The following is a 144,179-nucleotide window of genomic DNA, read 5'->3' on the forward strand; positions in this document are numbered from 1 at the left end:
TTTTATTCATTATTATTAATAAAAAAAAGGTTCTTAAAAAAATAAAACGAAACAAAGAAAATCACAAAAAAACGAAAGAATCACACCTCCAAAAAGGTTTCATACACTTTTGCTTCCAGTTGCTTTTTGACATTTATTTAAATAAAACTCCAAATAATCCTTTCCCCAAAAATACTTCTTCCAGTGAACTTGTTTCTGTTTGTATGAAAAATGGTATACACACATATTTATAAAATGTTTGAGGAATTTATTAAGTATGTTTAATTCCACAGTTTGAATGCAGTATTATGGTGAATGGCGCCAGCCAAGGATATTCTTCAAAGTTCTATATATCGTTTAGAAAGACTCTGACTTCATAACCCCTCTTACTTATTTAATACAATTACGGTAGATTCATGTTTTATTTAATGTGTAGGAAACAGATACGCGAGCAGACGTCTTTTTGGGAACACATTAGTTTTCTAACATTTTTCTTTCGGTTGGTTTTATTATTTATTGCAAAGTTCTTTAAAAAAATTGGTAAATGTTTACTTTAACTACAACAGAACACCGACCAATAACATTTGTTTTGATGGGTTTTCAGTGTCGCGGACAACGAACTGTATATTCAAACCTGTCGCAAATTTACCTTTTGCCTTGTATTAATCTCAGAACTCTCGCACTATTTTGTGCCATATCACTAGGTATGTCAGAAACTTCGTGAAAATATTGAATAATTTTAACTTCTGTCCTTCCAAACTTATAACTACTCGAAAAATGTAATTCAAACGCTTATTTATTTTTCAATTAAAGAAGCAAGGACACAGGTATCATTAAAAAAACAGAAAAAAACAACGTGATTTAAAAAAAGGTATTTAACTTCGGACTTTACAGGTGCATTTCTAAAAACACTTCTTTTTTGTTTTAAATTTGAATATATTATTTATTGATCTTTTATCTTCAATCTGTGATATATAAAATTTTCGTGAGAAAATTAAGTATTTACTTATTAATAGGCATTTCAAAATGGGAGGCGTGGATTATTTCGACGCCCTGTCTTTCCGAGCTCATAACTACTCGAAAAATGTAATTCAAGCCCTATTTTTTCAACTAAAGGAGCAGATTATAAAAACAAACACACAAACAAACAATGTTTTTTTTTTTTTAAATAAGGCTTTAAAACTTCGGACTTTACAGGTAAATTTCTAAAAACACTTCTGTTTATGTTTAAAATTTGAATATATTATTTGTTGATCGTTTATCTTCAATTTCTAATATATAAAACTTTGGTGAGTAAATTAATTATTTACTTTTTATAGACATTTAAAAATGAAGGGGGCGTGAATAAAAAAAGGTTTGTCTAAAATATTATACTCGTTTTTTTGGAAATCAATAGACAAATTATAATATATTTTTAAATTTTAAAAATTGGAATATACTGAGCTCGTAAAATTCAGTAAGTTTCATTACTTTTTTAAAAATAATATTTCTATTACTTTTTATACAACTTTAATAGTTTATTTTGAGAAGTATACATCATAAAAAACACTTTTAAAAGAAAAATTATGAGTGTTTTTTTTATATTTTATTCGGAGTTTAGTGTTAGGGGTGTCAAAAATTCCTACAAAAATTCTGATCAACCTACTGTATCACTACGTTCGTTTATGCTATTCTTACATGATGCGTCCGCGCGTGCAGGCGCGTAGGAAAGGAAGTTGTCATATCGCGGAAGATTTTTTAGTAGACATATGAAATAACAATAAAGTTTTTAAAAGCAAAAAATGTGGTAAATTTTTCTGTGTTAGATAATTTTTATGTTTTTTTAATTGATCTAAAAATAAGTTTTCACGAGCGATTTACAAAAATAATTTTCTTTTTCGTTTTGTTTTTGGAGGGGGTGATTCAATTATAGAGCTCGTACAGCATTTAACAGGTGCTTCTGCAGTTTAATTTTGCGTTTTTTCAGTAATATAGTCTCCACCCTCCCAATTTAACGTTTTTTCCGTAAGTAACGCGCCGACAGACACCGAGAAGATATGTTTAATTTTTCACAAAAAATCTGTTTACATAGCGGGGACAGTGGAAGGGCAAGAGCAGAGGGGCGCGCGACACCACACGTACATTTCAATAGGAGCGTTTACGAATACGGTGATATGGCGCCGAATAGTGCGCAGGTCAAGGGAGTAATACCATGCAAACGGTAAATTTACGGCATCTTTGAATATCAGATTCGTAGTCAGCGACCATGAAAACCTATAAAAAACAAATTTTATTGGTTGCTGTTCTGTAAACATTTGCCATTTTTTAAAACTTCGAGGACCCGCATCCCCTCAAAGTTTTTTTTTTAACTTTTCCAGTCGTTCTTGATATTTAATAAAACTTTTTTTTTTAAGGAAAAACAAGAAAACCTTTCGAAAACTAACCCTAAAGTTAAGGGGCTTCCTTTTTTTAAAAGGAGAAAAAAAACAACCAAATAAGTTTTCCTGACAAATTTAAATGAAAGTAATATAAGTAATTTTGCTACGGGGTTTTTATCGACACAGATAATGTTTAATAACCAAATTGTATTAATCGCAAGTTTGTGGTAATTAAAGTAAACATTTACCAATGCGTTTTTATAAATGTTATTTACGCAAGATTAGCATGACTTATTTTGTTTTTATATTATAAATTGCATATTGTGTACGTGTGGGGGCATGTGTTAATTTCAGTAAGAAGGGAGGGACGAACAAAATAAAAGTAAAATATAATAAATAAATATCAGTACGAAAAGAGACCCCTCCATCCGCATACAAATATAAGGCAGATTCAACTCCAACATTCTTTACACACAAGTTAGCAGTTTCCTCAGACACCTTTCTCTCTCTTTTCCTCTCTCTCTCTCTCTTTTCCTCTTCAATTCTAGCAAGCATTAGTCTGTCTCTGTTAGAAATAAAGAGTAATAGTAATAGTTTACCGCACAATTATTAAAATGTAATGTCATGGTAGTAATAATGGTCGCTCAGGCGAAAAACTCTAAAGGATTGATTTTGTAAAGAAAGAGGTTTTTAAATCGATATTATACCAAATTTTATAAAATAATGTCTGAAATAAAACAGAACATTACTATTATCATTATTCCAAAGGAATTCACTAAATATTTACGAGGAAATTAAAAAAAAATGTTTTTTCATTAAGTATCCACGTCTTCTTTACTCAATAGTAGTATGCATGTAACATTTTATTTTGTTGAACGGTTACTTGCTCGACTAATTTAATATAATTTTTACATTGCCGATGGGTAGTCTGTAAGTTTACAGCAGATCATTATATTAATTCAACATATACTTCAATACCGAACTTTATGATTACAGGGAGGCTTATATTAATATTCGAAAATATACCAATGCTATTATGTGGTATACATAACGCACATATCTTTGAATGCATACATATTGCAAAATCAGCTGTCAGTAGTGTAGGATAAATGCACCAGGGATTGACTCTATTACACAGTGTAATATATTGCTTCTTAATTAATTGAAAAGTGGTTGAATAAATTCTAATTTAGTATACATCTATATAAGTTTTAAATTTTCTCAGAAGCTTATTAATCAGCAGTGTCAATATCCGTTTTTGATAGGGAACAGACCTTACAGAAAAATAATAAAAAACAGTAAAATTGTAAAATTAGCACGACACTTTGTAATTGAAAACTTACCTAGATATTTTAAACTGTAAAGTATTTGTTTGCAGAAATATATTCTAGGTGATTCAGATATCGTACTTACTGTATGTTATAATAACAATTAGAAAAAATGTAGGGCATTCTAGACGTAATAATCAATAGGTAGTTTCATGCTATACTGCGACATAACATCGGCAAAATCAGTATAAATATTACAACTTAATTTTTTTTTAATTATTTAAAATAATCTTATAACAGTTTTAAATATTCACATAGTTTATAGCGATGTAAACTTTCGAAACTTCTTTTTCAGCTATGTATGCTCAAACTATAGATTTTAAATATCTGCATGGGAATTTGCAAGGAATTTCACCCGGAAAGCTTCACTTACACCACATGGGGAATTCATCCGGTTTTGGTCAACTATGACCGGATTACATTCCTACTAATTCTAAAATTCGTAACGTGTGTCTTCTAAATAATAGACTTTTAAAGGAACCCATACATATTTACTTTATACGCCACGTGTCATGCAGATAGATTTTTAGAAAAATTTCAAATCATCCTTGTTATTTTAGGATACAATGTTACAACGTTTCTGAATGTTTGAGATGTATAATGGTTATTGGAATTATTTGAATTTATTGCACTACAATACTTGTCTTGAGTATCATTAGCACAAAGTGTCGATTTTTTTGCCCTTTGATTTTCTAAAAATGAAACTTGTCGAAATGTGGAATACTTCTTCTTTACCTGGTAGGAAATTGGACGGAATTACGGAAAAAAAAGCTTTTTACTTACTTCATGATTTTGTTCGCTGAGCCGTGACATAGTAAAGTAATTCTCAATTGTAATTCTGGTCATCCACGCGAAAAATTGAGACTCCAACCCATAAAAATGTGTTCAAAGTATTTTTCAAGCATTTTATTCATTGGGCTACGTGTCCCTACGGGTATTTGTTCTACGGATTTTGGGAACTTTTAACTAATGTGATTTTAAGTTGCAATTATCACAAATAAATATTATGACGTTATATATATATATATATATATATATATATATATATATATACTTGTACTTTTTTGTAGAAAAAGAAATCCCATACAGTGCTCTATTATTAGGGGAAAAAACTTTCTTGAAATAAGAGCAATATATTTTTTGTATAATATATACAGGAATATACATTTATATCGGTAGTCGGTACCGACGGTTTCAAGCCCGGTAGTTGAGGACTGCTCTTAATGTCGGTCAGTACCACCAGGTACTTGCGGTGTATACCAATAACCCAGTGGTCGAGCACTATCGAAAAGGAATAACACAAAACAGGAATTAAAACCGCCGGAACTTCTTTGCAAAAACACCAGAGATGGAGAAATACACGTTAAACTACTCGATAAAAAACATACCAACACCAAGCAACCAGCTCTATACAAACATTCTGCAGGCAAAAATCGAAGACGTAATAAAGAGAATGAGATGGAAAATCATAAACGGAAATAACGCCAAAGAGAATGAAAAAAATAATTTCGGACTAAAATCGATTAAGTACCCTCCAAAAGTTGACGAAGTAGAGGAATTTGAAAAAGAACTTTTAGAAATAATCCCCAAACTTGAATTTAAACACACATCAAACAAATTCCAAAAAGAAATAACCGCTGACATAAAAAAAAATAAAGAAAAAAAATGAGACGATCATATTCTCAGACAAAACAAAAAACTTATACACAATTAATATTAAATTCCATCACCGATAAATACCAACTAGCGGAAAAGGGACCTTATGGATCAATAAATAAAGAAGCCACAGTTATAACCACGAAATTAGGCATAGAATATAGGGTCGATAGATTAGCAAAGAAAAACGGATTTGTTACTTTAAAAGACCACGAAGACAATTTCAAAAATAAACCAACCTGTAGGCTAATTAACCCCGCCAAAAGTGAAATAAGCCTGGCTAGCAAATTCATTATCAAGGAGATAGTTAAGGATGTAAAAAGAAATTTGAACCTTAAATTGGAGGCAAATACAAACTCAGTCCTAGACTGGTTTAAAAATATAGAAGAACCGCAAAATTGCAGGTTCACCCAGATGGATATAGTGGATTTTTATCCCTCCATAACTAAAGAAATCTTAGAAAAGACATTACAATTTGCATCAAAATATAGAAAGATAAGAACCCTCGATATAGAAACAATTATGCAAGCAAGACGGACTCTCTTATTTTTCGAAGGAAAAACGTGGGTTAAAAAAACAAACGATGAGGACCAATTTGACGTCTCAATGGGGGTCTATGACAGTGTAGACGTGTGCGATTTAGTCGGACTGTTTATACTGACCAACTTAGAAAAGAAATTCCCAGATAATTCATTCGGTCTATATAGGGATGATGGTTTATGTCTATCGCGAAATTAAAATGGAAATGCATTAGACAGGTTTAGAACATAAATAGAAAAGTATTTCAAGGAGTTAGGATTTAAAATAATAATATCCACAAATTAACGTAAAGTGGACTTCTTAGACGTATCTTAAGATCTCCAAAAAAGAATATATAAACCCTTTCATAAACCAAATGAAAAATTAGTATACATAAACAAAGGTTCATGCCACCCCCTGACAATATTTAAAAATATGGTAGCAAATGTGAGCGAAAGAATATCTACATTGTCTTCAAATGCAGAAGTATTTGAACAAGCAGCTCAATATTACAATGACGCGCTCCATAAAAGTGGATTTAAAGAACAAATAAGATTCGAACCACCCATAACCAACAAAAAAACAAAAAAAACAGAGGACGGAAAGTAATTTGGTTTCTACCTCCATTCTCATTAAATATAAAAACTAAAGTAGGACGGTTGTTCTTGAAACTACTAGATAACCATTTTTTCCAAAAAGCACAAACTACATACAATATTCAATAGAAATACAATTAAAATAAGCTACTCAATAACACCGTCAATAAAATCCATTATCTCTAGAGAACCAATAGAGAGGGAAAATGCAACATGCTCTTGCAGAGCCAAAAATGAGTGCTCGCTTGAAGGGAATTGTAAAGCAGATTCACTTGTATATGAAGCAACTGTAACGAATACATCCACAAACGTAACTAATAAATACATTCGAAGTGACAAAGGGGCCGTTTAAACAGAGATACTACATGTGCATGAGCTTTTTTAGAGCAAAAGAGAGAAGTAATACGGCTTTAGCAAACAAGATCTGGCAGTTAAAAGAAGAAGGTGCACCTTTTACGGTGAAATGGAAAAATATCGAGCAAAAACCTTACCACTCCTCAGAGCTAAAACAATGCTCGCTCTGCAATGCCCAAAAATATTATATTTTAAAAGCAACCCAAGAAGATGGATGCTTAAATGTAAGAAACGAATGCTTGAAGGACTGTATACATAGAAGAGGGTCGCTTCTTATAAATTGGGATAGAAAAAAGATAAAACGTGAAGATAAAAAAAGGGTTTAGTTATAGACACATATCAATATATTTTATTTTATATTATTGTAGATCTTATCACACAATTTAAACGAGATCTAGAGAGAATGTTTAAATTTAAAATTTTAAATGTTTTAAAACGTGTTTTTAAATAGAACGAGATCATGTTATACTTAATATACTTAAATATAAAAACGCCAATTTTTGACACCGTTTAGACATCTAAGATGTATTACCGGTTTTAAAACGAAATTACATATAATTTTAAAACACAGTTTTAAATAATTTTAAACGTGAAACGATACTTAAATATAAACAACTGCCATATTTTTACACATTTTAAGTCTATTTTAACTAAATATAATTACCGTAATTAAAACGAAACTAGAAATTATTTTTAGATAAAACTTAAACGTTTTTAAACGCAAACCGATACTTAAATATTAGTATATACCATCCCCTGGCCACTTCCTAGGTCTATTTTAATCTAAATTTTATTACCCTATTTTTAAACGGGATTAGACATAACTTCAAAATGACCTTTTAAAACGATTTTAAACGAGACTTAAACTGAATAATAGGGGGGATGCTTAAAGAAAAATAATAATATAGAAGGCATCATCCCATACTTTGTAATTTATTGCTTAAAATTTATTACCTTATTAAAGTAGCATACAAAAAAATAAAAATAAATTAAAAAAAATACAGGATAAAATAAATAAATAAATAAATAAAAATTATGGTGTGCATATATAGAGTTCCGGTTCCGGTTAAAGACAGATGAGAGTCGGCTGAAGAGAGCCGGAGGCGGGCATTAAGAGAAGTCCTCAACTACCGGGCTTGAAACCGTCGGTACCGACTACCGATATAAATGTAAATTCCTGTATATATTATACAAAATATATATATATATATATTTTGTATATATATATATATATATATATATATATAGTAAAACTGGAAAGTAGTAAAAATCTGAAGAGAGTGCTCAATACTATAGCAGAGCAAATACGTATTTTTTTTATTACATTTTATCTGTTTGGTTACATGTTTCGGATATTGGACCATGTTTACGATCCAGCGGCCTCGTCAGAACTAACAGAAATTGTTGTTCGTATTTGGAAGACGTGTTTTAGAAGAAATACGAGAACAGAACAGTGGGGTAGGAGATAATAAGAGGGAAGGGAAACGGGTATCGACAACATTTCAGTTTTGAAGGTTAAATACATTAGATTGTATTGTGTGTGGTGGTAGCAGATTCAGGTAGGCGTGGGTGGATATATATATGGATATATGGAGGGAGAGGTAGAAAGAGGATGGTAAAGAAAAATAGGGGGGTAAGGAAAGTAGGGGGTAAGGAGGAGGGGGAGTAGTTTCAAGTTTTAGGTTTTAAATATTGACTGTTTTTTGCTTGTTCAGCCATATATATGAAGTATGTGCGTACGTAAAAGAGAAAGGCAGAGAGAGAGAGAGAGAGAGAGAGAGAGAAAGAGAAAGGGTTTTGTAGGTGTCATGTGTTTGACAAGTACAAGATTTTATTCAAAATTTTCGTAGTCGCTATTTGTCGGGTTGTTCATTTCAGTTGGCAATGAGTTGTTCTAAGGTTGTAAAGAATAAATACATACGCTAACGCACTCCCAAATACGCATAATACACATACATATGCACATTTCTACGCATCCATATTCAGACACGTACGCACATACACACATATATAAACGATGTATATGCAGACATACCTGCGTTTATATGCCGACATACATGCACATACACACAATTCCTATACACATATACATACTCACATATATAAATATATTTATATACAAACACACCTACATATATACATATACGTGGAGATATAGATCTCAAGTAAGAAGTAGACGTGCATATACATACATACTTACATGCATACATACATACATACATACATACATACATACATACCTAAATGCACACATCCACACATGTACCCACATACAGGTATACACAATTACATACATATACATATGTATAAAGATATAAATCTACAGACATATATAGACATATATAAATATACAAATATACACAGACAAGTGTATATTTATACCAAGTAAATAAAGTAAATTAGGATAAATAAATAATAATAAATAAATAAGTAAATACATGGGTGTAGTTAATAATGCGATGTTAGGTAGAAACATCCTTAAGTTCATATATGTATATGGGGTGGGCTCCTTACATGGTGCTTTGGACATTGGTTAAGTTTAACTTTAATTTCAGTGTTAAATGCATTGTGAATACAGGCATATATTACATACAACTCATATATATATACATATATATGTATGTATATGTATGTATATATATGTATATATATATATATATATATATATATATATATATATATATATATATGTATACAAATATCTGTGTACCTTCAATAAGACAGGGCATTTACAGCACATATATGAAATATTTTTCCTTTTCCTACGACGCAGAATTATTTAAAAGATTTTTACCCGCGCTCAGCCGAATAATGTACACACAAAGATGAAGTCCTGGTAATCTACAAAGCAATTATAACAGCAGACATATTACGCTTCTTTCCACCCACAACGACCCCCACTGTGTCGTCATTTCTGGATCATAGCATTGGAAATACAGAAAAAATACGGATGACCCCCATCAGAAACTGACCAAGCAAACCTTCACACACCACCTACAAGATATATGAAATTAAGTAATTTTAGGATCGTAGACTACTCTAGGCATTTCCGGGTTGACTGTATATCATCATTCCACTTTTACAAACTTACATTAAATATTGTGATTTTGAGTTCGTAAACTGCTTCAACCATTTCCGAGACTGATTTCATTTTTTAGATTCCGATACAATTACCGATTCCGTTCTGAATTTTTTATTCCGATTCGATTCTCGATTCGATTCTTTGAGTATTCATAAATATATAATTATAGATGTGTTTTTGTCTGTTTTTTTTTGTAAATTTTCATAATATTACATAAGTCGACGTGTAATTTCCAGGTAGATTTTTTCTCAAATGTTTTCCTCGTAATATATTGCAAATTGAAAAACAACAATAGGTTTATTTTGATTTTAAACATAGCCAGAGTTTATCAGTTCGCCGTTAGTGTACAGCATGGTACTTGAAAGTTTTCATAAACAGTTGAAAATAGTCGACGATTTGTAGGTAAAATGAGAAAACGATGTAAGAACAAACTATTAACAACGCCCCCCATTTTTACGAACGAATTTGTAAATTAATTAGATTGTTACTATTTAGTAAACTATTTCACATGTAGAGAGGCCAATGAGCTTTGTTAATTATTGTGTCACACTCATTCTATTAATGTGTAAATATAATTGTAATTATATAAACTTGATGGGTTATTGAGTTGATGTTCTTTGCGGTAAAAAATAAAAATAAAAACGAAAACTAGATGCAAATACTAACAAATAGGTGGGCCTGTGGAAATTCCACTGAGGACTTATTCATATGTGATATAATGATGCTGGTATTCATGGTGTAGATATAGGTGTTCCGATATTAATGTAACTCTTGTTAAAACTAAATAGTATTTACCTAAGCTAACAAGGATGTCCGGAGTACCCAGATCCTTGATTACGCTTAAATAGTATAGTTTAATTCTTGCAGATTGTGTATATATTATTATAGAGTTAAGTTTCTATCGATTTTTTTATATTATAAAGTTGCGATTTCAACAATTGCATCAGCTTTAGTTCCGTCAGTTATAATCGAAACCGAAACCAAAATTTATGAATAGTTCTTAATGAAATTATTTGTACAAAGAAATAGATGACTTAAGTTGCATCAGTTTTAATTTACAACGAAACTAAAACTTATGAAGAATCCTTGGTAAAATAATTTATAAGGAGATAAATGACTTGAGTGCCATCGGCTATAATCGAAACCCAAACCAAAATTTATGATGAATTCTTAGTAAAATTATTTATGTTATAAATTAGGAATTGAACAAAGTCACTCGGATATAATTTGGACACATGAAATAAATAACACACACGCTATGGTATTGATATAAAGTATTGTAAACACTCATAAAATCAACACTCCTGCCCTACCACTAACCCTAAGTACGGGTGACAATATAAAAAAATATAGCAATTGCATGTGATTTTATGATTTCGTTGACCGGCCTTAGAATCAGTGGTAAAAATTACTTAACTGCTTAAAAAGTTATAATTTACAGACATGGGTTCAGTTTACATTATATTTATATGCACATGTGAACTCCTATTCTAAATTTTAAAATAGCGTGTCAGTCTGCTTACAGATACTTGCCTAAAAAGACACATCTAATATATTTTTGGTATTTTCAATGTAGTTGAAAGTTATTTTTTTTTTTTTTAGTTAACAAACTTCTCAATGTGTGCCCTTCCAAAGTTTTGACAAACTTCTGAGAGTTTCATCTATATTTTCACTTGTGAAAAAGCTAAACAAAATATAAGGAAACGTAGAATATTTAAAAGTATGTGGTGATCAGACAACAATGTGCCAAAAAAATCCAAGAATGTTATCTTTTTATATTAAAGTTAGAAGTCTCTAATAGACATTATATGGCAATTTATTAAATGGCCGCGAAAAGCTTTTTTTAAAATCTGTGATGTTGCATAGGCAACTGAATTCTGGAATGTTTACTTTGGTTACAATAAAAACAAATAAAAACAAATTAGGGTTGGAGAGTCCGGGGATTTCCTTACGTCTAAAGAGGTGCCATAAATCTTAAATTATTTCAGAAGAAGCCGATCACAAACATCCCAGTGTAAAGCTGGCGCCCATGAAATTTACTCCCCCCTACCCGCCCATACCATTTAAAACTTAATAATCATATGAACTTGGATGAGGGCATATATATATATATATATATATATATATATATATAATATTAGCGAATAGATGCGAAATGATAACAAAGGCGATAGGCAAGTTATACATGACCAATAGATTAAATAAATTAAACTCTGCTAATCAATGTTAAATCTGTAAATGAGATTTATAACTCATTCTGTGAACATTCTCAGTCTTATATTTTAAAGGAACAACATCTAATAAAAAATACAATTTGTGCTTATTTCATTTCTCATTTGAAAATTTTAAAGAATCGGAAATCAGACTATAATATTTTCCGATTCCGATACCGATTCCGATACTCCCAAACGTTCCGATTTTTCTGATTCTCGATTCCGATTTATTGCCCCAACACTAGTGGAGATATCGTGTAAAATTCTACACTAGGCCTACTTAGTAATTGATTATCTCGAGGCAAATGCGCCGCTTCTTTTAATGGTTTTACTCTCGACAATTCTTCTGTCTTTAATTTTTACTTTGTCCCATGCTGGTCGATTGTTCCACCAGATATTGTCAACCATAAGAGTTTATTTTTCGGGCTATCCTTGTATCAAGTATTTTCCATGTTCTTCGATATGTCTCACCTTTGTATAGTTTTTCACATATCCACCAAAGCTTACCTTCACGGAAACGAATACGAATAACACTCTTTCTAATTCTAACTAAAAGTAATTATTGATTATTATATACATGCATATATGCCAAGTGGATGAATTGTGGCGCTAACGAAGAAACACTACAGCTTTACATTAACAGTTCTATTGAAAAACAACTTTTAAGCCATATTATGTAACAGAACTGACATCTATTCAAGTTAGACGCTTTCAGACTCAATTACTACCTCGCTACGGGTCCGGAGCTTAGAGCAGCCTTTTCTACAAATGTCGGTTGGAGCGCGGTTGATGTCTACTGGTGGCGGTGATCAGGCTGCTTTTAATTTTGTGGTTGTTCATTTTGGTGATGTTCTCGACGCATCAAAAAACAAAATTCTTTCGCGGGTCCAACTCAGAGGAGGGGAGGGCTAGTGGGAGAAAGGTGCAAAGTCATAGCACTCCTTCGGAAATTAATCAGTCTCTTTGAACTTGTGGACCGATACCGAGTCCTGCTGTCTAACCCAGATCATACTAACGGCTATATGATTGACCAAGGGAATCACTACACCCTTCAGCACATCCTGGTACACTATGAAGTTTACTTTCAATCCAAATTTGAAGATAGGAAGTGGAATAATGTGTCCCTCACTTGAACCACGGCCACCGAGAGTAAGAAGAAGGCATGTTAACTGAAAAATGCATGCAGGCAATGTAGGTAAGATTTGTCAGACTCAGTACTATATGAGGGTCATTTGAAAAAAAAGCAATAAACCATTAAAAAAAAAAGGAACACAATTCGATAAATACTGAAACTGAACTTTATTCAATATAAGGTATGAATATTATCTATGTAAAATTAAGTAATTTTAAAGCAATATACAATCTAATACTGATAAAACTGAATTATGATGTAAGAAAACAAAGAATTAAAACACATATTATACACCAACGATGAATACCTTTAAAAGTGAAAACCATCGATAAATAATTTTTAGAATGAAAACAAACGATAAAATACAAAAAAATTGAAATCAAGCAAATAATTTAAATACAAACAAACAAAAGTTAGAAGTTCAGAAATATTTTTAATACTTTAATTTCGAGAAAAATCACATGGGTTAATTATTATTTTTTGGAACTTTAGAGAGTATTCGGACCAATGTTCTCATCTTGCGTGTTTATTTCACAACGTTTTATCATCGAATCTTGACTTCTTTATTACATCCTCAGGCCTAAAATGATGTTCACATACCTAAAATATGATTAAAGAAAACATTCATACTATAATGTAAACTATTGCTAAAATTTAAGAAAAGATAATAAACAACCATTTATAATAATACTCACAGTGTAGTATCTTTTATGATGCTTCACTTCATTTGCTCTGTCCTCGGTCAGTGGAGGAGAAGCCTTTCATGACCGAGACATTTTTTTATTGTATTTTTGTTCCTATCCAGAGTGCCCCTTTTTGGGGAGCTAATTTTCCCACATTAAAAACCGACCTTGTATCTAACTGTGTCCTCGTTGGGAGGCAAGTAAATAAATCAAAAAGAAATATTTTTGACAATTATTCTCATGTAAAAATTATTTGTTTATAATTCTAAAAAGAAACAATCAATTTTAATATATAACGCACAATCACGGCTAATTTCATTAATAACCGCAAGATGAATAATTTTCAAACTGACTTTAAAAAAAATATATAGAACATTCAAATATTTGGACACACTCAATGAAAGGTTTTATTTATTATTAATAAAACATTTTGAGAATTATTCTCATGTAAAAATTATTTGTTTATATTTTTAACACCTAAAAAAAATTAATTAAATTTTCAACCTTCCTGACAGACTTTTTAGCCTTATAAGAAAATAAACAGTTAAAGTTATCAATATAATATTTCCTGTATTAGCAATAAATAGTATTGTTTCTTTAATTTATATTAACAATGTTATCGAACGTTATGAAAGCACTTGGATATAGTTCTAATTCAACACACGTTTAATTATTAACAAATAATATCACTTACTTTACTATACTTGGTTGGAATAAAATTTTCCCTACTAATGGCACGTATCCAAATTGAGAAAGTTTAGGATGAGAAAATATATGAAATTTGGGACCTTTTGGATAATTTCCCCGGCAAGTTCTAACAACGCAAGAATAATCCATGTTAGACAGCAAACTGAAAACTTGATGAAACTGCTGCTGATAGCCTAGGGCATATCCCTACAAGTGAATCTGATAATGACGTCACGCTGTCATGTGCATCGGCCTTCTTTACTCTCGGTAGCCACGCTTGAACCCACACCAAAGACCATATACGAAGCTTGAAACTTCGTTCACCTGTATCCTCCAGCGTTGAACCGCCGGGGTTTGCATTTTGAGAGTGCTAGCAATTGGCCTGTTGTCATAGCTTAGATCGGCAGAATGTATGCGTTCTAAAGCGCCGCACATTGTATCACTGTCAGACATTATATATATATATATATATATATATATATATATATATATATATATATATATATACAGAGAGAGAGAGAGAGAGAGAAAGAAGGAGAGAGATAGCAACAAAAAATGTCCGCACTAGTAAGTTTTCAAACACTGCAAATTTAAGCTAAATTTAATGTGATAGTTTAAACAAACTATACCACATTTTATTTGCTTTTTATTCCTCTATAATTTTCCTTGATAATATTTGACTTTTAATTAAAATATTCTTGTGTTTTAATAACTACAAATTGAGGAGGCAAAAAGAAAGTCCGCAGCAAAAATTCGCTTGAAACCAGCTTAAGTTATCGCTACTAAATCCGTTAAAAATATCCACCAACACGCAATAAAGCATCTCTAACCGCACTTGTTGTTCTTCCAGGTTATGCAATGTAACATTTAGTCCATATGCCATGACTTTCTCTTAGTTATCGTCAGAAGCTCATTATTCTCAACCTTTCTGAATTACCCAATTAAGAAATCGGTCGCAGATTAAAATGTGATAAGAAAACGGTACGAACACCTGTGCAAAAAAAAAAAAAACAACGGCAATGGTCGTGATTTTCCCAAAATCTGGCCGTACTAGAGTTACTTCTCACATGAGAGACAATGCATTCAAGGTCCGCAAAGAAACAAATGTGAAACGGCTCCCCAAATCCAACAACAGTGCAATTTTGTTAGAAAGTGCCCTCTTTCTACTGTCAAGAACAGATGAAAGGAATTTAGGTTATCCTGACGCTCAGCACTTCTTTGCTTACCTTGGAAGTGACGTCACACAAATCTTATAATACGGCTGGCTACAATTTTAAAAATAATGTTTTATTTTTCTTTCATTTTGAGCTTCTTTTTTCTCCTGTTTAACTTTTTCTTTCTCTCATTCCTTATTTTGAGCTGAGAATGTATTTTATTTTCATTTTGAGCTCTTTTTCCGATCCGGCGTTACCTTTTATAAGTACTCCTGCAGTCCTGCACTTTACGACCCGAGCTATTTTTTAACGCTATTATTTAGAAACCTATTATTTAACATGGGGGAGGGAGGGTGTATTGTAACTATTCTGTACTTTCACCTAACAATTCAATAACGTTTAAAATTCCGGCAAACGAGTAGTTTCCAAGATATGAAGAAATGTTAGTTTTAAAAAGTGGGGGATTACTTTTCTATAATAATTTAACGTAAAATGAACGTAAACTTTTTAAAACTGACATTTCTTCATATCTTGGAAACTACTCGTTTGCCGGAATTTTAAACGTTATTTTCGTTTACAGCGACCCCGAAAACTTTTAAAAGTGGTAATTTTAAAGTAATTTTCGAGGGTGGAGTAATTCTTCATATTTAACTGTTTTTTATTGAATTGTTAGGTGAAAGTACAGAATAGTTACAATACACCCTCCCTTCCCCATGTTAAATAATAGGTTTCTAAATAATAGCGTTAAAAAAAAGCTCGGGTCGTAAAGTGTAGGACTGCAGGAGTACCTATAAAAGGTAACGCTGGAGCGGAAAAAAGAGCTCAAAATGAAAATAAAATACATTGTCAGCTCCAAATAAGAAATGGGAGAAAAAAAAGTTAAACAGGAGAAAAAAGGAGCTCAAAATGAAAGAAAAATAAAACAAATTATTTTTACAATTATAGCCATCCGTATTATAAGATTTGTGTGACGTCACTTCCAAGGTAAACAAAGAAGTGCGGAGCGTCAGGATAACTGGAAGTTAATTTTCTAGGATATGTTGCAAGATGAACGCTAATGTTTTTCGTAAAGAATAAAAAGATTCGTTTAGACTTCGTCAGATGCAATAAAATCCGGGCTCTTCATATTGGGCAAATATACTTTTAAGCGACGAAAGCAATTCCAATAGGCTAGGCAGTGACAGTAGGCCGTACGTCTGTCGAAGGAAAAACGAAGAATTTAATTCTAGGTGCACTGTTTACACACGGCAAGGTCATGAAGGTTCAGTTTTGGTGTGGGGTATTCTTAGTACCAATGGTCTAGGGCTTATAGTTCGCTTGGAATTCGACCAAGTACATTAATATGTTGACTGAGCATTTTTTCCCTATTCAGATTGGAGTTTGGGGAATAATCCCGTCTTCATGGAGGTTAATGCTTACATTTACACAGCTAGCAATGCCAAGAGGCCCCTGGAAGATCATTATATTCCGTGTTTGGATTGGCCTGCACAATCTCCCGATCTCAATTCTATCAAAAACGCATGGCATTACATCCAGAAACAGTTACACAATGATAAAATTTCAAATTTGGAAGAATTTTGAACAAAAATTAAAGAAAAGTGGGATGTCCTTTTCCCCGAGGAATTCCCACAAGATTGCAGGCTAAAAAATTGCAGAATGATTATGCTACTAAATATTAAGTAGCTCACTGTGTTGTTTGAATGTACCTAAGTTACATTTAAAAAAAAAAACAATTTCCAATTCTGCGGACTATCTTTCTGCCCCCGTAATTTGAAGTTATTTTCTTACATTGACGTGGACACTAGAATATTTTAATTAAAAGTAAAATATAAACAGTCGCACTTATAGAAGAATGAAAGCCCAACCAAATCAGGTATAGTTTGTTTAAACAGTTACATGAAATTTAGCTTAAATTCGAAGTTTTTGAAAAGATATTCAAGTGCGGATATCCTTTTTGCCGCCTCTGTGTGTATATATATATATATATATATATATATATATATATATATATATATATATATATATATATATATGTTTTTATCAACATACATTACTCCTGCGTTGTATCACAATTCATCAGTGTGGCTAGACATACACCTTTCCTCAGCTTTGGATCAACCCTACAATCGTCGCATTGACAGTCGACAGCTTTAACCATCGGGCCACGAATCAGTGCTGTAAATATTTCTCCTCGAGTGTCTGTAAAATCCACACCCGCACGTTGGAGATAGTACGCAATCATCAACTGTTTAGTTCGCTTCGTTTAATCGTTTAAATACGCGTCTGGTGAAAATATATTTACAAATTGCTCAACCCAAGGAAGGGGATTTTAATTTGTCATCCACATACCGTGTATCACGATATATATATATATATATATATATATATATATATATATATATATATATATATATATATATATATATATATATATATATATATATATATATATATATAAAGTATGGCATTATTATTTATAATACAATTTATTCATAATTAAATAATTGAAATAGAAAGGTATTACATCTGTAAAAAAGTTACATTTTAGTCTACCACGTTAATTCTTATGCACTATAATTATAATGACTGATTAAAGTTCAGGAAATGTACATCTAAAGTGCACAATATTGTTTCCACACTAAAAAAAAACATAAACAATCATTGCAAGGAAAATTACATTTAGTTGTAAATGACATTCCCAAGTAGATGCGGTACTATATCTACATTGCAAATAATACTTCAAAAGAAATTGCGAATTGCTCAAGACTGAGATTTGTTATGGCTACGGAGTAAGTACATGTCACAACTTAAGAATGTAAAACAAAACAATTTTTGTTTAACGATTACATAGAAGGTAACCTTATGAACATAACTTTCACGGTTGGATCAGGGCAACGAATACAAATCATCGATTCCTTTTTTATACATAAATATATACATGTATATCTTAAACACACAAACTTATATATGCATATATATATATATATATATATGTGTGTGTGTGTGTGCGTGTGTGTGTGTGTGTCTGGGTGTGTGGGTGGGTGTGTGTGTGAAATATTAAATAGAAATACTCGAAAACAAAAAATATATCGATAAAGTTTATCGCATTTTAACCGTAATAAAAATTGTAAATATCATTTCTGTGAAGAAATGATGAATCGATAAAAGACATACGCCAGTGTGCAAAATATAATTAATACTGCTGATCAATATCCCCAGTTAGCTTAGAAAGAAAAACTTGCAAACCTTATCGCTCAGTTTCTTTTCTCTTAATATATATTAATGTTATATATTTATGTTTGATCAAGAAATCAAAGAACTTAGATGACAAATAAAAGTTAGTAGCTTAATTCACTTATATGATAAAATGAGGTGGCTCTGACTCCGAGTTATGATAAACGATTGCTTATCATAGGAGCGTGTGTAAAAGAGATAATTATTTGCTTAAAGCGGTTTACCCGACTGATAATCTAATCTTATACACACATATATATGTACACTGACAAGTATATATTGTTTTATGTTTATTATGTTATATTGATATAAAGATCATTACACGCGTGTATATATAAATATATTCATATATATATATATATATATATACATATATATATAAAAGATGAAAGAAGAGGAAAAAGGAAAGCAGAGAAGTATGTGTATAATAATATAATATACTACATTGTCATAACTCTATATCGTCACATGTATATGAAACATAGACATATATAAATACACACATATAAATGATATGAAATAAATATATATACATAATCACACACTTGTATATCTATAAATAATATTGCAAATTCATAGTATATTCGACATATGTGCATATTATTAGGTGTGTGCACAATTACTTTCGCTTTCTCACGTTCAAACATATTAAAACTAACGACATTATTTTTGCACCAGTCTAATATTTTAAACTAACAGGACCGGTTTTCCGGCGTTGGGTATTTGTCGCAGGCTATCCTCTAATAATAATATTAAGATTCGGTGGTTGTTGATGGGTAACCCCCAACCTCCGAATTGTTTGAACGGCTTTCGGAATAGCCCCGCCAACATCATGATTTTAAGAACCACTTTCGTAATAGACAACCTCCACCGCCTCATGTTAAGAACAGCTGTTGAACTGAACAACCCAACCATCGAAAAGTAACTGTCTCTGCCAAACTTAAATTAAATTATCGTAATAAGCACAGTCCCGAACCCTTAAAAGTCGCCATATTAAAGAAAATTGTGGACATGAAGCTAATGCAAAAATTTAACCGCAAATGGTTACTGTTTTCTGTAGAGAACGATGCTAATCGTTTAATATTTTATATTTGTTTTGTATTATTTGTCAGCCTTCTTGCTATCTGTAGAAATCGACGTCAATGTTTAAATTATCTGTTTTCTTTTGTAGCGACAATCGCTTAATATATTTATTTTGTTTTTTTTCAGCAGTATTGTAATCTGTAGCGAACGCAGGCAATCAGTTTATACATTTATTTTTTAGCACGCCAATCGGTTAATATGTTCAATTTTTTTCAGCAGCTTTGTATTCTGTAGAGTACGAGACAATCTGTTAATATGTTTAATTTTATTATTTAAATGACGCCAATGGATGAATATTTTTTCCGAACGAACATAATCTGTATAGTTCGATGAAAATCGGTTGATATGTTTGATTTTTCTCGAGACATTCATCGGTAAATATGTTTATTTTTTTTTTAACAACGATTGTAATCTGCAGAGTAGGATGACAATCGCTTAATATGTTTAATTGTTTTTTTTTCCTTTTTAGTTATCCTAATTGTTAATATATTTAATTTTCTTTTTGTGAGTTTTTCAGCACTATTGCAAGCGACAGAGTGCCACGGCAATCGGTAAATATGTTTAATTTGTTGTTTTGTAAGCGATCCCCATAGATTAATTATTTTGATTTTGTGTTAGTTTCTTTTTACAACACGATTGCAATATGTAGAGACCGACGATAATCGCTTAATAGGTTTAATTTTGCTGTTTTATTTAGCGATGCTAATCGGTTTATATATTTAATGGTTGTTGTTTTTTCAGCACGGTTGCAATATGTAGAGACTGACGACAATACGTTAACATTTTTACGTTATTAAGTTTTTAGCATAGTTTTTTTTCTTTCTGAAGAGGGCCACGATGTTTTTATAATTTTTGGAACGTTTGTTTATTCATAGTGGAACGTTCATTTATTTATTGTGGAAGTAAATTGTAGATGGTGCGAATAGTCAGTTCTCAGCTAAGAAAAATTGGCGGAATTTGAGAAGGGGGACTTTACAATTTTTTGAATCGGTAAATGAAAATATTATGTTATGTGTATGTATGCATGTAATAATTAGTTAATAACGGTGCAATCACAATATCGTAGGAAAATATAGAATTTTCCATCGCCTTCAACTGGTAGCGGTGGGGACACTAAATATTGAGAGAGAAAATTTGAAATTTCTTCCTTTTTAGAACAGAAAATGTTGATGGTGTTGCTCATCGAATGTAACGTAGCATTTTTTTGTTGTCACAGGCGGATGTGGCAGAATGATCTTCATAAGCTACATAAAATAGTAGCTGCAAGAGTAGTATTGAATTTGTATGTAGCATCTGCTGTTACAAACCTACTGTACTTTTGTCCAGGAGAGAATGTCTGCAATAAATATATTATATATTGGAGATAATTAATGTATATCTTATCATACGATCTATCTTCAATAATATTCCAGAAATATTTCGTACGGGCACGTTTATTGACATCGAACACATGAAACTTTAGTTCGCTTTGAAGTAGAATTCTCCAGCTGCAATACACTCGTTGTGCTGTTCTACCAGTTCTAAAAGCACCCATGAAACTCCTCTCGTGTGAGCTTGCTGCTGATCTTCGTTACATACTCTTTTTTCTCCTTAATTGTCCCATAACTATAACTTCTACGGTGTCCGTTAAGTTTAGGGAATAACCAAGCAACAAGAAGCAAATCTAGATTCAAGGAATGGTGAGGAACGGACTTGATGCTGATATGTGTTTAATAACCTGTGAAAAAATAGAGTTGTTTACTGGGACTTTGTCTTAGTAGGTATCCATTTTGATTCGCTTGCAGAGCGTTGTCTCTTCAAGCAGAAGCTCTTCCCAAACTCCTTTAACACCTTAAAATTTTCCTTGTTGGCTGTCAATCCAGGGTGAATCCAGTACATTTAGATCATATTTGTTTTGTCACAAAAAGCATGTTTACCCTGGGAATCCTGTCTATTGCTCTTTGGTCCAAGGAAGTTGATGAGACTTTCATCGCAGGTCAGTGAGGCATAAAATAGGGATCTGAATTGATCATCTCGACCATATCGCTGCTACCATGTAAACGGCTTTTGTTTCTGATCTTTTGTGAGCACCCTTAGGACAAACGTCGCGCAAATCTTTCACCTCTTCAGTTCACAGCGAATAATTACGTGTACATAAGTATGTACCAAAAGGAGCATATTTTCTCTGTAGACACCTGAGGATTCTTATTTCATCAATCACTTTTTGTGTTATGACCTTACATCATATATTTAAGAGGGCATTCCAACTTTCAGTTAAACAACATGAATGGAGATAGTTATATATCTTTCTTCGACATACATGGTACCGTTTTACATTTGAAAGATAATTATAATCTAATCATTGAATACTTAAGAATAACTGAAAATACCTTATTAGTTGCCTCTCGAAAAATTAAGGTATGTGCTGTTTATATATTTATAATATCAAATATTTTGATTTTCTCAGTTCTCACTACTCTTTCAATGACGTATACAGTCCATTGTTTATAAGGGGGAAACGGATTGTAAGAAAGAATACACACATTTTCAGAGGGGTACTGTAAGGAATAAGAAACGCACAATTTCTTTAATTACGGAGAGGTCGTTATTCTATAGAGAAGAGTGATCATGATCAGGAGTTTGCAAACATAACAAAATCGAAAATAATAGCATCAATGTTTTATACATATTAGTCGAAAAACCAGTATCTACAAACATGCCGATATGTAAGCAACATATAAGTGCGAATAATTATATTAGTATTGTAAGGACAAGTTATTATAACTTTTTCCCCAGGCAACGTACACAAGTCTTGTTTCACAGACACGTGTAATAGCACAACCACCTTTATTTTCACTTTTTAGAAGCTTAAAAGCTTTTAAAAAGTGAAAATAAAGGTGGTTCTTCTATTACACAATATATACAGTATTCAGATTATAAAACATGGATAAAATCTAGATATTTATACTTTAATATTTTCTTTTTATGAATTAGCTCCAGAAACTTAAGTTCATCCTATATTAAATGTTCCAAAATATCAAATTATATTACCTTCTATATTGTATTATCGTCATCATCGTTTACAATATATCGTAGCTTTTCACACATTATTAACATAGATATATTTCTTCTAATGTAACTTACTTATTTCCAAATAAGTATCGCAAGATGATTCATCCCTTTTAAAACCGACTCTATTTTTAGTTCGTCGGGAACATGTGTAACTTATGTTGGACTTTTATGCTAGTGTTTTTTATGTCTAACGAAATTTCAGTTGATATTACAAGAAAACTGCCCGTATCTATATTTTGTATTTGTGTTACACTGGTTACATTCATAAGAAATATGAAATTCGAGTTCGACTAGAAATTTACGAATAATTACAGCTTAGTGTAATAAACTGTTTTAAAAGGATTTAGACGTGATATTTAGAAAAAGCTAAACCATACTAGCTTACAAATTATCGAATATTCACCTGAATAAGCTACTTAGCAAAATGATTTATTACAAGGGGCGCAATGAACATGAACGTTTTCAGAGACGTGATGTTAATAGAGTGTAGGCATAACGGTTTTCTCCGTGCAAGTGAATACGTGGGAATAGAAGAAAACATTGTATCAATGTTTTACAAAGCTTTATTAACATCAACGCGATTTATGTATCTTCTAATATCATGAAATAACTAATGAAGGGAAATTGAGGCCGATAAAGTATCAGTATGATGCGAATGTACTGGATGTAATGCGTTTGGTGAAAAAACACTGATTACTGACATTATTACAAGTGTAAACCACTTTATGGTCTGTAAGTATATATATATATATATATATATATATATATATATATATATATATATATATATATATAACTAATATTGACTGATATCTTTATTCACAATGTTTAAAATATTAAATACGATATTTCGTTCCAATACTTGGTAGAAGCTGCACACTAAGCAGCTAGTTTAGATATTAAACTTGTCATATGAATCAAAATAAGGATACATGTTTATTATAAGTTCCACCATTACAAAATAATTCCTTCTCGTTTGTTTACATTACAAATACGACTCGAAACGTAACTAATTATCTGGAAGACAATAGCATAAGAAGGAAAACATGCATGATATCGTTGCTTATATTTTCATTAGATGGCAGCGTGGTATTTCCCGGGCGGACAATACGTTTAAGCATGGTATTTTAGTGCATGATGATTTCGTGTGCATTGTTATAGAATTACTCCTCAATTGATTATTATATTTTACGAGAAAGTGTGTGCTGGTCGACTAATTCGAGAAAAATTATTATTATTATTATTATTATTATTATTATTATTATTATTAATAATAATAATAATAATAATAATAATAATAATAATAATAATAATAATAATAATAATAATGAGGTTCTTAAAAGTTTATCTGTTTGTTCAAAACATAACTTTACGAAGTATGCCCTTAAAAATTCACTTCTGATTAATGGTTAGTTTTAAAATATGGAAATGACGAAATGACGTGTGGCGATTTTAAATTGTAACTGTTTATTTATCGTTAATTGTGCCAATTTATAAGAAGAAAAATTAAAACAAAATGGTGAAGTTCACCCGGGCTTTAACAGTCAAACATTCGATATTTTTCGAATGCTGTACCAGTAGGCTACATCTCCAGATAATAATAAATCGAGGCACAAGAAAATGATTTGGTGTAATTTTATTATCTCTCTTTGCCTATGCTATAAAAAAGATCCGCTTGTAAAAATAATGCTTTTTTAGCTATAGAAGATAAAATATAATTTTAAAATCTGATTTTCGATTTTTGGTACTTTGTGCTTGAATTTGTGGGCAGAACCTATCTAAGAACATTGTCAGAGATAAATTGGTTTCATGTAAAAATTATGAAAGATACGCTCAGCCATTTAGGAGCCTATGAGGAAGAAACACTCACACACACTTTTATATAATAGTAGGGATAGAGATTGTTTAGTTGACAACAAATGTACGGAAAAATCTTATGTCTTGATTAAGGTGAACAAATTATTTAATTGTATGTAATATTTATTTTATTAATATATAAAATGTCTAGTTACTGTTCGGAAACAATAATTTTGTCACAACTGTTTAATCAAGAAGAGGATATTAGTATAGTCTCAGGTTATGTGCGTAGTCGCTCATCTTAATTGAAATTTATGACAAAAGTTCAAAACAGAGTACCCAATCTCTTTCAACATGTAAGACACACACACACACACACACACACACACACACACACACACACACACACACACACACACACACATATATATATATATATATATATATATATATATATATATATATATATATATTTCAACATAATTACTGTTTCGGTTTGAAGTCGGAATATATTTTATTAATGGTGTAACAGTTGTTTATGTCTGCCTTTCTGAATTTACAATTAAGCAGTGGCAGTATATGTTATATAAGGTAAAAGAAAATATTATTATGAAATGAAATTCGGCTGTTAAAAAGGTCAACCTTATATATACCATCATAGATGAACTCGTGTACTTAATGTCAATAATACGTCTTATATTATATGCACAAGTGCGAGATTGCTTGAAAAATTCGTGATGTTTGTCTACGAACTACAATAAGATAAATGTCTATTTTTACTGGAGGGGACATCAATTAACAAGGTCCGAATGTTGTCGAGGTGAAGGGTTATTGCACGTATGGTATGGAAATTGGGTAGATGTAGACTATTTGATAAGGAGTTTAATGAGAATTTGTGTATATAGACTTGAAGACTAACGTGCTGTGTAAAGGAATTAAAAACTATATTCCTAAAAGATAATAGTTGAAAGATACCAAAAATAATAATTGAACATAATTTAAAAGTATTGCCGTGCGGGCGAATTAGTCATATACAATTTAAGATAGATAGACTATTCTAACTTGTTACGAAAAGTGACAAGGTGTGCTAATATGCATGAAATATGAAACACATTAATCTAAATATATATATATATATATATATATATATATATATATATATGTGTGTGTGTGTGTTTGTGTGTGCGTGTTTGTGTGTATAGATCAAACTCTAACTCTTATTGTATAAAAGGGGGAATACATCTCACAACTTAAATAAATAAGAGTATTCCCGATTTAAAACTAAGTGTAGTATGCATTTAATAAGGGGAAGTAAATTAGAGTAAATAAATTAAAAATAAAATAAATAAACCAACTGCAACGTATATTTCGTAATAGAACAGTCAACATTTCCTATTACAAGGAAATATGATTAACATCGACCTAAATATTATAATAAATTATTTTTAATATAATATGCAAATGAGGTTACTCAGTGAATGTCGATTTCCTTTAAATTTCATTTTAAAGCGTGCTGGAAAAAATGGTATATAAGTTCTTTTTTGAACAAAAATCGATTTATAAAACATGATACATTTTGCACATATTAATTAAAATGTAAACTAACAAAATCATATAGACAGAAATAGGACTTTATTATGAGATGCATGTTTATTAATAGAGATTTTATTTTATTTCAGGCTATATGTTAAATGGTGTTATGTGTGTAAAATAATAGTACATCCTGATAATAATGAGTTCTCCACTTACAAAAGACAGCGAGAATATCCCTGTCAGCTTTAGTAGAAAAAGGTATACCCGAGCTTCAAATTTAAGTATAGCTACTCTCTTAATTTGTTTTATTTGCGTTTCTTCCAATATAACTGTTTCTACTAAATACTGAAGTATGCCCTTCTTCAAAACCACACAACTTATCGGACCACGAACAGCACGATAACATAGTTTTTTATGGTAAATTATACTGTTTCATATTTTCGATTGTTCTATTAGTCACAGGTATCGCGGACTTTGTTTCATTGTATGCCGAAAAATATTCACGGGTAGAAGCAATTAAACACGATACTTAAATACACTAACATAAATATTGAGAACATTGTAATGTGCGTGTAAATTAGTTGCCTTACAAATGCACGCGCAGCAGCGCATTTTCTATTTCTATAGACCGCAAAATAATAGAAAGAAAACCAAACAAAATTGGCGATGCCCAGTATAATCCTCAACGGTTGCTTGAACTGAACTAATACAAAAATTATATAGCTGTCTATGCAAAGAGTGTTGATATAAATACGTTTCTTAATCGAACGTGAATACAAAATTGTCCGTAGCAGACCCTTTGGCTGGGTAATGTGTATTCATACACAGACACACACACAGGCACACAGACACAGACAGACACACACACACACACACATATATGTGTGTGTGTGTGTATTGGGAAATATATGCTCATTCAATTTTATTTCATTCTTATTTATATTAATCATTTAATTCATAGAACTCAGCGTAACTACAGAGCATATATAAAAGCATGACAAAAAGTCTATATTCATGATCGAAAGCATGCCCATCTTCCGGTTTTTTTTCACCACGTTAAAATATTCATTTCTTTAAAACACCTGTTACGTAGCGCAGAAACATTCATATAAATATATTCGAATATCTCAAAATGTTTTGCTATTAATGCATTGAGCATGTGTTAAGTATTAAGCAAATACATATACTGTCAAATTGATATATGCCTGTTCACCGATTTCGATGACAATTGAAGTATGGCATGGTAAAACCATTGTTGCTCCGCATTCAATCTCTAAAAACGTTGGCTTTTCTTGATAGTGTATATATATATATATATACATATATATATATATATATATATATATATATATGCATATATATATATATATATATATATATATATATATATATATATATAAATGCATTAATCCTCGCGCGAAAGAGCAGGGCACACAATCTTTAAATAATAATAATAATAATAATAATAATAATAATAATAATAATAATAATAACAATAATAATAATAATAATAATAATAAAATAAAAATAATAACAATAACAATAATAATAATAGAATAACAATAACAAAGTCTTTCGCTGGCGAGGACTACTATTGACTGTAACTAGTTATACATTCCTTTTGAAATTTTCATCTTTATTTTTCTCGTTATGTAGTGAATATTTGTTAGTGAAACCTATATGACATATGTTCTTTATTACATTTTAAATATTTTCTATTCTGAAAGAATTTTAAAAAATTTAATCTAAAGCAATTATTTTAAAGTGTTTGTTTAAAAATAAGATTTTCTCATTATTCAGCCCTGCATTACAAAAAGGGTGTTGCAAAAATGAGTTGGTATGTGAGGAGAAATACATACTGAAACATACTGAAACAGAGAGAATATTCAGACCTGTAATAATAGAAAGAAGGGTTGGAAAAATGGGTTGTGGTGTGAGTAGAAATACAAACTGCAACAGCGAGAAGGAGAGTTTTCAAATATAATCTTTAAAAGATAAGATCCAAGTTAGAAAACATTTCATCCAAGGCATGTGAAATAAAATGTTTTTACTATAGGCTTTAAAATTAAAGGTACAAGATTAAATTTGAAATGTATTTATCTCCAAATACACATTTATAAATTTTACAAAGTAAGGTATAAAATTTAAATTAAATCAAAAATTACATTGGATTTATTTATGTAATGTATATCTTGTTGCAATTTAAACACATTATCTTTCATGTAGCAATTAATGAGATAGTTATAAAATTTTCAATGATTTCTTTTTAAAGTGCAAAAGAATGTGCATTACATAAAATAAATCCAAGATAAGTTTTACTATGTATTCATGTTAATGCTGGTATTCTATCGATGTTAAACATAATATACACGCTCTGATATTATTGTAACTTAAATGTTGAAACTGCAAAAGCATTTATCTAAGCTAGCAGGTTGCCGGTCGCAAAATATACTAAAATATTATACTTTAATTCATGCAGATTTAACATATATAATTAGTCGTCCATTTTCCTGTCGATTTTTATATATTATGAAGTTGTGATTTCAAAAGTAAAATAAAAATATATATCCCTATGACTTGGACGCATCACCTTGAATTTCAACCGAAACCAAATTCTTGAAGAATATATATATATATATATATATATATATATATATATATATATATATATATATATATATATACATATATATATATATAGTGGTAGCAAAAGTATTTGTTGCATTCGTTTGTCTGTATTTCTCAAAAAACGCATTTTTATTTGAATGTTGATCAGCGTTGAATTAATAAGAGGAAACATAAAAAAAAATGGCGAAGTACACACGGACTTGAACATTCGATATTTTACGAATGCTGTACCACTATGCTATATCTCTAGATTATAATAAATTGAGGCTCCAAAAATGATTTGGCGTAATTTTAATACCTCTCTTTGACTATGTAATAAAAATCTCCCCTTTTAAAATATTATATATAGTTGGTAGCAAAAGTATTTGGTGCATTGTTTTGTTTGTATTTCACAAAAAAATATCAAGTTAATTTGAATTTGGATCAGCGTTTATTCTTGATCATTTTTGAGGCCTAGACATGAGAATGATTGTTTGAAATTTGTTTATGAATATCAATGTGAGTCGGATGACTTCTAGAACAAAGTTATTTCGTCAGATGGAACAATAATTGAGCTTTTCGGAAGAAACAAGAACGTATGTGCATGGAGGAAGAAGGACACAAAATTAAAACCACCTAATACTATTCCCACTGTAATATTTTGAAGTAGTAGTGTGACCAATTTGGGCTGCTTCTTTTGCAAATGGAGTTGAGGAAATGAAAATCATTGAAAAGAAAATGAAGGCAACAAAGTATACGAGCATTTTGTAAGCCATATATTGAATAGTGCCGCAAATTTAGGATAGGGCCGTTACTTCATCTTCCAGCAAGACAATGATCCCAAGTAAATTACAAAACTAACTCTTAAAGTGTAAGAGGATAATGGAATTATTATTCAAAATTGCTCTAGCCTATCACTACCAAAATCCCACCGCAAATCTCTGAAACACTTCGAAGTAAATGGTGCATGCAAGAGAAACCAGGAATATTAAGGAATTGAAGAAAATGATAAGGAAGAATGGCTAAAATTACCAGTTTAAGAAAAACCAGTACGCAGTCATGGGCAGCGCCTGGGGACTGTAAGGCAAACAGATAATATACAACTAAATATTATTAAATGTGTGAAATAGTTTTGCGTATGGCTAATTTGATTTTTCGTTATCAAATATTTGTCTATTTTATTACCGTTTACTTTTCTAGATTTTTTTTCTAGATAAATAATAGCTGTACAAAGATTAAGTGTAAACTGCATTCAAATAAACTTGATATTTCTTGAAAAATTCGACAGAAAACATTGTGCTAAATATTTTATGTATATATATATATATATATATATATATATATATATATATATATATATATATATATATATATATATATATATATATATATATACTAACAGTTCCGGACGACTTGGCCTGGGCCTTATGTACTGTTCATAAGTTTATGTGCATAGTATGTATTAAAAAGTGTGCCTTTCCATATAATAGAGATAAGTTGGTAGAAACTGCAGACGTCAATTTTTTATTTATCATTTTGATCTCCAATCAAAGTATTAAGTTTTACACATCTACATCTAAAATTCCAAGCGTTACACAAAATATGGGCGGAGAAATTTGGTAGAATCTACGAACTTTGCCCTTTTTGCAGCCAAAGTTTCGACCCAGAATTGATTAAAATGCTGGACGGATTTCTGAATACCCGTTATGTAAAAATGTGATATGTTTAGACCCAAAATTGGCTGAGTCGTTTGTAAGACACCGCAAAGGTCAAATCTTTGTTAAATTTTGACGCCTTCGAGCTCACATTTTCGACTCTAAGGGATTATAAAGCTTACTTTGTCTCTGAATACTCTTTATGTAAAATTTCAAATGTGTTACATATATGTCTAGCGATTACAATGGACAATTATTTAATTTATCAATGAATACGAGACACTTTGTTTATAATATGTTTATGATATATTTAATATACACACGTTAACGCAATGACGGGGGGAATAGGGGGGTTCGTGGTAGATGTGGTCGCTATCTGTGGCAATTTGTGTCCCGTATCTGTCCGTCTCTCTGACTGGCTGCTGCTGCTGTGTTTATCCCCTCTTTTTCTTAATATCTCTTCGACCTGTTAACCTATTATTTCCTCGCCAGCTTGTTAATGAATTTTTGCTAGTTTTCGGTCTGATCGATTACCAATTGACGTCATGGATCTAGGTCGCTCACAAATCCGAAGACCTCCATGGCTTATTTCCGTTTGCCTGGATATAGCTTAGGTTACCTTTCCTGGGACCGACACGTTGTTTTTTCCTTCGTGATTGGATTCAGCCTAGGTCATCTTTCCCGAAAGTTCCATTGTTCTTCCTGCTTGTTTGGACATTAGTTCGCTTGCACCCCTCCTTTACAAAAGTTTAGACCAGAAATTGTCCAAGTAATTTGGTCGAGAATGCAAAACATTTTTTTTTTTAATTTTGACCCCGATTTCCCTCCCCCTTACATTTATTTTTGGGATCAAATCAAATTAAATAGTTTAACCCATGTTCGAGTAGCCCATATTTAAATATTCAAGTGCTTAGACCAAACTTGGCGGAGGTGTTTAGTAGATATTCCAAAGGTCAAATCATTGAACCTTGACTCCCTGACAGCCAAAATTGTGTGTGAAAACCGAATAAAAATGTTTTCCCAATTTGCAATACTTATGTCAAATCTCGATTCTCTAGGTCAAAAATTGACCGAGTTATTTGGTAGGGAAATGAACACGGACACAAACACACACATTTTTTCATATATATATATATATATATATATATATATATTTATATATATATATATATTATATTATATTCTTCAAAAACTTTATCCCTATTTAAACAAATAAGTGTTTACTAATGACAAAAAACATGATTCTGAAGTTGTGTTGTTCTTAAATGAAATAAATACTCATGTAATAGTAACGCTGCTGTAGAAATGGTTCTTGGAAAATATATTTTGTGTTTTATTAAAAAGATATCTGAGTACATATTTGATGTTTGATATTTGATGTTTCAATCGCAGCTTTTTCGAAAATTGTAATCGCGCACACATGTTAAATATATAAATTACTAGCAGTCTGCCTGGGTTTGTCCGATAATCAAATACGCTAAAATAAGTTATTTTGTTTAATTCAGATGTGGTATTTATGATCATAGTATATTAAACACAATATAGACTAATAATTTACAAAATTACAACCAATTACTCATGAGCTACCAACAGCAATCGAGAACAAAACTTCCACCGTGCGATTTACTTTTCCATTGACGTGACTGCCTGAGCTATGAAGACATATTTGCGGCAAGGCTAAACACTAAACATTAAAACACGAACCCACAGTTATTACGTTACACATTCTTATTCGTAATTTCGTCGCTTGATATTGAACGAGCAAATTTCATTTTCTTTTAATATTCATACTTTTGCACGGATTTCACCTGGTTAAAATCAAACCGTAAAGATTCGCATGGGTGCATGAACATTTTTACATTAAGTTCTGTGCATGTTCATCAACCACTCTATGAGGACTTTGTAAGGCAAAAGTGTTTAAACAAAAATATATACGCAGACTTAAATATATATGGACAGAGTTGTGTGTTTACTATAAACATTTGGACGCAAATATATATCATGTAGAGTGCATACATGCATATAATTACAGGTAATAGTAAACTAAAAATGATGATCCAATATGCCAACCAAAAACCAGATGGGGGTTACTTAAAATGAATGTTTAAAATAATATGCAAATTTACTAGATCTTTTGAACATAAATGCAATTTTACACCCCATATATAACAAACTTGTATTTTCCTTTAAAATAAACAGAAAAACGTTCTTTAAATCTGAATATCAATGCACAAAAATATATGTATAGGAGTGTAGATTATAGAAAACCAGTGATATATTTTAGGTATAACTGCTGAAATTCGCAATGAATCCTAAGTTATATGACTATTTAATAATAATAATAATAATAATAATAATAATAATAATAATAATAATATTAATAATAATAATAATGATAATAATAATAATAACAATTCCGATAACAGCAAAAATAAATGCAATAAAAAACGTTATAAGTACTTCTATGAAGTGATGTTGAACAATTCAAAAACTACAATTTTCACGTTTCTATTTCGAATGAGATTTAAAATGTTTGGGACGAGTCTACTAATCTCTTTTATCATCGTTTATGTTTTATACTGTATTTCCTTCGCAGTCCCCAGACAAGTAGCCTTTCGCTTGGCATGTCTCCAACAAAAAATGAAAAGATGAATTTCTTGATAAGAGTCTACAAGTGCAGCCAATGTTTCTTTGATAAAAGAGGATAGAATTGAACGTGGACAGAAATGATCAAGAGATATAGGGGCGTTCGAACAACATTTAAGCTTTCTTTTATTTTAGTAATTTTTCTACTTCACTCCTCTTTCCTTATAATCGAATTTTTTTTTTTTATAATACTTTGCTGTCAAAAATTTTTAAATATGTTTTCTTTCCGAAAGTTTTTTGATACTTTACGATGTGTCCAACGGACTTTATTAAAGTTGCTATTAATCATTTGTCGATGAGTCCATTTTTATTCAGAATAGAATTCTTAGTCGTCCTTGAGCCACATTTTCTCGGTCTGATAAGCTTACATTCAGAATGTATACACAACGCCAGACCCAAAGTGGGTTTCGATGTACTGCATCTCATCAGTGACGTGCTCCGACATAGCCGTGGACAAGGTCGTCGCACTCATGAAGTGTGCAATACTGACGATGGTGTTGTCCGTTGTCGATGCAATTGCTCGATTCTATCGAATTCTGGGTCTCTCCTTTATTTTGAAAGGTGTATGTGAACGGGTATTTATATATGTATCTATAATCTCCTCTTAATATATAATATGTGTAGAAAAATCGGTTCATCCTTCGTAGGGAAGTGATGTCCCTCCACAAATACGTTGTTCCGAAATCCTGTCTGAGGAGTCGGCTAATTTCAGTTAATGTTTGTAGATGTGATAGCAACCGCCTCCATGCCAGCAGTAACTATCTTAGTTGTATAGGAGGCGATGCTTGTCACATCGTAGAATGTAGAACTGGATAAAAATATAAGAATTTAAAAAATCGAGGCATGGCCAATAGATTGCGCCGTGACCCATATGGTTAGGTCGTCAGTATTGCACACTTCATGAGTGCGACGACCTGGGTTCGCGCCTATGTCGGAGGACGTCTCTGATGAGATGCAGTATATCGAAACCCACTTTAGGTCTGGCGTTGTTCGTTGTCGATCCAATTGCTCGATTCTATCTAATTCTCGGTTCTAGCTTCATCGTGAAAGGTGTATGTGAACGGGCATATATATATATATATATATATATATATATATATATATGATTGCTAAAATGAAAAATCCAACGATATGCAAAATAGATTAGAGGTGGAAGGATCTGAACGCTCAACGTTTCGCCTGATGTCTGCGAGCCTTTTCAAGAGGAATGATCATTGACGCGACGGTCAGAAGATTTGGAGAAATATATAATGATGGGGGACAGCTTATCTTTCTCATGTAAATTAGATGCCTATATACATATATACATTTCATCATTAGATAAAATGATAATAATAAATTGGAGTACACTTTTTTTCAAATTTAATAAAAGCTCCATTCGTAATTTTACTTCATTTAATTATTTTTATTTAGTGTATTTTATTTTATCACTGTATATTTTTAGACGCCATTTTATCACAATTTATCAATTGTCTCTAATTTAAAAAAAAAAAATCCTTTCGTAATCTCGTTTCGTTTTATTATGTTTTATTCATTTAGACGCAATATTTTCAGTCTCCACGATATTTTACCCCAATTAAATTTCTCCTCTCATTTTATCAATTAATTTATTGTATTGCTTTTTTAGTTTTAGATGCAATCTTTCACATCACTAGGCTTGTTTACACATATTTTGTGATATATTTGTATATACATATATATATATAGATATATATATATAGATATATAAATATATGCATATATACATTAATATATATGTACATATATATATATTTATTTATTTATATATATATATATATATATATATATATATATATATATATATATATTATTGCAATATTTGTATGTATAATGGGGATAAACATTTAAATGCTGTCTATAACAGCAACAAGGTCTGGAAAGTTGGGTGTCAAGCAAGCTCCTTAAATGGGAGCCACTCTTTCCCGGCGAAAAATGCCTTAGCATCCCCGTCGATATTCTCCTGTCCGGGCGCCGTAGGCAGCAAGCAATATACTTAAGTAAAGTGAAAGTCAGATAGCAAGGTCTGTGATGGTGGACTTTCTTGTTATGTCCAGACGGCCTCCACCAGCCCGGCACGTACTGGGCCAGTTCGTTACCTAGCACCTGGCGGGCAAACAGTCAAGAACGGATTTTACTGGTACTTTTCTACCCAGTCTAAAAACAAATGAAATCATGGATACGTTCCTAAGGCAGGGTTTTTAATTTCGGTCAGCAACAGCGACAAACCTGCGCGACAATCTCAAATATAACTCGTTGGGGAGCCCATCGATCCTAGAAGTTCTGTCCAACGCAACCATGTTTTAGGGCCTCTAGGACATCTTCCTTTTTCATACTACCTTCCCACCTAGCCGCTTAAGTCGACTCGAAACAAGAAAAGTTGATTATATAGGTGTCGACCTACTTAATTGTCAGATCGGACTCGCTGGTGAAGAGATCATAAAAATAAAAGCGAACTCCCTCCAAGATTCCCTCGTTTGTAGTCACGATTCGTCCGTGTGACAATACGACACTGAATAGATGTCGATGTGTTGACCGTCAACGCTCCTCCGAACTGTTGTCTCGTTAGGCAATCTTTTAAACTTAGCCCTAACCACGTATCCTCCTTTTTATCCAAGGAGTCCAGTTCAACCTTAACTTTAGTATTACTATAATATCACCCTCCTGCACCGCAAGTTCTAATCCAGATTTTAGTGTCGCTTCTCCTGCCCTTGAACTATGATTGGGTCAGCAACTATAATCATAAACAAAGGATCTAATAACTTTTTTAAGGTGTCCCTATCACTTATTCCCAATTATAGCCCCCGACAGTTCCCTCTGTATATTCAGTAACAGCTGTTCCTGGAAGTGTTTACGAGGGGCGTTCAATAAGTAAGACCGCTGACCCACTTCCCATAGAAGTAGAACAACGAAACACGGAACAGTTATTATTCTTTCTCTTCATAGGAACCACCCAGAGTTATGCATTTCTCTCATCGTTTGATGCAGCTCTGGAGACCGTTTGTGTAGAACACCCTAGGTTGATCCTCCAACCACGACGTGACTTCAGAAATCAAGGCTGCATCATTTGGGAAACACTTTCATGGATGGCAAGAGGTGAAAGTCAAAGGGTGCCAGGTCAGGAGAGTAGGGACGATGGGGGTAATTTCATAACCACAGGCCCGTGCTTCTGATTTAACCACATGCGAGTTGTGTACCGGAGCGGTGTCCTGCAGGAGGAAGGTACATTTGCTGATCTTGCTCCGCCTCTTGATTTTGATAGGTTCTCTTAATTTCCTCAAAAGTGAAGCATAATATTCTCCTGTAATTGTGGTACCCTTTGCCAGGAAATCTGTCATCATTACTCCGCCCTGGTCCCAGAAGACTGTGAGCATGACCAAGCCAGCGGAGGGATGCATAACCAAGCAAGCGGAAGGATGCATCTTTGCCTTCTTTGAAGGTGGTGAGTCCAAGTGCTCCCACTGCATTGACTGGGCTTTGGTCTCTGGATCATAGCTATGGAGCCAGATTTCATCCTGTGTAATTAGTCTTTTGAAAAACTTTGACACATCTTCTTGACACATCTCCAAATTCATCCTCGAGCACTCGACGCATTCTTGCTTCTGGAATGGTGTGAGCAACCTGGGAATCCATCTGACAGACACCTTATGTATATGCAAATAGTCATAAATGATAGTTTGCACAGACCCTGTACTAATCTTGACATCTTGGGCTATTTGGCGAATAGTAATGCGCCGATCTTCCGAAATGCTAGCCTAAACTTGAGGGACAGATGCCTCATCAATAGCAGAAAGAGGGGGCGGCCAGGTCTGGGAGCGGTTTCCACAGACTTCCGGCCATGTTTGAATTCACGATGCGAACGTTTTACAAGGTCATATGATAGGGCATTATCACCATGAGTTTATTTCATTTCATCGAAAGTCTCCTGTGGTATGCGTCCTTTCAAATACAAAAACTGAATCACTGCTCGACATTCAACAGGCTCCATTTCACACCTGAAAGTTCAAACACCTGTAAAACAGACACCACCATTAGTTCAGAGCTGTAATTTGCGACTTATTTCGTAGAGATATAAATCATTGCACATGCCAAATTTCAGCTAGATCAGCCAACTGAAAGTGGGTCAGTGGCATTACTTATTGCACGCCCCTCGTAACTTCTAGGATTCATCCAGCCTAGGATTAACACTATCTAAGTTTATCCAAACGCGGACGAGTCTGTGACCGGAAAAATATTGTGGAAACTTGAACAATCTAAAATTCCTATGTTTACTCTTGCAACTAAGAATCGATCGACGTAACTCAAGAGTTGCACTGGATACAATCTGCGTCTACCTGTCTAAGTTCATACTACGTCTCCAGGTTTTCATTTGGAAATGTATCGACAAGATCAAACTTATCGATTAAATCTCGAAGTGCTTTAATTTCCCGGTTCTGGATAGCAGCCCTAAAGGCGTTAACTCCCTATCTAAATCGGTATCCAGAACCACCTTTCTGTATGCCATTAAAATTATCCCAAGGAGCAAAATTATAAAGGGCTCGATACGCCGCAAAAGAAACCAGATCAGTGCGATTATTGAGTGCATACACCCAAATAAATCGAAATGCCGCATCATTTACGGTAACATCAACAACGCACATCCTTCCTTCCGAATCTACAAATACTGAGAGACACGACGCATTAAGGGTGCGCTTAACTAGCAAGGTGACTCCTCTTGAATTGAGCACAAATAGTGCTAAATAAAACTGAAATATTCTAAGCAGAAAATCCTGATAATCACTTAAACATAATCATTTTTCTGCAAACAGAATATCTCAACCCCGAGGCGTTAAGGCCGCTTGCACGTCTAAATAAGAGTTTTCCTACAGTTTAGGGCATTTAAACTTGCTAATCCCACGGCCATATGCTTGAGATTCCCGAACAAACATTAACAGGAGCAAGAAACCGACAGCTGCCCTCATATATTAAAGGAGAATAAAAACTCATGTATTAAAAGGGAATAAAAACTGCATCCATTTTCATTTTGTAATAGCATTTTTAACATACTATATGCCTAACAAATCTTTAAATTTTTGCAGAAATAAATAAATAAAAGTAATATAAAAAATAAAGAATTAATAAAAACATAAATTATGAAAACATTTTTTTTATTTATTTGTTTTATAAATACTATATTTACGTGCTTATTTTAGGGCGCATATGTAAATATTTATTCCTTTCTGAAAAATATATTATGAGCTCTTGGCGTGTGTAACAATAACATGCAGCAGAGCAAATATGTTGAGTTCGCTGAGATTATTTTTGGTTATTGGAGGAAACTTGGAAAGTATGTGGCCTTGATTGCATGGATTTTTGTCTGGCTTTCTGAGATTGCAGCCCGTTCATAATATATGGGATAAAAGAATGACATCTGCTTAGGATCTTATTTTCAAAAACATGGAGGCTAAATCTCTGTTCCTCTACATTGCTCTAGATGGGCTGAGTATATTAGTCTCGCGTATTGTAATTTTCTAACGATTGATTTTAGTCTGCAGGCGACTTTTTTCAAACATCTATTATGTTTAAAGCGATCGCAATAGATGTTTCTATGAACAATTACTGCATCATGTTCGCTGTTGTTTCTGTTGTAAGTTTCAGAGTTTCGGAGGGGATGTAGTTGCCAATAACAACGTTTAACCAATCATTAAAGCCGAAAAATAATATATCAGTCATACATTTTACACATATAGCTTGCCATTATGTGAACGGTCGAAAACCGTCCCAGTCAGCCGTCGAGTATCGATAAACTATTCGATGGAAACATATATATATATATATATATATATTTATATTTTCAAACACTTTGTCCTTTTATGTTTAGTAAAATAATAAAGTGATCTCAAGATTCTAGCAATGAAAAAGTTAGGATGAACACCATTCAGACAGTTTATTTGAAACAGAATTAGAAAACTTGCAAAACAGCTTTCAGTATAAGGTAATTTGGTGAGTTCGGTCACAATACGTATTACGCCATTTTCAAAGAGTAAATTATGACAAAACCTCCCGTCGTCAAATTTATTGTTTAATCAGACATCATTTCCACATATTAAACGTTAAATCTTTCAGAAACGTAATTGATAGTGGAGGAATAAGCAGACAGAAGCGTTATGTTCAATTTGCTTAGCTATACTCTGAGAGATTGCAACTCCGTCGTCGTATGGACGGTAGATGTTCTATGCTCTAAATAATACGTAGGTATGCTGGGAGTTGTTTCACTCCTCCGACAATTAACTTTGTGGCTAGTATCTATTTCTCTACATAATATAAATCGGTGATTAATATTTTATATTTGAATGGATTATATAAATAATCGGTTCTATCATCAGTGGTGTTCATTGCAATATTAATAAATTAAGAAATAAAACGACACATGTAGAACGTTCAAGGAAATAGGAGCAGTAGGCACTGTACTAAAAAACACACGTGTTAAGATTATATACGGGGAAATAAAACGAACGTAACAATGATGAAATTAATATTGGATGGTAAGATCCGTGTCTACATTATTAGCTATGACTAACAAAAACAATGGCGCTTGATACCTCCATATAATTCAATATAAAAGAAAATAGTAAATAACTATTTATTAAAACGAATAGAAAACACTCTTATACGACAAATATATTTTAAAAACTTGTGGTTGATCACATCCTATACATATATGAATCTGGTGTTTTAACAACTGATAATGAATGATTAATTCATTTAGGAGTTCAAATTGTACATAGGATATATAAATACTAAGCATAAAAATGTTTATTGGAATGTGATTACGATTATAGTTTGTACTGTTAGAATCGAGATTCGCCTATCTAAAATGTTTTACGATGGCGATAATAATGTTGGCTATGTTATCTTAAGATATTTAAAACTATGAGGATCAACTCAAGATACTTTTGTGTTCTTTTTTATACGGCGTTGCAACCACAAATTATTTCTTGCTACTATAAGTTATTAATTATTTGTCAAAATCATGCTTATTTATGAGAATAAATAGCTTAAATCAATTAAGCGGAACCTGATAAAAAGTAAACTAGTGTATAAGGGTGTTGCTATTAATATTTACGTAAGGCATCAACGTTCTGATCCTCATCTGGCATCAGTTGAAATGAATGCCTCTCGTCTTGAGAGGAGCTAAAGTTTTGACCTTTACTCCTGATCTTAAATGGAAACGATACATAAAATTTCTTGCCAGAAATTTCTTGGAGAAAATGGTGGGATAATTCTAGCGATCCAGTAGATATCTTACTACTGATGCAATTCTCTATCTATATAAGATCCAAGTACGTCCAAGGATGGAATACTGGTGCCACATATGGGCAGGAGCTGCTAGAAAGGAATTGTCCTGCCTTGATGGAGTTCAAAATAGACTTCGTAGCCTCATAGGAGATATCTTTTCCTCTTCCCTGCGACCTCAATCTCACAGAAAAGATGTTGCGAGTTTGTCTTTGCTGTATCTTTATTTTCATGCAAAGTGTTCGGCTGAGCTTCAGACTATGCCCCCTCTCGCCATACTTTAACAAGAAACACTCGTCTGAAAAGACTATCAATAATTCCCCCCACTCTTCATTTGTGCCTAAACCTAAACGTAGATTCCATGAACAAAGCTTCTTTCTTAGAACTGCACGCCTGTGGAATTGTCTTCCGTTTCCCGCTTTCAAGCTGACTGCAATATGATTGTCTTCAAGTCTAACGTAAAAAAAAAATCTTGATGAGCCGTTCCACTTGTTAACAATTTACTGAATTTCCATTACTAACGATTACTATATTGCCCAATTTCTACTGTCTACTCTTTAACCCTTATCCTCGAGTGACCTCTTGGCCTTGATAATGATGATCCATATGTAAAAAAGGCTTAATAATAATTTTAATTAGAGAATGAAATTAAATAAGTGATGAACCTTTTTATCTAAAAATGTATTATGTGTATTTGTAGCGCTTATGTACTGCGTGATAACTGCAGATAGGCTCACTTACATATATACACCTCTCTCTCTATCTCTCTCTCTCTATATATATATATGTATATATATATATATATATATATATATATATATATATATATATATATGAACCAGACATTTATTACTAATGTGTATATCTACATAAATAAAAGAAAGTGCATGTATGTGTTTGTAAATATCTACAAGGTAAACTATTAATGTTCTGGTCACATAACATTGAAATTTTCAGGAAATAATATCCATGCACCAAGGATAAGTTATATCGAATAATATTTTTGTTTGTTATATCGAATATGTGTATATATTAAAGTGCCAAATGCATACTTATAGTAAGTGAGTTATAGAAATGCTTCGTTATTTTAGTTTTATTAATCTACATAATTACTGTTACTCGGACAAATTGCTGTAATGAGATGACCTAGTGGGAATATATATATATATATATATATATATATATATATATATATATATATATATATATATATATATATATATATATATATATATATATACTGATTTAAGAAACTCCAACGAAAGAAAGATGTATATTTAAATAAGGGGGTAGTCACGAACAATGCGTATTTTTTAACAATATTTTATTATTCCGTGTCTTGTTTTTCATTGAGAATTAAGGTTTGGATCATTGTAATAATGTTTTTAAATCATTGAAATCGTTTTTACGCGTTTCAGACGTTCTATGAAGCGTCCTCGTCAGAAATAATTTTCAAATGTGTTGGAGATGTAAAAATGGCATTTTCGTTGTTCAATTGAAATGTTTCCAAGGGGGGATGGGTGTAAGTGTCTACTATTCATTGGAATGTTCAATTTTGATTACCCTTTTATTGGGGTTGTCGAGGCCGCTGACCTCGGCTGTGGTCACTGCTTTGATGTGTTTCTCTCTCTCGCTCTCTCTTTCTGCTTGTGTTTTTTTTTCCTTTCCAATAAGAGGGGTAATAAAAATTGAACATTCCAATATAGTAGACACACCCATCCACCCCTTTGACACACTTCGAATGAACTACGAAAATGCAGTTTTTACATCTCCAACACATTTGAAAATAATTTCTGACGAGGACGCTTCACAAAACGTTCTAAACGCGTAAAAACGATTTCAATGATTTAAAAACATTATTACAATGATCCAAACATAATTCTCAATGTAAAACCAAGACACGGAATAATAAAATAATGTTAAAAAATACACATTGTTGGTTACTACCCCTTTATTTAAATATATATATATATATATATATATATATATATATATATATATATATGTATATATATATATATATATGCATTAGAACTCATCACACTACAATGAATATTTGAGAAAAACACCAATGTGTTAAAATGTCTTGCCTAGCGCATAATGTACGAGCTTTGCTAATAGTGGCCAAGAACCTGTTGCTTTTATTACACTAATTTTTAATCGACCTATATCTTAATCGACTTCGAATTTACTTTATATATTTTACTTACTATCGTGTTAATGTATATTTTACTTTCACGTTTTAATTTTCATTTTCGCTTCTTCTCACTTTTTCTTCCTTACCTTCGTTAATATTTTCAAATTTGATTTGAAATGGCAATCTTTTAATCTTTAATTATAAAATTAATAATGCAACATACGAATTTATGTTGCTATTATAATTATTGCAAATAAACGCATGCATACACACACGCATATATATATATATGTATATATATATATATATATATATATATATATATATATATATATATATATATATATATATATAACGTGTGAGATAGAGAGAGAGAGAGAGGGAAATGAAGAAAGGGAAATGGAGAAAGGGAAAGTGTAAAGAGGAGAAACACCAGTCAAAAATCTGCTTCTCACCATTTCTTTTATTTTGACTTTCTTTTAATTATCTGCTTATTTTCAATATAATACTAATATCACGTTCTTCTGATTTGTAAAATATATAAATAAAGCATACATTAAAGGTAACTGAATTTGAATAACGTATATATCACACAGCATGATTGCCCATCCATTATTTATTGCAAATATCACACATACAGCAACATGTCTCTTGATATCTAGGTGTACGTATATTCACATATTTCATCAGTTTTCATTAATGTCTCAATTCCTGAGTAAACATAGACTTAAAAAATAAATGAAAAGTATTGAATGATTCTATATCTATTGAATATTTCAATATCTTCCTTAGTTCAAATAAGTTTTTTGTAATATTTATTCCACCAAAAGCGATTGCCCGCGACGCGTCTGCAAATTCGAGTCGTCAAATAGCGTCGGAAAAAGGAGCTAGATCGAATGGCGTCCTATAGAATTCACACAAATAGCTACACGTAGGTGAATATAAACTAAAAAAAAAACAACTGCACAAGAGAAACATATAAACATAAAAATTTACTCCATCCTTCCACATACATAAATGCATTGTTATTTATATCAACTTTTTGAATACATTAACACACACACACACGGATATATATATACATATATATATATATATATATATATATATATATATATATATATATATATATATATATATATACTAGCTATACCCTGCCACGCGTTGCTGTGGCTCAATTTGGTGTAACGGAAAATTCTAATAAAAAGAGAAAATGCATGTTTCTTATATTCTTAGTACAGCAATCCACTCCAAAAAGTAAAAAAAAAAGGTGAAAACGATAAAAAAAATTGTACTCTTGCAGAATTGTATCTTGATCCTCGGGATTACCGTCAATCCTGGCTTGGGCTCGACCAACAATTAATGGATAAAGCTGAACGTAGCAAAAATGTTGAAACGCTAAGTATTTTTTTCTGTATACAGAAATGTGAGTTAGTAATTAATATTTGAGTGATGGGGGGAGTTACTATACACATATTAGAAAAAGTTGTCCAAAAAAAAATAAATGAAAGCAAAGGTAACGAAAGTTACGTTTCTACCTAACTGGTAATTGTTTAGTGTTTTTATGTAATGTAAAATGTTTAATCGGCTCGAAAAACAGAAATGGTTGCAGAATCTGTTCAATACGTTAAGTTTTGGAAATGAGGTTGAAAACTATAAACTATACAATACAGTGTTAACAACCCACCGAATATATGTTACCATGACATAGGCTTACATAATCGGTGGGTTTGTGACAGAATGTTGTTTGTTTTTTAGTTTTAATTCACTTTCTCAAACTTAACGTAATCAAGTGTCCGCCACCGTTTGTATCTTTCAAATACTCCGAATAACACTATTTTTTGAGCCGACTAAACGTAACATTAAATGAAATTGGTTTGGACTACTAACACAGATACAAAGAAGTTGTCAAAAAATAAATATATATAAATAAATATTATCGAAGGCAAGAAGAGTAAATGTTCTACCTAACTGAATAAGATTGTAGTGTGTTTTATGTAATGTATAATGTTTAATCTTTTCAAAAACATGCAGAATTTATCGGTATATTTGAAAAATACAAATGGCGGCAGACTGTATCGAACACGTTAAGTTTGAGGAAATTTTGGTAAAATGAGTTTAAACTAAAAAAAACTATCACAATACTGTTAGGAACTCACTCAATATATATTACCCTGATGTAGGCTGATATATAATCAGTGGTTTTAAACTGTTGCCCGATACTGGTGACGACGTTTAAGAGTCTCTTTTAGTGATTACCTGGTTTGAGGATATTTGTACAACTAAACGGCTAATCTGCCGCAAAAATCCGGTATTATTTTACTTTAAGGCACGTCTCATGTTCGTATATAACGAAATATTTTATTGTGAATTTCCGTGTACTAAAAACGAATCTGCAAACCGTTTCAGTCGCAAAAACAAAGTTTTCATATGAAGAAATTACTTTTTCGAAGAGTGGCTGATCACTTTTCTATGTAAATTTAACTTAGAATGAGCACCAATTTCTGGCCACCTGAGAGAGGGACATTTTTCTGTGTTTCTTGGCTCAACATTTTTTGTTTGATTTCTTTTGAATGGTAGTAAACCCTGAGCTCTGAAACTATTTTCCATTTCACAGCCGTAGCCTTCGTTGATGCTACGCGCGATTTTAAATAAAAGCATAAAACTCGAGCATAAAAAGGAAAGCTGTTAAGCCAATAAACATGCCCCCTCCCTTTCAGGTGGCTAGCAAGTGGGTGCTTATTTTAAGTTCAATTTGCATGGATAAGTGATCGACTACTTTTCGAAAAAGTAATTTCTTCATATCATAAAAACTTTTTTTGGGGCGACGGAAACGGTTTGCAGATTCGTTTTTAGCACACCGAAATCTACAAAAATCTTGTTTGTTATATACGAACGTGAGACGCACGGCCCTTTATGGAAAACTTTATCAAAAATCCGGGAGAAAATAGTTTTCAATAAAAACAACAAATTAATTCGATAGAAAAAATGGATGCTATTTTTTTTTCTGTGTGTGTTTTTTGGCTAAAACGTTTTTTGTTTGATTTCTTTTGCATGATAATAACCGCTGAAGTCTTTGACTATTTTCCATTTCACAAACGTAGCCTTTGTTGACGCTACAGGCGAGCATAAACGAAAGCTATTACATATGCACTCGCGTACCAAACTGCGTTGTCAAAAAACCTTTAAATGTTTAGTAACTTTTTCCTTTTATTAATCTTAAGAAAAACATGCACCACACGTGGACGAAGGGCCTTAATGGAAAATTTTGTCAAAATTCCGGGATGCTATTTTTTTACGATAACAAGAAATTAAGAATTAGACGAATTTATTTTAAAAAGGGTGATAGTGCACTTACCGATCCGCGCTATTTTTTAAATCGTATTTTCAAGTTTAATTAAAAATTTATATGTGTTTTCATTCAATTGTAAGGTTAAACTACAAAAAATATACATAATTTAAAAAATAGGGATTTTTTCACCCATCTATTTAATAGATGGTTAAATGTTGTAATTCGAAAGTCGTCAACGTGTGGTGCACGTGAAAGACTAATTTCTACCGGAAATGAAATGACGACAGTCTCGCAGTTGAGAAAATATTTTCATTTTTTTAATATTTTATTATAATTTGCGATCTTAACGATATTAATTAATTTTAATAACATGCAAACATTCCTTGACTTTACAGATTAACTTTCTGAAAATTTCAATTAAATTGGTGCTAGTGCACTTACCGATCCGCGCTATTCTTTAATCCTATTTTCAAGTTTAATGTAAGTTTTTTTTATTTAATGTTTGTTTATTCAATTGTAAGGTTAAAGTACAATATATATATATATATATATGTATATATATATATATATATATATATATATATATATATATATATACATTTATAAAATTTAAAAATAGGGATTTTTTTTACCCATCTATTAATTAGATAGTTAAATGTTGTAATCCGAAAGTCGTCGACGTGTGGTGCACGTGAAAGGCTGATTTCTACCGGAAATGAAATGGCGGATAGTCTCGCAGTTACGAAAATAGTTTTATTTTATTTAATATATTTTTATAATTTGCGATCTTAACGATCTTAATTCATTACAGGATCATGAACACATTCCTTGACTTTACAGATACATTTTCTGAAAATTTCAATTAAATTGGTAATGTGGAAATATGGTTCTATCGACTTTGAACGAACCTATAATTACATTTATATATATATATATATATATATATATATATATATATATATATATATATATATATATATGAATGCATACAGAGGGGAAGGATAAAATTGTCGCGATAGAAAAGAGGGCATTATACCATTGTAATTTAATGAAAACATCTTTTCAGTTTTTTGTAGGCAATCTACTAGTTTACCAGTTCTGTACGAACCCAGAACAGGTTGAATCTTCCTGTCATGTCTGAAAGTGGCATAATATTAAACGAATGAGATCGGAGATACACGCTGTGCAACTTATCTACTCTACCGATCCAGGGTATTTCAACAAAGTTATTGCCAGCACCCTCGGAATGCATCACTAGATTGCAACAAATGATATGTATATGATCAGGGTGATGAAAAGTAAAGTCTTGGGTCACGGTTTAAGTCTTTAGTGTGTTTTAAGTGAGGGTAACACCAACATACCTCCCATTTTCGACGTCTGCTATAACGTCAGCTCTAAAATGTACCTAGATCTGTTGCAGAGTGTGTTTATCCACGGGTTCAATAAGATGGCCGCTGGAAGACAGTTGGGGTGAAAACAGGAAGAAAGAAGAGTTTTGTCTATGAGGGAGATCTGATGGGGTTTAAGATGGCTTCCTAGTATTTTGTAGCTTCTTTAGTACCTGGATATTTGCGCAATGGTCCCTACGTTGGAATTGGAATTTAAATTTAATCTTCATTGATACACCAAGATGGGCTGCATTTCCAAAAAGACTGTAAACCTTAGTCAGACAATCGTCGGCTACTCTTATGTAGAATAGGTCTAAACTCCAGCTTGACGGTGTTCCCGATCTGGGAGGCGATTTGGGAACATTTTTGTGACTGTGAGGGAAGCGACTGTAGCGAAGCTATTATAAGAGCATTCAGCTACGTCGGAATCACCTTTATGGTGGGCATTAAAGTACTCAACAATATGTTTTTGGGCGTTACTTTCAAACGATAATGAGGCAGTTTGAACGGCAACTGAGAACTAACCTACTCCACAGTCGGTTTTCCTCAAACTCCACATTGAACGCGTTACACCACTCCCTTCTCTTACTTTCCTTTGCGGAAAGGCGGCACACTACATGATCTGAAAATTACCCCTTCTCAGGTGCATGGCATTATAAAAAAGCTAGACACCTCGAAAGCATGTGGGCCCGACTTCAGTCCAGCTGTGCTATTAACAAAATGACCCAGTTCTCTGTAAACTTCACAACAAATGCTTTAACGAACCTTATTTCCTGACTGCTGAATAACCGCTTCTGTGGTACCAGTGTTTAGGAATTCTGGCGAAAGATCTGACCTATTAAATTATCGCCCCATCGCCAAATATATTAATCAAATACTAGTCCATTACCTTAAAGCTGCTAAAATCCTGACCGACAATAAATATCAATTTAGGCAAGTTCGTTCCACAACAGATATCTTACTATAATATCTGAAGTTATATACCGATCACTTGGCAAAACATGGGAGAGTAGAGCGGTTCCCTCGATATATTGTTAGGCTTTTTACATGGAATGGCGCGATTGTTTTCTAAGGAGAATTAGTTCATATTGTATCGCTGGAAGAATACATAATGAAATTTAATCTTTCCTAAGTAAGAGAAAAGTCCAGGTTGTCCTCGACGGTCGTACATCTAAACAATATGATATAAATCCCGGAATACCTCAGGGCTCTATGATTGGACCTTTATTATTCCTGATATTCAAAAATGACCTCCCTGATAAAATTGTTTCTGAGATGGGTATATTTACTGCTGACACCACTCTCTATTACCGGCACGAGTGAAAAAAAAAATAAACACATCTCTAAGGAAATGACAGAAACACTAAAGGACTACCTTAAATCTGTAGTGGAATGGGGGGGAGACAAATTGATGGTCACATTCAATGCTACTAGGATTTGACTTGTTCCCTTTTATATCTACAATAAACATTCTCTACCACCAATAGCAATGGTCAAGCACATATAACCCAAAAGTACTTCATTTAAACTCTTTACAGAGAGCATGAACTGGAATAGATACATTGAGAGCATTGGCAAGACTGCTGTGAAAAATGTGGGCTCTCTCTAACGTGCTTGCAAGCTACTTACGCCGGAATGTAACCTGTAACTCTATAAAACCACCATTCGCCCATGTATGGAGTACTGTTTCACATTTGAACTGGTGCATCTGCTACTTGTCTCTCACTCATTGAAAGGGTTTCAAAGACAGTCGCCAACCTGATAGGTCATTGATTGTCATCTAAGCTTCAACCTCTGTCGCATCAATGAAATTTAGCATCCCTCTGCCTGTTTTACAAGTACTTTAATGGTGAATGCTATGAAGAACTACAAGCAAATTACCCCCTCGACGAGAATACCCCGCGACAAACCCGACAAGCCGTTACATCCTTCACAGATATCAGAATGTTTTCTACTGCAATAGTTTCTTCCCCAGAACTTCTAGACATTTGAACTCTCTTACGAGATTCTTCTTATCCAAACTGTATTAACATGAAGAAGTTTAAGCGTAATGTGAACAAACATCTTGTTACTCATCTCCCTACATAATAATCCTGCAACTTATGCCCCCGATAGTAGCCCCCTACTTCAAAGTGGCACTGTTTCCTTGTTTGGGGTAAAAATTGAATCAAAACGAAAAGTCCGTTTCATTTTGTGGATGTATCTGACAAGATATAGTATGTTAATTTGCATCGGTTCTAAATAAGTTATGTTTTGGATGTGTTTTAAAATTAAGATCCGGAAATAAATAAACTTAGATACAAAGCGGTTACCATTAAAAACACCCTTTTATAAAAATATTAAAATAGATAATTTATTTCTATACTCTTATAAAAATTTTAAGTATTAATAAAAGGGGAAAGTCGGGCGGGAAGATCGGAGGAAAAAAAGAAGAAGAAAAGCTAAATGAAAGCTTTTATTGGTAATGATTGTTGGGTGGCTCTGCAGTTGTCATTCAGAGAGACAGGTCACTGCAAGTAAATTAGTCGTGAAAGCTATGTTAAAAGCATATGAAATAAAACTGAGGGGAAGAAGAAAAGATTATAATATGCTCATAAAGAAGGGGTTTAATGAAATGTTCAATTTAGTTGGTGAGGGTTGTCAATAGGATGGAGGCTAGTTTAATTTTTTTTCATCTTTCTCGACAATAAAATATAAAACGGTTTAGAAATATTATCCGTGTATCTATCTATCCATAGAGAAAAGCACATTTTATATAATATAGATGTCAATCAATCGTTTATAATCAGTTTCTGTAGTAAAATTATTTTAATACATAATCAAATTCTCAAAGATTAAAGAAAAGTGTAAAGTACTATGAATTATATAAAATCTAACATTAATATGTTACGGCAGAAGTAAAAATTTCGGTTAAAATGTGAATGTAGGTTTTTATACTATTAGACAATAATATGGGAATATCCAATATTTAGAATTGAGGGTTCTATTCATTTGAGCGTCTGGGGTAATCAATTTAGAGTATAATTATTTGTATTTGGAGTTTGTAATATAATTGTAGATACAATAATTATTATAGAAAAATTATAATTATTAATCATAAAAGAAATATAATTCTCAATTTTTATGTACAAAATTACCTGGTCTTAGTTAAACTGTTGATATTCGAAATTCTTTAAAAACTTAATATATATTACGCACACACACATACATACATATATTAGGCATATAAACATATTAAAATATACTTAAATAATTAATCTATTCAGTTGCGTTCTTTTATCCCAATCTTTACAGTTATTTCGGGGAACATTTTCTATATTATTACATTATATTTCGTCAGGTGGTTTATCAAGACTGGGTAGGGATGCTGAATATCTTAACTGTATCATCAATAATGACTGCCTTCCTCCTGGCGAAGGCCAGAGAAATAATTGGCCGAAACGTCATGACACTACATCTATAATATGAGAAGTATGCTTAGCAAATAAATAGATATACAAAATACTCATGTGTAAGAGTGCCAATAATTGAATAGTATATAAAAATAAATTTTAAATGTGTATGAATAATACATTAAACAAATAAAAATAGCAAAAAACGAGGGCAACTCATGAGATAAAGGTAATATTATATCTCTCCTATTCACCGCTACGAATCTAAATTTAAATAAATCAAAAATTATATAAAAATGTTAAAAATAATAATATATAAATGATAAAACAACACGCACACTCATGCTCTCAGTCCAAGAAATACTTTGGAAATGATTAAGTAGAATGCAAGAGGGTGTGTTCTGGTTCCCGTTATCCGTCAGAAGTCAAAAAGATTATCATTGAGAAATGTAAGAAGAGATAAAAAGTATAAATATTGTCTGGATTGATTATCAAAATGTATAAGACGTACATAAAATCCACTGAGCTCCAGATATAAAAATGCTTCAAACAATCGCTGTAAACACCACTTACATAGATGTCAGATAAGCAATCTTCCAATGAAAGAGCCTATATCTTTTACGTTGGTGATAGATCCGTTAAGCATCCTACTATACAATAACCAATGTCTTTACATGGACTTTAACAAAGCCCGTACAAATGAGAAAATCACCTGCTTTTTATAGATGGCTTTAAGCTGTATGTAAGCGTAGATGCTGACTAAAGTCTAATCTTGCAAATCGTACACAATATCCCCAGAGCTATTTGAATAAAAATTTGTTTGGTCTAATTCGATAAGTGAAGAAGATCGATACAGGCTACACAGAGAGTTTCAATGAGATACTAGCATCAATACATAGAAGAGCAAGAAAACATACAAATACATTGTCATACAGGAAAATAGTTTTAATCAGCATGCGAAATGAAAAAAAAAAAACATCGGTAGTGATTATAAATGGCTTGGATGAAATATCGGTAAAACAAAACAAAAAAACTAAGACAATATTACTGTCATAAACAAACTACGCTGTGATAACTTACATCTTTGACATTGTCGCCTGGACATAAACAGTCTGGAAGATAAAACGCGAGAAAATATTGATATTGTTCTTAATAACATACACATTTTTTTTAGGGGCAATGCTTTACTCTCTCGATAAATATAAACGAAAAGATCCCTCCCACCATAACCCATTCTCGACCACTTCCGCTTAACAGCGAAACTCGAATGACAAGTGTCAGTGAGTGAAAAACTTTCCAACGTAATAGAGATGCCTTTTTGGCAAATAAAGAATCAGTTTAATGAATCTCTGCACACGTGGAAAATCAGGACCGGTATTTTTAAAATTATTTCAGTGCTAAATTGTCATAATTTTTTGTGTGAAGTGTCTCTTGGGAAAAAGAAAAAAATGAACACTCTCAAATGAAAATTACAGAAACCTATAACTATTCCATCTTTTCGTTCGTAATTATTGGAGGGGAATTTATCTTCAAATATCTTAAATTTCAAATTAAAGCGACAGAGTTATACTAAGTAAACAAGACAACGCATTGTGGATGAGTAATCGGCAGTTGTCGTTACTCCCGCTTCTTCTTATTTGTCCCTCAGTCCTCGTTTCCAATGAGTGATTTTTCTGACAAAGGGTGAAGAAAAATCTGCTCTCTAGGACGACAGTAATTCGTGAACAGTAGCTTGAGATGTAGGGAATTTTCTGTTCCTATGTCTATCCTTGTGGACATGCAACTAGTAAGGGTGCTGGAGGTAAACGTTTCATCTGGGCGGACTTTAACCGCCTGATAGTCAGGGACCTGAAGCTTAAATTAACCACTAATGAGGCCGTCCTATCAGCAGGTGCAAATTACTGGCGCTGGTGTATTGCCATTTGGTTAATGGACTCTGGGCCATGCAGTAGTTTCGAGTGGGGCATCTCGATGCCATACTAATGGGTAATTGTTACGGTTTTACCTTATCATGGCTACAAAAATCTTCCTCTCCTTTTCTCTCTTACCTTCGCTCACTGTCCTGCTCTAACAAAATCTGTCGACCTGTTCCACAAATCCCAATCCTCAACATGAAATACCTCAAGAAAAATAACACGTGTAAACCTAGAGCCCCATCCTCCAACGTAGACCACTACTACTATGTCTCCTTCTCCAACATAAGGGGTCTACGCCCCAACCTTCCAGAGGTAGAAACCCAATTACAGGAAACCAGCCATTTTCTTCCAAAGTGAAACTGGCATTATGCGGACAGCTTCCCTTGAAGAATTCATAATTAAAGGATACTCTAACTTAAGATCTAAATCTGACACCCAGGATCGCCATGGATATGGAATATGTGCCTACATTAAAGACGGCTTTCCGTGTGGTAGGGATATCTCCAGAGAAGAGCCTAATTTACCTGATATGTGCTTCGGGGTTGCACTTGCTAACACCACTGAATTTATACTCGCTCTCTATCGCCCCTACACCAGCGGAGTTACTATCTATAAGAGTATATCAGAAAAAATGACCACATCCTGTCTGCTCACCCTTCAGCTAACATCCACATTTCTGGTGACATCAATGTCAACAATGCCGAATGGCTGGCACACTCTAACAAGACAGATGATGAGGGGATGTTCTGTCATGATTTTGCCATTGCCTATGACCTAACCCGGATTGTTCACGAACCCACCCGAGTGCCCGATACTTCCGCTCAGTATGCTAGCCTTCTAGACCTTTTTCTCACAACTTTCTCTGAGCTATGTTCAAGCTCCGTTCTGTCTCCTCTAGGATCTTCCGACCACGCGATTGTATCAGTTAAGATAAAAACGAAATGCAATAAGTATGGAGATGTACCTCTCTACCGTTTTGTATATCATACTCTATGGCTGATTGGGATAGCTTCCGTCCACTTATATCCGATCTACAACTGCATTCCATGTTTATAAAAGATGTTTTCCATAGTATCAGACCTGAGCTCATGGCTAATTGTAGGCATATGCCGATTCATACCATCCGAAAAATTCCAACAACAACCTAACAGCGAGTCATGGGTCTCCCCACTTTGCGCTGCTGCCATCGCGCACAGAAATCACCTTTTCCATAGCTACCAACGTAATAGATGAACTGAGACTAAATCTGTCTTCAGGACTTCCAGCAACCACTGCAAAAGAGTAATTAAAAATGCAAGAGAGCTATATGCTCAATCCTTTAAATCCAAAGTAGTAAAGCAGCGGCTTGGTTCTCACCAGATTTGGCAAATCGCAAACAGGGTCCTGCACAGAATCGTGCATTCTATTCCAACCACTATCAATGGACCTGATGTAATCTCGTCAGCATCAGATAAGGCCAAACTATTTGCCAAGAACTTTGCAGCTAATTCTACCCTATGCGACGAAGGCCATCAACTCCCAGTATTTCCTCCTATAACGGACAACACGCTTTGCAGCATAACAATATCTGTGTGTGACGTCGCCAAGCTAATCAAGAATCCTGATTTCAGTAACGAAACTGGCCCTGACGTCATTCCAATCATTGTGCTGAAAAGGTTTCAACTAGAACTTGCCCCATACTTACAAAACTGTTTAAGCGTTGCCTTAAAGAAAATTGCTTCCCAACACCCTGGAAAACCCCATCAGTATGCCCTGTATTTAATAACTCAGGTGATAAGTCCTATCCCTTTCAGTGCAGACCAATAAGTCTCCTGTGTGTCATGAGTAAGCTGCTGGAATCCATATTAAATAGAGAAGTAGTCAACCACCTCAGCAGAAATAACCTTCTTAGTGATATGCAATATGGTTTCCGCTCTGCAAGATCTACAGCACATGTGCGAACGCTTATATCTCATAGGATTAGCACATCTCTTGACAAAGATTTCCTCTTTAGGGCACTTGTTCTTGACATATCAAAGACCTTCGATAAGGTATGGCATAAGGGCCTACTACACAAGATTTCCAGCTACGGTATAACTGGAAATGTTTTCTCGGTCATAAAAGCATTTCTATCCGATACGCTCATAACAGTAGTAGTTGATGGGCAGAAATCAGAGGCCGTCAATATTAATGGTGGAGTCCTTCAAGGGTCAATCTTGGCCCAACTCTTCTTGGTCTACATCAATGATCTCCCAAAACACATACTTAAATCATTCGTTGACATCTAGGTTGATGACACGACCATCTACAGCAACACAGCAAAGGCCGTAAACGACAAAGTTCTATCAGATTCTCTCTCCTCTTATCTTGAGCGCTTGTACAGTGGGGGAGGAGGTGGCTGGTTACTTTTAAGGCATCTAAAACCAAACTCCTACATCATCAACGCTCTGATCCCCATCTTGCATCAATTGATATGGGTGGCTCTTGCCTAGCGGAAGATCCATGTTTTGATAAGCTTCTGGGCTTGACCTTTATTCCTGACCTGAAATGGAATACGCACATCAGGTTAGTTGCCAAGATCTCTGGAAAAAAATTGTAGGGTCCTTCTACCGCTCCAGAAGATATCTCACTACTGATGCAATTCTCTATCTGTATAAAAGCCAAGTACGTCCAAGGATGGAGAACTGCTGCCACATCTTGGAAGGAGCTGAAAACAGCCTATCCTGCCTTGAAAGAGTACAACATAGGCTTCGTGGCCTAGTGGGTGATGCCCTTTTCCCTTCCCTGCAACCTCTCTCCCACAGGAGAGACATTGCGAGCCTGTCTTTGTTTTATCGTTACTACCATGGCAGGTGCTTGTCTTAACTTCAATCTCTGGTCCCCACCTCTCCAATTTTTCACGCTTGTGCTCCAAAATTTGGTAGCGTGCAATATAGGATAAACTGCAAGAATTAGAAAAAAAACAAGTATTAGCACTACAACCTCAAGCACGAACTGCCCCAATTAAATATTTGCAGATGAGGAATCAGGAAAGAAGACCGCTTCCTAATAATAAAAAAATGCGCCAAATTCACAGCAAGAACTTCCATTGTAACACTGAAAAAATTGGCGAAATAACAGCATAAAAGTATTCCTGCATGTATTCTCCCAGAACTATATAGATAAAGAAAACTTTAGATGCTGGCTTAAGAAAATATTGTTATAATGGCTGCACAATATCAAGGCTTGATAACCAATGCTTTAAGAAAATGAGTGGTATTAACAAAGACAACTTCAGGTTGTGCTGCAAATAAATAGAATATGGACCACCTGGCATTCAGCTACAATATTATTTTGGGAAACAGCGTGTATATGAAGCGATACAATATATTATAAATATCTCCACAGGACGATCTATAAAATATTGAATATAGAATGTAGCAGCAAGTGCTGGTAATATATACCAGACAAAGTTAATGAAAATAAGTCATACCCAATATAATCTATGCAGTTATGTACCTAGAAAATGTAGCTATAGAATTTCTCATGGTGATATGGAGACAACGGATAGATAAGCAAACTTAATTAAGCGTGTGTCTCAAATAATGCTTGGTTAAACAGAACTGGCAGGGAAAAGATGACGAAATAAAAAGTTCTCATGTATAACATGAACATAAAACAGCAAATCTAATAAAACCACTATTATTCTATTAATTATATGGACCACTGGAGGCATAAATAGATTTTTTAAAGCCTGGGAAATATACCTGTTGAAAAAAATTCAAAATGGATTTCAACAATTAAACTAAAAGGGACAGTCAGAATTTAAAAAATATCCCTAGGTTGAAATATCTAAGATAGCCGGTGAGTGTTTGGTATTTTGTGTATAGACCTAAGGTCTAAATAAATGCCCCGTAATAAGATTTTACTATTCAAAGCATGTGGTAATGTTTTCTTTTATTTATTTAATAGCGGTGGTAACCGGCGTTTCCCGGGTGTCTGGAGGTGTGTGCAGGGTGGGGGTAGGGTTAAGAATAAGCAAAGTAATAACCCTGCTTATATTTTTTAATCGGAAAAAACAAAAAACAAAAAAACAAACGAACGTACAACTTCATTAAAAAATCTGATAAACAAAAACCAAGAAAAAAAGAAAAATGAAAAACTGGGCATGTTCGGAAAAACAAAAAAAAAAATAGCGAAAAGCGAAAAATGGTATAAATAGCCTTGTTTCAATATTAAAAGTATACAAATCGAAAACAATATATATGATAACAGGGGTTGAACTTGCAATTTTAAGATAACGACGCTGTCCAGAAAAAAACAAAACCAAAGAAAACACAGCGAATGGAGTAAAGCTTCTTTAAAAAAATCGAATAAACAAAAATAAAAAAAAATAAAAAAAACATAGCGAAAAGCTCAAAAACTGATATAACTAACCATCTTTCAATATTAACAGTTTAAAAATCGAAAAAAAAATGTACCTGATACCTCGGATTGAACTTTCAATCCAAAGATAACTACGCCGTCACTTACTCCATAGTGCCATGGACACTTGGGCGGATGTAGATCAGTTTTTATTATATTTAAATGAATTCAAGGTACAACGTCTTTGGCGCGTGTTGACGCATGCGTAGAAGCCATTTTGTCATGAAGATACGGTTTTTTTCACCCCCTGCCTGTAAAAAAGCAGGCCGTTTAAGATAAAGTAATTAATGTTTTTGACTAATTTTTCGATATTTGTTAGGCGAAGGTTCGCGCTTTTAAATGATATTTATTTGGCGAACATTCGTGGCCACTGTGAAAAAGTTTTTTGCGAGTCATATAAACACAGAAACAAAAACACACACATTTTCCGTATTACATATATAGATTTGGTGCTTTTCGTCTTTTACCAAGAATTACGTAAGAATTGCTTGAGCTGACGAGCGAATAGTGGTAAATAGCAGACGAAATATTTAATGCGAACGAAGCCATTTGTTTCCAGTGGAGAGGGAGCAAGCGACCAGTTTTGAAGTGAGCGTAGAATCAGACAGGGAGGGAGTTACGATAGGCATTTTCTAATGCTTTGGCTGGATTGATATCTAATCGTAAGTAGGATATATATATATATATATATATATATATATATATATATATATATATATATATGTAGAACAAGTCCATGGGTACTATTGAATTAAAAATACTATTCAATTAAAAAAATTAACGTTGGTGATATAATCTATTATTTTTGTGGAACTGACTAAATTTTTTTCGAACTTCTGAAGACGAATTATGTTTTTTCTTGTAAATGTTGTAACATAATACGAGATTATACAGTATGCATGATGAGTAGACGGGATAACGTGGTGGCTGTTTGACCGACGTAACTAACGTTACTAGCGTTTTTTGTTATCATAGTAATTACACTTTCCCAACGGGCATTAAAATTTAGGGATGACGTATGATCGTATGTAAGATCGTATAGTCATTTATGTTTAGTAAGTTAATAATGTGTACAGGAGTGTATATATATATATATATATATATATATATATATATATATATATATATATATATATTAAATAAGGGAGTAGTCACCAACAATGTGTACTTTTTAAACATTATTTTATTATTCCGTGCCTTGGTTTTTCATTGAGAATTATGTTTGGATCATTGTAATACTATTTTTGAGTCATTGAAATCGTTTACGCGCGTTTCAGACGGTCTGTGATGCGTCCTCGTCAGAAATTATTTTAAAATGTGTAAAAATGGCGATTTTCGTAGTTAGTGTGGAGTTTTTCCAAGGGGTGGAGGCTTGTAAGTGTTTATTATACATTGCTATGCTGAATTTTTATTGCTTTTTTATTTGGTTTGTTCAGGGAGATTTTGACCTCGCTGTAGTCAGTCGCTATCTCTTTCTGCTAATGTGTTTTGCTTTTAGTATGTGTGTGCGCGTGTGTGTTTATGCGTCTGTGTGCGCGTGTGTGTGCGTGTGTGTGTTTGCTTTTATTGATTTGGGAATATGTATATTGTTTTATAGTATTTTGGGGTTATTTGCTTCCTTAGGAAGGCGGCTGTGGTCCGAGGTCGTTACTAATGTGTAGTGTGGGGAGGGGGGACTAGCTCTTCTGAAGTAAGGGTAGGGGTGCTTTCATTCTATTTTGATATTTCTCTTTTTGGATTCTTGGATTTTAGTATTGTGATTGTTCGTTTTAGTCTTATATTGTGTTTGTTTAGAAAGAGGGGTGTATTTAAAATAGGGGATTTTTTAATGTTTCTATTTATTTGTCTCCCCATGTGGGTATGGCCAGACCCAGGATCGGTTCCTAGTGTGAGGAAGAGTTTGTTCCCCAGAGGGGGGCATTGGAGGGGGTGTAGGTATGGGAGGGGGATGATAGAAGGGAATATAGTCGTTTCAGTCATGAGGGGGTTCTCCTCCCCTGACTGAGGAAGGGAGCGAGGTGTTGGAACAGATATTATACTATGGTTCTAGGTGTCTCCTAGTGTTGTTGGTTTCGAGGCTAAGTAGGGTTGGTATTGTTCAGTGTGTTGTATTAGAGATAGGAGTGTTATGTCTGTGTGTGGTTGTATGCGCGCACGTGTGTGTGTTTTAATGTGTCGGTTCTGATTTATGTGTGGGTGTGTATATGTGTATGTGTATGGGTGTGCATGCGAGTGTACCTTGCATTTCATGTTTTTGTGTGATGGTATTAGGTTCTGTTTAGTTCAGGAGTGAATTTGGTGATGAAGTTTTTTTCCTGTGTAAGTAAATAAAAATAATTGTCTGTTTGGAAGATTGACATTATTTTGAAGCTGTTTCCACTGCATGTGTGCACGTGTTTATATATATATATATATATATATATATATATATATATATATATGTATATGTGTGTGTGTAGTATATATATATATATATATATATATATATATATATATATAATTTAAAGGAGATTAGAACAATAGTCTAAAGAGCTGAGTGTATTTTAATGTACAGATAATTGATTTTGTTGTTGTTCCTTCTTATGAAATGGAGTTTTAATTTAATTAAAATTTATTTTTAAATTTTTAATGATAAATCACATTACTTAATATATATATATATATATATATATATATATATATATATATATATACTCCTCCTATAAAATCGTTATTCTTTTGTGTGTATGTATATTCATATTAAATAAAACTCTTTTCTATTCATTTAAACAGAAAATACAATATTATTATAGATGGGTTGTGGGATTGCAACACAAGCAAAAGATCAAGCTAATTTGCCTATTCTTTTAAACCTCCATTTGAGTTAATTCTCTATTAATTGCTTCGGTTTTCTCATGGGATGATCATCTTAAGTTAACTATTACGTGTAACTATATTCATGCAAATATTCAACATGATTTATACTTGAGTAATATTTGCGTAAAATGGTTATAGTAAACACAACATTGTTTCCATATATAATTATGTATACATATATATTTTTGTTTAACAAAATTTGCCTACCAAACTATTCCTACAGTTTTTGGTCTACTGCCATAAATCTTCATATATAAGGTATTTGAAACCACGCAAAACTTTATTTTGGGGTTTTAGCCCAGAAAAATCGGTGCAAAAGTGTGAAATTAAAAAAAAAAGGTATTTGTCAGGTGAAGGTCGAATGCCGGCTTTACGAATGCTATAAGTTCATGTGTTAATTTTTAGCCCTGCAGTAAACTTGTTTTATAGCCCATCAATGCGGCAGAGACTAAATAAATCGGGAGCTGAACGTGTTGGTTTCGATTCTCGGTGGTTGCGCATGAGTCTTTTTTTAAATACTTTTTATATCATTACTATATATTGAATCCAATGTATCTATTTATCTATACTCCTATTAATTCGTTTTTCTTCATATTACACACCCTATTTTCTATTTATTTAAAAAGAAAATACAATTTTTTGATATATTCTAATTTGCTTATTTTTTTAAACATTCATTTTAATGAATTCCCTATTAGTTTTTTTTTCAGTTTTCTTATGGGTTGATCATCGAGAGTTAAATATTACGTGTAATTATATTCATGCAGATATTCTACATGATTTATATTTTCATAATATCTGCGTAAAATTTTTACAGTAAACAAAAATTTGTTTTCTTATGTATTTAGGTATACGTATATATTTTTATCTATTAGTCTATATATATATATATATATATATATATATATATATATATATATATATATATATTTGTTTATTGTTATATAAACATGCTCACATCCCGCTGCTACAAATAGCTACTTGTTTCAATCAAACAACAGATATCAGCAGGCAGCGACTTGACTATTCAAAAGTTCAATGAATAATGGATTTTTATTTTAGGTAGGAACTCTTTAAAAGTTGGAGTTAAAAAACTTAAAACACAGAATTTAATTATAAAATGTAAAGAGGGAGGGGCAATTTAAATAAAGTTAAAAGATTATAATGGAGAGTGATTGAGAAGAGAAAAAAAAAGGGAATAGAGAAAGAAATAGAAAAAGAAAATAGAGAGAAATATATATATATATATAATATAGAGAAGAAAAGAAAAGATATAAATGATTATTATAAAGAGAATAAGGACTAGAAGGGAAAGGAAAGGAAAGGAAAGAATGATGAGATCTAGTTAAAGAGAGAAAGAGAGAAAGTAAGAATTTGACAGTATATAGAGAAAGAAAAAGAAAAAGATCTGCGTGTCAACCAATTTATGAACAGTTATACAATTCAGTAATGAAACATATTATTACAAATACAAACAGAAGATACAATCCAAGCGTCAGAAATGAACATGTCAAAAAAGGACATCGAATGTATCCAGCCAACATACGTCCACTAGTAATATCAATGCAGTTCAAACATACGTCTATAATTAAATAGGCCCTTTATGCTAAATGATATGTTTAAAGTTTTCGCGTTTTTATTAGATAAATATATAAATAAAAGAAGAAAAAAATAATGATAAAATAATATTACAATTATTAATAATAATAATAATAATAATAATAATAATAATAAACATAATAGTAATAATAATAATAACAATAATAATAATAATAATAATAATAATAATAATAATAATAATAAAAACAGAATAAAATTAATATTTATTATCTTTTTAATATAACAAATTTAGCCATACGAGGGGATTAAATAAATTAAATAGGACCAATAATGATAAATAAAAATCTACTAATATTTATGTATATAAAAAGAATACAATACATATATGTATATATATATACACATACACATATATATATACACACATACACACACATATATATACATACATGCGCATAAGTAAAGGTGTAACTATGCTATTAAGTTGAAAGTTTACGCTATTTAAGTATAGATATAAAGTCATATTAAATCACAAATTAATACATTCAAGACCGGATTACTAATAACACATATACAAGTACACTTACCTATAAATATATAAATATATTCAGGCAAAAGAAGTAATTAAATCAACGAAATACTCAAAAGTAGCGACACACAGGTAGATAGTACCCAAATTAAAAATAATAAAATACATATGAAACAGGTGGCTATTTGTAGCAGCGGGATGTGAGCATGTTTATATAACAATAAACAAGTATTCTCAGCTCTTTTTATTGTATCACTATCTAACAGCCTCGTTGAATTCATTAGTCCATTACTTTTGAATATAAAAAAAACCCCGAGTATATATATATATATATATATATATATATATATATATATATATATATATATATATATATATATATATATATATATATATATATAAAAGTGAGCGGGTTCGCGTGTCCGTCTGTGTACCAGCTGTGTGTGTGTACATTTCCCTACGCAATAACTCTGTCAATTTTTATTCTACAGACAGGAAATTTTAAAAACAGTGTACTGAGATTTGGGAAAATTTATACGATCCGGTTTCGGCAAAGAAATTTTGCTGCTTAAGGGGCAAAGTTAAACGATTTGATTTTTGAGAACTCTACCAAAATCCTTCGACAATTTGGGGTCTGAAAACTTAAAATGTTAGATATATGTTCCTATGACCTTGATCTAACTAAATACGTTGATTTGAAACCACACCAATGAATGTTAAGATGTTATAATAGGGGTTACATTTTTTTAAAAAAATGGCCGTTTTCTTGTTTTTCAAATCCCCGTGCAATGCCGTGCTGAAATGCTAGTATATATATAAAAGTGAAAGTGTATGTATGCCTGTCTCTCTGTATGTGTGTGCGTCTGCCTGTGTACATTTCCAGACACAAAATCTCTGACAATTTTAAGTCTATAGATTCGAAATTATGGAGATTTGGGAAAATCTTTGAAATTCGTTTTCGGCCTTTGAGATCTCTACCAAACTCCTTCACCAATTTTTAATATAACAATTTTAATTTTTGATATAGGTCCTTTGGGCATGGATCTAACTTAATAACTTGATTTGAGCACAAAGCAATAAATGTTGACGGCGCATGATAGGGGTCGAATTTTTAAAAACATTTAACTCCGCGGTCTCTACCAAATTACTCAGACACTTTCTGGTCTAAACATTTAAAATATTTCATAAAAGGTATTCCGAGAAAGGGCAAACTTTATAATCGGTTATGCTCGAAAATTTGAGTTACCAATATATAAATGTGTGAATGTATTTATGTTTTCACGTCTGCCTTACTTTCGACGGAGACGACTGATTTTCACTAGATCAGGATTGTTTGAAGCCCGACCCTTCAGACGACAATCATCGAAAAATTGGCACAAAACATTATATTTTTAACTCTTAACTGGGAACGTTTCTACAGTGAGTGATCGATTTTCACCGATATTTTCGAAAGTCATCCTCATCGTCTAGCCTTAATTTAAACCTATGCAACTTCAGCTTTGCCGGTGGTCGTAACAGCAATGACCTCCAGTTTTTCTCCGTCCTTTTTCTCCTTTGCGGAGCGGGTTTGAGCCTGCCTTCCTACTACCTCCTTTTTTTCTTTTTGCTCAACACGCAGGTCCAAAACCCATGCTAGTATATATATATATATATATATATATATATATATATATATATATATATATATATATATATATATATATATGTTTAATCAATTATCAGTATTTAAGAATAGCATTTTTCACAAAATGGCCACGCAGGTTACATGCCTGTAATTTTATAAACCGGAGGAAATTCATACTTGGCATACGTGTGTCACAAAGTATAACTTACATTCATTAACAGTCTTGAGTGACCAGTTAAAACCACATTGAATAGTATCTGTAATTAAATATATTTGTATGTATATATGTCTGGGTGTGAACATATGTAAATTTATATGATATTGATGTGAAACGCTGCAGATAAAACTAGGTCCCATGCACATACTATTTATTAAACACAATGCATATGTTACTGTTAATTTTGAATAAAAAGTTATGTATAAATTTCGCATGCATGTTTATGTGCGTGCATATGTGCTAAGATTTTTATTGATAATTGGAATGTAATATTACATGTCTGTGCACATAAGGACTGCTTTAAAACATTCTAAATCAATGGCCAAGGGAAGTTATAAACATTAACGGGAGGAAGCTTCCCAACATATGTCTTCAAAAATATGATTAATGTTTTTCCAAAGAAAAGGGTAAACGAAAAATATATTAACAACAACAATATGCGCAGCAACATCGGTGCTGAAATGATAAACTAGTTTTGTCGCCAAACTAACAATCCCACACCTGTGCCTACACCGGGTGTGTGATATATTTTCGTTGACAAAACCTCTGTCAGACCGATAATGAAAAGTGAGACTTTTGATGCGAACGGTGTGTACGCCATAAACAATGATTCTGCATTATATGTCTAGACGTTCATTTCTGTGCTTCCCAAAAGATATGAAATATTGCTTTAAAAAAATGGCCTGACTTGGTGAAAAACATATCTTACAAAAAGATACATACTACTGATATAAATAAAATGAGCACAAGGAAATTATTGAACGTAGCTGTGAAGAAATGTAGGTGAATTTGCTGGTATGATATTCTAAAAAATGAATGCCTATACTTGTCTAGGAAGGGGTTCATTGGCCACCTAGAGATATTGATGTTAATATTAATCAATAATGAATTTATTAATACATAATGAACTTATAAAAATCTTAAAATAGCAAATTCGTATCAGAAAATAAAATCTGTATATTATAATTCATTTATCATTTTACTGAAACGTGATTACAAATTTAACGAACAATACTATATTTTATTTATTTTTTTGTTTCTGTGTAATGTATATTAAATGTATGTGGGAAATATAGCTTACACACATGTACACACACCCACAGGCACCTAGACACATATCTACATTTGTACACACATATATTTACGCAAACAATAATGTACATATGGACGCATATATAACTATAAATACGATGGTATATTCGCGGATATATATATATATATATATATATATATATATATATATATATATAGAGAGAGAGAGAGAGAGAGAGAGAGAGAAACGAGAGAGAGAGAAAGAGAGAAGTGTATATACGTGTATATACGTATATATTACAAAATAGTTAGAAAGACGTCTGTATCAGCAGTGTCCTATATAAAACAAATGTTGTTCTCATCTTCCATTGTACATAGATATATTTATATTACACTTATTAATTCTTCCATCATCAATAACTTCATTGGAATTTACTCCTACTAATCATATATTTTGGTATGAAAACTTGCCTTAGTAGATTAAATAAATCATATATATATATATATATATATATATATATATATATATATGTATATATAGGTATATGTATAAATATATATAGGCATATATATAAATTAAATAAATCATATACATATATATATATGGATATATATATGTGTGTGTGTGCGTGCGAGCGTGTGTGTGTATGTATGTGTGTTTGTATGTGTGTGTGTGTGTGGAGAGAGAGAACAATCGAGATGACACCCCGGTTATCACCAGATCAACGAAGTCAAGCAACGTTGAACCTGGCAAGTACCAGATAGGAGATAATTTCGGAAGGTTGTGCGCCGTATGTATTACGCCGAGTCGTAGACAATTTAAGGTTCGTATTAAGGGCGGATTTTTTCCTCATGATAGATACACCCACATTCTTCGTTAAATTATGCGTTTTGAAGAAGGAACCTCTGATGTAAAACCTACAGGCTTATGTATACTCTGTCATGTGGCTGTCATATGCATCGACAAAGGGCAGTAATGATTCCAGAAAATCTGTTTTTTTCTACACAAAGCCTTCTATACTATACATAAATAATATCTGTGGATTTTTGAGCAATAACAGCATATTATAAAAGAAGAAACGTAGGGAAGATAGAATAGAAAGCATTTAAAGCAGGAGAGTTGATGAAAACAGTAAAATAAGTTAAAGAGAGGGCTTGTTCACGTTTTCTACTGAAACGCCCAAAACTGCTGAGTCCAATCAGGATAAGCACGCTCGTCCGCAGCAGGTGTAGGTTTATATCTGTCTTAGGTGTGGTGAGATGAGTAGTTGTCTCTCATTCCTTCTGTCTTACAGAAAAGTCCGCTGAATGTTCTTGAAGGAGAATACTAGTTGATGAATGGTGTGCTGCCAAACACTCCGGTCAACTGCAAGTATTGACCACTGGCGGAAATCGATGTGACAAGCACAGGCTGATCTTTTTCGGACAGTTTAACTACCATTTCTTTGGTGTTTTTTGGGGTGCTGGTCAGTTGAATGTTCGCCAGATAAAGGTATTTTTGAAAGGCGATTTTCTTTCATCGTACAGATTCAAAAGTAGTTTTCATTTCAACAGCATCAATAGTGCTGATTTAGGTCTGTTAAAGTACTTAAAATATTGTGCTGACGTCACGCCATTGAATGTTCAAGATGGTGCGAAGGTAGCACTGGTGGAATCGGTCGAGGAGCCGAGAGGTTAGGACGGTAGATGATCCAAAAGCGTAAACCTTGGGTGTCTTCTTCAGGTCATTGTTGCTCTAAACAAGGTATCGTTGGCTGTAGTCAGAATGTTATCCACCTCTTTATTTATGGTGGTGTATGATAACATGGTGCAACAAGCTTGGAAAACTGTTGGTCTGTCTTGGATTTTGTTTCAAAGTTGTTGATGATAGGAAGGATGTATATTTCTCTAAATGGCGGCTGATGGGACTCAAGTTTAAACAGCTGCGCAGTAATCGCGAAGCAGAAGGTAAGTCGTTGCAAGTCTCTCTCTGTATGCTCAACAAGTGTTGCATGATCGGTGAAGAGAAGGTCGCGATTTAATTGATCCATTGTAATTGATGGGGCCTGAAGTTGGCGTCGAAATATTAGCGAATGTAGACACTAACCTCAGCATCAATATTCTCAGTGGTTAGCTTATTATGAAACTACAAAAGATAGTGAAGAGAGTTGAAACGATTACACAACCGTCGTTTTTCCTGGATTATTACTCTCCAGGTTTCCTGTATTCTCTAATTCTTTTGACAGCAATTGCAAATAAATGTGCGTTATCGCAACAGTCGTATGCCATTGATCTGTCTTGGAAGATACCATTTGTCAGCATTTGCGTGTGGATGGCAAGAGGTCTACCCACAGTCCCAGTCCTCCTCGCATTCATCGATAGGAGGTCTGTTTTAGTTTCCATTCTTGGTCTTTCCACCAACTTTGTTGATGTTATTATTAGTATTAGTAATAGTGTTGTTATTACGGTTGCTCTTGTCATGTTTTTATTGTTGCGTGTGGTGACGGTGGTTGTCTCCGGCTTCTGCTTTTGTTATGTAAATCCGTGCCTTTAACATGATTATTACTACTTTTAATTTCGCGATCTATTTGTTGCAACAGCGTAGCATAATTATGGCACGCTCCTCTTTGTGGTGTATATAGAATTAAAGTATCTATAATAAAAATGCGGTTAATCGACCAATGTTCCTTTTTGCTAATTACACATACATTCTCAGAAGTAAACTGATATACAGATGAAGAAATGTAAATCAAATTTTAAGAACACACATAACACATGGACGCAGTGATTAAATAAATATAAGCAATTGTTATCTCTAAACGATGTGCGACAAGGAGATAACTTTATTCTATAGTTATACTAAGCGAAGTCGATACATTATTCATGTACAATAGTGTAATATCAATACAGCCTAAATGCTGAAGTAATATTTTCTGAAATTATGTTTCTGTTCTTGTTTCCACTGAAACCAATACTATCATAGTTTTTTTTTTTTTAACTGTATATGTAGAATATTATGATAAAAACCCGTCAAAAGTATTTAACGTATTCAATGGATATACTGAAACCTTCGCAATTGTTCATTCACTGATGAACTGACTAACATGCAAATTGACATGTTAAAAGTGATCAACTGGCGATATCATATTATAATCGGGTCAAGTAAGAAATTAACTCATATTAATTCGAAAGATTTTCAGTAAATTGAGAATAGTAAATACGCTAAGATATAAGGTTTGTACTTGATGAGATCGAAGTGCAATATTATAATTCATAGCAATAACTTGCGTTAGAGTTTTACTGTTTATAAAACGCCCAATAATATAACAATACTTCTTTTCTTCTATGACGGTCACTAGCAAATTTTATAATTACGCGTATTACCCTGTATATCTAATGATCGGACGATTTCATTATTCAATATGGGGAATAACATGTAAAGTTTTATATACATATATATATATATATATATATATATATATATATATATATATATATACACTTGTGCCCGATATTACTCATACCCCCCCTTGAAAATTGAGTTTATTAGGTGTAACTTTGTAAGAATTTATTGTTTACGTCCATATTGATACATATTCTTAAAACACCTCTTCTGATCATTTTCGTCATTTTAAAATCTCGGGATACTTGTAATAAAAGAAATACACAGCTATTTATAAAATCTACAATGTTCAAAAATAATCATACCCCCTTATTTTTTCAGTATTAATCGAGTTTCTGACTGTTTGTTTCCTGTTTGATTCTTATTTTGAATGCTTTTATACAACCTTTGATTAATTTCATTTCGGTTTTTGCATTTTTCAGAAATTAAAATGATATGAACTGAAAACCAATAAAAGAATAAAAATTATTAGAATGGGGAAGAAAAAAGAGCTTAGTAATGATCTTAGGACTAAAATTGTGAATTCACATAAGGATGGTTTAGGTTACAAGTTAATTTCCAAGAAATTTGAGGTCCCTACAGCAACAGTACAGAGCATCATCAAAAAATTCCAGAGCCACCACACAGCAAACAACTTGATTGGTAGAGGAAGGAAAAGGAAACTGTCTGCTAGAGCCACCAGGAATATTGTAAGAAGTGTTAATGCAAATCCAACCACCACTACTAAGGACATTTTAGAAAATCTGGAGTCTTCTGGCATAAAAATATCAAGGCAAACATTGCAAAGGACTCTGCATGAAAATGGTCTGAAAGGAAGAAGACCAAGAAGGACTCCATTGCACACCGGAAAACACCTTGCAGCACGTCTAAAGTTTGCTAGGACCCATGTGAATTCTCCAGAGTCCGTTTTCTCAAGTATTTTGTGGACTGACGAAACAAAAATTGAATTGTTTGGCCATATGGATGCTTCTTACGTTTGGAGGAAGAAAGGAGAAGCTTACAACCCAAAGAACACCATACCCACGGTGAAACATGGCGGTGGTAGCCTAATGTTTTGGGGCTCCTTTTCGGCTAGTGGTCCAGGTAGTTTGGTCAAGATAGATGGTACCATGAAGAAGGAGCAATATTTGGAGATACTCCAGAAAAACATTAGACAGGATGCGGAGAAGCTCCATTTAGGACCAAACTGGGTCCTTCAACAGGATAATGATCCAAAACATACTGCCAAAATAGTCCAGAAATGGTTTGAGAATAATCAATTTAATGTTTTAGAATGGCCTAGCCAGAGTCCCGACCTGAACCCTATCGAAAACCTCTGGCACATAATGAAAACTGAGGTTAAAAAGCGGAAACCTAGAAATTTGAGGGATTTGGAGAACTACTGCATTGAAGAATGGTCAAAAATCAGTGTTGATGCTTGTAAAAACCTTGTTGATAAATATTCAAAACGGTTACAGGCAGTTATTAAGAATAAAAGGCATGCTATTGACTATTAGTAAGAGAGGTATGAATAATTTTGAACTAGTGCCATTATTGTTTTTCTTTGTATAATGTTTCAAACTTGCATAATTTATTTATTTGTTGAGCTTAAATTAAATGCGTATGCTTGATTTATTGTTTGAAATCCCTTTAATATTGTCTACCTTCTGGTTTGAGCAATATTCTTATAGAAATCTCAAAGATCCGAGGGGTATGAATAATATCGGGTACAAGTTTATATATATAGTAATTTATAAAATATACATGGCGATTAAGCTACATTGAATATTCCGCGTTTCATCTGAAGAGTGGATGAAACGCGAAATATTCGGTGTAGCTTAATGTCCATATATATTTTATAAATTACTAACTAGATCTACCTACGTATTGAACACTTTTGAATTAAATACTTAAAGTTTACGCATAAATCCATACTCTCGTATAATCATTTTATGTTAGTAAATTAAGTAGTTATATATATATATATATATATATATACTATTATATATATATATTTATACTAATATATATATATATATATATATATATATATATATATATATATATTGTGTATATGTGTATGTCCATAAACAGGGCGTGAAAATAATGAGATTGGAAATATGTATGCGTTTGCTCCTTTTCAAGTTGATATCACTCAAGAAATGTATATATATTATATATATATATATATATATAATATATATATATATATATATATATATATATATTAATGGAGTAGATAATGATTTGTGGATGCGTTATCGACAGCTCCTGTTTATCTAGCTTCTCTTTATTTCTTACTCAGTCCTCATTTTTTCATGGGTGTTTTTTCTTGCAAAGAGAGAAGAAAAAGCTGTATTCTAGATTGACAGTATTTTGCGTGAACAGTCGACAGAGATGTCGGAAATTTTCTGTATCCATGTCTATCCTTGTAGTCATGTCAGTAGTAAGGGAACTGGGGGTAAAAGTTTTATCTGGGCTGACGTTATCCATCTGATAGTCAGAGACCCGAACCTCGGATTAACCACTAAGAAGCTTGTCCTATCAGCAGGTGCAGATTACTGGGGCTACTTTATAGCCATTTGATAAATGGATTCTAGACCATGTAGTAGCTTCTGGTTGAGTCTCTCAATGCCATATTAATGGGTAATTGTTACGGCTTTACCTTTTTATGTCCTACAATATATATATATATATATATATATATATTTATATATATTTATTCATTTCTATTTCTCTCTTACTTTCCCTATCTGCCCGGCTCCGAGCAAGTCTGTCGATCTAATCCAAAAACTCTATCATGAAATGATTCAATAAAATAAACCCGGATCTCAAACATCTAACGTAGATCCCCACTACCATGTCTCCTCCAACATCAAAGGTCTACATTCTAACATTTCATAGGTTGACATTCAATTACAGGAGATTAACCAGACATATTATTTCTAAGCGAAACTGAAATTGGACAGACTATTTCCCTAGACGAGTTCCCAATTAAAGGACACTCTAATTTAACTTCCAAATCTGACCCCCCCAATATCGCCATGGGCATAAAATATGCACCTATATCACAGATGACTTTCTATGTGGTAGGGGCATCTCCAAAGATTATCCTAACTTACCCTATATGTGCGTCCACGTAGCACTTGATAAAACTACTGCGTTTATATTTGTTCTCTATAGCCCGCATAACAGCGTAGTTACTATTTTTAAAAACATATCTGAGAAAATTTACCACGTCCTATCACCATATCCTTCAGCTAGTATTCATGACTGTGGAAACGTCGATGTTCACAATGTGGAATGGTTAACTCACTAAAACAAGACCGATGATGAGGGAAGATGCTATCATTATTTCTCTATATCTTTTGATCTCACTCATATTGTTCACGAGCCCACCCATGTGTCCGATACTAACAGCCAGTATGCAAGATTTCTAGACTTTTTCTCGCAACTTGCCCTGAACTATGTTAAGCTTCCGTTATGCCTCCCCTTGAATCTTCCGACCACTCTGTTGCATAAGTTAAAATACCTCTTCATCGTACAGTATATCGATATATCTGACTGGGATAGCTTCCGCACATTTATATCAGATCTACCTCTGCGTTTCATGTTTAAAGAGGATGTGTCCTCTGTAGTATAAACCTGACGGAATGGATAATTGAAGGTATACATCATATAATGCCGTCGAGAAAGTTCCAGCAAAAACCTAACGGAGCCGTGGTTCTCTCCAGAATGTGCTGCTGCCATTGCGCATAGAAATCACTTTTTTCCATTGCTCCTTACGTAATAGATGTACTGAGAGTAAAGTCGCGTTCGGGACTGTCAGCAATCACTTTAAAAAGTAATACAGAACGGGACAGAGTTGTATGCTCAGTCTGTCAGGTCCACATTAGCTGTGCAGCGGCTTGGTACCACTTTTGGCAAACAAACATAATTCTGAACAGAAGCGTGTGCCCTATCCCAACTATCATAAATGGACCTGAAGTAATCTCATCAGCATAAGATAAGGTCAAACTGTTTGCCAAAAACTTTGCAGCTAGTTCTACCGTTGGCGACAAAGGCCACCAACCCTCAATATTTGCTCCTGTCTCAGAAAACACGCTATGTGATATACAAATATCCGTACGTGATGTTGCTAAGCTAATCAAAAATCTTGATTCTAGTAAAGCAACTGCCCCTGTGGATATTCCAATTATAGTACTAAAAAAACTTCAACCAGAACTAGGGCTCATATAACAAAACTGTTTAAACGCTGTCTTAAGGAGAATTGCTGCTCATCAATTTAAGAATTTTTCATCAGTATGTCCTATATTAAAGAATTCAAGTGATCGCTCATCTCCCTCTCAGAACAGGCCAATAAGTTTCGAGTGCGTCATGAGCAAGAGTCTTGAATCTGTGTTAAATAGAGAAGTAATGACCCATCTAAGCAAAAAAAGCCTTCTTAGTAAGACACAATATGGTCTCCGTTCTGCTAGATCTACACCAAATGTGCTTATAGTAATATCTCATAAGATTAGAGAATCTCTCTATGGAGGCAACTTTTCTAGGGCAATTGCTCTTAACATATCAAAAGCCTTTTATAGAGTATGGCATAATGGTTTACTTCACAATATCTCCAGCTTCGGTATAACTGAAAATGTCTTCTCAATTATTAAATCATTTGTTTCTGATAGGTTCATAAGGGTAGTGGTTGATTGGCAGAAATCAGACGCTCACAGTATTAATGCTAGAGGCCCTCAGGGTCCCATCCTGGGCCCAACTCTCTTCCTGATCTACATCAATGATCTTCCAAATTACATCCTCACATCGTTCGTAGACATTTATTCTGATAACACTACTATCAATGGCAGCACATCGAATACCGTAAACAATAATGTTCTCTTTGATTCTCTCTCCTCTGATCTTGACCAAATGGTGCAAGTAGTAAAAAGGTGGCTTGCTACTTTAAATGCATCTAAAACCAAGCCTTTATCTTTACATTATCATCGCTCTAATCTCCATCAGCCATCGATTGAAATGAATGGCTCTCGTCTTGTGGAGGGCTTATGTTTTGACAAGCTTCTGGGTTTGATTTTTACTCCTGATCTGAAATGCCATGCATATATAAAATGCTTGGCCAAGGCCGCTGGAAAATGGTGGTATCTTTCTATCGATCCAGTATATATTTCAGTGTTATTTAATGCTCTATCTCTATTAGAGCCAGGTACGTCCAAACGTGGAGAACTTTGCCACATCTAGCCAGGAGCTGCTAGAAAGACTTATCTTTCCTTGATAGAGTTCAAAATATACTTCGTAGCCGTTTTCTTTTTTTCTTCCTTGTAACGACTTACTCACAGAAGAGATTTTGCGAGATTGTCTCTGTTTTATCGTAATTGCATGACATGTGTTCCACTGAGCCCCAATGGTCTCCTCTCGCCAAACTTTCACAAGAAAAACCCGTCCAGCACAAAACACTATGATTTTTATATTATATTATAGTAGGTAATATTAATACAACAGGGCAACAACAGGAGGCTTGCTAAAAAAAATTCGAAAATATATTGTTTAAAATCAAGTCGCAACCAAAATTGTAAACACAAAGGTTTTAGCCAGTCAAATTTTCCGTCAGTACACGCCATATTTCAACAGTGTAAAGTTCGTTGGGCATATCATATATGTTGCACACATGATTATCGGTTCTCGAAACAGCTTATTTATAATGATCTGTCCAAAAATAAAAAAAAAACAAGACTCACATGGGAGCATCAGAAACGGTTCAAGGATAGTCTGTGCATCTCCTTCAAACAGATAGGTTTGTATTCTTACTCATGTTTATAAAAAAAAAACTAGACACACACATATGTATATATATATGTATATATATATATATATACTATATATATATGTATGTATATGGCCATGCGTGTATGCACACATATGTATTTGTGTATACATATTCATACACACACATAAATACATATATATGTATGTATATGGCCATCTGTGTATGTATACATATGTATGTATATATATATGTATATATATATATATATATATATTCATACACACACATAAATAAGCCGAAATAACAGCTGCAAATAAACATCCTCCAGGTACATAACGTGAGGTGAAAACTTCAGAGTTCGAATCGGTCCGATAAGTCATCTCTGAAAGCACAGAGCAATTGCATGTCACGATCTACGCAAGGGATGTGCGAACATAATCGATTATAAAAAGTTCGGCAATAAAAATACTTTATTAGAATGTTGGACTTATTAAAGCTTACCTACATTGTAAATTTTATACTTAACTTAACAGATTCGGTCGATCAATTAGGGAGGTCATACTACACCATTTGTATAATGGTGTCCATAATATGTAATCAAAAGCTTCACCTTACATCTTTGTACATAGGTTAATCATTAAAGCATGTCGAATTATTATTTAAAATAATAAACGGACTATCCAACCCACTAATGCGTTGCGCTAAGTCGATAATATAATTTACTCCATCAATATGCATAGTTTCACCCCCGGTGGGTGTTAAATTCCAAAAACTTATAATTACACTGTCTATTTTATTTTGCTCAACTGTTAAATATTTCTTTGACATTAGGAAATTGTTTCAGACAGTTTTGAATATCGTTTTTGATTGAATTTGCATTTTGAATTCATTTGCATTTCATTTTCGCGCATTTTAATATGCATATTTTCATAAACATCGTCTGCTAAATAGGTGCAGGCAAACTTAAGGGCAGTCTCGCAATTAGATTATCAGTTTAATTTAATTTTAAATAATTTTATGCAAATATACAAAATGCTGCTCCTTTTCCGAGGCGATTTATGATATTACCCAGGTAAAATACAACAACAGTGTAGCAAAACATCACATACACACGTACGTATATATATATATATATATATATATATATATATATATATATATATATATATATATATATATATTGAATAGCACGGAGTTATTCTGTCTTAACAATTTCCCTTTTTATCTTTTCCAATCTCCGAATAGTCATTTTTGTGTTCTTCTCGTAATTTCATAAGTTAGATTCATAATCGCGAGCCTTTCAACAGAAGTGCTTCTATCATCGCCAGGCATATTGTAGAAATAATTGTAGAAATTGTCTTTTTTAAATTATATATATATATATATATATATATATATATATATATATATATATATACATTTTTCATAGTCACGTTGTAGCTTGTTACACGTTAGGTATGGAGGCTATATATATATATATATATATATATATATATATATATATATATATATATACATATATATAATGGACTCTCTCGTCGTGTTCGGCGCATGAGGGCCAACACTTCGCTGTTTCACTCTGCCTTCAATGCTTGTGCCGCATGTGTGACACGAGGCGAGCTGTCCTCCCACAAACCAAGCCGCACGACTCACAGGATAGAGGTTGGAAGGTGCTGTTCCTATTTTTTCTCTAGAAGATTTGTTTGATACGATAGCTGTGTGTCAATGTATGTGTTAATGCCCGCAAAATATGTTTCCCGCCATAATTTTCTATTCGCAGCATCTTCTTCAAAGGTGTTTGGGTTCAGTCCTGCGTGCTTAAGATTGTCTTTCAGCTTCTCCCTGTACCTCAGAAATGGACGACCCACATTTCGATTACCCTCTTTCAGTTAACTGTATGCTAGCTGCTTAGGAAAACGGTTTTCATCCATGCGAACAAGGTAACCAGCCCACCGAAGCTAAGACTTCATCAGGAAGGTTTCAATACTTGAAATCTTACACCTAGCAAACAAACCCGAGTTAGGGACCTTGTCTTTCCATGTTAATCCACATATACTGCGAAGGCAACGCTTATGGAATGTATCCAGTTGTTTAATCTGCCTACGTTATCGGGTCCAGGCTTCCGATCCATACAGGAGTATCGAAACAATCACTCCACGATAAACTGAGATGTTAGTCTTTAGAGTCAAACCTCTTTCATTCCATACTCTTGACCACAGGTTGCCAAAGGCATTAGTTGACTTTGAAATTCTGCTTCATACTTCATCAAGTGATGCTGACGAATTCACCTTACTGTCGAGATATGCAAAGGATTTTAGATACATTAGAGCTTTCTATTCAATAAGATTTTCTGAGGCGATTCCACATATTCTGGTCTCGGAAAATTCACACCACCTTGCTGCAACGGGTGGGCTTTGGTTGGTAGATAATTTCTGTCTTTTTAATACTAATAGTCAAACCAAATGCTTTTGCGGCATTGGAAAAATTGTCAACTAATTCTTGTGGTTCTTCAAATGAAGTGGCCACGAATGCAGCATCGTCTGCAAAAAGAAATTTACGAACCATTTTGCTTCTTGCTAGTGTTTTAGCCTTGATTAAAAAGATCCCCGGTAGTTCTAATCTCAAAATAGACACTTTTGTGTAATCTTTAAAAGCATGCTCGATCATGATTTAAAAGAAGATGGCAAAGAGTACAGGTGCCATAACACAATCCTGTTTCGTACCAGTTTTTACCTTGAATGACTCAGAGAACTTTCCGTCTGCTCTCACACGTGCCTCCATATTCTCGTGAAAGGATATTATTACATTTAACATTTGTTCAGTGATTCCAACTTTATTCAAAACCTTCCAAAGTGAGACTCTCTTAACAGAGTCACACGCGTTGGTTAGTTCGACAAAAAGGACAAACAGATCCTGATTTTTCTCACGTGCCTTCTTTGCAACTTGGCGTAAACAGTAGATCATGTCGATGGTTCGCCTTCCAGATCTAAAACCACACTCTCCTATTGGGCAGCTGAATTTGTAAACTACATTACTCCTTTCCAACAGGTGTCTTCCCTGGGAAATATTGTTTTTAATAACAAGGCTTGTTGTCTGTATTTTTTTTAAAATATAATATTTTTTTTTTATTATTATTATTATTATTGGGAGCCACGTATCTACCGATTATATTTTAAAGAATACTTTCTTCGATTTTTGTGTTCTTATGTAACTGGTTACCGTAATATATATTAACAGGTTGATAATTTTCTTGGATATTACTAATTTGATTCAAATTTCTAATTGCTAGTTTTATTTCTTTATCTACAAGAGATTTTGGGAATTGATTATTTACTAACATTTGTTTTATATTTTTTAATTCCATAAAGAATAGTTTTTGTTTGTGGAAATTACACTTGCACGATGTATAAGATTCCTTATTATATTTGTTTTATAACTGAATGGACATTCGTATTTAAAATTTAAAATACAGGAATTAACGGATATAGTTTTTTTTTAACGAGGGTGATAAATTCATCGCTAGTAGAGTCAATGAGAACGTCTACAAACGAGATTTTATTATTAGTACTTATTTCGTTTCTGGAGTTAAGAACAGAATTATTCTGAAATATACGCTTTAAATATTCTATTTCCTCTGTATTGGCAAGAATAAATATATCGTCCACATATCGAACATAAATAGAAGGCGTTTCTATTAAATTAAATATTTTGTTTTCTACATCAGCCATATAATAGTTACTAAATGTTGCTCGCGATTATGGATCGAACATATACAATTTCGAGAAGATCACATAAAAGACTATTCGGGGATTTGAGAAGATAAAAAGAAAAATTGTAAAACAGAATAACTCGGTGCTATTCAATCATATTTGTCAAAATGAGAAGATGCTACCTAAATATAAACAATATATATATATATATATATATACATATATATACGCACATACATATATATGTGTGTGTGTGTGTGTGGGTGTGTGTGGGTGGTTGTGATATATGTTATATATATGCATCTGTATATATATATATATATATATATATCGACGGAAGACACTTTGTATATGTGTGTGAGAGATATTTTGTCTGTGGACTGTGGAAACAACTGGCCCCATTTTAACAGAAAATTTACGCGCGGGTACTTGATATAAGTTGGTATATTTTTACGTAGACCTTAGACTACATTCAGTAAGTATCAAAAATCGATTATCGATATTATCAGATAAACAACGGAAGTTCGATTTTGAAAAAAAGTCTACATGTTATACAGTTTAATATTGCAAATGTCTGAGAAGTTTGGTCACAGCACAAGCATACATGAGATAAACGTTTTATAAGTTTTGTATGCATTGGAAATAAGTGTTTATTTTAGAGCTATATGAAATCATGATGCTTGACTTTGTACGCTAAACTTTAATGTAAATGATAATGTTAATACAACGTTATGTGATCATACATGGGCGCGTTTGAAATAAATGTTTCTTTTTTTTAGGTAATGGAAGCAGGATTCTTGATTTCTGCAAAAATTAAATTAAATTGAATCCATTTTATTGAGAAGCCAGTATTGTTAGAGTTAAGTTTTTTAATTAAAGTGGTTAGAGAAGTTCCTTGGTTATTATTAGAATTATGGTTGTTAAAAGAAGAAATGTGGTTTGATATCCTTTTCTTAATTAATGTTGAAGTAGCGCCGATAGATGTATTTTGCTAATTCCTACCCTCTGATGAGAAGGAGAGTATTTCTTCGAAACTCAGCGGATTAAGGACTATACATTTATCATGTGTTTCCTTTTCAGGTTAAATATGTTTTAACTTATTTCAAAGTGTTTTTTAACATATTTCATTAACTGTTTGCTTATATATATATATATATATATATATATATATATATATATATATATATGTGTGTATATATATGTGTATATATATATATATATATATATATATATATATATATATATATATATATATATATATATATATATATACAAGGTGTCCACAAAGTCTGGCTACATTATGTAGCCAGACTTTATGGACACCCTTTATATATATATATATACATGCATATATATATTCATATATATATATATATTTATATATATATATATATATATATATATATATATATATAAAGAGAGATTGATAAATAGATAGATAGATAGATAGATATGAGATATAGACAGCATGAAGGAGATATCATCCTTGTCGGTCTAATCGATTTTCATGCATACTAATGCACCTCTGTCATCTTTCTTTAGCATAAAACTAAGAATTTACAGACGCGCTGAAAATATCTTTAGCTTTTGTCGTGCATATTTCGCTTACGTTAGTGGGGCGTTGATAGTTCAGGGGTAAATCCGTATACTCTCTGCTCTATAATTCAGTGTCGCTCCAGAGTTGATGCAGTTACTGTTCTGTGACTCCTCTTGGCTTTCTCATTCGTTTTAATAATGAGATTTTTCATAAAATTAAATTTCAAGGAATAGTTTGATTAATGTAAATTTTTACTGTTTCTCATGATTTGTGCAAATATAATTTACTTTCTGCTGTCTTTATTTCTAAATTATTCTTTTTGAAATTTACACTTATTAATGTTTCTTTTAATAATTGCTTAAATAAAAAGTTGTGGAATTACCTATTTATATTTTACTGGTTTAATTGAGAAAATTATTTTTGTAACAATAGTTATTTTGTGTGTTCCAAATTTTAAAAAGTATGACAATTCCACTTTTTTTTACTAAGTAAGCATATTTTTTATCTTGGAATGGTATTTGCTGCTTCCACTGTTGATTTTAAACCTAAACATCATTATTTATTACGATTTAAATTTTAGAAAACACATTTGTGTTGCTTTACAAAATGTCAAACAGTGAATTCTGTGAACACATATTCGTTCAAAATATTTTTAAACATAAATTCTGTCAGAAATTAAAACAGTATTTACATGCTTACTAATCAAATGATTAAAAAAAGAAAACTTTGAACACAAATACTATTATTACAAAGCAAAGCCTAGAAAATTATTGATTACATAGATAATGCGAGCATAAAACGTGCTATGGATGAAATAAAATTTAAAAATGTAAACATACTAGTTTTTAAGACTAGACAATGCAAAGACAATATATTTCAGTCAAAGAATAAAAATACATGACTTAAAATATTCCAGCATAAAGTTAAAAACAAACAATTCATCATTGTATATCAATTCTTATCCTAGTGCATGAATATATATCCACGATATATATATATATATATATATATATATATATATATATATATATATATATAAGAGAACGAAAATTACAACTGTGAGTTGAAATTTACAATCAAAAGATATTGATCGACTTATTACTCCAAAAAAACAATTTACAAAGTCCTTATTCCGCGGAGTTTCAAAGAATGCTATTCGTATTATTCTTCTCGTCAGAGGACATAAAGAAATCAGCAATTTACCATTCTGTATATCAGGTAAACACTGCATGCATTTGCTTTCATTAATATATATATATATATATATATATATATATATATATATATATATACATGTATATATATGTATATATACTTGCTGTACCCTGCCACACGTTGCTGTGGCTAAATTTCGTGTAATGGAAAATTCTAATAAAAAGAGAAAATGCACGTTTCTTATATTCTTAGTACAGCAATCCACTCTAAAAAAAAGAAAATAATGAAAAGAATGGTAATCTTGCAGAATTGGATCCGGATCCTCAAAATTACCGTCAATCATTGCTTGGGCTCGACCAACAATCAGTGGATAAAGCTAACGTTGAAACGCTAAATGTGTTTTCTTTCTTTCTTTCTGTATACAATAACGTGAGTTAGTAATTAATATTTGAGTGATGGTGGGGGGGTTACTATACACAGATTCGAAAAAGTTGTCCAAAAACAAATGAAACCAAAGGTAAGGTAAGTTACATTTCTACATAACTGGATAATTGTTTAGTGTTTTTATGTAAGGTAAAATGTTTAATCGGCTGGAAAAACAGAAATGGTTGCAGACTGTTGAATACGTTAAGTTTGGGAAATTAAGTTGAAAACTAAAAACTATACAGTGTCAAACACCCACCATGTATGTTTCCATGACATAGGCTGACATAATCGGTGGGTTTGTGACAGTATTTTGTATAGTTTTTTGTGTAGTTGTAACTCACTTTTTCAAACTTAACATAATCAACAGTGTCCGCCACCATTTGCATCTTTCAAATACACCGATAAACACTGCTGTCGAGCTGACTAAACGTTACATTAAATGAAAACGGTTTGTATTAACAGATACAAAGAAGTTGTAAAAAAATGAATATATAACAAATAAATGTTATCAAAAGGCAAGAAAAGTAAATGTTCTACCTAACTGGATAAGATTGTAGTGTTCTTATGTATTGTATAATGTTTAATCAGTTCAAAACAAGCAGTGTTTATCGGTATATTTGAAAAATACAAATGGCGGCAGACTGTATCGAACGCGTTAAGTTTGGGAAATTTTGGGAAAATGAGTTTAAACTAAAAAAACTATACAAAATATTGTTAGGAACTCACTCAATATATGTTATTTTGATGTAGGCTGATATATAATCAGTGGATTTGAATTTTGATCGATACAGGTAACGGCTTTTAAGAGTCCCTTTTAGTGATTACCTTGTTTGAGGATATTATACAACTTAATGGCAAATCTGCCCCAAACATCCGGTATTATTTTACTTTAATGCCCGTCTCATGTTCGTATATAACGAAATATGTTATTGTAGATTTCAGTGTACTAAAAACGAATCTGCAACCCGTTTCTGTCGCAAAAAGAAAGTTTTCATGATAGGAAGAAATTACTTTTTCGAAAAGTGGGTGATCACTTTTCTATTTAAATTTAACTTAGAATGAGAACCCACTTTCTGGCCACCTGAGAGAGGGGCATTTTTCTGTGTGTGGGGGGTGTTTTGGCGGTAGACTCCCCCGCCCCTCCAACCAATTTAAGCAGATAATTGTAAAGGATTTTCCCAGGGTAGAAAGAAAGCCTCCACCCCAAAAATCGTGGCTACAAAGTGGGTGATCATTTTACGGTAAATTATTATGGAAAAGTGATCCTTAAATTTTTTAAACTAACATTTCTTCATATCTTGGAAACTACTCGTTTGCCTTAATTATAAAGGTTATTTTCGTTTTCAGCGACCCCGAAAACCTAAATGAGTGGTAATTTTAAGGGAATTTTCGAGGGTAGAGTAATTCACCATATTTACCTTTTTTTTTCCAATAACATAAGAAATTAAGAATTAGACAAATTTATGGTGCTAATGTACTTACCGATCCGTACTATTTTTAAATCGTATTTCCAAGTTTAATTAAAGATTTTTTTTATTCAATTGTATTCTGAATAATGTTAATGCTTCTGTACTGTTCCTTGTCGGCATAAGTTTAATTTTTGTTTATTAAATTGTTAGCTGAAAGTCCAGAATAATTACAAAACACGCTATTCTTCCCCATGTAAAAATGGATTTTTTAAATAATAACCTTATTATTTCGGCACGATCAATAAGTGCACGAGTACCCAATTTCTTTAATAAAGAAAAAAACATTCATATTTTAGAATAGATGCAAAACTCCCTCCCCATGTTAAGAATAGCTTTCTAAATAACGGTATTATTTCAGCACGGTACCTTCTCTGCATAAGTACTATCTTTAGTTAAATTGTTAGGTGAAAATATAAAATAGTTACAGAACAAACTACCTTTCCCCTGTTAAGAATGGCTTTCTTAATAGCGTTATTTCAGCACGGTATCTTCTCTGCATAAGTACCATGTTTTGTTTATTAAATTGTTAGGTGAAAGTACAGTACTCATGCAGAGAGTGATCCGTTTTGTAATAACAACGTTAATATTTAAAAAGCCATTCTTAACATGGGGAGGGGAGGGTGTACTTTAACCTTTCAATTGAATAAAAACATAATAAAACTGTTATTAAACCTGGAAATACGATTTAAAAGATAGCGCGGACAAAAATAAACTGTACTTCACCAACCAATCTTATATAGAAAAACAAACTCAAAAAGCAAGCGACAAACTTTTCTTTTGGCCTAATATTATAAAGAAAAAATGTGTAAATGAAAAAATTTGGAAGATAAACAAATGAATTATGTTTTTTTGTTTGTTTTTTTACTTATCGAGTTAACAGAAAATGAAATCTTTCGTCAATTCGTGGCTGTGAAATGAATCGAACCGGAAGTTCTGTTGTATCAACAGAACAGATTCGCAGTAACGGCTTACGAAAATATATTTATTTTATTTAATATTTTAATAATTCGCGGGGTAAATTTATTTTAATAACAAAAAAACATACCTCGACTCTAAAGATGGGTTGTCTGAAAATTTCAAATAAATTGGTAACGTAGAAATATGGTTTTATTCACTTGTAACGAACCAAATTTATATATATATATATATATATATATATATATATATGTGTGTGTGTGTGTGTGTGTGTGTCTTTCTGTTTGTTTATGTGTGCGTGTGAACGACTAGGAATAGATACCAGTAGACATTTTTGATCTCTCCATTATAGTTCCTGTCATGTCGAAGAAATTACACAAATGAATATTCGACCCTATGTAAATGCACGTTTCTTTCAAGTGTGTATTTAAAAAAAAAATCGGGGAAATGTCGCCTATTTACTTTTCGAATAGAGCGGAGGACAAAGAGATGAAAACACAGCAATGGAAAACGTTTAAAAAACTGAAAACAAGAGTATACCCCTCTCTTTGCAATGAATGACACCTTTGACGTCGCTCATTGTATTATACATTTTCCCCTCCTACTTGACTACTAGTGTACACGCCGCAATCCTTTTTCCTGTTGGCTGGAAAAGACAGTTATAGTAATACGCCAGACAAACCCGCTTACTGCACAATACATCTCTCATCGACAATGTTTGTTGAACTGTCTTTTCTCTAAAAGATTTCATTATGATCGCAAATACTTATGCCAAATGATTTGTTGTCCTCCTCTCGATTTTCTGGTTGAAAGGAATTTTGTATTTATACAATAAGCAAAGGAATGTATTTTCTAAAAGTGTGGAGATAGTGAAAATGATTGACCGTATATTTACAGAAGAATATATTTCACCATTAAATATTTACATAATGTCTATTCACAGCGCATTGGATTGTTATAGATCACACCATACAACATCCAAATTGCATTTAAATTGTCGATTTTGTAAATTTATTAGCAGTGTTTTATGCAAATGTGTGTCGAAATGTGCACACTGTATTAATTCACAAACGAACCAGGTAGCAAAATAATAGCGCCATTAAGAATAACGTAAGGAAAATCACTAATGGTGCCAGAGAGCGGCAATTACCTTGTACAGGTGACGATGGTAAACATGATCATTAATTCTTTAACTAGTATTCGTAGGAAATCATTTATGACGTTGTATATTTTAGAGTTATATAAAATCAAACGCAGTAAACCATTGGCGGAACTCATATCGAAACCAAATATGTATTGTATTGTGAGCAAATTACTATTTCTTCCTTGTCTGATATCGCTAACGTAAATATCAGATATCTCGTATTGTTCTAAATATCTTGCACTTTTTGGAGCAGAGAACGAAAAGCATATATTAAAAAAAATGAAATGAGTATATTGGTGTAAATATTCTTGATTTCATAGCAAATTACTTTAAGGAAGTTAATTCCATTGCATTTGGAGTAATACTATTTTTATTTATTTGCTGATAATTTTATCTTTTTGGTAATACTATTTTTGCGATTTCTGTTAAGCAGCATTTGGAAAAGCATCTATTGTTGTATTTGAAGAATACATCGTTCAGTCGAACAAGCATTTCTTCACTAATAATGCCAAGATGATTATAACAATATTTACTTATTTTTTTAGATCCCAGATATAAAAATTCGGTGAAGTGTCGTTGTTCACAATGGGCAATTAGTGAGCGTGTTGATGTTCTAGTCGATATTGCATATAAATACTAATTACTCAGTCAGCAGTCCTGTTTAAATTTGTAGCGAGCGAAAGTCATCATGATAGTTTCATAACAGGGTAATTCTTGTTGGACTATCATTCAGGGCACTAATAAATTTTCCACACATTTCTCAATTACTATGACTCAAATATATATCTGTTAAACGCTACACACTTTCAATTTACTGCGGCTAGTACACGCTTACAATGATTCCATGATACTATAATGATTTTTCATATTTGTGCATTTATTCTACTAGTTAATTTTCGGAACGCTGCGGTTTATGTACTCTATACGCTGTAGACTACTCATGGAAATCTGCCATGTTGAAGAGTTAGATATGCTATAAAATGTTTGCAAAAGACATGTTAATTTATTCTTGTTTATTTCCTCCAGAGTGTTGCATATTTGCCGGTTGAGCAGCTTGATTAGAAATATATGAATCCAGAAAACGTCTCTAATTTGGTAATTTATATTAATTTTGTTCTGTATATTATATTATCATAATCAGTACACGCTATTCGGCTTAAAATTGTAAGGTATATATTAAAAATTTCAATCAGTAAAATCAACGGTCCCGACTGGAGATGTTATTGTGAGCATTTAATTTTGTATGGCATAGAAAATATAGTATAATACTATATTAGACATTTATAATATATGTATTATGCCACTCAGATCTAGAGCAAATGTACATCGTCACAAACACTGTTAATATTTGTACAATTCCTCCCGTCGGATGAAAGGAGCAGAGGAAAGATAAAGAAAACCCGTTCTAGTATATTACATATTGCATCAAAATATGGCAAGATCTGAATAAAAATAGACAGAAATTGGGAGAAAATTAAATACACTGGCAATTATGCAAATATATAACGTTCAACCATCCCTAAAAAACTTGAGAGTATTGGAAACTCGAAATTACATTATTCTATCAAACGTAGTTATTAGTTGATGTAAAGAGATTATTCTACATAATAAATGAACTAATATTTTAGGATTTCCAAGTTCAACAAGACGCAACTTTGAAGGTCGGATGTTACGTTTTAGTCATTATATAACCAACGATATAAAATAATATACTAAAGATTAGCAAACTAATTAGAAAACTAATTAACGGACAGTGAAATAATAGTTTTCGGATAGAATTCTGAAAACATCCCATCACGTTTTATATCATAATCGATATTAATATTTGATTACGAATTCATTGATTACTATAAATTATGGTAAGTTTCGATTTTGTTTTGCGCAAATACATAAATATTTGGTTTATAAATATTTAGAAGACCAAAATTACACGCGTTTTATATTGTCATTAATGTTTTATTCGCGCTGATTCATATAAGTGTGTAATGAAAATATTACGTGTCCATTAATCTGCTTTAAATTATTGTTTTATATATATATATATATATATATATATATATATATTACATTTTTAAGATGTAAATAGATGTAAATATGCGCAAAATAAAGCAGGATATTCATTTAAGGGAGATATCAATCATTCGATTATGAATTTTTACCTCGAGACAGGATCTGTTCATTCTTTTTATGAATCAGCAAATTGCTTTAGTGCACTGGTTTCAAACGATGCCTGCCTATCGTTATGCGTATGAGCAGTGAATCATTTAAAGTATGCATATACTAAAATGCATGTTTGACAAGAAATATCTACGATAATTATTTAAACCAAAAAATAACAAGCCTTTCATGTAACGTCTTTTTTTCGGATTTGTACGTTGCATGCAGAAACAGACACAAAAAAGAAATTCGGTTCAGCTTCCTTTTTAGTTGTAATTAATGTGTGTTTTTTTTTTACTTACATTAACCTTAATCAACGCATATCGAAGCTTGGATGAAAGGAGCTACTAATTGGGACACAACGATTAACAACACGTTCTTTTACGTTGTATTTGAACTTTAGCATATCAGTACAGTTAGGAAAACAGGTAACAGGAAGGCAATTTCAACGGATGTCTCTTAGTGAGAAGAAACAAGTAGAGTAGTAATCTTTCAGATATTTACGAAACTCAGCAATGAAGGGCTGTGATCATATTGCTTACCGTGTTTATCGGAGATATGTACGTCGCAGGAATGACACAAGTACAATTAGTTCATCAGAGTACATTTTAATAATATATTTGTAACAGAGGTACAAGGATGCACCATTGCGACGATTAAATGGGGGTTTGAGAAAAGTTGATAAATAGAGCCCTATCAGAGTGGAGGCCCTTTTGTCATGCTATTCAAGAAAAATAGACAAGTGGTAGATGCACCAGCACAGATGGGACAACAATTCTTCATGCATGGACGAATTGTTTTCTTGAAGAGGTACACGACACATTCTTTTCTAGAACGATTATAACACCGTGCCCCAAAGTGTAGTTCAAGTGTAGTATACTTGTCTCGGCCACCAATATGACCAAGTAACCCGCAGCCGAGGACAAGGAACACAACGAACTTCATCCAAATCCTGCGGCGAAACTCCAATCGCCCTCACGAATACATTGTTGATATGACGCCGAGCGTAATGGTTGATGATTTATTTTATCTCTTTACTTCTACTGAATACAGAAAAGACCATTCAACTTAGTTATTTTTCTTTCTCTTAATTTAACTTGTAAGTAACAAAAATTATAATAAGGAACGCTCGTTTTAGTTTGTATGAAATTAGTTAATCACACGAGCGAAATATAAAAATAATAAATACATTAAAGAACAAAAATTTGGTCAAGAGTGAAAGAAGGAAGAACTACATTTTTCAATAGTTTCCATGAATGTTTGTTAATTGTGACTGAAAATGTCTGTTTCGAAGATTATTATTATTTTAGCATATAATAATAAGTGGAAAATAATTCCTAAAAATGGTAAGACCACATCTTGGTGAGGATATATAAAAGCGATTTGAAAAATTAAGGCAGTCCAAAATGACTTTGATATTTTAAAAAAGAAAATGTTAAAATATCTCGTTCTGCAGTGAAGCGAATTCGTCAAACATTCGAATCGAACGTTCGGTAAAAAGGAAATCTGGATCTGTTCTCCCTAGAGGATCTACTTTGAAGAACAACCACAGGCTTAAATTAACTGTTTTGCAGGATAAAAAAAACTGATCTTGACCATAGCAAAGAATTCAAAACAGTGGTTAGATATATTCATCCTTGATATACAATGTCTAATCGAACGAAAGAAATGGGGGTTCTTCTAAAAGATGTTCAAAGAAGCCAGTTTATCTAAGAAAAACGTCAATGATAGAGATTTTTCTCGTGTTATTGAAAGAAAGGTACAGGCTGATTCAGGTATGTTTTCTGGTCAGATGAATCAAGATTTTTTCTGGTTAGTCATGTTTCCGAACAGTGCCTTCCAAGAACTTGGAAATATTTTCGCCAAGTGTCATTACAACGACAGTGAATCACAGGAATGGAGGGGTAATGGTATGTGGAACGTTTACTGCAGCAGGAGTTGGGGAACTTATTAGATGTGAGAATCAATCAAAGCAAAGAAATGCATTCGTACATAAGAAACAGGACTGTTATCAAGTATTCAGAAGCTGGAAATACACCAGCACATTAGTTTTTCAACATGATATTCCCCCTGCACACACTGCTAAAGCCACAAAATATTTCCTAATAATTTTATTGATGTTGTGTTTTGGCCAGGTTAACCCCCCGATTTAAAATCAATCGAGAATATTTGGTCCATAGCATCTCGTGTATTGGCTGGAAGAACTTTTTCAAATAATGACAATGTGTGGAAAGCTTTGCAAAGCGAATGGAATGACATATTATATTCACAGTGTTTCTCTTTGCTTGGGAGAATGTCTAAAAGAAGTGATCTCTTAAACACATGAAAAGAGAATGTGATTCACTACTAAGCATTTATTAAAGTAAATATCTTGTTCTATGTTATTAGTTTAAGTTTCATTACCCAATTGTTCTTTATTCAATATAGCTTTTAGTGCATTAAAATGCATTTTTAAAAATTTGCTCATCTTTTTTTTGCTCACGAGTGTATGTACAGCTTTTCACAGGAAAATCAAAAATAAAAGATATAAAATATCGATACAAGTTTCTTTTTGTGGTAGTTAAAATAGTCGATTAACTATTGAGGAATAACCAATATATTTCTATCAATAGACCAAAATGCGATTGGTTATGGAATAGCGGGACCTGGAGACGGTGACGAGTCCTCCGAGTTAATTGACCCCAGACTTTCTACAAAAACTCGACACAGAATTCTTGCTAAAAAACTCCCTGCAACTCTATATCTGCTTGCTGACTTATGTATACCGAGTTCGCCTAAGTCGGAACACGCCGAGGTGTCCCACCTAACCAATTATCGTTTAATCCGTGACATTTTTGTTTGTCCTGATTGGATAATTAGCTATCTCTCCTACTTTCGGTGATTTTCGCCTCACACATCGCGTATCCCGTACTTGACTGTAGGGGTCAAGCTCAAGAGTAAAAATCAACTAATATGTCCAAATAATTATATATAAATATTACTGTTTCGTAAATTCGACTTTGAAGTTTCCATTACAAAGAAAATGTATTTCACATCGGCGACCACGCCATCTTCCTTTCCAACTGGCAGCCTATCATTAATGTTAAGTAATTTATCATTTCATTCCAGGGGCCTAGGTGATCAGCAGGTCTTCTTTCACTTGGGTTACATCAGTGTCCGCGCCCACTCTTGATGGGGTCACATCGATTACAGGTTAGTTTTGATAAGATACACTTTCCCAATCAGTACACGCAAACTGGATAGGTGTGTCTGTTTTTCTAAAAGCTTCGCAAGCGTTTATCTATATATCATACTGTCACATCTGTGGATGCGCCAGGATCAATATAACATAAACATATCTTACCGCAGAGTGTCCAGCCTTCATGGGGGTATATTTGCAGCACACAATGAAAGAGAATAGCCTAAGGAATATTTTGAACAAATAATTAAACCACTTGCTGTTACATGGTGATGCACGTTTATTATGAAGACACACACATACGTAGAGACAATTCAAACATAATACATGTAAGGTTAGAAGTCCAAGTATAATAACTGGCATGAATGAAAATGATGCTCATTTCTCTATTTTGAAAGTCACTCTGTTTTCCTTCGACTCTCTGTTCCCAGTCGTTGATCTCGCGAGAATTACCGATAATTCAAAGTATAGGCCTCAGACAGGGAAACCAACTTTGGCCAAAGAAGTAAGGAATTACTTCCCTTGAATGGTACTATCGTATCCTCCTAACACACATATTGTCACCAACATCGCATTTAGAACTGTTATTAAGCTTATCTAATTTTCCAACATGATTTCGTTATGGAAGCTGACGCATAACGCATTAACTCTTTATCTCTTATCTCACCTTGTGTTTTTTTTATTAATAAACTCGGTACATTATAAACTTCTCATGCTATCATTCATTTTAGTTTGAAACTTTAATCCATCTGTCCACGCCCTGTTCAGCAATTTACACGCATGGTTAAGGATTGTTAATATAGTTTAATGTGATTTCGTTGTCCATATCCCGAACTTTCTCTGGAATAATAGGCAGTCTAACACGACTAGGCGTTATTAGTTGCATCGTTTCTCGCGTCTTTCGCAAATGTTTGTCCTATGTCACTTGGTGCCTAAGTGTGTCAACTCCAGGGTGTTTCTTACCATACCTTTATTCGTTCTTCATACAACCCAGGATTGCTTTAACGGCGTCAGTCGGATTAACACATATAACACACGTGATGTTTGTTTTTCCAATTCTTATTATTATTGTTTAGTTGCTATTTCTTTGGATGATTCCGTTTCTATCTTATCGGAGACGTTTCACATTCCTTCATCACCATGACCAATTATAATAGCAATGCCCCCTCGACTTCCCATAACATGAAGCCTCGCACTCGTAAGCACAAGAACCCCTACACTTGAATCAGTTAATATCAGAACCCCTCAGATTTAATCGGACCAAGTTCCAGGTACCTTTTTTACCTTTTAGTTATAGTGTCGTTACTTCATTTTTGAGACTGTTCGTTTCTACCGCACCGAAGTTAATCAGTTCTCTACAATGGACTTCTTCAACGACACTTCTAGTCTAAATACATCCCGATGTCTGACCAAGGATTGGCAGTTCATAGGCTCCACAGTCTTATGTCAACGTCTTGCCAATTATAAGAAACATTGCCCTCTTGATTTGCTTGCGAACCCTTCAAACTTCTTGGGTAATTACGTTGGAGAGCCTACCGCTATCGTAATAACTGCTACACCCCCAAGGTTCTTAATGCTTATTACTAGTTAAATTGTTACTAGCCTCATTAAATTTGTCGATGTCTCCCTGATATTAGTTGATTAATAATATGCCACAGGTTTCAATCACTCACTAAAGTCACTGATTGTGTTACGGTGCGATCATCACCTTATATGTCTTAATTGCTAGTTTAAAATATGCCTCGCCTAATCTAACTCATCGCTGTCATTTAGATATTCTCCGATGAATATGCCACAGAATCTGAATCACACCCTAAGGTCACTGATGGAGTGACTACGTTATTAGCACTCAACTTATCTAAAGTACTAATTAAAATACTAGTTAGCCTTGTCGAACTTATCAATTCTGTTCGGATATTCTCTGATCAATATCCCACAAGGTTCAATCACTAACCATGTTAACGACGGCGTAAATATGTGATTTTACCCTAGTTTCCCTAAGTGCGCACCGTTACTTTTTATTCCACTCTCAGGGCTCCTGTCATTTATACGCCCCTATAGAGTACTTTTGCATGAAGAGTCTAGTTCAATCATCAAATGGAAAATGTGTTCCTTATCTTCATTCTTTACATTTGATTCCAAGATTTAACAGTCACTTTAATACTCTACCTTGTCTTACAACTTACAACCTAATCTTTGGTATTACTTCAGGACCTCACACGCATCGAAAATCTCTAACCTAACGGCGAACAGATATAGATTGTGTGGCCGTCAGGATTTCCAACAGAGTGTACCTCTTTAGGGATGTGTGTTTCTTGATAGAAGCGTTGTTGAATAGCAGCGGACTCATATTGAATGTGGCAGGGGTTCATATTGGGGCAATACATATACGGATATAACGATAGCTATGAGAGGGATAGGTATTTATACAGTTCTGGGATGTTTATATATATTGACAGAAGGTCTATACAAGTTCTTAGCACAGAGGAGGGGAGATACATAATCTTGTAAGTGTTACACAAAGTTCGTTATCAGATGATTAATACATTACCTTTTGGGTTTTGAAAGCTGACACCTGACAACAGTTAAAAATACACAACGATGATTCTTTATTTATTGGACTGGTTGAAGGATGATGACGTCAGGAATTCAAATTTGGATCTTCATGGTTAATCTTCTCCCTTTCGCTTCTAAAGGGTCAGCTGACCACTGACTGCCAACTGACTGTCCCTCATCTCTCTCTCTGACTGACACTTTGACTGACTCTCAGACTGACTAACTCTAGCTCCTATATTTAGAATTCAAGTTCGCTATGCCGTCAGAAGTGTGGTTTCGAAATGTGACCAATTCACGTGGCTCTGCACACGCTTTTGACAACAAAATCACTCTCAACATATGACTCTATATTGTTCATTCTTTTTGTCAGACATATTTAATATCCCGATCCCAAACAGAATGAACAGTAAATTCTTTTTACGATATAAACAATACTTTACCATTTTTTAATTGAATTAATCAATATACTAAATTCTAACATTTCAATTCTTAACTTTGTTAACAAGTTCGAGTCCCGACTTATCCTAATCTCATTTTCAATTATCTAACACTCTTTTTTATTTACAGGGCAACGGGGCAGCCTTTCCTTGTAACAGCGTTGATTGAGTTTGAATATTATAAAATAAGTATTAAATACCTTCAAAGCAAAACATCGCATTTTTTCCGAAAATAAACATATATTCAGTTTTGTTTGAAATTTATAAATATATTTCGAAGTCAAACTTCATCCTACAAAAAAAGCCCTGAAAATCTTGTTTTCTCGCTTCGCATTGGCGTATGTATACTGGGTTGGGATGGGTTGGAACATGCGGAGGTGTACCACCTTAACCATTATCGCTCAATCCGTGACATTTTGGTTTGTCCTTATTGGATACACATCTATCTCTCTCCCACCTCCAGATCTCGTGTGCTTTCACAGAACAAAGGGTGCTCATCGATGATTATCTCACGCCATAGAAGGCCTGTACTTTCCCTCCGGGGTCAAGATCGAGAATTCAAATCCGCTAATATCTCAACATAACCACATTTACAGTATATTGCTGCATAAATTCGACTTTTTTCCGTAATAAAGAAAATATCTTTGATATCAGAGGGAATGCCATCTCTGTTTCAACGTGGCAATATGTACTCGTGTTATTAAAATAAAAAAAATGATTTAATTCCTCTATCGATTAGATTTTTGGTTGCAATTTTCAATCATAGTTCTAATTTAGCTCTCTGAAATCGTTCCTGTGGAGTAATCCATTCTTTCCGTAGCTGGTTGAATCCCACAATAGCAGTAGACATATTTCCTTCTATCAGCCATATTGATGCCCTCAATGAATACGTTTCAGCTCATATTGCATGTAAATATTAAGCCCAGAGGTTTGAAATACACCATCACATGTAATTAGAAATTTGTCCTCAATATCGGTGGTTAGGGAGGCTTTTCATAATTATAAAAGCAGAGCAGCTTATTAAATATTACTCTCCATTTAGGTCCCTATTCCACTACGGTTCTAAGGTAATTTTATTAGGATTCAGCTATTGCGTTATACTTGTGTACATCCGGTTTTTTTACACATGCTATAGAACGTTGTATCATCCGCAAATATACCCAGCTCAGACTCTAGAGTATTCAAAAGAGAGTCGCTAATCTGACAGGCCCTGAACTGGCATTTAAGCTTCAGCCTCTGTCCCATCGACGAAACGTTGCATCCATCTGCCTGTTCTACAAGTATTTTAATGGGGAATGCTCTGGCGAACTGCAGACACTTGTATCCCCACGACGTAGACACTCTGGACAAACCCGAGGACAGCTAAATCCCACACCCACACAGTAGAGATCCCTTGATGTAAAAGATCTTTCTACTACAATAGATTCTTCTCCAGAACTGCTAGACTCTGGAATTTCATTCCAGGTCCCTGCTTCCCCAACTGTACTGACATGCAGAAGTTCAAGTGTGACGTGAACCGATATCGTGGTGTCCAAATCCCAACATAGTGCCTCAGTAGTTGTTGCACCTGCTAGTAACTCCCTACACCAAAGTGGCAATGTGTCTTGTTTGGGGTGAAAATGTAATAACCAACACTCAGGGAGGTATTAAGCAAATATCAAAATAATAGTGGTTTTAAGATCTACCACTGAGACACGTTCGCATTAATGCTATGCTGTTTCGGTTAAAGTTCATGATTGAAAACCTAGATGGTCCTATTGTCTAAGAAGGGTCCAATTATATTTAGTAGTCTTTTAGTTATATCGAATGATTAAACTTTGCTTAGTAGCTCTTCCTGCCAGAACTTAAATCGACGGGAATAGACTTGCTATATGTTATGGGAGATGATAGTTAAAATATTTGCAGTAAAACGCCCTAAATCCGTATTGTTTTAGAAGGACGCTTTATTATTGTGTTGCAGTCAACGAGTTTTTGATTATCGCCGCAAAGAGATTCGAGAAGAGTAGGGATATATATAGGGCGATAATTGAGAGGGTCGATCTATTCACCCGAATCCTGTACACTGCATCATCTTTCTAACTATTGCTGAAGCAATATCCAGCAAGAAATTTATTGTAGAGTTTAGAAAATAGGGGGCTAGCTCAGCTAGGCATTTCTTAATTAATATAGCAGGGATGAAATCAGCCACAAACGATTTGGAGGTGTCTTAGTTTTCTTGATATCACGGGCACTAGGAGATGTTATATTGAAGTCATTAATAGTAACTTCGATTCGGATAGGGAAATTTGAGAGAGAGAGAGAGAGAGAGAGGTGTTTATTGACTTTAAAGTGGAATTGGTGGTGTGTCGCGTGTTTTACAGTTTTGCATTGTCGGTTGCCGTGCATGAAAATTTCTGGTTGTTGCATAGTGAGAACATTACTGATTGCCTTTTCTGCAGTACACTATTATAACTTTTCCAGAAATTATGAATTCCTATCTACTGCGATTCTATGCGTTCCATAACTACTTAAGGTTGCTTTCTTTTGGCTGTGCATATTTCTCTCCTCAACTGATTTCAAGCATCCATGCATTTTTCCTATTTCGATCTGATGAACCGACAGACTGCATACTGTATTTGTATGGTGGCAGTTAGACACTCTGCAGTGAATAATGAGTGTGGGTACGGCTTACAATAATAGTTGCGTGCAGTGACATGTGCTTCACTGCCCGTTTTGCTTCATTAAATTCTCCTATTTGCTAAGGTTTTAGCAAGAATAAAAAAGATACTTGTCCATAGTACATTTCTGATATGTTCGCTGATTGCTACTATGTCACCTTTATAGAAGTACCTTGCGTTTTGAGCAGTGTCTCCTCATATTGAGGTTGGCATATATATGTGATATCTACTGATATCATTAAAAGGTCTGCGTTTCGAAGTCGGCTGTGGGCATTCGTCACACAATCCGTAGATATATTATGGTAAGGAATGAGTATAAATGATAACTAGTCATATATATATATATATATATATATATATATATATATATATATATATATATATATATATGTATATATATAGAGGTTTCAGATGCCATATCAAGCCCTATGTTCATGCATGTGAGTTCATAGTCTTCATCTCCATTGTTTCAGACACTGATGAGAGCGACATTTTTCGAGTGTAAGTCTGGTTCCAGCGAGCCTTATCTCAAGACAAGTCACCGTCCAGTTTCACAGTCATCAGCTGCTTTATAGAAGGAAGCTGAACGACGTATCATCTATGTCGTTCTCGTCATCGTCAAGATAGCATCATGTCCATGTACTAACTCGATTACCCTATCTCCGGATGTGACTGGAAGCCCCAGTCTTTTCCGGCTGAGCTTACCACCAGTCTCAACACTGCCCTCAGTCTGTACGCGCAGACCGTGCATCCGCCGACACAACATCCTCAGGCGTGGACTTCAAGGCTTAAGCTGAATCCTCCAACAGTCAGAGCGGGAAGCTCCCCGACCAATGGTCATCGTTCACTCGTCAATGGACGATCTATAAAACCGGTGGGTCCATCCCCACTGCAGTGTGTTCCACAGCTCTATTTCATTGCTCCGACGAGGATTTGCGGAACGACCTAATGAGAGACTTCCAAAGGGACGTGTCATTTATGCCTGAAGATGACCTCCTTGCTGCAATCAAACGCCTAGCAGTCAGGGAGGAAAGCACGCTGGTCCATCGCATCAGAATCAGCAGAATGACGCAAGCACCCGGAACTCCCATTAGAAATTTCGTCGCCACTCTTAAAGAGCAAGCCGCCCTATGCTAATATACTCTTAAGTGCAAGGAACATCTGATTACAGCGCGGAAATTATCAAGGAAAACCTGATAAGAGGGATTGCGGACCCGGAGATTCTTAGTAGTGTCCTGGAGGATGCTAAAACAGACAGGACTCTTGCAGAGACTGTTGATTTCATTGCTCAAAAAGAGCAAAGAAAAGCCACTAGAACTGCCGTCGGGGAGAGTACCTCCGCCATGTCCCAAAATGCCTCTTATAAGCCCCGTTATACTAACAATAATAACCCACCCAACAGCTCCGATCAAGCAAAATGCTGGGCATGTGGTGAGGCCCGCCATGCCAAGGTGAATGACAGAAACACGCGATCCAAGTTCTGTAAAGCTTGGTCCTCCACCTGCTCTAAGTGCTCAGTAAAGGGGCATTACCCTTCAAACTGCAGTAAGTGTGCCGCTTGCAATATTTGGGGACACAGGGACAGAAATTACCGGTCATGCTCCCAGAACCCTAAACACAACGGGAAAACTCAAAGAGTGAAGCTCTTAATATAGAGGATGACGAGAGCGCTACTTTATACGACCAGCTATGTGCCACAGCAAACAGACCCTCAGTCTATAACAGTCGAGAACCTGTGGAACGCCATGTGTTTGAGGGCAAGCGGGTAGCTCGACCCTCCAAGCCGCATCCTGTATTGACCGCGAGGCTCACACCATTTGTCGATGACCATGAGAAGCTTGGTCATCCTCTCACGACCTCCAATCCTACGCCCATAGAAATCCCTATGATCGCAGATTCGGCCTGCCAAAGCTTCATAATTCCTTTCAAAACAGCTTTGGCTATGGGAATCGCAAAAGATGACGTATTTCCTGTCAAGCTTTCCAGGCGAGGCGTAATAGAAGAAGATTTGGGAGTGGACGGTGGCATTGTAGTAGAGGTGGCCACAACTGACGTCGCCGCTTCCCCAAGGAAAACCAAACAGTTTGGCTATGTCTCCAGTAAGATAGGTAAGGCTTTCCTATGCTGCGAGGCATTGATTGCCCTGGGGGGCAACCCAAACGAATACCCGTCGGTCCCTGTCTCCTGGCCGGCTGAGACGGTGGCATCTGTCGGGGATGCCGAGCAAAATTTGTGTCCTTGCCCGAAGCGCAGCGCCCCACCTCCACTACCAAAGAGGCTTCCACCAGGACTCTCAGCCACCGACAAAGATGCCCCTGCCCGTAAGCAGTGGCTTTTCGATCACTATGCCGCGTCTATTTCAATGTGTGCGAGCACCAACCCCTCCCACTTATGAATTGTGAGCCACTGGATCTGCACGTAGATCCAGATGCTAAGCCTATCGCTCTCCACAAACCAGGTCTAGTGCCTATCCACTGGCAGGAACAGGTGTACAAGCACTTGGAACGGGACATTCGCATCGGTGTTTTGGAGAAAGTTAGCCCCAATACACCCGTGACCTGGTGCTCGAGGATGGTGGTCACCGCCAAATCAGATGGAACACCAAGACGGACAGTGTATCTGCAGCTCCAGAATCGCCATTCAGTCCGTCAGACGCACCACGTGCAGAGCCCATTTCACCTGGCTGTACGCGTACCTCAAGATACTAAGAAGACCGTTACAGACGGTTGGAACGGATATCATTCCGTCCCCATCAGAGAAGAGTACCGGCATGTGACCACATTCATCACACCATGGGGACGCTACCGCTATAAAGTTGCCCCTCAAGGCTTCCTCGCCAGCGGTGATGCCTAAAATCAATGCTTTTACGCGTTGATTGCCAATTTCCAGGACAAAGTCAAGTGTGTTGATGACACTTGCATGTGGGCGGACTCCATAGAATATGCATTCCATCAAACATGTGAGTGGCTTGATCTTTGTGGGAGGAATAGGATCACCCTAAATCCAAAAAAAATCCAATTCCCCCAAGATGAGGGAGACTTCGTCGGATTTACGATTACGCCAACGAGTATCAAGCCGTCCACCATGTTCATAGACTATATTCAAAGTTTTCCTGTGCCTCAAGACATCACGGGTGCTAGGGCATGGTTTGGACTGGTGAATCAGGGCGCCTATGCATTCTCGTTGGCCAAGAGAATGCAACGGTTCCGCGATCTTCTCCAGCCCAAGACACCCTTCGAGTTGTCTGATGAATTGGATGTCATTTTCCGAGAGTCTAAAGAAGTCATCATCAGAGAAATGCAGGAGGCAGTCAGACTGTTCATACCATCCCACCCTACATACCTTGTCACGGATTAGTCCACCTCCGGCATAGGCTTATGTTTACTGCAGAAGTACTGCAGCTGCGCCTCAAGGACCCCAATCTGCTGTCGGGACGGATGGAAGTTGTGCCTGGTTAGAAGCAGGTTCACGCATGGCCCAGAGACTCGTTATGCCCCAGTTGAAGGTGAGGCCTTGGCTGTAGTGCACGCGCTGCATCAGACCAGCTACTACATTCAGGGCTGTGCAGACCTAACCATCGACACCTATCAAAAGCCCCTGGTCGGTATTCTCAACGAGCTCTCCTTGACTGGCATCAGCAACTGCAGACTGCTTAACCTCAAGGAGAAGGTTCCGACTGATACATGTGGCAGGAAAGAAGAATGCTGGAGCAGACGCTGCCTCACGCTACCCTGCAACCGCTCCCGCAACGCCAGGTGTAGAGCCTGATGATGACACCGTGGATATCGCCGAAGAGGACGCTATGCTTGCCCCCATGTAAAATAGCTTGTATTCCATCACCAATGTTGTGACGTGGCATATGGTTCAACAGTCCACCGCATCAGATGAACACATGCAGAACTTACAAATATTGATACAACAAGGGGTTCCTGCTGATTGCAGGCAATTAAGTCCTGAGTTCCGCCCTTATCACCGCCTCGCTGGATCCCTATGCTTGGTGGATGGCGTACTCGCTGGTGAGAGCATTGTTATCCCGCAGGAGCTAAGACCCCGCATACTAGAAGCCCTTCACGCAGCACATCAAGGAGATAATGCAATGAGCGCACGATCAGCAGATTCTGTGTACTGGCCCAACATCACTGTGGATATTCAACGGGTAAGGGACGAATGCTCCAACTGCCACCGGATAGCTGTCGAACCCGATGCAGCCTCCGTCGGGCATCACTGTTCCGGAGTATCCCTTCCAGCAAATCTGCTGCGACTATTTCTCATTCAAATACCATGAGTATGTTGTTGTGGTGGATCGGCACTCACACTGGCCTATGGTGTTCAGGTCGGAGAACGGGGCTGATGGGTTGGTCAGACGCTTGCGGGAATTCTTTGCCACCTTTGGGGTACCCGAGGAACTTACTTCAGATGGTGGTCCCCAGTTCACCACCGGAAAGACGAAGGAGGTCCTGAAGTCGTGGGGCGTGCAGCACCGGCTCACCTCAGTTGCCAACCCCCATGCTAACTGCCGTGCAGCAATGTGTGTAAAAACCACTAAACGGGTGTTAATGGACAATAATTCCCCTGGTGGATCCATAGACGTTGACAGCTTTCAGAGGGCCATGCTAATTTACAGGAATTCTATTGATCCTGAAACTAAAGCATCTCCGGCAATGATCATTTTCGGCCGTCCCACCAGAGACCCTATCCTTATCCCGATGGGGCGTTATTGCCCCCACGCAAGCTGGACTGCAACATTAGGACACAGAGAGCGGGCTCTGGCTAAGCGTCACTCTAGGGAGCATGATAAGTGTGAACAACCCACGAAAATCTTACCCCCACTGCGCGTAGGTGACTATGTCTACGTTTAGAACCTCACCGGAAACAACCCTCTCCACTGGGAACGCACGGGTAGAAGTCAAGCATGATCATCAGTATGCTGTTAAAATCGATGGATCTAGCAGACTCACCCTCAGAAACTGCCAGCATCTGAGAAAATTCACACTGTACCAAACTATCAACAGAGGAAAGATCATTTAGTCGCTTATCCCAACAGCAATTTAAGAAAATCATACCGATGATGTTACTGAGCCTATAACTTCAGATGCACCCCCACAGGAAAATCTAGGAGAATTCCCGCCTTAGGAGCCGACTGGTTCATTGCAAGGACCTGAACTTCCGAAACCGCCCATGATTAAATCGACAACACCGGAACGGGTGCATACACCCCATCAAGATGAAGGACAAGGAGCATCGCCGAACGTGAAGCTGACACGTGCGCTTGCGCGCCTGAAGCCCCACAACGAGTCCGGCGTCTCCGAACTAGCACCGACGCGCAGGCTGCGCAATCGGTGCTGCTAAGATTAGTGGATACTTCCACTAACTCTGTGTACATAGTGTAAATAATCGACGAATAATGATGAGTGTGATCATTTTCACGGACAAACACAGGACAAGTTTCTTACACGGCCGTCAGAAACTCGCCGTGGGAGGAGGAGATAGATAGGTTGCAGATGCCATATCATGCCGTATGTTCATGCATGTGAGTTCATAATCTTCATCTCCATTGTTTCAGACACTGACGAGAACGACATTCTTCGAGTGTAACGGATGCGGACTGTAAGCCTGGTTCCGGCGAGTTTAATCTCAAGACTAGTCACCGTCCAGTTTCACAGTCATCAGCTGCATCATAGAAGGAAGGTGAACGACATATCATCTAATGTCCTGTTTCGGAAGATCCACGTTTGTTATGATCGGGTTTTCAAGGACTTATTTTAACATGTAAAAAAAGAAAATTTAAAAACCTTCAAGTGTCGAAAATAATGACAAAATATAAGTTTTTTAATAGTGGAATATCGGATGAACAACAACCAAAAAAAAATAAACAATGATTTTATCATGAAATGTGACGCTTACATAGTTTTTAAATTTCACTTAAATATATTATTTAAATACTTTCCAAACTACTACTGCATCTTGCATTTATAAGTTACTATTTTTGCATGAGTAATAAGTGTATATTTTTCTCCTGTGGCAAACCATTCACGGCAGTGCAATCGCTGCCACACATGTTTATTTTTTTTTAAATCGCAATCAGCAGCACGTACTTCGTCTCGCTCTCGCCGGCCATTGTGTTAAAAATCACTCATAACTTTTATTTTCATTCTCTTTATTTTCTGTTTTATCAACTGGAGCTCCGGCATGGTTCATTTTCATGCGATGGTAATCCCTTTTTGCTTAATACGTCTCCCTGTTTTTTTAGCACTAATGTTTTCACGATAACTGAACTTCGAATTGTAACGTTGCCGTGACACTCGAACCGAGTCGTTACATTTCAATCAGTACAAACGACACGCTGTCTGGGATTTTTTTAAAAGTCTTTTCGCACATATACGTAATTTACAACGCTCCACCGTATAACATGTGCGTTTATTGAAATAACTAACACCGCCACTGCTAGCCTGCTCTAGCTAGAGCTTTCCAGTCCTCGATTTCATACTCCTATCTGCTCATGCACAACTTGATTCTATTTTTCGACCCGACAGGAGAAAAATCAGAAGTGAGCAGTCGAGAAACAGAAGCGAACAATTGTACTCACTGACGTTTTTTAAGGGCTCTCCCTATGCCTGGTTTGTTTTACACCCATCTTTTGCAACTACATTTTTCATGTTTACATTTTTGTTTTTCTATTTCTTTCTTTATTTCGACCCTTTCTGCTAAAAGAGCCAGGTCACGGTACCAAAAGAAATAAAATGTAAAGTGGTCGTTACACTAAAACTCCGTCGTTAGACAATTACCTTTCGAACTCACGCGGTGTATAGTAATACTTCGCAATGGAATGAACGAAAAATTAAAAAAAATTAGAAATTTGACTCAGTATTTTGTAAAGTTCAAATTAAATGCACGTTTTCTTGGGTGTTCTGAAATAACATATTCATTGCCTTTCAAACTCTTTTCACGATAAACCTGCTTCATACGTGTGCTGCTTTTTAAAAGTTTTTCTATCAGCCACCTCACGTCGGTACTTGCCTCGTCCCTGACTTGACACAGACATCTTCCTCGGCACGCAACTTGCGTCACTTTTCAACCAGGTGATGTCTTTATTTTCTTTTCTTCTTTTTCTTGCCTTCTTATTCCTGTGATGTCAGCAGGGATCGGCTGCTTAAATTGAATGTATAATTTAACGAATACTGCTGCTAATATTTTTGCTACCTAGCTATATTCCTCATAATATTGGCTTTATTGGGCGCTTATAAATACTTGAAAGTATTTAAATACGATAAATTGCCATGTTCACAACTTATATTTTGTGGGCAATTATCATTTTAACAATTTACCATTACTTCAAAGCTGCTTAATACCAGTTATATTCAAATTTAGAAGACCGCAGACACGCTTATGGCAGTAGCAGCAACATCATATTTATTCAAATGACCGAGCAGTGTGCAGAATCACCTGACAGCAAGGACGAAGGAAAAACACGTTATAAAAATTAAAAACGTTGGACATTGATATCAGATAGACGTGTTATACACGTGGGCCTAGCGCGACAGGAAAAGAAGCGTCCGAAAAATATCTGGATAAAGAATACAACGTGCTCGACCCGGAAGGATTCTATGAAGATCATTAGAGTACGATAAAACTTTTGAAAAAAAAATGCATTATTCTAGAAAGTATTAAATGTCTGTTGCATGATGTGATACAAGCAGGTCGAATTATTTGCTTGTTCTGGTTTCATTGTTTCTCTCCGCATGCATGTTATGTGTTGCCATGCAACGACTACGTTTCAAAAATTATAAATGACTTGAATCGTGGTTTATAAATATAAGCTATTAAAACATGAGATATAGAAACCAATTTACTCGTAAGCAGATAAAAATGATGATAATTTGTGAGCATAATAACTTTTTTTTAGGGGGGAGGCTGGTGCATCTGCTAATAGTCTCTCGCTCCTAAACAAGGTTAAAATACGTCGTCAACCTGAAAGACCCTGAACTATAATCTAAGCTTTAGCCCCTGTCCCACTGACGAAATGTAGCTCCATCTGCCTTTTCTACAAGTATTTAACGTTGAATGTTCTGACGGACTGCAAGCACTTGTACCCCCTTGCGCAAATACCTCGACAAAGATGACAAGCAGTTAAATCCCCCTTAACAGTAGAGATCCCTAGATGTAAGAGAGGATTTTACTCCAGTAGTTTCTTTCCCTGGACCGCTAGACTGCTTCCCCAACTGTACTTAAATGCATAATTTCAAGTGTAACCTGGACCGACACTTTGCTACCAAACTCCTTACATAGGACCCCTGTAGCTTATATCCCTGATAGTAGCCCCCTATATCAAAGTGACAATGTGCCTTGTTTGCGGTGAAAATGTAATTTTTTTAAAAGTGCAGGTAAGTATCATACACGTCGAATATATATATATATATCGACGCGATAATCCATTAATAAATTTAGAACTAATTTTAATAGCAAATAATAGACAATAAATATATCCCCTAATTTAAGAAAAAATGGCATGTACTTTGATACATATGCGTAAAATAAATAAGGAAACACATTTCTGTGTATGTCTATAAAAAAGAGTAACATAATATTTCACTATTTTATTCATCGCGAACTACTTGGTTATTTGTGTAAATATATGACAGATGTAGATAAGGCTAACCGATCTGCACGTGGTATTAAATTATTATGCATATTTCAATACACGTTTATATGTCAACATATCTACTTATATATAAGTTATATGCATTAGCGGGACCTTTTGAAATTCTACAGGGGATTCCTCCATATGTAATATAGTGATGTTGACATTCTGTAGGCGTTCGGCGTAAATGGAGAGTAACTAATATTATTAGAGCTCTTTAGTTAAAACGAAAAAAAAGTATTTATTGTAATTAACAGAGAGGTCCGGCCTAGCCCGGATGTAAAGAAAGCTAAATTACGATAGTTTAATTTTTACAGATATCGTATATAATATTATCGATTTAATGTGTTTCTGTCGATTTTTTCATATTATAACGTCGCGGGTTTATATATATATATATATATATATATATATATATATATATATATATATATATATATATGAGGAGAAGTGCTTTCCGACTCCCTGCAAGACCTCATCAGTTTGCCCTGTGACTAAGAATTAAGGCGATAAGTCATCTGCCTCTCAGTACAGACCAATAAGTCTCCTGTGTGTTATGAGTAAGTTGCTGGAATCCATATTAAATAGAGAAATAGTCAACCACCTCAGCAGGAATAACCTTCTTAGTGACACACACAATATGGTTTCCGCTCTGCAAGATCTACCGTGGATGTGCTGACGGTTATATCCCACAGGATTAGTGAATCTCCTGACAAAGGCTTCCTTTCTAGGGCAATTGCTCTTGACATATCAAAGGCCTTCGACAAGGCATGGCAGAAGGGTCTACTTCACAAGATTTCCAGCTACGGTATAACTGGAAATGTTTTCTCAATCATTAAATCATTTTTCTCCGATAGGCTCATAAGAGTAGTGGTAGATGGACAAAAATCGGAGGCCTGCAATATAAATGCTGGAGTCCCTCAAGGGTCAATCCTAGGCCACACTCTCTTCCTGATCTACATCAATGACCTCCCTAAACACATACTTAAATCATTCATTGACATCTATGCTGATGCCACGACCATCTACGGCAACACATCAAAGGCTGTAAATGACAAAGTTCTCTCTGATTCTCTCTCCTCTGATATCGAGCGCGTGGTTCAGTGGGGGAAGATGTGGCTGGTTACCTTTAATGCATCCAAAACCAAACTCCTATCCTTAGATCATCAACGCTCTGATCCACATCTGGCATCAATTGTGATGGGTGGCTCTCGTCTGGGTGAAGACCCGTGTTTTGACAAGCTTCTGGGTTTGACCTTTACTCCTGATCTGAAATGGAACACGTACATCAAGTCTGTTGCCAGGGTCGCTGGAAAGATGGTGGCATCCTTCTACTGCTCCAGAAGATATCTCACTAATGATGCAATTCTCTATCTATATAAAAGTCAAGTACGTCCAAGGATGGAATACTGTTGCCATATCTGGGCAGGAGCTGCTAAAAACAGCCTATCCTGCCTTGACAGAGTACAAAATAGACTTCGTGGTTTAGTGGGGGATGCCCTTTTCTCTACCTTGCAACCTCTCTCCCACAGAAGAGACCTTGCGAGCCTATCCTTGTTTTATCGTTATTTCAATGGCAGGTGCTCGTCTGAACTCCAATCTCTGGTCCCCCTCGCCAGTCTTTCACGAAAAACACCCGTCTAGCGTAATCCACTGTGAAATAGTACCGCTACTCTTTATCTGTGCCTAAATCAAAACGCGGATTCCATGAACAAAGCTTCTTTCTTAGAATTGCACGCCTGTGGAACTCTGTTCCGTCTGCCTGCTTCCCTCCGGACTACAACTTGGGTGTCTTCAACTCCAACGTTAACAAATTCCTAATGAACCGCCACTTAAGTAAACACTTCATCAAATCTCCACACTAACGTAATGTACTTGCAATAACCCTTATCCCTGAGTGGCTTCCGGGCCTTGATAAGTGGTGATCACTGTGTAAAAAAAAACAAAAAAAAACTTGGGTGTATATATGCATATATTTTAGGATTTAGAATTTAACCTTTTTTGTACCAATGTTCCGTAAATGGAACATAGTTTTCAACATACTATAGAAATTGTATTTTTGCTTTAAATCCAATTTTTATAAGTTATTTCTATTAAAGTAGCTTCATTTTACTCCAGATTTATGAAAACTTTTAAAATTGTTCTTATAGTTAAAATAAATGGAATTTAAAATAGAGCTATAATCACTGTTTTTATGGATGAGAATTGGAAGGCCTGAAATAACCATAAAGCAAACTGAAGGACGTTTTTGATCAAGAGGATATCCTTCAGCAGCAATCTAGGTTTGTATGTATGCTGTTAAAAATATAATACACCTAACAAAAAATTTGATATGAGAAAAATAAAAAAAAATGTTCCATTTATAAAACATTGGGAGGTTACTGCTCCAAAGGTAGCAACATATATCTTGTATTGTATTACCTAATAATGTACGTTTGATAAGGTATGCACTAAATATTTCAAAAATTATAGATATAAATTTTATATTTCTGAAATTATTCATCCTTTTTTTCATAGATGGATCCTCATAAATTTTATGGAACAAAGACGACGAGACTTTCTACACTTGCTGAAGCTCGTGAGGTAATTAAGAAATCATCAGATCCTGCAGCCATTGTTGTGCTACCTCCTACTGCAGGAGATGCAGCAGATCAAGAAAGTGATATCGAGGAAATTCCCGAAGACCCGGAAATTGAGTATGAGCCGGCTGGAGAAATTGAAATAGAAGAAAATACGGAAAGCGAGTCTGATCACGAAATCCTGCCACTTCAAAAAAAAAAAAAAGAAAAAAGAAAACAGAATAGTATCATTGTTTGGAAGAAGAATGCTATATTAAGCTAGCCAATTCAAGTTGGAAATGCCGTTATAGATCAGAAGCTTGAAAAACGTGAAAGAATGACACATTATGAAATTTGGAAGCTAATATTTTCTACCGAAATGTTGCAACATATAGTTTTTCAAACTAACCTGTATGCTAATAGGGATAAAAACGTTGAAAAATTCATAATATTCGAACATGAAATGGAACAATTTTTAGGGACCATCTTGTTATCAGGATATCATCTTGTACCACAAGAGAAGCTGTATTGGTCAACCCAGCCTGATTTTTGTGTAGAAATTGTTACTAAAACTATGAGTAGAAACAGGTATCTTGAAATAAAAAAAGTACTCACACTTTGCTGATAATCTGAAGCTTACTGCAGGTAATATCATGAGTAAAATTTCACCATTATATGATATGATGAATGAAAATCTTGTGCAATTTGGTGTTTTTCACAAACTGCTCAGTATAGATGAGTCAATTGTTCCATATTATGGACGTCACATTGCTAAAATATTCATCAGAGGGAAGCCAATACGTTTCGGATATAAAATCTGGTGTATTTGCGGCAATGATGGCTTTCGTTATCATATGAAAGTCTACCAGGGAAAGGAGGATAACCCTGAAAACTTGGCCCTTGGTAATAGGGTAATAAACGGCATGGTAGATGTTATAATGTCGAATACGGATATAACTTGCCACGAATTGTACTTTGATAACTTTTTACAAGCTACAACCTACTGTCTGAACTAAGTGATAAAAGTGTTAGAGCAACTGGAACAGTAAGAGAAACAAGAACATCTAATGCAACGAAAAAGCTCATCTGCAGCAAAATTCTCAAGAAAAAGGAAAGGGAAGCTTTTGATTATTGTTCTGATGGAAAAAGTTTATGTTGTAAAATGACATGACAACTCAATTGTAACAATCGCAAGCAATTGGGAAAACCATAAGCCTGTTCATAAGGTAAGACGTCGTGTCAAAGGGGGAGAAAAGCAGGTTCCGCAGCCGCATCTCGTACACTCTTACAATAAAGGAATGGGTGGTGTCGACCTAATGGATAGACTAGCTGAATCTTATCGACCTAGTATACGGGGTAAAAAGTGGTACTGACCACTCTTCATCAATGTAATAATTTTGTCAGTGATAGCAGCATGGAGGCTTCACTGCAAAACCGATCAAAAAAATACTATCTCATTTGGAATTTCGCAGTCAAATCACACTGTGTTTGCTAAAGGCAGGACCACAACGTCGAAGAATATCTATGTCGGCTGGAACATTGCCCGCCAATGGAAGATTTGATGGAATGGATCATACATTAGGGTCCACAGCACAAGGGAGATGCAAAGTGTGCAGCAAAAATACTAAAAATATGTGCAGAAAGTGTAATATTCGGTTACATGCGGAGAGGGGAAAATTGTGTTTTGAAAAATATCATAAGAAACAATGAAAATATATAAAATAAAGACTTATTTTCTTATATTTTAGATCTAGTATATTATACATGGAATTTTATTTTATAGCTTTATAAGAGATCACTTATTTTACAAAGGAATCGATTTTCAGAATTTCAATGTCGTTCACCTGTAACCTCTCAATGTTCCTTAAATGGAACACACAATAAAATAAAAAATTGATATCGTATAAATTTCAAATTTTATATATAAAGTCATAAAGCTATGGTGAATTCATATTTAAAAAATGAACGAAATCGTAAAGCAAATGCTATGGTCGATCCAAAAAAAGGGTAATATGATATTTAAATGTGCCCATATATATATTATTATTAAGTCGTGATTCAAATGTAAAAAAAGAACAACAAGATTGGGGTGCCATCATCTAGAATCGAAACCTCAAGTAAAACTGTAGTCTTCATAGCTGGTGAAGTTACCATTGAAACAGCATGGCAAGCATATAAATTGATTAACAATTAAAAAAATTAAAAAAATAAACTGTTATAAATATACAAAATGTATAAACCATTTATTACCTAATCAGACCATTTAAAAACAATTTGAATCTGCTAAAGACTAATAAAAGAACGGTTTATGAAACAATCCAATCGTAAGAGACACATACGCCGCTCTGTGACACGTAGTTTCGGAAGTGATAGAATTTAAAAATATTGAAAAATACAGCCACACATATAGACGTTTATGATTTAGACTAGCGGAGGATGGGCGTCGGACTATTCTCAATCGCAAAATACGCTTAAATATGATATTTTATTGTGTCTAGATTTCGTATATATGATCATAGAGTCGTGATTTCAAAGGAAAAAATGAGAGTCCTCAGCTACTATCGAAACTGTAGCATTCACAGCTGATGACGTGTCTACTGTAGCAATTTGACACGGGCATGCACGGTTAAAAATAATAAACAAATAAACTAAGATGAGTTTTACAAATGTATAACGATTTTTTAAAATCATTTTTAGCCCCTTAAAACAATACATCCCGGCTAAAATCTCATAAAAGAACGGCCCATAAAAAGTTTAATAGTTTGAGGAAACTAGCGCCGCTCTGCGACATTTAGTTTAGGTGGAGGTAGAGTTTGAAAACATAGAGACATACAGACTTATATTCTTTTATACATTAGAATAGCGTAGGAAGGACGCCTGTATAATCTGTATAAATGATATTTTGATTCGTCCAGATTACGTAAAAAAATTAGAGTCGTGATTTCAAAAGTAAAAACAAAGTAGATGGGTGCCATCAGCAATATCGAAACCGAAAGCAAAACTGTAGCAGTAAAAGCTAGTGACGTTACCACTGAACTGACTAAAAATGATAAAAAAAAACTATAACCTAAGTTTACTTTACAAAATGTATAACGATTTCTTTCAATACTGAACCATATTGACCCCTTAAAAGCTAACCGGCTTAAAAAAATAATTCATAAAAATTCGAATCATTTGAGGCCCATAGAGTTGCTATGCGCCTTTTAGTTTCCGATGAGGTAGCGATTGAAAATATGGAGACACACAGACAAACATATATCATTTTATACATTAAATCGTCTCTCTCTCTCTCTCTCTCTCTCTATATATATATATATATATATATAGATATATATATATATATATATATATATATAGAGAGAGAGAGAGATATGGAGAGAGAAAGAGAGAGAGATTCAGAGCAAGGGGAGACACAAAGCACCTGCAAAACACATCGGTCATTGAGCATTATTCGTTAAACTGACATCTCTGAATTGGTATATGTCTTGATACAGCTCATTTGTTCTAAACACTTTTTCATTTGGGAAATTGCTCATCTCGAAGGAAGAACATAACAGATTTCTTATTCAAATATATCAGCTGCTTGCATAGGAAACCGGATGTATGTCTCAGGAATAAAAATGCGAATATATCCAGGCTTTGCATGTCAAACTGACCCAACTAATAAACAACAGGTAAGCCACCTTCCGAACATTAGCAAAATGAATGAATCACATTAAATGTAAAAATAGGAGTATTGATTTTAAGAAAGAAAAACGTAAATTTTAATATGTAATTGGATGTCGCATAGAAAATCATAGCTTATATTTTTGTGCGTGTATCTGTGTATTCACTCACGTATTTCTCTGCATGTATGCATATATATATCTAAATATATGTGTCTTGCACCCCCCATATATATATATATATATATATATATATATATATATAGAGAGAGAGAGAGAGAGAGAGAGAGAGAGAGAGAGGGAGAGAGAGATAGATATAGATATATATTAACTACCCGTGATCCGTTGGGTCAGTATATCGTAAAGCTAACTATGGGATCATGAGTATACAGATTTAATGTATAAACGTAATACGCATGATGGAAAGGAAATGTTTATAGCATTTTCGTAAATGTATTAAGAATGTACATATATTCTATTACATAACAAACATTCGTGTGAAAGTATATTAAAATGAAGAAAAATATATAGATAAATTTCTCTGATTCGTTTCACCATTAAACCTAACTATACCCCGAGTATATATATATATTTTCTGATTAACTTCAACAGATATAATATGCATAGTGAACAATTATTAATTCCCGGATGTTTTCCTTTATATATAAAAGTGCATTGAATATGCACTATGATATCCGTTCGACGCACGGTTAGAAATTAACCAATATTAGTCACTAGAATCCAATATTATTCTATAAGTATGGCGACTTTCAATAAGAGTGGCATTAATTTGTTCTGTACAAATTTCGGCTGAACAGACTAACGACAGATATTAAGGCACGAGAGTGGAACATTATATATAATGTAGCTTTTTTATCAATTATAAAAAATTAAGTTTCATTCAAAGTCTTTATTTGAACTTATATAACAAAATTATAATCATGAGAATACAAAGTCATTTTCATAAAACTTTAGCGTGTGTATAATATTTTTAATATCAAACTGTTATTAACATATTTATGAACTGTTTTTAATATGTGTGTGGATTTTGTCGCATAATGTGTTTCTGAATTGTTTAAAACAGTTCTTTTTAACAAACGGCCTTGATAATTGGTGACCAATTATCAAATTAATTAACGGGATATCTCATCAAGAACTTGTTTACGTTAGGTTTGCATATTGTAGACAGACGGAAGGCAGTTAAATGGAATAAAGTTGCACATGCGTGCAGTTCTAGGAAAGAACGTTTGTACATAGATTCTACGCTTAAGTTAAGGCACGGATAAAAGTGTGGTGGTAAGCAACGTTTTTTATGACTGGTTTAACTAACAGCCAGGTCACTAAAGCGACTGCGGTTGCTACTAATTCACAGCTCGCGCGAATAGAGAAATAACAAGTAAAACGGAGAGGATGAATACATGAAAGTTAGATAATCAGGGAAGGATTTTACTGAGAGCCGACGAGTGCTGTACAGTGTTGTTACATATGCGTATATTATGTTTATGAGGGCAAAAAATAAGACCGAAATTAAACAAAGAGCAAGTCAATTCACTGATAGACTGGACAAATAATGGATTACTATAGAAAAATGCGAACAGGAAAAGTAATTTTGTTAAGCTTAAACATAACAAAAATAAAGAACTATGTGTTAAAACTGGAAAAGAAAAGGGCAAGATATTATAGTAAAAACATAAATTTATAACATAAAATATTGTAGCATTAAGAAATTTAACATTATATAAATGAGTCTTAATGAGCCAATATATATAAATATATATATATATATATATATATATATATATATATATATATATATATATATATATATACATATGCAGAGAGACAGGGATTAATGCAGATAGAAAGATAAATGAGGAGAATCATTTGTATATTTATTGCTACCTTTACGGTTTAAAATACTATGTGCAAAAATTCACACATTATTAAGATTAGCAGATTTGATCAGGCGGCAACGTAGATTGTATCTATCCTTGTACACGAGGGTGGTGCGATTCTTATTGCAGTTATGAAAAGAGGGGGTATTTTTGTAAAAATATAGAAAAAACATACATTAAATATACAATTTAAAAGAAAGTACAAACAGGTTGGAAAATCGTATTATTTGGATTATTCCGACTACTGTTTTTATCTTAAGGGTTATTTTATCCGTAGGAAAGCCTGCGTATGTTCTGTTTTCAGTTTCCCATCACTAACCCTTACTTAAAATCGGGCGTTAAAATTTTATAAGAAGTAGCTTAGGACTGAAATTAACCAAATTTTCTCAAAACTATGCAATGAATCTTTGCGAAAATTTGCAAATTCAAGATTTCGACAAAATAATCTGGAGTTTGAATAGGTACACCTGAAGTATTGCGGAACTTACATCGGCGCACACATTGTAGAAATCACAATGAAGAGGAGAATAGCATCAATAACACCATTAAAATAAAAGTGCAAATAAGAATAGTATATTTGTGTTCAAAATATCCAAAGAATACGAAAAAAGAAATCCTTTTATCAATTTTACTTAGTGGAATGCATAACCCGATTATCTAGCTCATTATGTTAAGGCAGAAGATGCTCCAAAAAAAGTTTGACAAAAGGACTCGCGTGCCAAAACCGAGAATTAAAATCAAAACGTTTAGCGTACGATTTACTTTTTCATTTGCCGTTTATACCTGACCTTTGAAGACAGGTTTGCAGCAATGCTAAACATTAAAAATTATGAAATAGGTATTACATTACGCACACGTATTCGTTATGATGTCTTTCGACTTTTACATGGAAAATTCCATTTTTACATTTTTCACACTTTTGCATCGTTTTACCCGGCTAAAACTCAAACATAAATTTTGATACGAATTGGAATACCCTAGTCCAGCCGCAATAATGTGTTTTGATACAACGAAACAGTACTTTATGACTATATATTTAATAAGTCCCCCGCACCGGTGGGAAGAGAACTGTCAGCTTTATCTAACTTGCTACTAAATTCGGTATAAAGCGAAGCTCGCTGTTTGCTTGTTTGTAAATAAACACACAACTTGAGAACTATAAAAGCAGTGAACGGTTGTTTTTTTATGGGCATATGTTGAGATCATTTGAAAGCATTGGTACTAATCTAGCCGCACTGATTACATGTGGGAAAATTTTACAAAACTGAATGATAATGACTATCTCTCTCTTTCTCTCTCTCTGTCTCTCTCTCGCTCTCTCTCTCTCTGTCTGTCTCTCTCTCTCTCTCTCTATATATATATAACTACTTCATTTACTCACACAAATTAATATACAAAAGTAGAAATTTATGCGTAAACTTGTAGTATTTACTTCAAAAGTACTCAATACGTAGGTAGATCTCGTTTGTAATTTATAAAATATATATGTCGATTAAGATAAGCGTAGCTTATTCGCTATATATATTTTATAAATTGCTATATATATATATATATATATATATATATATATATATATATATATATATATGGGTGTGTGTGTGTGTGCGTGTGTGTGTATGTGTGTGTTCGTTGTTTAGACGAAATACAGCAAACACTGCACCTTAGGTAGATACGTTTTTATTTTTTATTTTACCATTATACTACCATTATAAAGTAACAATATTATATATATATATATATATATATATATATTTATATATATATATATATATATATATATATATATATATATATATTGAACTATGCAAAATGAAAACCCAAAAATTATGAAAAAACACTTATAGATTTTATAATTATTCAGCAAATGAACAAAACTATCATTAGATTAACAAAACCCGACAAGATATATTATATTAGTACTGAAGAATTCTTTTCAGCTGATCTGCTACAATATTTCAAACTTAAAGTCCATCGTAAGATTTTTGTTCAAACGCCCCAAATAATCCAATTTTACCAAACCCCTGCTACAATGATTGAAATGTGATAACACGTTTTATATATATATATATATATATATATATATATATATATATATATATATATTTAACGGTTTTTAATGAATAAAATTATGCGTCGATCCAAATTTATGAAAACATATCCGTCAGTTAGCTACTTGTAGCACCATATACTTAAGCTGATATTACTAACACAAATACATTGCTCCTGTGAAAAGAAAAATATATACTTTGCCTTACTTTGATATTAGACACTCTTCTATTAATCGTCTTACAATTACATGGTTCCTTAAGAGTTGAAGAATATTAAGCGGAAACGATCCAGCTATTTGCGAGGAATTTTTAAGAGTGCAGGTGCTAGTTTAGCTGATCATTTTTTAATCAGTATAGCAGTGACAAGGTCCGATTAAGGCGTCTTGAATGTGTCTAACTTTTTTATAACACGTGCAGATGTGAAGGGGTTACTTACAGATCCTCGATTACGTCCACATAGTAAAGTTTGGGAGGGAGTTGTTCGTTGGCTCCATAGTGGAGTTAGAGCTGAATCGTGGAGCAAACAGTTCCGCATTTCGATTGGCGTGCATGAAATATTCCGGTTGTTGGATAGTAGAGACATTTCTAATTGCCCTTTATTCACTACAGTATTATCAATTTTCCAGGGATCGCAAGTTTATATCTTCTGCGATTTTATACGTACCCTGATTATTTCAACATGCCGTCTTTTGGCTGCGTTTATTACTCTCTTACAATACATTCTAACATCTCTAAATTTGTGCCTATTTGCATTTTACTGATGGTGTAGGAGCTGTCGGAGCGCATGCTGTTATTGTGCAATGGCAGCTTCACAATCAGTAGTGAAGAATGGGGGTGAGTAAGCCTTGCAATAATACTTCCTGTAGGGACATATACTTCAATGTAGCATTCAGTTGTGCCATTTGCACACTGAAGGAAGAGAGCAGATAGTGGTCAATTGGGGCATCTTCGATATGTTCTCTGTTGGCTTCCCAGTCGGCCATTTGGTAGTACCTTTTAGTTTTGAGTAATGGCTCATCACTTTTGGTTTGGGATTTGAGTGCGATATCTACTGATACCACTAGGTGGTCTGCGGTTCCAGGTGGAATGTAGGCATTTGTTACACAATTCTCAGGTACTATGGTAAGAAATAGGTCTATATGTTTAGCTTGCTGTCGGTCCCTTTCTGAGAGGCGGGTTGGTAGAATGACTTATAGCGAAGCTATAATTAGACCGCCCAGCTGCATCTGTGTAACCTGAGCAAAGTAGCCGATTCTTAGCATTTAATTTGTCTTCTGCTTCTTCATTGTATTCCATTTCATCCGCCTAATATTTGAGTGCGCCTTTTTTAATGCGATTAATATTCTCAGTCACGACTCAGATTATACTTTCATTAGCCGGTACACATTTCGATATCATTTCATTCCCCCCTCCCAAGGTTTTACATGATATATAGAATACCGGGTCACATATTTACACTAGTAAACTGATACTAAACTTTTTGCATGATTCCCGCGCGAAAATATAACTTGATTATTATATTTACATTTATTATTATTATTATTATTATTATTATTATTATTGTTGTTATTATTATTATTATTATTATTATTATTAATATTTTTATTATTATTATTATTATTATTATTATTATTATTCATTTATATATTTATTTATTATTATTTTCATTATTATGCTTTATTTTTATTAGGGCTATTATATTTTAACTAGCAGGTCTACCCGGTGTATCTCAGGACCGTACAAAACAATGAAAACAATGACGCTGACTTTGGGCATATCTGTTATTCTAAGTAATGACGAATTTTCATGTCTATACATCATTTGCTATGTCGAGCAAATGATATTTACCTTACCTAGGACATGAATTACACAAATTATGCATGAAATAATTGACCTTCCCTGTGAATTTGTATTTTTATTAGTAGTACTATTAGTAGTAGTATTTTTTATTCTTAATTGTAATAGTTATTGTCATAATTGCATCCACTATAAATAATCTGAATATTAATTGTTTTTGTCAATTGTTATAATCATTATTATTTATAGCCTTCTGGTTATTATTACCATTATTATTATCCTTATCATTGGCATTATTTTTATTATTATTAACGTAGTTTTTATGATCATTATCTTTATAATAATAATTGATATGGTAATCCTAATCATTATCACACGTATACATGCCATACGTTTTTACTCTCATAATATTCGTAAAAGGATTGTAATATATCTTGTACTTTATATAATTTCTAGCATTATTATTTAATTATAACAATAATTAATCTTTTATTATGTATTTATTTTTACCTTTTTTATTTTTGTGGCATAATTACTACATCTATTTAAAATTGAGCTTCCTCAAGATTAGTCGATAAACGTCATAATTTTAAACGACATAATATACTTTGATCTTCTTCTGTGACAAAGTATTTAATTGACCCATGTTTGATTTATTTACCCTTGACTCTTGCCTGGTCAAAATGAACACATCCCTGTCACCGGCTACTATTCCTTTATAAACTCTTAAATCTTTTTTCTAAAGATATAAGGATGCCCGTGCTTTATTTTGTTTTCTTTCTTACTTTTGTTACATTTTAGTTTATAAATATAGAATATTAATTTCATATTTTTATTATTACGATTATTATTTTTATTATTTATTTTCTTTATTTTCTTTTTATTATTTTTTTTTTTACTTTCATTATTATATTTTCTTATAATTGCCGTTTTGTTTTTCAATATGTTGTTTTTTTTAATGCGCTTTTTTCTTTCGTTCATTTACACTTATATTTATGTCGGTGGCTGTTTTAAATTCAAATATTATGTTAGTTAGTTCATGATTAAAATTTGAGAGGATTTATTCGCATTTCTCCTGCATATTGATTATAGAGACTATATTTTATGAGTAATATCAACAAGTGGTATCAAGTTATGCACAAACATGTTATTGAAACATGTCGATTAATGTGTAGCTTCATATAAATTTTCATTGATCACTCTTGTATGGACGTCGTAAACAATTAATTTTAGTTTCTACATATCTAGAAGATATAAACCTAACCAAAACATATATAAAATAAAATAAAAACTCATATCGTAGTAACAACTATATACTAAATACAAAAACTAAGATTAGTGTACGCCTATCAAAATTGTTTATTCAGAAAATGATTGCGTGCATGATTAAAAAAATACGGTAGTGCATGGAGGATTTGTTTAATATTTATTTATTAAATAAAATACATGATAATTACACCGATAATGACGAACTATAGAAATTAAAATATGATTGTTATGAATTTTTAAGTCTATTGTTTTACGCATCTCTTCATATACTTTCCTTTGATTTCTACATGAATGTATGTTGCTCTCTTGCACTACAGCTCATCATATTACAATGTCTCAAGAAATAAATTAATATACTTCACTATCTACCTAAGTATGTCTTATATGACGTTTGTTTTGAATTATGTAGGCTAGATTTCGTTTGCACGTTATCTTGATTACGTGAGTTCGGTTGCTTTGAGCTTGATATAAATAGCCATGCGGACGAGCGGGAACATGCTATTGCGTGCAGTAAAGGCATCAAGCCAGACTGATAGTTTATTGCTGAAGTGCAGATGAGAATATTGTTCTAATCAAATTATAATAAGAAAAGTAAAACAGATGAGTGGTTTCACGCAAATGTATTGTTGGAAAAAACGAGTTTAAAAAATCACAACGGAAATGGTGTCCGAGAACAAGTATATTTTCCTAAATAGAAAATAAATGATAAAAAGCATTAAATACATAAATCATATGAAAATACATATCAGTATCTGAGAATAATGTTTATTTTCCTTGCGTGCGTGTGCCTTCCTTTAAACACAACGTATCAGCTTGAATGTGATGTAACAACTAAATGTCTTATGCTTATATATTAATCGAAAATCCAAGAAAGTATCGAACACTTTCGCACAGAAACTAAATATTAACCAAAAATCCATTTCCAGAAGCACTAACACACTATTACACATTATACTAGCTCAATATACAAAAATGATAAAATTGGCTCCAAGCACAGCGAATATGCAGAAAAATACGAAATAGCTATAATACAAATATGATCACACCTGTATACAATATTTGACTTTAAGAATAAACAACTATAACACAAACTGTAGTAAACATTTATTTTTGAAAATATCGATAACATAATACGATTGATAATCTAAATGCATATGAACACAAACAACAATCCTAACAAAAATACAAATGCTAGCTAATTTCATACTAATTATAACTTGACAAAAATGACGAACCTAATGAAAAGTTGATATAACGCGCCGAAGAACAAAATACCATTACACTATAATATTTCCAAAATTTAAAACTTTTAATTTAATAATAAAACTCACGCCAATAATACCACACTAGGTCCCACAAATATGATACACACATTCTATTTTCCATTCACAAAATATCATTCTTCCGTCTTTCTATCAGAAAATAATTCGATTCAACGCAATGTCGTCTCTAATAAGACAAAAGTAAATTAAAACTCAAAATAAGAACTACATTAACCACTACGATAGTACCATTATTGAGCAAAAAGAAACACGGGCAAACATACCTTAAAAATAGTAAGAAAAAAAAATAAAGGAAAGGTTTTTAAAGGAAAATATAAGAAAGAGACACTTATCATGGTGCCAACGTATTAAGAATACTCCTAACCTCCCCACGTTCAGAACGAGTTCCGGAATAAACACGCTCCAACCACGGATGGGGTGTTCATTTCGAAAACCGTTCTTAAAATAGGGATGTTGGATGCGTTTATACGACGCTCCGGCAGGTCGTAAGAAAAATACACAAATAACTTTGCATACACAAACAAACAACAAAATTAGAAGCATGTGTTATAATAATGTGATTAAATATTATCCATGTAAAGTTAGTGAAACATTTTAATAAAAAGAACAAAACAAAAGTAAGAATCATTATATCTCCTGTGTCCGTAATAAGATTTTTTTTTATAAAAGCGAATTACAATATCGTTATATTATTACGAGAAAAAATCTAATTATAACTTTTTTTTTTCTTGAGTGACAGTCATTGTAAATAAATAACGAAATGTAAATAAATGAATGAATGAATAAATAAAAGAAAACACCGGCAAATAAACAATAAGATTTTTATTTTCGACCGGAAAGTAATTTTTAAGAAAAAGAGTTATTTTCTGCGACAGTCTAAATATATAATAATGTGGATATTCTTTTTTGGCACACCATCACGCCAAAAAGTGGGCCACGCGCCGAATTTCATTGCCTTTTAAAACAATTTTCTATAGAGAATAACTTGATGTTTTCCCATTTTCATCTAGGGAATAAACATAAGATTATGTATGAAACCCCACATTTATTATTTCTTAAATCCAGCAGCGGAGCTGAAGTCGATGTTTTCTATTTTAAAACCACAAATGCTTTTTGATAATTCTGTGTGGTGCACCGCTGACATTTTATGTAAAGAATAAAATGAAATAATGTTTATTTTTAAAATAATGTGTATACATTTATCTAGCGAATCAACATAACAATATATATGAACAATGCGTGTATTATTTAAAAAAAAAAACATAATCATGCAACTGGGACGACGTTGGCTATATCTTAATAAACGAAATTTAATTCCCTCCGTATAAATTAGATTTTTTTAAAATAACAAACGTGTTTTTCATATGTTTTTTTTTCGATATATAAATGTATAAGCATTCTTGTAAAAAATCAACGTTATTCAATTTTATTCTTTAGAATAAATAATTCAGCGGTGCGCCAAACACAATACTATCAAACAGAAGTCAGTTTTGTTTAAGACAAAAAAACCAACTTTATGCCCGTTGCATAATGATGATTTTTTAAAATATAAAACTGGTTTTTTTCACATACATTTTGGGTTTTTTTTCGCTAGACAATTCCGTGAATACTAAGTAAAACGTTAGTTAATTGCGGACGTATCGAAAATAGTATAACGGCTTATCTTTCTCTGTCTCTCCCACTCCAACTTTCAGTAGTTCTCCCTCTCTATTTTTCCTGAGTGACTGTTTAACAGAGGGAGTTTCGCGTAGCTTGTCATGATGTATCGTCAATTATTCATGTTCTGTGACTGTAATATGTTCACAAAAAATAATACAATTTCAGAGTATCTAAGTAGAATAATTCTGCGAGTAGTAAATACAACGTGAGAATATTATGCACATATTGAAAATAGTGGCGTGTTTTATAGTTGATAACTCTTCGTTTATTTGGTTGAATAACCGAATTTTAAAATTCTAGGATGAATACTTCTCATCTAATCAACTGCGTCGGATATTTCTCTTTATTTTTGTCGGATTTATGGGGCAAGAATATGCGAATGTGTAAGAAAGTTTTAGTCAATAAATGACGGTTTACACCAGGAAAAGTAGAAAAAAGTATAAAATAACTCGGTAAAGAATCATGGCGTAAGAGTAGTCGGTAGAGTGAGAAGGCAATTTTACCTACATCATCTTAAGTTTAGGAGAATGATGGTCATAGCACTCCTCGGACTAAATGTAATTTTTTAATGAAACAAAAAAAACGGGTAGGTAATTGCGGTCTATAGCAAGATAACTAATGACGCAAACATAGTAATTTTTATGTGCCAAATTAAGGTAGTCTCGTCTAGAGGAGAACAAATTGCGTATCTTTTATTCTATATATATATATATATATATATATATATATATATAGTGCGTGTATAGGCGTATTTCATGGATTACTATTAAAATATTTAGGCATGGATGATGACCAATACAAATTTGAGCAATATGAAATTTTTATTTGTTCTATGTAAACGGTACAATGAGTGATGGTAACACACATACATACTGTCCCGTTACTCGGTGACAGATGTTGTAAAATCCAAGGAAATCCCGTAATTGGGAGTAGATGGTTCATAATAATCCAAAGGCTGAAATCCATGGAATAATTCCTTGGATTTTACTTGTGCAAATGTGAATTCAATTAACTTTTTTGAAGTTATATGTTTGGATTTTACCGGCAATGGATTATGTACCTTCCACCAGTCAATCTATTCATGTGTAATCACCTTTTTCTTCCCCATATTCCCTTTGCTTCACTTTTTTTGTTATGAAGTAAGATCTTTGACTTACTTGTTGTTCATCAAATACATTTGCATGCAAAATCCGATCCCGCATTTTGCTTATTCCTACCCTCTGATGAGAAGAAAAGTAGTTCTGCGAAACTCCGCAGATTAATAACTATCCAATTATCTAATATAGTGTTTTTCATTTTCAGATAAATTATGTTTTTAACTCATTTCAAAGTGTTGTTAACATGTTGTATTAACTGTTTGCTCGTATTATAAGCTCTATCTCCTATTAGGTTTTATCGAGATTTTACATCTGGCTGAGATAACTTTATAAATATTAATTCTTTAATGTTTATAATAAACTTTAATTTTACCATCTTTGATCATTTTGGTAAATATAATTGTAATTTTTATCTTATATATATTATATATATATGTGTGTGTATGTATATATACATGTATATATATAATGTGTATATGTATGCATGTATGTGTCTGCCACACTTTACAACGCCATTCGTAGAATATATGTATGAACACCCACCTATATATACATACATGCATGTATATATATATATATATATATATATATATATATATATATATATATATATATAAGTGTACCTTCATCGTAGTTTACGTTTTTCCGACAAAATCGTCAAAAGGATGTGTGAATATTGTGTGCTTACAGTGCGGGTAGAATTTATTTTATAAGGTAGCAGCGTTGAATACGTCTTAACTCTGTGGAGGCTCGTGCGTAGATGGGAATACCCAACTTATTGGTCATTGCAAATTCCCTTAAGTTGTGAAGTCGGATGAGGAAATTAATCTACTGTATTTGGACTGTAATGATCGTGAATTGCTAAAAGAAAGTTTTTTTGTTTTGCATTATAATGTATATAGCTTTACGTACTTTACATTGTTGATGTTGTTTTTTTTCTGTGTGTATTATTTGGGTGTTTCTGACTAGAATTTCTATAACTTCACAGTGGATTGTTATATTTTTCCTAAATGTGGTAATATTGCGCTACATTGTGTATTATTTATAGTAAGATTACAAATTGGTTTAATCGTTTCATATCTGGCATATAACTTTCACTTTTATGGTTTTTATAATAGCTGCAATTATAAATGACACTGGTACGTTCTAGTGTTTGTATGTATTTTATAGCAGTGGTAGCCCGACCGGGAACGAAGTTAACATGCCGGGTGTGTTGTGTGTAAGCGTTCGTTGTGCTCGCATCCTCCGCCTCGCTTTTTCCACCGAGCTCTCCCCCGATCCGCTCTGAGCTCATACGTGCCTGTGCCGTCAGCGGTTTCTCCTCCAAGTGTGCTTTTGATCTAGTGTGTGCAACGGCCCATACAGTCACTTTGAAAAAATAAGAGTGCTCACAGCTTGCTGTTACAGCTTGCATACGATATGCATAGAATGATTGAAGAGGGCCTTGACTACATCTGGTGGTCTCCGTCTACGGTGAGGCAATGATCGAAGGGATCGGTCAGGGCCACTCGTTATGCGATGTTAGAGGTGAGATTCTAGGATCTTCGCAAGACGAACTGCGGCGATGGCGTGTAGCAAACACGTTTTTCTCGATTAAGAGCGAAAGAGGGGGGTTCAAAGACGATCAGATACCGTCCTAGTTCCAACCTTACACGATGCCGATCATCGATTTGCCGGCGTTCGCTACAATGACCCGGCGGGTAGGCTACGGGAAATCAGAGTTCGTGTCCGGGAGGGATTAATGTATTTTTTACTCAGGGATCACCATTTATCACGCCTCCCACGCCACTCTAAGATACATAAGTCAATGTGTTTATAGCGTAGTAACAAGTAGTGGGATTTTTTTACGTTAGACTTAAAGACAATCAGATTGTATTCAGGTGTAAAACAGGCAGGTATTTTAGGGTTCGAGCATAGCTGAGCTTAACTGCTAGTATATACACATGGATACCAGTATGGTTTCATTTCAAGATGCAAATATCTATTATCATAGAAAGCCAATCCTGCTGAATTAAAATAAAATCCGGTAAATTTATTAAAGCCCTGTTTCGTTATCAAGAACAAACTGATTAGTATTATATAAATATCGAATCGTTTTTCATATATACTACTATACACAATTAGAGATAATTTGTTTAGAAAGTAAAATACATAGAATATAATGTGAGAAAGAGAATATGAAGTTTATAGACGCTTCACTACTGTGTGTTTCCTATAGTCAACTTCGTTGTAGTCTATATTTATATACAACCTGTTGTCAACATACATTGAACATCTAAGAACAATAATTAGTATGCACACAAATGAAAGAAAATTGGAAAAACATATTTTACCAAAAACATATATCCAAGCTCGGGCTTCGGTTATTTTACAAAATTGTGTGACTATTTTTTTCTGATAAATAGAAATGTCACTATTTTATTCATATAAAATAATATATTATTTCTTACTTTTAAGAAACAATGGATCCTATTTTTTTACAATATCCTAATCATAGAGGGACATAAGAGGTTGTGGCGTACAGCAGAAATATTCACGGTAGAAAAAAATCTCAAAATCAACACAAATTTCATAAAAAAGGACCATTGATTGGAAACCTCGTCGATCACAGATAGACGAAAAGCAGGCTTACTCTGCACCTGCAGAACACATAAATTCCCAAGAATATTCGGGAAAAAAGTCAGCCAAAACAAAAACATCTACTAGACAAATGGTAAATTTAGAACAACCATACGTATAACCATGCTGCCAATATGTTAATGTGATCTACAAATATCACTCTATAAGCTCGTAAAGCCAAACTTCTTTCTGCACTTACCACTGAAAAGAAGATCATGAGAAATCGACTCTTCTTAAACCGTATCAGAGAGTGCGCATTCAATTACATTATCTTCAGAGATAAAAAGTTTTTCAATATTGAGCTGTATCTCAATCATCATTTAAAACCAAAAGTACTTGCCAGAAGTCACGAGGCAATATTTAATAATGCGGGAAAGATTTTTAGCAAGGAGAAACTAGCATCAGTGATTGTCTGGTCAGATATATCTAAGAGAACATTTTTATTGTTTCTTCTTCCTTAATGGTTAAAGATAGACAAAGTATGGGACATTGAAAAATTCTTGAATATTCACAGATTCAACGATGTAAATCTGTGTAAAGTGAAGTTTTGAGGCTCGAACTAGATAATGCGAGAATCCACAGTTATATAACAAGGCAATTGTGTAGAGAAATCTATTTGTCCTGAATGAACAAATGAAAAATAGGCTCATCATTTAATTCTCTTGATGATTATTTACAGCCAATACTGGAAAGTGTTCTCTACTCTAGTTCTAACGATTAAATTGAACAAATGCTGGGTGAATATATGCTTTGATGTTTTGCATTCTTCTATAGACGTTTTCCCAAAAATACTTCATAGTTAGTGTATGTTTGAGTGAATCATTTTGAAAAAAATATTTATGAGATATGTTTCTTTCAATTTTTGCTAACCATTTTCTGTTAATGACTTTTGTAATTATATTTTGTTGGGATTAATGAAAATTTTACTCTGTAAGATTATTTATGCCCCCACCCTTATTTTGCTCCTCCTCTTTCTTACTCTCTTTCACTCTCTCCCTATATATATATATATATATATATATATATATATATATATGTATGTATATGCATAGATATGCGGGCATGTACGTGTGTGTATACACACATATGTATATATGTGTGTACTGGTTTTAATTTAGATTAATACAAGCGACATACACAGCGGTAGATACATATACAAGATTCCGTACATATATTCATTATTATCTGTATATGAAATATTTTATTGAAGTTTAGTACGTGCATACATGGAAATTTACACTCATGACTCAAAATTTAGATATACAGAACATATATATATATATGAGTAACCACATACTATACGCATCCTATACGTATACCTAAGGTATATAAATACGGGTGTGTATGGGTGCGTGTGTGTCTATGTGCGTGTTTCTATGTGTGTGGATATGCGTAAAGTTAAATGTGTGTGTTAATTCATTGCAATTTCATAGAATTCTAACTTTGTACATTTTGACGTGCATTCTTTTTTTCTTTCTATTTATATATTAAGTTTTCTAATGCAATTTAGGTGTTTTTATATATCACTCAATCTGTGTTGCATAACGTTGAATTCTCTCAGAAAATAATTGCAATCCTAAAATAATCTAAGGTAAATATTCCGCATCATTCTGGAAACAGGACGATTTCTTCCCAATGGCACTGCTTTAGCATCTCTTGTTCGCGATTTTGTGCTTCTTAAATAATGTTTATATTTGAATTCAGTGTATTCAGCCCGGATACATGTATTAGTTTTCAATCTTAAATTTATTTACTTTTTTATTATAATTATATATCTGGTTCCTTTTTTTTCTAACATTCTATTTGTATTTGAAGATTGTATTCTTTACTCGAGTTCATGCATTATTTCGCTAAAAAATTTAAAAATAGAATTCTACTGTAACCTGCATGAAGGAATGCATTCAATACATTTATTTCCATATCAATGTCCGCAGTCTATTTATTCGACTCATTATGGATATGCTTGTTATACTATATTTATCTCTCTCACTCTGTTTCTCTCTCTCTAACTCTCTCTCTATATATATACATATATATATATATATATATATATATATACATATACATATGCGTGTGTGCATATATATCTATGTATATTTATATATATATATATATCACACATATACATATGTGTGTATATCTATGTATGTATATGTAGATACATATCTAGGTATATATATGTGTATATATATATCTATGTATATATATATATATATATATATATATATATATATATATATATATATATCGCTGTGTATATATTATTATTATTATTATTTTTTCTGTAATTTTTATTTTATTTTTTGTATGCGTATTTTGTCTAGGTAGAAACCAGCCCTATAAATATATAACGTTTAAGTCTGTGCGGTAATTTACAATGAAGGGCCAGGAAGAGAGAAAAGTTGATATGCCCCTTTCATATCCCCCATGACGTATATTTTGTGTTGTTCAATAGATGTTTTTTTCTTGTTCGTGAATGAGGATATAAAATATTCTATGACCATTTCTTTATTTAAAAACATATTCATCAACGTTTTTTCTCCAGTACAGCTATCTTTTGTAGTTAACGTTTCTATTAATATTCATATTTTAATGTTAACCCTTTATATCGCTGAGTATATTCGTATTTATAATCGAGGATAACTTAATAGTAGCTGTTTTTTTTTTCTATTACACTATGAGCGAAATTTCTCGGTGAAATTCTGATCATAATCAAAGTGTTCTGGAGTGAAGTTAATTCTATTCTAACTTGGATTTTTCTTATGGTTCAGATTTTTCTGGATAAATCAGATTTAAGTGTACCTACCGTCGACACTTCAGTAATTTACGTGATTCGTTTGAAAATATGTCATACACAATTCCAATTGGATGTTCTTTCTTTCTTCCATTTCCGTATATTGGGGTTATAATAGATTTTTAATTTTTTTCAAATAGATTTTGTCTTTATAATAATGTAAATTTGTTTCCAAGTGCTTTATGCAAGAGTTCTATCTTACCTTACTTAATATGTGTTATAAAAACCGTTATCGCCCAGCACTTAAAAACTAAAACTTGTGTAATATTATTTACCATTCTCCGACAAAATGCCATATAGTGGAGAAGGATCAAGGAGGAAATCAAATATTGAGACGAAAGAAGAATTACGGGGACCCATGCGAGATTTGTTACCACCGAAACCAAAGTGCTGATGAATGGCCATTTTCGGTTAGATATCGATAATAGACGGATGCTATGATGATTTACATTAATTTGTAAGAGAGTACAACATGATCTCTCGCTGCTGCAATGTCAAATGCCCACCACGTTCCCAATACTTGGCTTCCTCGACTGTTTTGTGCAGATATCTTAAAGTTAGCATAAATTTACACCAACCTATAATCTTGCAAGAATTGAAGGAAAACATAAGGATCGAAATAAGCAAGTAAAATAGTAATCCACAAATTCTGCAATCTGTCATGAATAATGTTTTGTAAAAAGCACAATATGCGATGCTGGAAATTATGGAACAGTTAAAATACATTATTCTTTATAAATAAGTACTTTTAGAATTAAGATTTTTTTCAAAGAAATATCTCCCCTATGTCTTCGTCAGATTGTGTTAAAATTATATTAAGGTATCCTCAAAAATAAGAACACATCTATTATAGTTCAAAACTCGTTAGTGACATTTTGGACAAGCTTCGTATGCGTGTGCGTGGAATAAGCCACAGATGATTTAGCTCGTGAATATATTATGAGTAAAAGGAGACCAATAAGGAGGTGCAGTGATTTAACACATGGGGTTCAAATGTCAGCGAATAATTCTCGACGGGGATAGCTGAATAAAGTCTAGGGGGACGTTTCGTATTGATTTATAAAACACTTATTGATATATATATATATATATATATATATATATATATATATATATATATGTGTGTGTGTGTGTATATGTATATGGACAGATTGATAGATAGCGAGAAAGAGATAGAGAGAGAGGGGGATAAAATGGAAGATATATATATATATATATATATATATATAAATATATATATATATATATATATATATATGTCTGTGATTAATGTTAATTTTACAGAGGAAATGGAAATAAATAGCAATGTTATGCAAACAGGAGGAACCTGTCGCATCACAAACGTTATATTCAATTTCTTTTACCTGCAGAATACGAAGCATCTAAAACAAACTCAATATGACAGTCACCCTATTGCGTATGGGATTTGTCATCGTAATTACTTCTTACACTTACACCAATGATTAATATTAAATGTTTTATGAGTATAAGTATTGTATATCTTTACTAACCAGTTCTTCTCGGCCAGAATCACATGTCTCCATAGCTTCATTCTGTAGCGAACAATGTCTCCTATCATCCCGTGGTAGAAAGAAAACATAAACTCTTCTGCAAGTAGATGCACAGATTTTTGTTTATAGCTCTTATATCTTTAAAGTATTACGTATATATTTTCCCCGTATAAAAACATATAGTTGGTATATATAGTTGTTTCACTCACTCTTAAGTTCATTTGCTTTTCATATTGGCAAACAAACTTACACTAGAACACACCCGCGATATGTATGTATGTATGTATATATATATATATATATATATATATATATATATATACATATACATATATATATATATATATATATATATATATATATTATGTCTAAGCATTACACCCACGTCTTATATAACTTTACTACACTGTTTCTTACATACGAATTTGTTACATTTAATCTTATTAATTAAATTATGAATTTTGATTAAATTTTCTCCTAGGAGAAGTAACATCACGAGCGCTACATCTAGAGCGAAAGAAGGCCCTTTTTTCTCTGATTATCCAGTTCTATCAATGCAACCACTTAACACCGTGTACTACTCTTCATTTCCCTACGCTGTTCGTATTTCACCGCTCTTAACTGCTTATTACATATAGAGACTAAACATAACTTTCCCTTTTCCCTAATGCTTCCGGAACCATCATCCGTCCAGTCCTATTGACTGCGCTGAAAATGCCATTATTCTTAGAATCCCATTCTTTCCTCCATTACAAAACGATTTATTATATTGAAATACAGCTACTCTATACGAATCTTCCATAATATAGATACGATACCAGTACTCAGTTGAGATATATTTTACTGAAACAAAAAATTACTTATTTCATATATCAACTATCTACAGATACATCGCATTATACGTTTGCTTTTTTGTTCTTGGCTTTTTATTCTCAGTCGTACGATGTTATCTTTGTTTTCGTGTGTCTCGCTTAACATAGTGTCGAAAACAAGGTGTTCTTCTTTTGGGTTCGGAAACAAACTACTTGGAGTCACACGGAAAACAACATGGAAAAAACAACACGGAAAAAAAGATGCAAAAAAGAAATAAACGCCCTCATGAATAAAATTATTATAAATAGGGTGTCAAAAATTATTTTTAAGATTGGAAAATATCAGTTGACAGTTTACAAACCTATGAGGGTTTTTTAAGAGATTACACTCATTCCGTATGTGTTTGTGTAAGGATATGTATGTGTGTATGACTTGTGTGTGCATGTGTGTGTACACACAAGTGTTTATGCACGCGTGGGTGTGCATGTTTGTATGTGCACGGCTGTCTGTGGATTAGTACGCGTGTGTCCGTTTGCGTACATGTGTATCTGTGTGTCTCACCGGGTGTGTCTATGTGTCTGCACGCGCGTGAACACGTGTGTTTGTTTGTACGCGCGTGCTCGCGTATCTGTGTGTTATTTATTTATTTGCTTTTGGTTATTATGAAGGCAATTATTTTTTCACTTAAATGCGGTTGGAAATAATTTTCCCTTTGACCATAAGCTAATTGTATCTAAAAACAATATATATATATATATATATATATATATATATATATATATATATATATATATATATATATATATATATATATATATATATATATATTATTGGAGATTTTTTCGACATTCTATTTATAATCCAAAAGTTTTTTTTTTAAATTTTGGCATTTTATATTTATTTATAAATTAATTGTAAAATCGATTTTTATAGGCCGCCCTCTTCCTCAAATTTAACCATCTAATATTTTACATTGTTCAACGTGTGGGTGCTAAATTTACGTTAAATTTATGTCAATGTACGTGTTCCCTACCCCCAAAATACCCCCCCCTAAAATAACACACCCTGATAAAAAAAAAATTAAATAAGTGTTCACTTGAACGCAAATTGCATCGGTTACATAATTTCTGTGTTTACCTCTTTGCTAGACAGTACACACATAAATTCTGTATTAAAAAAATATTACTATATGTAGGTGGTAAATTTTTTAATTAGCAACACATCCACATTTACGCATGTCCTTACTTGCATTTTTAAATACTTAGCCCACATCCGTCACGGCCGGTGCGACCGCCACTCTCCAGGTACCATAAAAAAACAAACGTAGTTTAATTTTTTACGAGGTGGCGATTTTGCTTACACCGGGCAACGCCAAGTGAGCGTCCTGCTAAGATGTATATATTTATGCTATACTTCTGTTTAAAGTGGTTTTAAAAATCAATGTTGACATATTGTTGTTATAAAGTTGGATTTTCGAAAGAGATTGAGAATGCAAGAAAACTGCAGAGGCTTGTTGCAATTCTCAGTCAAATAAACACCAGTTGTTTTCTGTAAAGAAGTTCCAAGATGATTGAGTCCTTGTGGAGTCTTATTGCAATCCAAACTCAAGAGAAGATTAATGGTAGTTGTTAAAGAGAAATCAACGATAAACTGTTGTTGCAATGACTCACATTCCTCTGCAAAGTTCATGTAAAGAGGTGGAGACTACTGGAATTCTGAGAGGGGTCTTGCTGTCACTCGGTTCCAGAAAAACACATGTTGTTCTCAAAAAGAAATGGTGATGATGACCGAGGTGACTTCGATTAATATATAAAATTTAATAATAATAATAATAATAATAATAATAATAATAATAATAATAATAATGTACTCTGCACCGTTCATAGGGTTTACTAAAGAAGAACTGAGACAGCTCGATCATAAAACCTGGAAACTCATGAAAATGCACAACGCTATACACACTCAAGTTGACCGACTCTACGTAAAAAAGACATCCAGAGGGGACTAGTTTGTATAGAGGAATGTGAGAATGACACCAAAAAGGACTAGAAAAATACATACGGCAAAACACTGGAAAATAATCTTTGCAGCCGGGGACACCGAAAAAATAAATAAAACAAAACCGAGAGACTAACGACAAGACAAGAAAAGAAAAATGGAAAGAGAACAACTATATGAGAAATTTATAAGGATGATAAAAGATGTAAATAACGAAAACACATGGACATGGATGCGAAAATCACATATAAGTCGAGAAACTAAATCCCTAATAACCTCAGCACAAAGCAACTCGATAAGAACCAAACCCACCAAAGCAAAGATCTACAAAACACAGCAAAACAGAACATTCAGACTCCACAATCAAAGAAAAGAAGCAGTAAAATATATAATATGTAAATCCAGAATACTGGCCCAAAATGAATACAAAAACAGACACGAAAAGTGGGCAGGGCAGTACACTGGAAATTATGCAAACAACTGCATCACGAACGAACAGAGAAGTGGTAAAAAATAAACTAGCTATAATACTTGAAAACGCGAATCAAATAGCCATATGGGACATGGGCATACAAACAGATAAACCCAACCGAGCAAGAAGACCAGATGTCGTAATAATAAAGTGCATTTTTTCAAATCGTATACTTTGCTGTTTCAGCTGACCACAGAGTGAATAACAAAGATATGGAAAAACGGAGCAAATCCACAGAACTAGTCAGAGAGTGGAAAGTGATATGGATGATTAAGAAAATCAAAACAATAGCTCTAATAGTAAGTGCACTATGAAAAATACTGAAGAACTTTGAGAAGAGAATGGGAGAAATTAGAATCAAAGGAATAGCTGGAAACATACAACGAACAACACTAATTAACACAGTTGAAACATTTTTTTTTAAATCCTCGAATTTAGAAACTAACATACAGGAGCAACAGACACACGGGTCAGATAAATAGCTGCAAATACTAAACATGAAGCGCTACATGACCCCAAGAAAACTTAAGCTGCACATCAATGTTTTCTAATCCCATCGCCATCCTCCATTACCAACCCTACATCCGCAGAAGAGTGAGAGCAAATAACCAAGTAGAGCGAAAAAGAAAGGAATGACCAAGGATAAGTGCGAATAGATCTTGGACTTTGGGGAGCACCATTAAAATCCCAGTAGAGATCAAAAGCCGCTGGCAACGACAAATCAACGGCGAGCAGTTGTTACGATGATGAAGCCTTATTTGCAAATGTGATCGAAAGACGTGGTGATTACTGGAAACCTGTAGAGATGTCTGTCATTCACTTTCCATGGAAAACCACACACTATTTTCGAGTAGCGATTTTTATGACCTGTGTGTTAGATCCCTGTGAGCGAATGATAATACCACCACCAACAATAACAGCAACAACAACAACAGCAACAACAACAACAACAACAATAATAATAATAATAATAATAATAATAATAATAATAATAATAATAATAATAATTCTGATTTCGTTTATCAAGATCTCCGAGAAAAGAGATAGGATTCCTTTTCAGAGGACTTCTATAAATCCAGGAACCCAACTAGGAGCTTCAAAGATTAAGGGTTTTCTGGGAGCACTATTTCTTTAGAATGAACCTTTACTTCCCTTTCATCATCATGCACATTTACTAATCCCAAGCTCGATCCCAATGTCTTCTAAGTATGTCCCGATGAACTGTACCACTGTCTCAATTTCCTTCTCATTTCTATCGATTATCTTCAAATCATCTCTAAACAGTAGATGGCCGATAATAATACTAATATTACTACTAATTATAATACGAATAATAATGATAATAATAATAATAATAATAATAATAATAATAATAATAATAATAATAAGAAGAAGAAGAAGAAGAAGAAGAAGAAATAGAAGAAGAATTGAAAACTGGCACTGCAGCCATTGGAAAAGTCGAAATATTCATAACAATCCTCATATTGGAAACAAAAGCTAAATAAATTGTCCGATAGCTAATAAACTGAGATTCAATAAAAAATAAAACAAAAAATAACCAAAGTCGATATAAAAAAAAAATTGATTTTACATACTATCTATGCTTTACACAAACTCCGTCAGAAAACTCCCCGGCACATGTCACACAGTTTTTCCCCAAATGTTAAAGGAACTTCCACAATGACGAGGCCTGGAACTATATAGATGTTTCCTAGTTGACGGAAGAAAATACTAAAGGGGCATTGCGATCACATATATCATACAACATGAGAAGATGTATACAGAAAACAGACATGCCATACTGGATGACAAAAGGAAGAACACACTGATAAGAAGGGCACAAAGAAAGGAATGGTCACCAGCAATTATGTGCCTGTCACGTGCTTACCCACTATGTGGAAAAATCTAACAGCTCAACCAAGGGAGCAAATCTACCACTCCTTGAATAATCCTGAAATTCTGACCAAGGTATAAAAAGAGTGCCGGAAAGAGAAAAAGAGGAGTGCATTATCTGCTATATATATAGAAAAAAATCATTAAATATATAAGAAGAAGGAGGAAAGTGTAGCCATGAAATGGATAAACACTACCAGAATCTCTAGCCAGGATATAAAAATGGAGTTTGGTATAGAAAAGTGCGCACTACTAGTTATAAGAAAATACAAACTTAGGACAATAGAATGCATGGAACTCTCTAACCAAACGGAGATCAGGGCACTATGGGAAAAAGACGCTCATAAATATTTCGGAGTTCTGGAAGGAGACATTCTCAAAGAATAAAAATATAAGAAAACCATTGGAAAGAAATACCTCAGAAGAACAGGAAACGTCATGGAAACTAAATTATATTGCAGAAACTGAATAAAATGTATGCATACATGGACAGTTTCACGAGGAAATACTCTGGAATATTCATATAGTGGACTAAAGAAGGACTGAGACAGCTCGATCAGAAGATCAAGAAACTCATAACCATGAACAATGAACTACACCGAAATGACGATTTTCATCGACACTACGTGACAAAAACGGGCGGGAGAAGTATGGTTTGTATAGAAAACTGTGCGAATGACATATTAAACTAATGAGGTAAAAACTGCAAAACATTGAAATAATAATCACGATATCAGGAACACTGAAAAAAACCCAACCAAACAGAGAGACAACAGCAAGTGCCTACTCAACAGACAAGGAGACGGAACGATAAACCATACTGTAAGTGAATAGGGAAAACCAGTCTAAAATGAATACAAGAAAAAAAAACACGACCAATTGGGGAGGGCAGTACACTGGAAATTATGGAAACAATTTCATCGCGACCGCACAGACAAAACATACAACCATAAGCTTGCAACAATACTTGAAAACGAAAATCACAAAATCCTATGGGACATAGACATACGAAAAGATAAACCCATCCAAGCAAGAAGACCGGATGTCGTAATAATTAACAAGAAAGAAAAGCCATGTTAAATCGTAGACGTTGATATTATAGCTTACCACAAGGCGAATATTGAATAAAAGGAGTATTAGAGCAAATACTGAGAGCTAGCCAGACAGCTGAAAGAAATATGGATTATGACGAAAATTAGGTTAATACCAATAACAGTAGGAGCAATGAGAACAATCCCGAAAATCTTTAAAAAATGAATCGGAGAAATTAGAATCAAAGGAATGACGGGAAAGATACAAAGAATCACAAAAATGAAAGTTGAAATTTTAACGAAAACCTCTGAACTAATACACAGCAACATGCACGGACAAGACGAACTGTTGCAGAGGAAAAACATGAAGAATTCTTACATGCAAATTTTAAGCTGTATATCTATAAATTCTCTATTCCCTCTCCTATTCCTTACATTACTCCATAAAGGCACCCAAAGGAGTAAAACCAAGTAGTCAGATAGATTCAAGGGATGCGAGACCGAGGAAGGAACACTGACCAGAAATCCAGAGACCAATGGCCGCTGCTTGCGGGAAATCAATCGTTTTTGAGATAACAGACATTCATTTTCAAATTTGATCGAAAAAGGTGGAGATTACTGAGAAGCAGGTCAGACGTATTCTCACCTAGCTTCCAGGGAATGACACAGGTTTTTCCGAAAAAAAAACAACAACTTTTATTACCTCTTGCAGGCGACTGGAGTCAATAATAATAATAATGATGATGATGATGATGATGATGATGATGATGATGATGATAATAATAATAATAATAATAATAATAAAAATGCCAAAAAATGTCAAAGCGGACGCAAGTTAACTAATACAGATAAAATAATGGAGAATCTAATATACGTGGATGACATAAAAATGCCTGCAAAAACAAATACAGAATTACAGACACAACCAGGACACTCAAAAGGAAGTTAAAATAAAAAAAATGTAAACTCCTAATCATGAGGAGAGAAGAACTGAAAGCAACCGAAGGTATGGTACTACCCAATCAAACAAAGAAGCACTAAATTAACATGATAGCTACGAATACCTGGGAACATACCTGATCAAAGATGAAAAAATGAAAGAGAATGGTGCTTCTTCGAATGGGGACTATGCAGACCTCTTGTTCACTTGCCCTCTCATCTGCAGTCTGAGAGTTGAAAACATCGCCTCCTCTAAGAGGCTACTAATATCGGATTCGCTGCTTGACAAGGATGAGGATGGTGCACACCAGAACGATGGCCCACTGGCCTCAGACCCAGAGTCGCTCCCGTACCCCAGTGGTGGTTGCAACAGTGTCGCCGACCTCAGGTCCCTTACATGACGGGGCACACCGTCAACCATGACTGACTGCTGACTCATCACATCGGTCACCCGCCCGGTGTATATGCACCGGCTTCCCACCGGCTTCACCCAGACAGGATCCCCTGGTACGATAACCTCTGCCCTTCCTCGTTGGCGACATCTCTGTTGGGGTAGATTGCCTTTTCTCGAACTCGGTATTGGTATATTGCGTTTGCAGGCGCTGTTCCTGGAGAGACGCCATTCTTCGGCGTGATGATGTACCAATATACGGCGTCTGAGATGGTGCACTGCTTCCTGACCGCAATTATTCTGATGCTGCGATGGTTCTCTCAGCAATAACGTTGCGAGATGGCATATAAGCACACGGCAGTCGCAGCCGACCTCTCCACCCCTTCAGGATGTGCCTGAGCTACTGGTTGCAGAATATTGGGTCATTGTCCGTTAGCACCTCTTCGGGCGCGCCTCTTTCAAACAACACACATGAGAACTGGTGAATAATGTAGTAGGAGTCCTGCCACTCGAGTGGTCTCCATACCGCGAAGCGCGAAGTTCCACAATCGATTATGGTGAGGATGTGATTGCCATCATAATGTGTGATATGCATGCACACTCTCTGCTCACGTCCAATTGCCCTATTTTCCACTGTATAGGTGCCGGCCGATGGATTGACATGCCTCACAACTTTCCAGTTCCCTCTTAACAACTTCGCTTCTTACTTCTGGGCCCACCATCTTGGTAAAATATAGTGTCCGTTTAACCCCTGGGTGTCAGCATTGCTGATTAATCTCATTGATAGGAGTCACATTCATATTACACGTGACGTCTGAACATCTTAGAACCTCCCCGGGCATCAGCCAGCAGACCTGATCAATCTTACGTCTACGGTCAGGTTGTACTCTTTGATTGTAAAGACCAGGGTGGTGAGCCGTCTTCGTATCAAATCTCACTCGCTGTCCGTGTGGTTAGCCATGCTCTTCCAATCAATACATCGGTTATCCACCGACGAGTGTACGCAGAATTCGTGATAATATGTAGTACCCTGGCTTTCTACTGAAGCGCCAGGATAACTCCTTTCAATGTGGCATCAAGTTCGGCTAGGTTTATGTGCCTAGAATCATTCTCTGGACGAAGCCATCAGCCGTCTTCGATAATACCACCATATACAGCAAGGCCAACTCAAGGGCTAGTGAACTAGCATCCACCCAAACCGTGAACCCGTTCATGTTAACACACCAGTTCCCTTGCACAAGGTCGTCACGAGCCTGGTTCCTCGTTAAGACCGAACCCTAGCCTGGTAAGACAATAGCGAGTACATTTAATCTCCCCAGTCGAAAATCCCTGCATATACGCATTGAAAAGGGCTGGCCCATTTTCGACTGCGGAGAGAATGCCTAAAGATGTAAAACACGAACGGACATCACATAGAATTATGAAAACTGAAACGCAATAATTGTAAAGTACGCACATGCACCCATGCGTTTCGACTATCCCCTTTTTTAGTGTCTGTATGCCACCTAAAACTGCCCCCACACAAAATAAGAGAGGGAAGTCAATGAGGATGAAAAGATCGAGGAGAAAAGCACTAGGCAGACACCCGCTGGATTAATGCAAAGAGTACTATGGCATCACAAATACCACTACTAACGAGAAATCAATGATAAGCGGATGTTGCGATAACACAAATTATTTTACAAATGTTATCGAAAGAGGTGGTAAGTACTGGAAATCCGGAAACAAACTTCTTACAATTATTCTCAGAAATATATATTTGATGATTGTTGTTTGACTAATTTCAGTTAGTAAATAATAATAACGAAATTGAAAAAAATTAAATGATATACGCCCCCCCCCCAAAGTGTTGTGTTGGCATGGATTGGATAGAAAACATAAATCGTAAACGTCTCTGCGATAACTCAAATTTATTAGCATATGTTATCGAAAGTGTTGGAGAATAGTGGTAATTTACTGAGGATATTTGTAAAACAGACTCTAGAGAACACCAGCGTTATTTGTTAATAATCATTTATGATGATGTCCTGTGTTAGAACCCCTAGTGAATAATAATAATAATAATAATAACAATAATAATAATAATAATAATAATAATAATAATAATAATAATAATAATAATAATAATAATAATAATAAGGCAGTAGATCACTAAATATATCCCAATGCTGAAAACAATCGAAACGTTAATATTCTCGGATAAGAGGATCATCTACACACGCAACTAACTGCAACAAACTACATATATGTTTAAGTCAATGTACAACTCAAATAGTGGCCGCACATGACCGACATCAAATAACATAAAACTGATGGAAATTCAAAACCCTATCTATAAAAACACAAACTTACATGATGCTAGTAACTCTCGACATTATAATATCTCAAGGATATATCAAAGTGCAACAGAATTAGAATATGCTTCCCTGTATTTTAATGGGACTTATTTCCATTTTGACCTTAAAGAAGGTTAAGAGTGGCTACCAGTAAGAAACCAATGGTAAACGGCTGTTGTGATGATGCAATATTTGCAAATGGTCATTAACAGAACGGGACAGTCGCAGATTTCAGAACATGTGTTACACTATCTACTGTGAATATCACAGCCAGTAGGGCATTATTGATCATGAGATCTGTGGGCAAACAGAAATAATAACGATAATCATAAACATGATAATAATTTATATGGTGTCATGAAATTCTGATCATTATTTATGAATAGTACAGCAATAACAAACACCATAAAATATTGTTAATATTATTCAGTAGCAGAATAAAGATGCATAATGTATGTCTTCCTGGTGATATTAATAACCTCATCATGAGTCCCAATTCCAGAACGACTTCTGTAATTTATATTCTAAATGGATTAGCAGACCTGTCAGACATTAACTGCGTGGCGATGGTGATTGCAGGTTAGTAGAACATTTATTAGAATTCCCATACTCGTCTTGCTCGTTTCATTGCAATTGTTTCGAATCAATCTATTTTAATTACTTCCTTCCTAATCTCATAAGATTCGACCTCCGCATTTTAATGACCAACGGCAAGGCCCGTTATTTACACCGGGTACATGATTCCTACAAATGTTCATATTAGTTTACACAATTCCGTAAGTTACATACTTCGTCTATCACCGTGTACGCCTTTGGTTACTCACTGCCCGTGGAATTTTGAATAGAAAATTGTCTAATATTTTTTTTAAGAGAAATCATTTATTTCTAGAAATCCATTTGAAATCTAATTGTCATCCTTTCAATTTTCAGAGACTCCTTCAGTTCAATCTGAATGATGTAATTTAGTTCGCCATCATTTGGTGGTTCTTTTATTTGTTACAATTTGTTTTATTTCCTGATCAATTGATTATAGATATATATAAACCACAATGATTTCTACAATATAATGACAATCACATCACTTTTAAAAAAAAAATATCTTAACTATTATGTGTGAACCTCGCAGCAATTATGTAAATAAATGGTGGCACCATTTATCAAAATGAAATTAAATGTTTTCGTACCTACATATCCATGAATATATACAAGCATGGCATCACCTCCATTATAAAATAAATCTCTACGTGCTCCTCCGATTTTAAACAGGTAACTGCTCCGCAATCCGATAAATCACCACCCTCATCAGGTTGGTAACTATGCTGCACCAATAACTACTCCTGTGCTGCATCCCTGATGAGTCCCCAAGCGGAGGTCATATTGGTACTGGTGTAAATAACACATCTCTCTCAAACACCAATTGCTTCTTTATAACCACATTCAGTTTGATGCTTTCTCCGCTGATTCCTGCGTATATTTCCGGGTTTTGATTTCTCTGTTGGTACACAACAAAAACGATATCACCCTACGTTGATCCGTTTCCGCTCAGCAACTAACTGATAATATACCATGACGCATACCTCTTCAAAGTACTACATCAGTTGATCACTATATCGTTCGCATTTTGCCTTCTTCAGTTGCAAAATTATCTTTTTTATATATAATTGAATGACTTCTTGAATAATACCACACAATGACCAGTTTTCTATTGCACGATAAGATAAAGAAACATTAGTTGATCTATTTGTCTACATACTATAGATAACATAAACATAAAATGTGGACACATTAATCAGGAATATGCTAAACTAATTATTTTATAATAGAAATTTCGTCAAAATGAATAGCCAACCATTAAAATAGTACATTATATTTAAAGAGGTTATAATTCTAAAGTATTGTGGTCGTATTCTATCAGAGAGGTAAATGTTTACTAATATAACTAAGTATTATTCACTATTTCACATATGTTTAACATATTTTGCACTAAATCTTACTTTCACTCTCTCTCCTGCTAGCGCTCCTCTCTCTCCCTCTCTTTCTCTATCTCTCTCTATATATGTATATATATGCATATATATGTATATATATGTTCATATATATGTATATATATATATATGTATATATGTATGTATATATATGTATATATAAGTATACATATGTATATATGTATATATATGTATATATATATATGTATATATCTGTATATATATGTATATGTATGTATATATACGTATATATATATATGTATATATACTTATATGTATATATGTATATATATATATGTATATATACTTATATGTATATATATATGTATATATATATGTATATATGTGTATATATATATGTATATATGTATATATATGTATATATATACTGGGTTAAGAAATTCCAACGAAAGAAAGATGTATATTTAAATAAGGGAGTAGTCACCAACAATGTGTATTTTTTAACATTATTTTATTATTCCGCGTCTTGGTTTTTCATTGTAATAATGTTTTTAAGTCATTGAAATCGTTTTTACGCGCGTTTCAGACGTTCTATGATGCTTGCTCGTCAGAAATTATTTTCAAATGTGTTGGAGCTGTAAAAATAGCGATTTTCGTAGTTAATTTGAAGTTTTTCCAAGGGGTGGACGCTTGTAAGTGTTTATTATTCATTAGTATGCTGAATTTTATTTCTCTTTTATTGTGCTTGTGAGGGAGACCATTGATCTGGCTGTAGTAGCTATCTCTTTCTCCTAATGTTTTTTTTTTCTTTTTCTTTATAGGGTGGGTTAGGGTGTGTGTGTGTGTGTGTGTGTGTATGTGTGTGTGTGTGTGTGTTGTGTGTGTGCGCGCGTATATGTGCGTGTGTGTGTTTGCTTTTATTGGTTTGGGAATGTGTATATGTTTTTATAGTATTTTGGGGTTATTTGCTTCCCTAGGAAGGCGGCTGTGATCCGAGGTCGTTACTAATGTGTATGTGTGGGGAGGGGGGACTAGCTCTTCTGAGATAAGGGTAGGGATGCTTTCATTCTATTTTGATATTTATTTTTTCGATTCTTTGTTTTTAGTATTGTGATTTTTCGTTTAAGTCTTTTCTGGTATTGCTTATATTGTGTTTGTTTAGAAAGAGGGGGTATTTAAAATAGGGGATTTTTTAATGTTTCTATTTATTTGTCTCCCCATGTTGGTATGTCCAGACCCAGGATCGGTTCCTAGTGTGGCGAAGATTTTGTTCCCCAGACGGGGGGGCATTGGAGGGGGTATAGGAGTGAGAGGGGATGACACCGACACACACACACACACCCTACCCCGCCCTAAAAGAAAAAGAAAGAAAAACATTACGAGAAAGAGATAGCTACTACAACCAGATCGACGGTTTCCCTCACAAGCCCAATAAAAGAGCAATAAAAATTGAGCATGCCAATGAATAATAAACACTAACAAACCTCCACCACTTCGAAAAACTTCAAATTAACTACGGAAATTGCCATTTTTACATCTCCAACACATTTGAAAATAATTTCTGACGAGGACACATCACAGAACACCTGAAACGTGCATAAAAACGATGTCAATGACTTAAAAACATTATTAAAATGATCCAAACATAATTCACAATGACAAACCAAGACACGGAACAATAAAATAATGTTAAAAATACACATTGTGGATGACTACTCCCTTATTTAATATACATATCTATATATATATATATATATATATATATTTATTTATATATATGTATATATATATGTATACATATGCATGTATATATATGTAAATATATATGTATATATATATATGTATATATACATAAATGTATATATGTGTGTATATATAGGTATATATGTATGTATATGTATATATATATGTATATATGTATATATATGTACATATATATGTATATATATATATATAGTAGCAATGGTAATTAATAACAATTGAAGAAAGTGGGCAATACTGTTGTAGAGCAAATATGCGTTTTATTTTTTATTACCGTATCTTTCTGTTAAGTAACATTATTGTTTCGGCTACCCATTCGTTATTTTGGCCGTCTGTAGCTTCCTCAGACTTTTACAGAAATGTTCGTTGTTATGGAATGGAAGGGAAAAATAATGAACTGGGGAGGGGTGCAAGAAGAGCGAGAGAAAAGAGGAAGAGAACAAGAGGAGAGGTAGGAGGAGGTGCTTGGTATGTCGCTTGTGTTTTAGTTTTGTAGTATAAGGAACTTGTGGGGAGTGTCTGGGAAGTAAATATCTGGTGTGGCTGAGGGCATAGGGATACATGTAGGGGATGGGGAATATATGGGCGTAGTAGGAGGGGGTTAATTAAAATTCGAGTCTTAATGTTAAGGTTTTTCGCGTGTCGTTGGTGAGATGATTTCTTGATAAGTATGTCTTCACCTGTTAGGTGTTCACTTTGGTTCGGAGGCGGAGGGGGCTCTGATTGTGTTAATTTATTTAGTTTTTATTTGTTGTTAATTTTTTCTCGTTGCACGCCAGACTGGAAATGTATGTGTACATATGAACGTTTCTTTAAGTATATATGTGTGTACGTGCTCATGTGTGTGTTCACGTGTGTGACAGCTAGCTTACCTCTCCACACAATTAACAACAAATAAAAACTAAATGAATAAATCGAATCATAGCCCCCCCCCTTATTCCGAACGTAAGTGAACACCCAAGAGGTCAAGAAATACTTATCAAGAAATCACCTCACCAATAAGACGCGAAAAACTTTAACATTAAGACTCGAATTTTAAAGTAACCCCCTCTTCCTATCCCACAATTTCCCCTTCTCTCTCCATGTATCCCTATGCCCTCAGCCCCACCAGAAATTAACTTCCCAGACACTCCCCAACAAGGTCCTTGACCTCAAAAACTAAAACATTACTGACATTCCAAGCCCCCTCCACCTTTTCCCCTTGCTCCCTTCCTCTTTTCTCCAGCCCTTCACGCACCCAACCCCTGTTCTCTCTTTCACTCTTCCATAACAACTAACATTTCTGTAAATGTCTGATGAAGCTACAGACGGCCAAAAAAAACGGCTGGGTAGCCGAAAAAATTATCTAACTTAACAGAAAGATACGGTAATAAAAGACAACATATATATATATATATATATATATATATATATATATATATATATATATATCCATATACATGTATATATATATCATAGATACATGCATACATATTGCTTTATTTGTCTGTATAGATATACATATATATTGACACATATTAACAAACCTATATATATATATATATAAATCTATCTCTCTATATATATATGTATATATGTATATATATATGTATATATATGTATATATATATATATATATATATATATTTAGATACTTGCTTCCCTGTACCCACGTATATAACCAATATATATATATATATATATATATATATATATATATATATATATATATATATATATATATATATATATATATATTTAGATACTTGCTTCCCTGTACCCACGTATATAACCAATATATATATATATATATATATATATATATATATATATATATATATATATATATATACACGAAGCCTAAATATAAAAAAAAATCATCAACAATAACTGCTTTTGATAACTGCTTTTGGAAAGAATATGAACAGCAACTATTTTGCGTCATAATATACAAAATGCCAGCCGAAATAAAAAAGGACCGCTTAGCGAATTGAAAGGTTTTCTTACAAAATCGGAATAAGGAAGAACTGAGTCCTTTTTGATAAGACGTGCTTGAATACACACACACACACACACACACACACACACACACACACACACACACACACATATATATATATATATATATATATATATATATATATATATATGTATATATATATATGTGTGTGTGTGTGTGTGTGTATTGTAAATTCACAAGAATATTGTTAAAATACTGTTATATATTATGGAATGAATGTATTATTTCATTTTCATCGAAGACGAAGCCGTATCTAAATTACTGGTTTAGAAATTTCAGCTTGTTATGGATAAACATTTTAAAACATCTTTAAAATAGTATTAACTGTACAAA

The sequence above is a fragment of the Euprymna scolopes genome, chromosome 8 (assembly GCF_053919585.1).
Source record: "Euprymna scolopes isolate OS-2025 chromosome 8, ASM5391958v1, whole genome shotgun sequence".
Taxonomy (NCBI): Eukaryota; Metazoa; Mollusca; class Cephalopoda; order Sepiida; family Sepiolidae; genus Euprymna; species Euprymna scolopes.